Source organism: Lactuca virosa, chromosome 1, assembly GCF_052849685.1.
Source record: "Lactuca virosa cultivar CGN04683 chromosome 1, Lactuca_virosa_CGN04683_v6, whole genome shotgun sequence".
Classification (NCBI taxonomy): domain Eukaryota; kingdom Viridiplantae; phylum Streptophyta; class Magnoliopsida; order Asterales; family Asteraceae; genus Lactuca; species Lactuca virosa.
This window is the reverse complement of record NC_136426.1, coordinates 319,559,310-319,703,488: the sequence shown is the minus strand read 5'-3', so window position 1 is coordinate 319,703,488 and position 144,179 is coordinate 319,559,310. Positions and strand designations below refer to the sequence as shown.

General features: G+C 37.3%; 4 protein-coding genes, 1 long non-coding RNA gene and 2 pseudogenes across 6 annotated transcripts; 4 read left to right on the top strand and 3 right to left on the bottom strand.

Annotated features, from left to right (window-relative positions):
* Nucleotides 1-39,713: 39,713 nt before the first annotated feature.
* LOC145168481 (putative carboxylesterase SOBER1-like) lies at nucleotides 39,714-42,877 on the top strand. Its single transcript, XM_079087281.1, has 6 exons — nucleotides 39,714-40,018; nucleotides 40,944-40,996; nucleotides 41,379-41,502; nucleotides 41,588-41,712; nucleotides 42,214-42,321; nucleotides 42,450-42,877. Exons 1-6 carry the CDS (start codon nucleotides 39,754-39,756, stop codon nucleotides 42,546-42,548), a joined length of 774 nt encoding a protein of 257 aa, XP_078943407.1. The 5' UTR covers nucleotides 39,714-39,753; the 3' UTR covers nucleotides 42,549-42,877.
* Nucleotides 42,878-45,924: 3,047 nt separating this feature from the next.
* Nucleotides 45,925-55,845, top strand: LOC145168492 (putative carboxylesterase SOBER1-like; annotated as a pseudogene). Its single transcript, XR_013741901.1, has 6 exons — nucleotides 45,925-46,249; nucleotides 46,571-46,623; nucleotides 53,889-54,009; nucleotides 54,119-54,248; nucleotides 54,599-54,706; nucleotides 55,623-55,845. The product of XR_013741901.1 is annotated as a putative carboxylesterase SOBER1-like (transcript).
* A 12,931-nt stretch (nucleotides 55,846-68,776) lies between these two features.
* LOC145110214 (uncharacterized) lies at nucleotides 68,777-69,843 on the top strand. Its single transcript, XR_013709599.1, has 5 exons — nucleotides 68,777-68,829; nucleotides 68,923-68,990; nucleotides 69,074-69,135; nucleotides 69,230-69,279; nucleotides 69,425-69,843. It is a non-coding gene; the product is annotated as an uncharacterized LOC145110214 (long non-coding RNA).
* A 21,906-nt stretch (nucleotides 69,844-91,749) lies between these two features.
* On the bottom strand, nucleotides 91,750-94,353 carry LOC145168471 (tropinone reductase-like 3). The gene is made up of 6 exons (XM_079087272.1): nucleotides 94,118-94,353; nucleotides 93,119-93,235; nucleotides 92,871-93,005; nucleotides 92,518-92,643; nucleotides 92,335-92,436; nucleotides 91,750-92,057 (listed from the first exon to the last, which is right to left on the bottom strand). Exons 1-6 carry the CDS (start codon nucleotides 94,253-94,255, stop codon nucleotides 91,908-91,910), a joined length of 768 nt encoding a protein of 255 aa, XP_078943398.1. The 5' UTR covers nucleotides 94,256-94,353; the 3' UTR covers nucleotides 91,750-91,907.
* A 5,298-nt stretch (nucleotides 94,354-99,651) lies between these two features.
* Nucleotides 99,652-105,481, bottom strand: LOC145110198 (EH domain-containing protein 1-like). The gene is made up of 16 exons (XM_079047075.1): nucleotides 105,172-105,481; nucleotides 104,521-104,600; nucleotides 104,368-104,436; nucleotides 104,221-104,278; nucleotides 104,027-104,079; nucleotides 103,868-103,910; nucleotides 103,503-103,567; nucleotides 103,321-103,434; nucleotides 103,116-103,218; nucleotides 102,972-103,021; nucleotides 101,801-101,929; nucleotides 101,459-101,710; nucleotides 101,248-101,327; nucleotides 100,762-100,888; nucleotides 100,543-100,686; nucleotides 99,652-99,895 (listed from the first exon to the last, which is right to left on the bottom strand). The coding sequence occupies exons 1-16, from the start codon at nucleotides 105,332-105,334 to the stop codon at nucleotides 99,710-99,712; spliced, it is 1,716 nt and encodes a 571-aa protein (XP_078903201.1). The 5' UTR covers nucleotides 105,335-105,481; the 3' UTR covers nucleotides 99,652-99,709.
* Nucleotides 105,482-128,311: 22,830 nt separating this feature from the next.
* On the bottom strand, nucleotides 128,312-132,912 carry LOC145168462 (uncharacterized). Its single transcript, XM_079087266.1, has 4 exons — nucleotides 132,456-132,912; nucleotides 129,973-130,422; nucleotides 129,570-129,873; nucleotides 128,312-128,855 (listed from the first exon to the last, which is right to left on the bottom strand). Exons 1-4 carry the CDS (start codon nucleotides 132,855-132,857, stop codon nucleotides 128,719-128,721), a joined length of 1,293 nt encoding a protein of 430 aa, XP_078943392.1. The 5' UTR covers nucleotides 132,858-132,912; the 3' UTR covers nucleotides 128,312-128,718.
* Nucleotides 132,913-136,658: 3,746 nt separating this feature from the next.
* LOC145131197 (uncharacterized) lies at nucleotides 136,659-139,690 on the top strand (annotated as a pseudogene).
* Nucleotides 139,691-144,179: the final 4,489 nt, after the last annotated feature.

Genomic DNA, 144,179 nt, shown 5'->3' with positions numbered 1-144,179 from the left:
ATGTGTTAATAAATTGTGATGTTTTACGATGTTATCGTTTGATCGGATCTATGGTCTGTTGCCGACCGGATCTGGAAATTTTATGTGTTCAGATTTCTAAACGTTTAATTACGATATTAGAACTGGCATGTAACTTTTCGGAGTAATAAGGAGGAATACACGTCTAAATCTTCCTCTATCTATATTCTCGTCTCGATACACCGAACGCCTGCTTTGGTGTGCAGAACATCATGGTGAAGACTCGTAGTGAATTGAGTGAATGGAGGAAATGAGAAGGCTTACGATACTGAATGGTACCTATCGGAAGATATCGTAAGAGTGATATCATGCCTTTAGAATGCGTCTAATAAATAATACGTCTAGTACGGGAGAAGTACATGTTCGATTAGCAGAAAGAAAGATTTTTGGTATAATCCATGAAGTTATCCCATCGTCTGACGTTTCCATCACCAACCGAGTGAAGCATAATTAATGATTGAAGATACGCATGAAAGAAGTCCTAGTAGAGTCTAGGGAAAATTATATGATTGTTTGGACACATTTGTATGTGTTAAAATTGTTTATATGATAATGACTTCGAGAACTACGAGACAATACTTGGGACGGGTATGAGTAGGTGTGAAAGGTAGTAGAGGCCTATACTACCGGAAGCACAGGACTCACACTTGGATCAGGGAAAGTCACAAGGTTACCAAGAAGCTAGTAATAGATACAATTTTATTCAAGTATGTCGTTACCATTGTTTCGGTAATGACTAAGAAGATTGTTGTTATTCCGACCCTAGTGGTCATACCAAATTAAGTCCGACTACGATGAGTCTGTTACGTGGTTCCGAGAACCAAGTTCGATGTAGCACCTGACTTAAGCAGGAAGAATTAATCAAAGCGATCAGTAGAGGTATCGCAATGGTTTCTTGTAGCTAGAAATGCTAACTTTTAAGATGAGATTAGAACATGAAGGAAAGTATAGTCTATTCTGGAAGACTCTAAGAGACCTGAGTCTAAGCATTGCAACATACGATGATAGGTCATTAGAATATGACACATCGTTCCATTGTAGTAATAAAAGAACTTATCTTAAGTTCGTATCCAGTGAGGATCGAGACTATGACTTGAAGGTCATAATTTGGAGTCTAACGTGAGATAGGGAGCAAGTGCAAGATCGAGCACTGCTTGCAGTCAAGGAGTCCAAGAGTTAGATACACATTCGAAGAAACAAGGAAGTTACGATTATTACCTAGGATGAAGAGATAACGTATGGAGTCATTATACTGCCATGTTTCGTTGATGATTTTGGGACGTAATCATCCTAAGGGGGAGATAATTGTAAAGCCCGTAGATCCGGGCTAGTCAATTTAGAGATAATAGGGGTCGAAAACGACTTTTCGACAAAAGATTATATCACACCCCCAAACCGGAATGGCGGAAACGTTCGGGGGCGGAGGACGTCATGCACAGTATCACAACAAGTGTACAATAGAAATCAAAGCAACAATAACCTTTTCATTGATAACATATAGTTTACATTGTAATTGATTTACATAGGTTTAACTTCCAAAATTAAAAAGCAAAACTAAGTCTTGGTACTAAGATGCTCCGTCTCCTTGAAGCCTGTACGCATACTTGACTTACTAACTTCCTGAGAATACAAGTAGTTTGAAAGAGTATCAGCATTAAAGTTGGTGAGTTCATAAGCATTTTTGTTGTAAAATGAGTACGTCCTTTTGTTCTTTGGAAAAATGGAATGTTGCCTTTGAGTCTTAAGACCAAAATATATCTGTGTTTCTCATGTTTTTAAAGAACGTTTCAAGATTTGAAAGACTAGTAAACAAAATATGTTCCTGGTGCGATTTCTTCGTGTGTACATGTTAGTAAAGTTTTTAGATCGAACAGATCCACTACGTATTTACTAAGACACTATTTTTGTAAGTAAATCTCCATACTTAAAATAGCATATGTAGTTTTGTATGTGCATAAAACCCCTTTTTGGGTGGGTCTTAAGTCTCTAATATTTCCAGAAAATCCTATATTTTCCGTAAAGTGTGTGATAGCCTTAATTGAACCAAGGCCAAAATATGTAAATACAAATACCATACTTAGTTTACAAGTGTGTAGTTTTGCTATTAAGAAAACTAGTTTGAAGATGTCATCACTTTGCCAATGATGACGTTTAACCTGGTGGATTCTGTATTTTTAAGAAGATGGCTTGTAGCCTTTATTGTATTAAGACTCCATTTTTGTAAGTAAATTCCCATACTTAAAATAGTATAAGTAGTTTTAATACCATAAAAGCCAATTGTGTAAACCTGGTACTTTGTAATGTGCCCCTTTTATATAAACCTGGTACTTTGTAATGTACCCCTTTTGTATAAACCCGGTACTTTGTATTCGTACCCTGTTTATATGAAAACCCGGTACTTTGTAATGTACCTCTTTTGTATAAACCCGGTACTTTGTATTCGTACCCCGTTTATATGAAAACCCGCTACTTTGTAATGTACCCCCTTTTTGTATGAAAAACTTTTGTTATGAATTTGAAATGTAAAAGAAACATAAACTATACTATTTATAGTTTATCATAATGTTTGTATTGTATATGCAACCTAACTATACCTATTATAGTTTAGCATGTTTGTTTGTGGTGTATAATAGACTTAACTTTACTTATTATAATTTATTATAATCATTAGTAGTAGTAGTAGTACTTCTTTGTATATGATTCATACCTTTAAACTAAGGTAAATAATGTGTACTATAGACAACATGTATTCAAATAATACTACACACCTTGCTCAACAAGTTACAAGGTGTAAATAGGATTGTTAAATATTTATAGTTTTTAACTTTTCTGTTCCTGCTATTATAAAAATTTATAGAAAAAAATCGGCAGGGGTCGAAATTTAGATCCGTAAACTCTGAGGGTCTAGTAAATGTGTCTATTTTATTCATAATTTTTATCATGATTTTTAGTGACCTTTAACTTGTGTAAAAAGGTCCAACCTCACAGACTGGTCCGATGTGGTTTCTGAAATGATAGGTTGTTTTGTAAAAATTGCCATAAATTGTAGAAAAATCGTATGGAGACGTGAACGTAGTCATTTTAAAGGTATAAACCTGAATTATTTTCATATTAAACAGTCTTGAAAGATATTAGGTATAAGATGGTCAAAACAGTTCGTGAATAGAACTCAACTTTTTCTGTTGAAAGATGATGTTTGAGTTTAGTTAAGTTTTTGGTGTTTTCACTTGTATTCCCCCCCCCCCCCCTAAAAACTAAAGAAAACCGGAAAATGTAGGGGTATGAACTCACCTTATGTGATTTCTTGAAGGATGGAAGGTTGAAGATGATGAGTTTCAAGTCAACAACACTTGTTGAACACACGAAGTTTTTGGATGATCCTATGAACGATTTCGTGTTAATATGAGTGTAGATGATTCAAGAGTGTTATGAAAACATGTAATAACACTTGAATTAGAAGGAAATACTTACCAATAAGTGAATAAATAACTCAAGAACCTTCAAAAGTGTGGCTGGAAGTTGAGAGAAAAATAGGCTCTCTTGATGATTAAGAAGTGTGTAAGTGTTTGATGGTGAAGAAAATGATTAAGGAAATTCAAGAAATCCTCCAGGGGTTTCCTTATATAGAAGGTTGCTGGAGCAATTTTCAAATTTGAGAGGATGTTTGCCTTGGTTTGTGTGATGTGGATAAGGTTGGACCAATGAGAAAGTGACACACAGGAGGCAAGTGGGCACACTTGACCCACTTGTGGTGTAAAATATCCTTAGATACTTCCTTTAATGAAATAATGATTTATAATTAATAAATCCTTGATATATGAATAAAATATGAGTTTAGGGAGTTTAAAATAATAAAAATATGAATTTGGTGAAAAATCCCCGTGAAAAACGTTAAAAACGGGCTTAACAGGCGAAAGTAGTCGAAAACCGGTAAATAAGGGCGAACCTGCGAGGTTCGGTCCTTAGGAACCGAGAGGGAGGTTCGGTCCGAAGGCGAGGAGGAAGCGAAATGGAGTTCGGGTCCGAAGGTGAGAAGGAGCGAAATGGACTGAAGGCTCGGTTCATTTCGGTTGTGTATGCGGTTCGGTTCGCTCGTCAGGGTCTCGGCTCCGAAAGGGACCTTCGGTCCTCTGAAGTTCGGCCTCGGTCTAAGGTAGCTTCGGTCCACATGACATGTTTCGGTCTTAGCAGGGTTCGGCTCTAAGAGGTTCGGTCCTGAGAAGGGTTTCGGTCCTAAATGGTTGATTTTCAAGTTAACTCCCCGATTCAAGTGGTTTTTGACTAACTTAAGGGTCGGGATGACCCGGATGACTATAAAAAGTTGAGAGAGATTTTGAGAGAGATTTGGGAGAGATTTGGGAGAGATTTGACTGTAGTCTTTGTTAGTGTTTATCCTCGCAATGCAAGGTTCGTAAACTCATTTAGGCTTTGTTTATGAATGTTTTAAGCCCCTAAAGGGTCCATAATCGTGTTTTGGTGCATCTACTCTCCCTTCTTAGGGTTTTACATTGCTAAACACAAAAAATCTCCGAGACACTTGAATTCCCAATTAACATAGAAGTACTTAGTTAAGTTTGACCGGTTTGACTTGTTGGCTTTGACTTTGACTTGTTGACTTTGACTTTGACTTGAATTTGACGGTTGTCACATTATCCCCCCATTAGAAGGAATTTCGTCCCGAAATTAGCATTTTGAGTTTTCTGTTCCTGCTATTGGAAGAATTTATAGAAAAAAATCGTCAGAGGTCGAAATTTAGATCCGTAAACTCTGAGGGTCTAGTAAATGTGTATGTTTTATTCATAATTTGTATCATGATTTTTAGTGACCTTTAACTTGTGTAAAAAGGTCCAACCTCACAGACTGGTCCGAAGTGGTTTCTGAAATGATAGGCTGTTTTGTAAAAATTTCCATAAATTGTAGAAAAATCGTATGGAGACGTGCACATAGTCATTTTAAAGGTATAAACCTGAATTATTTGCATATTAAACAGTTTTGAAAGATATTAAGTTTAAGATGGTCAAAACAGTCCGTGAATAGAACTCAACTTTTCTGTTGAAAGATGATGTTTGAGTTTAGTTACGCTATGCCTGGGTGTCTCCAGCTGGCTCACGACGTGAGCATCATAAAACGCATGACGTGAGTGACCCTCCAGACCCCTATAAATAAGAGGTGAAGCCCTCTTCATTCCTCACACCTCCCATCACTTCCCTCTCTCTCTAGAACCTCTCTCTAGCCCCGAAACCCCCGAAAAGCCTAGGGAACCTCCCTAGCACGAAGCGGAAGCCCCGGAGCACCTGACAACTCCGAGAAGAAGAGCCTTTCGGCTTGGGAATGCTGCTCCAGCGGAGCCCGGTTTTGAGAAAAAAACTCGTTGTAAGTGAGCTACGCCTAACCTATCTTTAGTATAGCTTATGTTTTAATATAGTAATGTTATTAGGACCTTATAATAAGTATTTGGACTATTATTATGAGTTATATAAGTGTTGTTATAATGTCTTTTTAACCACTCGCGGTATGGGGAATCTGGTTTGGAGGGCCGCTTGGGTTGCAGGATTCAGAAGTGCTATATGTCAAAATGATCCTGCCCTCCGGTGTTCCATGTCTGGCCCCTGTCTGTACATAGTGGGTGAAGAGTATTGTTTAACGCCTATATAATAGTAATAATAGCTAGACTATTAATTAGTCTCGTCAAACATTAGCCTAAACTCTAGTGGTAATGATACTAGGTTTTGTCCGAGGGAAATTGTTTTAACAGTAACGAAGTGCTGTCCGAGTGCCGAGTCACCACCTTATCAAGTGAGTGCATAGTTATTTTCATCTTACACATAGATATGAAGTATTTAATATAAATTGCGTGCTATGTGTGAATCTTATCTGTATACTTGCTATCTATGTTGGATGAACAATTTTATACATGTTTTAAATGATTTAAACTGTATATATATTTTATATCTACAAAATATGTTGGGTAAACATGGGTAGATGAAATATGAGTCGGATGATGAGGTGAGAGGTGAAATAGACCATGAGGTGAGGGTGAGAGGTGGATGATGTGAGAAGCCTTTTACCCAAATGTTTGCCTCGTCATCTAGCAGAGTATGGATGACAACCACGGACTATTCTAGACAGTCCAGTGGAACACTAGCAGGCTCGCAGCCTGTAGGTGTTGTGAACGATGTGTTCACCGGTGTACTCTAAAAACCCATTGACATGTATTGCGAGTGGACTCTCGAAAATGATACTGTCAATAAACGAGATAACCCTGGCAGCTGTGCCCGAAGGACAATACCGGCAGTTGCGCCTCATAGAGAATGTCACAATTCTGGCACCTGCGCCTAAGTGATAGAACTAGCAGATGTGCTTGACAGCTGTGTCATAGGCAACGATGGACTTCGTGCCTACTCCTTAGGACAATCCTTAGGAATGAATTAACGAGGAATAGTCCATTCTTAGGGTAGATCCTTAAGAGTAAAGAAGATAATGGGGATGGATAATTGGGTTGATTGTTTGATGTTTAAACATAATAATTATATTATTGTGGGTTGAAAACCCTATGTACTCACCAGGTTTCCCAACCTGACCCACTCAAGCTTATTTGTATCACAGGTGTCGATATGAAGCTACTTTACACTGAGGGATTTAAACTAGATGTAGATCACTAGTGTAAATGAATGTAAGTTCTGTTTATGCTTATGTTTCTGTATTGACGATGACATCCCAAAAGTTTTAAAATGAATAAAAATACATTTCTTCGGAAATGCTTTGATAACGTATTTATCATGTTTTTCTGGGAATAAATTCTGCAATATTTTTATTAAAAGAAGTACTCTGATTTTTATAAAGCATAAACAAAATCGGTCTTTTCTGGCCGTGAAAATGGGGATGTCACGTTCATCGCGTCTTCGTGTCCTATTGCTAGGACTCTTCTCATGCCTCCAACATTTCTGTTATTGGCTTTTGGGCACTCTCTTTTGAAATGCCCCATTTCACCACATCTGTAGCATGCTTGGCTTACCCCGACATTTGTGGCCTGGGTGGTCTATTGAGCTGGCGCCCTACAGAAACGGGCGGTATGCCCCTTTTTGTTACACTTGTTGCAATGCATCTCCCGGCAAGCTCAATTGTGGTGCAAGTTGCACTTGCTGCATTTGGGTAGGCTCTCATCATATTGTTTCGTTGGTCCTGGGGTGGCATGGACAGTGGCGGCGTGGACTGCCACGTTTGGTTGTTTCTTTGCTGGCTCTTGCGTCAGTTAGCCCTTCTTCTTGTTCCAGAATTCCTTTTGTTGTCTCCCCTTTTTGTCTGTTCGGGGGTGGGTGTCATAGTGCCCTGGTGGACTCCATGATCCACAAGCGTTTGTGCCAAGCGTTTGACACTGTCAAAGGTGGATGGTTTTGCGAATACCATATTTCCTTGAATTTGGGGGGATAGTCCCCATATATAACGTTCAACCTTTTTTCTTTCCGGGGTGACCATCCCAGGACATAGCACCGCCAAGTCGCTGAACCTGGTAGTATAGGCTGCTACATCGGAGCCCGTCATCGTGAGGTTCTATAGTTCTTTCTCCAACTTCTGAACTTCTCCCCTCGGGCAGTATTCTTCCAACATCATGATTTTTAAATCCTCCCAACTCATAGAGTTGGCCACAGGGAGAGTTAGTGATTTGATGTGGCCATTCCACCAGGAGAGGGCCCCGTCAGGGAATGTGCAAGCCGCGAACTTGACCTTGCTTTTTTTCGGGCACGCACAGATTTCGAACACCGATTCCATCTTCTCGAACCATCTAGTCAAGGCAATGACACCTCCACTGCCATAAAAAGACTTGGGCTTGCAATTCGAGAAGTCCTTGTAGGAGCATCCTCTTCGGTGTCCATGGCTTTCACCATGATTAGAACTGTTGGTACCGTTTTCATTCCTATTTGTACCATTAGTACTGATTTGTGCCATGGCGGCTACCACAACGGCTGTCACAGCGGCCTGGAAGGCAGCAGAGTCCTCCTATGGAGTTGGTGGCGGCTGAGCTCTTGGTGTGTGGCCGACACGTCTGATACTCCTTCGTGCTGGCATTCTTCTGCCATAAAGTTTAACAATAGAATGATGGTAAGTCCTCGATAATGGTTATGAATCGGGTATTATCGAAATAGAACATCTCAACTATATGTTTGGTCATGTCGATTGTGCAAGAATAGAGGTATAAGAGACACATAAAGAGTCTAGGTGCATAGTTCTATAGTATCATAAAATACTCCTATAGTATTTTAAACTTTATATTTGGTTCTAGGATTTATTTGCAAAGGGTGTTGGTAAGTTTTAGACCTGTTGTTCACCACGACTATTCCCAAACACATGTTAGTCATATCTCGCATAAATATAGTTGATCAGGCTATATTTATCCTAGTCATGATTACATAACTATCTAGGCTTAATCATAGTGTTTAACTTATCTTTTTTACTTTTGTATTGTTCTTGTTATGACACGGCTCTAGTATGTATGTATGCACTTATACTTTTAAAGAAATATCATTGTATTTTAAAAGTATACTCGTGCGAAAATGCTTAGTCAGAGAGTTTTAGTCCCATTGTATTTATAGTTGTATATCTTACATGGTTTGATATACTTAGTTCACTAGCTATAAACAATGCTCTAATACCAATCTGTCACACCCCCAAACCAGGATGGCGGAAACGTCTGGGGGTGGATGACTTCATGAATCGTATCACAGCAATATCTATAATAGGGATCAAATCAAAACACAACCATCATAAATATAATTGAAAAAGTTACATTGCTGTAAGAGTTGCATGTTTCCAAATCAATTACAATATGATGATAAAAAGATATGTTTGACGCCTTAACGTCTCATCCTCAAAAGCTTGTAATTACATGCTTTAATGATTTCCTGAGAATACAAGTAGTTTTGAAAAGTGTCAACAATTAAGTTGGTGAGTTCATAAGAGTTTGTAAGAAGAATTATAAGTATTTCATTGTAAAATGATAGTGTTCATTTCCAGAAAATCCAATATTTCCCTTAAAAATGGGTGTAGTCTGTCACACCCCCAAACCAAGGATGGCGGAAACGTCCGGGGGTGAAGGACTTCATGTATAGTATCATAACAACAATTGTAATAGCAATTGAAGCAAACACAACCAACATATATATAATTGAAAAAGTGACATCATTGTATGAATTACATGTTTACGAATCAATTACAATATGTTGACAAAATATGAAATAGTAGACGCCTTAGCGCCCCATCCTCAAAAGCACTTGGTTACCTGTTTAATGATTTCCTGAGAATACAAGTTGTTTGAAAAAGTGTCAACACAAAGGTTGGTGAGTTCATAAGCTTTTGTTTGGTATTATTAAAAGCCTTTCGTTTGTAAAAGTAGTATTTGTGTTAGAAAATCCAATATTTTCCTTAGTGTGTAAATGTAGTCTTAAAACCCAAAGACCGAAATGTACAAGTAATTTGTCATATTTATAGTAAAACAATGCAAGTTTAAATCGACATAAACTCGTTAAATTTTAATGAAGTTCCCGTAAATTCCAATGTTTATTAATACTTTATGTGAGTTTATTATAACCATACTATGACCAAGGTTGCCTAAAACGACGTTCTTCAGGCGTCGGAAATGTTATGACATTTGTCACCCCAGACCTATCGGTCTAACTGTTGCATGCAGTTTAGGTGTGGGTGATATATACACAACTATCACGCTCTCCCTCAAGGAGACTCTGGTTACAATACAGGACTTAATGGTAATTTGAAGTAAATGTCTCACAAAGTCATTAACGGAATTACGTGTTATGAAAACTTGGTACCGTATGGCCGTACCTTGCTTAATGAAAATATCCTTTGTATAAATGTACCCTTTTTAAATGTATGTGTTATGTAATGTATCATAAACTATACCTATTATAGTTTATCAACCAAGGGTAGTACGTAGTAATGTATGCAAACTATCACGCTCTCCCTCAAGGAGACTCTGGTTACAATACAGGACTTAATGGTAATTTGAAGTAAATGTCTCACAAAGTCATTAACGGAATTACGTGTTATGAAAACTTGGTACCGTATGGCCGTACCTTGCTTAATGAAAATATCCTTTGTATAAATGTACCCTTTTTAAATGTATGTGTTATGTAATGTATCATAAACTATACCTATTATAGTTTATCAACCAAGGGTAGTACGTAGTAATGTATGCAAACTATATTCAAAATAGTTTATTAAATGTTTGAATGTATCGGTTGTACTTTGATTATAATCACTTGTTATTCTTTATATTTTATATGTCCAAATCCATTTGTAAACTGATGTGTGTCTAAATATTAAGATAAAATGTCATATATTGCAGTAACATATAATCACATAAAGATATACACCTTGCTCAACATGTTACAAGATGAAATGAAATTGACAGCAACTTTTCGTTGAATACAGTTTCTGTTACTGTTCTTAGAAAATTTATAGAAAAATCATCAAAGCTCTAAATCCAAATCCGCAAATTCTGAGAGTTTGGAATATGAGTCTAGTTTGTTCGTAAATTTTATCATTATTTTTAGTGATTTCTAACAGAGGTGAAAATGTTCATAATCACAGACTGGTCCGGGTTTGCCTCTGAAATGACAGGCAGTTTTGTAAAAATCACCATAAATTGTAGAAAAATCATATGGAGATGTGCAAGTAGCCATTTTAAAGCTAAGATTTTGAACTACTTGCACCTGGAACAGTTTTGAAAACTAAAATATTTAAGTTGACCAAAACAGTCCATGATCGAAGTTCATCTTTTCTGATGTAATCTGATAGAAAAAGTTTAATTGTGTTCTTGATGATTTTACTTGTATTCCCCCCTTAAAACTTAAGAAAAAAATGTAAATGTAGGGGTATGAACTCACCTTATGTGGTTTCAGTAGATGAAAGTGAGAGAGAGGAAGTATTCAACCCAAGAACACTAAGAAGATGTCTTGATGATTCGAGAATCTAACACCGAATAAGATGGAATTTGTGTAAGATATCAATGATTTGAGTAGAATGGAGTGTAATAATTATATGAATGATGAAGATACTTACTAATTGAAGAAAGAAATCCCTGAAGAAAGCCTTGAAGTTCTTGAAGTTGAGAGAAAAGATGAGAGAATTTTGGAGAGTGTCCTTTGGTTGCTAAGTGTAGAATGAAAGAACTTTATGGAGAATGAGGAGAGAGGATCAATCCTCCAGCTCTTAGAACGTGGGAAGAGCTGGAGATTGGGTGTAAAGGTCCACTAAGGAGACAAGGGGTAGTGGGAAAGAGTGGCTGATCATAGAGTGAGGTGGTGGTGGTTTGCTTTTGCCATAAATTAAGGAAAAGCAAATATTCCCTCAATAATTAGTTCAACCACTAATTCTTTTAATATATTTTTATAAAAACCCTGGAGATTTATATATTTTGGGGCCTTAGTTTATAAAATAAAGTTTTGGGTGAAAATCCCACGTTAAAATAATGAAAAACGGAGTTCAAACGAAGTCGTAGTCGAAAAACCGGTAAAAAGGGGCCGTCTGCGAGACCTCTCGCATGGGCTGTCTGAGAGGCTTCTCATGCGAGGCTTCTGTCCTGAGAGGCTTCTAATGAGAGGCTTCGGTCCTGAGAGGCTTCGGTCCTGAGAGGCTTCTAATGAGAGGCTTCGGTCCTGAGAGACTTCTCATGAGAGGCTTCGGTCCTGAGAGGCTTCGGTCCTGAGAGGCTTCTCATGAGAGTTTTCGCTTCTAATAGGAGGGTTTTGGTTCCTTAAGGTTATTTTACCCGTTTTTACCCCGTTTCAAGTGGTTTTTGACCCGGTTAAGGGTCGAGATGACTCAAATGATTACAAAAAGTTAAAGTAACTTTTGAGAGAGATTCGGGAGAGATTTGGGAGAGATTTGGGAGAGATTTCAAATAGAAAGAGATAGAGTGAAAACGATTTAGAGAGGTTTCGTTTGTGATTAATTTGAGTGTTCGGCTTCACAACGCAAGGTTCGTAAACCCCGTTAAACCGTGTTTTAGTGTCGTACACAATCCCGATGATTGTGCAATAGTGTTTTATTCGCTTTGGTTCGTTGTTTAGCACTGTTAAGGCTAAGGAAAATCAAACACATGAACTTTCCAAATGATGATTTCTCATTAAAATAGCGAATTGTATAGTGATTACATAACGTAAACCCTAACATACAAGGGTTATTGGAGTTGACCGGTTTGACTTGTTGACTTTGACTTGACCGAAATTTGACGGTTGTCACATCATCCCCCCGTTAGAAGGAATTTCGTCCCGAAATTTTCATTTTGACTGGGATTTCAAGAGTTTGGGAAGAGATGTGGATACTTTTGTTTCATCTGATCCTCGCGTTCCCAGGTGAATTCGGGTCCTCGTTTAGCGTTCCAACGGACCTTCACGATGGGAATACGACTTTGTTTCGTTCGTTTGATTTCCCGATCCATGATTTCGACTGGTTCCTCCACGAAGTGGAGATTTTCGTTAACTTCGATTTCGTCGAGTGGTATTACGAGTGTCTCATCAGACAAACACTTCTTTAGGTTCGACACGTGAAATGTGGGATGTACTTTGTCGAGTTCCTGAGGTAATCGAAGTTTGTATGCTACTGGCCCAATCCTAGCAAGGATTTCGAATGGCCCGATGTACCTTGGATTTAGTTTCCCGCGTTTGCCGAATCGTATCATTCCTTTCCAAGGGGAAACTTTTAGTAGTACACGATCACCCACCTGGAATTCCAAGGGTTGGCGTCGTTTGTCTGCGTAACTCTTTTGCCGATCGCGAGACGCTTTCAGTCTTTCTCGAATTTGAACGATCTTTTCTGTGGTTTCCCTTATGATTTCAGGGCCAGTGAGGGTACTATTAGAGACTTGCCCTCTAGCTAGCTGTGTATCCCCCACCTCAGCCCAACACAGGGGTGATTTGCATTTGCGACCGTAAAGAGCTTCGAATGGAGCGACTTTGATGCTAGTATGATAGCTGTTATTGTAGGAGAATTCGATAAGCGGTAGATGGGTATCCCATGCTTTGCCGAAGTCTATCACACAAGCTCTTAACATGTCTTCCAACGTTTGAATGGTTCGTTCGCTCTGTCCGTCGGTTTTGTGGGTGGTAGGCCGTACTCATGTCAAGCCTAGTTCCCAATGATTTTTGTAGAGACTGCCAAAACCGTGAGGTAAATCTACTATCTCTATCGGAGATAATGGATATCGGCACACCATGGAGTCGTACAATCTCTTTGATGTACATTCTAGTCAGCTTCTCCATCTTGTCGGTTTCTTTTATCGGTAGGAAGTGTGCTGATTTGGTCAATCTGTCTACGATTACCCATATGGTGTCAAGCCCGCCCGATGTCTTAGGCAGCTTGGTTATGAAGTCCATGGTTATTCGTTCCCACTTCCACTCAGGTATATCCAGCTGTTGTAATAGCCCGGATGGTTTCTGGTATTCGATTTTGACCTTGGCGCAAGTCAGACACTTGCTCACATAGGTAGCAATCTCAGCTTTCATGTTCGGCCACCAGTATAATTTCTTGAGGTCCAGATACATCTTATCCGACCCGGGATGGATGGAGTATCGAGTCTTGTGTGCTTCATTCATGACGACGTCTCGGAGTCCACCGAACTTCGGTCTCCAAATCCGGTTCATGATATAACGTGCTCCATCATCCTTGACTTCTAAGTTTTTATCCATTCCCCTTAATGTCTCTCCTGCCACCTTTTCTGGTTTCAAAGCTTCCAGTTGAGCTTCCTTGATTTGTATGGTCAGGTGGGAATGGATTGTCATTGTTAAGGATTTTACTCGGCGGCCCGAGTACTCCTTCCTGCTTAGAGCATCGGCCACTACATTGGCCTTGCCCGGATGATAACGAATTTCGCACTCGTAGTCATTCAGCAACTCTACCCATCTCCTCTGTCGCATGTTGAGCTCTTTCTGATTGAGGATATGCTGAAGACTTTTGTGATCAGTGAAGATAGTGCATTTCGTGCCGTAGAGGTAGTGTCTCCAGATCTTCAAAGCGAATACTACTACTCCTAATTCCAGGTCGTGCGTAGTATAATTAACCTCGTGCGTCTTAAGCTGTCTTGATGCATACGCGATAACCTTCCCTCTCTGCATGAGCACACATCTGAGGCCTTGATTCGAAGCATCACAGTACACTACGAAGTCTTCGGTTCCCTCTGGGAGAGACAAGATCGGTGCGCTGCATAGGGCTTGTTTTAACGTTTGGAAAGCAGTTTCTTGTTTATTTTCCCACTTGAATATCACACCTTTCTGCGTCAAGGTGGTGAGTGGTTTCGCAATCTTGGAGAAGTTTTGTATAAATCTTCGGTAGTAGCCAGCAAGCCCAAGGAATTGTCGAATTTCGGTTGGCGTCTTGGGTGCTGACCAATTCGATTGCCTTGATCTTGGAGGGATCCACATGTATGCCTTTCTCACTTACCACATGGCCAAGGAAATCCACTTCTCTAATCCAGAATTCACACTTAGAGAACTTAGCATAAAGCTTCTCCGCTCTTAGTGTCTCTAGCACTTGGCGTAGATGTAGGCGATGCTCTTCTTCGCTTCGCGAGTAGATCAAGATATCGTCGATGAATACGATTACAAACTTGTCTAGGTAGGGTCGACACACTCTATTCATTAGGTCCATGAATACCGCAGGTGCGTTTGTTAAACCGAAGGACATCACCACAAACTCGTAGTGCTCATAGCGAGTTCTGAATGCAGTTTTGGGAATATCTTCTTCTTGAACTCGTAGCTGATGGTAACCTGACCTTAGGTCGATCTTTGAGAAGAAATTTGCTCCTTGGAGTTGGTCGAAAAGGTCGTCGATTCGGGGTAGAGGATATCGGTTCTTGATGGTGAGTTTGTTTAGTTCCCGATAGTCGATGCACATGCGAAAGGATCCGTCCTTCTTCTTTACAAAAAGGACTGGTGCTCACCAAGGTGAGAAGCTTGGTCTGATGAACCCTTTGCTCAAAAGCTCGTTCAACTGACTGGACAACTCTTGCATTTCTGTTGGTGCGAGGCGGTATGGAGCTCTGGCTACGGGGGTAGCTCCGGGTATTAAGTCAATTCTGAAATCGACTTGTCGCGCGAGTGGTACACCAGGAAGATCTTCTGGGAACACATCCGGGAAGTTACACACTTCGGGGATGTCTTTGATGTCTTTCACGTCTTGTTTCTTGTCTACTACGTGGGCCAAGAAGGCGTGGTACTCCTTCCGGAGATACTTTTGGGCTTTGATGCATGAGATGATTTGTAAATTCGCACTAGGTTTGTCACCATAGATGAGAAGGGTTTCGTCATTTGGTAGATTGAGGCGAACGGCCCTTTCGTAACATAGAATGTCGGCACGGTGAGGAACTAACCAATCCATCCCGATGATTACGTCGAAGCTTTTTATGGTGACCGGCATCAGGTCAATTTTAAATGTATGGTTGTCTAGAGTGAGAGTACACTCTGAGTATATATCGCTAGTGCGTTCTACTTTCCCATTTGCCATTTCTACTACATAAGTATCCTTTAGTGATTGGGGATTTTGTTCAAGTAATTGTTTATATTGGTGGCTCACGAAACTCCTCTCCGCTCCACTATCGAATAGTACGCATGCATAAGAGTTATTGAGGAGAAACGTACCGGTAACCACCGTGGGATCCTCGACTGCTTCCCCATGTCCTATTGCCAGGACTCTTCCTACTCCACCAGCATTAGGGGCTTGTGCTTTGGGGCAGTTTCTTTTGAAGTGACCTGCGTCTCCACAGTTGTAGCAGGTTCGAGTTGCCCCCGTACTGGCGACTTGGTTGATTGGTCGAGCCGGCGCTTTACAGAAACGAGCAGTGTGCCCCTTCCTGTCGCAGTTGTTACAGTGCATCTCCCTACAAGCACAATTGTGGTGAAAGTTGCACTTGTTGCACATGGGTAGGGTTCCAGCATATGGCTTCGGTGGTGCAGTAGTGGCAGCATTAGTGGCAGCATGGACAGCAACAGTTTGTTGCTTCTTAGCAGGGTCCTGTGCTGGTTGGCTCTTCTTTTGGTTCCAGAACTTCCTTTTGTTGTTTCCCCCTTTTGATTGATCAGTGGTGGTGGTTGTAGTATTATGACCGGCTCGGTGGTCAACAAGTTGTTGTGCCAGCTCCCTGGCACTGTCAAAAGTAGTTGGCCTTGAAGCCAGGACACTACTTTGCACTTGGGGAGACAGTCCCCAAAGGTATCGCTCCACCTTTTTCTCCTCCGGAGTAACCATTGTTGGGCAGAGGAGAGCCAATTCATTGAATCGGGTGGTGTAGGTTTCAAGGTCGGAGCCCGTCATCCTGAGGTTCCAAAGTTCTTGTTCCAGCTTTTGAATTTCACCTCTCGGGCAGTACTCCTTCATCATCAAGGTTTTTAGTTCGGCCCAGGATATGGAGCTAGCCACTTCGAGAGTAAGTGAATTAATCCGATAGTTCCACCAAGTAAGGGCCCGGCCGGTGAAAGTGAAGGCTGCGAACTTAACTTTGCTCGCTTCGGGGCAAGAGCACACTTGAAAGACTACTTCAGTCTTTTCAAACCATTGCATTAAAGTGATGACTCCCCCGCTCCCATTGAAGTTGTCGGGTTTGCCATTGGTGAAGTCTTTGTAGGAACACTCTCTTGTACGCCACGTACTGTCTCCGTGGTTAGAGTTTGTAGCACCCGATCCAGAACCACCAGCTCCGTTTGTCCCTATCTGCGATATTGCGGCCGCTACGGCTGCTGTTACTGCAGCCTGGAACATCGCAGGATCAAACTGTGGAGGCAGCGGCAGAGGAGGTGTTGCTGTGTTGCCGGAAGGTCTTGGTCTTCTCCTTGGCGGCATGGTTCTGTCATAAGTCGTAAACCAATGTACTTTTAGTAAAAGTATATTTATAAGAAGAGAAATCTTTTATACATAAAGTATATTATTACGTTGTTTTCTGGTATGTTTACGATACATACGATTTTATACTTTTAATTGACCCAATACATTGGGTTATGAGGTAAAATGAAAGTCTAAAATATTTTATTTGAGTTTTCTTGTTTCCAAGTATATGACCATTTGTAAGAGTTTCCCATATACTAATTTAGTCGGGACATAATTAATATATTTATTATAGTAACACAAAATACTCCTATAGTATTTGTAAATATTTAGTTTTGAGTTCTTAAAGTATCCTTTGTAGTGTGATATTAGGTTGTTAGATTTGTTGCCCATCCTGACCATCCCCCGGTATATGCAAGTCAATTCTCGGACAGATATAGTTGATCAGGCTATATCCTTCCCAGAATTAATCCACATATACTAAGGCATACTCAAAATGTTCAACTCTTCTTCTTTTGCTTTATGTTTTCTCTAGTCATGATATCATGCGAGCATGTAATGTATGTATGTATACTTTAATCAAGAAAATCATTTATTTTCTAAAAGTATATTTATTTGAAAAATGCACAAATCAGAGACTATTAGTCCCAATTGTGTTTATAGTTTGTATATCTTATGTGGTTTGATATACTTAATTCACTATAAACTGTGCTCTGATACCAATCTGTCACACCCCCAAACCAAGGATGGCGGAAACGTCCGGGGGTGGAGGACTTCATGTATAGTATCATAACAACAATTGTAATAGTAATTGAAGCAGACACAACCAACATATATATAATTGAAAAAGTGACATCATTGTATGAATTACATGTTTACGAATCAATTACAATATGTTGACAAAATATGAAATAGTAGACGCCTTAGCGCCCCATCCTCAAAAGCACTTGGTTACCTGTTTAATGATTTCCTGAGAATACAAGTTGTTTGAAAAAGTGTCAACACAAAGGTTGGTGAGTTCATAAGCTTTTGTTTGGTATTATTAAAAGCCTTTCGTTTGTAAAAGTAGTATTTGTGTTAGAAAATCCAATATTTTCCTTAGTGTGTAAATGTAGTCTTAAAACCCAAAGACCGAAATGTACAAGTAATTTGTCATATTTATAGTAAAACAATGCAAGTTTAAATCGACATAAACTCGTTAAATTTTAATGAAGTTCCCGTAAATTCCAATGTTTATTAATACTTTATGTGAGTTTATTATAACCATACTATGACCAAGGTTGCCTAAAACGACGTTCTTCAGGCGTCGGAAATGTTATGCCATTTGTCACCCCAGACCTATCGGTCTAACTGTTGCATGCAGTTTAGGTGTGGGTTTGTCAAACCCAATATAGATCTATACACAACTATCACGCTCTCCCTCAAGGAGACTCTGGTTACAATACAGGACTTAATGGTAATTTGAAGTAAATGTCTCACAAAGTCATTAACGGAATTACGTGTTATGAAAACTTGGTACCGTATGGCCGTACCTTGCTTAATGAAAATATCCTTTGTATAAATGTACCCTTTTTAAATGTATGTGTTATGTAATGTATCATAAACTATACCTATTATAGTTTATCAACCAACGGTAGTACGTAGTAATGTATGCAAACTATATTCAAAATAGTTTATTAAATGTTTGAATGTATCGGTTGTACTTTGATTATAATCACTTGTTATTCTTTATATTTTATATGTCCAAATCCATTTGTAAACTGATGTGTGTCTAAATATTAAGATAAAATGTCATATATTGCAATAACATATAATCACATAAAGATATACACCTTGCTCAACATATTACAAGGTGAAATGAAATTGACAGCAACTTTTCGTTGAATACAGTTTATGTTACTGTTCTTAGAAAATTTATAGAAAAATCATCAAAGCTCTAAATCCAAATCCGCAAATTCTGAGAGTTTGGAATATGAGTCTAGTTTGTTCGTAAATTTTATCATGATTTTTAGTGATCTCTAACAGAGGTTAAAATGTTCATAATCACAGACTGGTCCGGGTTTGCCTCTGAAATGACAGGCAATTTTGTAAAAATCACCATAAATTGTAGAAAAATCATATGGAGATGTGCAAGTAGCCATTTTAAAGCTAAGAGTTTGAACTACTTGCACCTGGAACAGTTTTGAAAACTAAAATATTTAAGTTGACCAAAACAGTCCGTGATCGAAGTTCATCTTTTCTGATGTAATCTGATAGAAAAAGTTTAATTGTGTTCTTGATGATTTTACTTGTATTCCCCCCTTAAAACTTAAGAAAAACATGTAAATGTAGGGGTATGAACTCACCTTATGTGGTTTCAGTAGATGAAAGTGAGAGAGAGGAAGTATTCAACCCAAGAACACTAAGAAGATGTCTTGATGATTCGAGAATCTAACACCGAATAAGATGGAATTTGTGTAAGATATCAATGATTTGAGTAGAATGGAGTGTAATAATTATATGAATGATGAAGATACTTACTAATTGAAGAAAGAAATCCCTGAAGAAAGCCTTGAAGTTCTTGAAGTTGAGAGAAAAGATGAGAGAATTTTGGAGAGTGTCCTTTGGTTGCTAAGTGTAGAATGAAAGAACTTTATGGAGAATGAGGAGAGAGGATCAATCCTCCAGCTCTTAGAACGTGGGAAGAGCTGGAGATTGGGTGTAAAGGTCCACTAAGGAGACAAGGGGTAGTGGGAAAGAGTGGCTGATCATAGAGTGAGGTGGTGGTGGTTTGCTTTTGCCATAAATTAAGGAAAAGCAAATATTCCCTCAATAATTAGTTCAACCACTAATTCTTTTAATATATTTTTATAAAAACCCTGGAGATTTATATATTTTGGGGCCTTAGTTTATAAAATAAAGTTTTGGGTGAAAATCCCACGTTAAAATAATAAAAACGGAGTTAAAACGAAGTCGTAGTCGAAAAACCGGTAAAAAGGGGCCGTCTGCGAGACCTCTCGCTTGGGCTGTCTGAGAGGCTTCTCATGCGAGGCTTCTGTCCTGAGAGGCTTCTAATGAGAGGCTTCGGTCCTGAGAGGCTTCGGTCCTGAGAGGCTTCTAATGAGAAGCTTCGGTCCTGAGAGGCTTCTCATGAGAGGCTTCGGTCCTGAGAGGCTTCGGTCCTGAGAGGCTTCTCATGAGAGTTTTCGCTTCTAATAGGAGGGTTTTGGTTCCTTAAGGTTATTTTACCCGTTTTTACCCCGTTTCAAGTGGTTTTTGACCCGGTTAAGGGTCGAGATGACCCAAATGATTACAAAAAGTTAAAGTAACTTTTGAGAGAGATTCGGGAGAGATTTGGGAGAGATTTGAGAGAGATTTCAAATAGAAAGAGATAGAGTGAAAACGATTTAGAGAGGTTTCGTTTGTGATTAATTTGAGTGTTCGGCTTCACAACGCAAGGTTCGTAAACCCCGTTAAATCGTGTTTTAGTGTCGTACACAATCCCGATGATTGTGCAATAGTGTTTTATCGCTTTGGTTCGTTGTTTAGCACTGTTAAGGCTAAGGAAAATCAAACACATGAACTTTCCAAATGATGATTTCTCATTAAAATAGCGAATTGTATAGTGATTACATAACGTAAACCCTAACATACAAGGGTTATTGGAGTTGACCGGTTTGACTTGTTGACTTTGTTTGACTTTGACTTGACCGAAATTTGACGGTTGTCACATAGTCTTAAAAACCCTAAGACCATTTGAATGTATGTTGCCCCGTAAACTAAATGTATTGTTGGTTCTCCGTGTGAGTTATTATAACCGTGCTAAAACATAGATGGCCTATTACGACGTTCTTTAGGCGTCGAAATGTTAGACATTTGTCACCCCAGACCTGCTAGCTGTTGCAAGCAGCTTAGATGCGAGATTGTCAGTCCCGTATAGATCTATACACAAGTATCACACTCTCTTACGGGAGATTCTGGTCGTAATACAGGACTTTTGTAGGTACTCTGGTATTGTAATGAAAACCTTTGTATGTATAACTATCAATTTTTCGTGATAATAAAATAGTATAAAATAATTATAAAGATCTTTTATATAATTATCCGTCTTGTTCAAAAATGTCGCAATAGTGTTAATGTCCCATAAACTATACTTATTATAGTTTATTATAATATTTGATTTGTACCCATTTATATATATATATATATATATATATATATATATATATATATATATATATATATATATATATATATATATATAGAGAGAGAGAGAGAGAGTCTAGCATGCTTAGATATTCATAAATAACAAGTATTTTTACATCTAGCACCAATAGGTGAGTCCTTAGTATGAAAATGTCCATTTTTCTAGCTTTTGACTTTTAACGTCACAAACGGTAAATAGTGAAATATAACTATGTAAAAACTTATTTTTACCTTTTTGTGATATTTAGGTCAAGTTAACTTTATATGTTTTAAACATCATATTTTTGGTCAAACCCCACAAAAATGGTACCATAACCTAGTTATGACCATTTTTGTTAGAAAATTCACTTTTACATAAAATGATAGATTTTTAAGTTTTCTTTTTGTAAGACTAAATCTTTGGAATTTTTAACTAGTTTCAAGGAATATGTTCCAAATAACATATTTTGGTTTGTATCCCACAAAAATGGTGTAATAACTTGGTTATAACCATTTTTGCTAGAAAAGTCATATTAGGTTCATAAAAACGCTAGTTTTTTATAGTTTTGTGTTTATAACTTTTCCTTAAGAACATATAGCATGTTTATACTTGTTTTTCATAGTTTTGTATTTTAAACCAACTTTTACATCTAATTGTTCATAATGCTAGGTAATAACATTATTTCATGTATTTAGCACATTTACACATCATATAAGTAAGCATGCATAACAACTTGTATATTTATACAAGTTTACTTATATTCTCCCCCTAAAATGGAAAAATCAAAAATCAAGGGCTTTGAACTCACCTTATGTATGTTTTCTTGGTGGATGAAAGGTTGTAGATGGAAAGATTTAAGTTAGGAACACTTGAAGAACACTTGAAGATCCTATGAATAGTAACACATGATAATGTGTATAAATGGATTGAAACTAGTTTATAAGTGTGTAGAATCACTAGATTATGAAGGAAATACTTACCAAAAACTCAAGAACCACTTGGAAGATTTTAGCTATGGAAGATGAGAGCTCTTTCTTGAAGAAGAAGTTTAAAAATGAAGAGAATGGTGGTGAAGAAAGGCCTTTCGGCCGTAAGTATAAGAGAGAGGGGGAAGGAGGGTGGGTAGGGTGGGTTATGGGGGTGGTATGGGGGGCATGGATTAGACTAATGGTAAGTTACTCTAGGGTTTAAGTGGTTGCCCATTTAAGATGAAGGTACAACTTAATAACTAGTGACTTTTTATAAAAAAAAAAGTCAAACCTTTATAAACTCGTGTTATTTTTATAAAAATGATGATGTTTTTATAAAATAAAGATGGTATAAAGGATGTATAAAATATTTAATTTGAATTATAAAAATTAAAATTAATTTAACAAACATTATTATCAAAATAATAATACGTTACATGAAAGTTAGGTCGAATTTCCAAGTTCGTTTCGTTAAAAATTTGGTGTTTAGTCGGGTATAGACTTTGTCGCATCTGGTGACGAATTCATCAAAAATTTGTGTTTGTAGCCTTTGCTATGAATTTGCCACGCAGTGTTAGGTTTATGAACTCCACTACATTGTGTTACGAGTATTATTTATTCCCAAATGATATATAGCTGAAATATCGAGTTGTTACGTTACTAACCCTAATTAGGGTTTATATTTGATAATTGACAATCTAGAGTGGTACTTTGTATTATAATTTGTCAATAGTACATTAGAAACATTAAGGGATATCATATTTCTCCTAAATTTCCAATACAAGACAAATTGACCTGGTTGACGTTTGTTGACTTTGGTTGACCAGATTTGGTTGTTGTCACAATGAAGGTGCGTTGCACCTGATCCTACATCGGCTTGGAAGGAGAACGAAACATTTCCTTATAAGGGGTGTGGATACCTTCCCTGTCACAATGTGTTTTAAAGGCGTGAGGGCATCAGATCTCATAAGAACTCTGCAGTTAAGCGTGCCCGGGCGAGAGCAATCCAGGGATGGGTGACCCCCTGGGAAGTTTTCGTGCCGGGAGCCCAAAGAGGACAATATTGTGATATGTGCCAGAAGGGGATGTTACATAGTCGCTACCATGATGCATGCAACTTTTGTCATATCTGTTAGTAAACTATTTCTTCTATTGTTGTATAGTGTAGGTATATATTGATGGTATAGGGTCCTCATTGTAATATAATATAACTGGTGTATTATTTATACGTATGGAATGCATTGGAAACCCTGACGGGTATTTTCACAAACCAACATGGTATCAAGCCAAGGGTTTTTCTATGATCGCATGAAACCATCGACAATCATATAGTGTCGATTTTTTTTCTCTTCATCCAGGCCAAATTAAATTAACCCTCTTCCTTAATTTCCTTCTGCAACTCACGCCTCCATCTCTGTTCACGATCACACCACTGCAGTCGCTGCCTCTTGACGTCTTCACATCAGTAGAAAATGCACGACCAGTGAAGAAAAGCACATCAATTATTGTTGTTCCCTTGAGTCGCCTATCAGCTTCCGTTCCCTGTTCATGTCAACTCTCACGGATTGGTGCTACTTATCTTGCTACAATCCCTCTGCCAAAGGTTAGTGTTCTGATTTTATTATGTGTTTTTATTCCACGGGTTCTGTGATTTTCCTGGTATTATGTCAACCCCTGCTGCCACATCTGTCACAGCCCCACCAGCCCCTACTGTTGGATTAGTGTTTAAGTCCATAACTGTATTTGGTATGTACTTGACCCGGTTGTAGCATGGTCCTTTTGGGTTGCCTTCACCAAAGCAACTGGACAGGATGATTTATGGAGAGAGAGGATATTATGGTTTATTAATATATTATATGAATAATATATTAAAGGAGAAATCATGTTGTTTAATTAATATTGATTAAGAATTAATTGAGAAATTAATTTTGTGATCAAAAGAGATTAATTGAACTAAGGGGACTAGAATTGCAATTATAAGATAATTGAGTTTTGGGCTGTGGATCCTTATGGACATAAGGGGGGACGAAATTAGAGTGGAAGCCCACCTTGAAATCGTCCAAGCCTTATTCCAGAAGGTTCCTTGGAGTGCTTAAGCCCTAAGTTATCCAATTAGGGTTTTGGCTGAAACCCTAGCAGCTCAAGTATATAAGGAACCCTAGGGCTACAGATTTCGGCTACCAGAAACCCTAAGAAGTTTTTAGAGCCGAAATATAGCCTCCAGTCCCTCTTTTCTCAATCATCTTCTTGCCTTGGTGTTTGTAAGCCATTAGAGGTATTACACTTGTGATACTAAGCTCTTGAAGATTAAAGATTCTTGCTACTATCAAAAGGTAATCATCTAAACTTGTATTAGTTGTAGATCTCGATTTTTATAGTATGCTAGATTAGGGTTTGCAAGCTTTGGATGAATTGCATGTACAATAGAGAAACCCAGATCCAAAGCTTCAGGGTTTTGCATGTGCACATAGGAATGTTCTTTTGCTCAAAACCCATCAGTGGTATCAGAGCCTTGCTTGGTTTCTATTGTATTTGATGCATGGTATGTTTGTTCATTGCTTAAAATCGATTTTCTTGCCATCTGTCTGACAAACTCGTCGAGTCCCAAACTGTACACGACGAGTCAGATGAACTCGGCGAGTTCTGTAAGGGACTCGGCGAGTCGGGCTGTCAGACAGATTGATTTTCAGGATTTTGACTTATTTTCACTTGGGATAATAACCATAACTGTTTTTTAATTAATAAAATCCAAATTTTATTGATTCTATGTGATTATCTTTGTCAAAATAAAATATTTTATCATTTAATTAGATAATTATTGCCTTATGTGATAAACCTTAATTATTTGAATTATTTGATCAATTATCTTGCATGAAATTGGATTAGGTCAAAATTAGATAATCACCAAATTAATTATTTATTTGTATTATTTGAATTTTGATCAAGATAGTTTTGAAATGTTTCAAAACTTGCCCTCAAGTTTTGGGATTTAAATTTTTTGATTAAAAGTTTAATATTGAAATATTTAAATTCTAAACCCTAGAGTTTTACAAGTTTAAAACTCACCCTATACTATTATAATATTATAAGAATAATTATTATATATGTATAAGATAAATGCTAGTCTTACCGTTAGTAAGCCTCATTCACGAAGCCGATCTATAAGGGGGTATAAGGTTGCTGCCTATAAAATGGCAGTTTAATGGGTGTCCACTCTCACCCACCGTTTCCTTGATTGGTGGAGGGTCGTTAGCCGAACGGGTAGGATAGGGCAACTAATTCCTCATTAAAAGTGTAATGATTATACAAAGTAACTAAATATTTTTATAAAATTCCCAATCTTAGTTACTTTAGGAAAAATATGAAAATGATGCTATTCCATGAAATTACACTTTGTACCCTTGCCAAAACGTTGGTGGAGCGTGTGTGGTTAACCGACACACTAATTTGGGTTTAGCAAAGGGGGCAAAGGGTGAATCGATGTTTGTCATAGATCAATGGAGTGTGTGTGGCTAACCGGCACATTGATTAGGTGACTGTAACATTGAGGGCACCATATACATTTGCATGGTGATTCACACCTTGTTTGTGATCCTCGGTATCCCAGTCACAAACTTAAAGGGCATATCGAGATTTAAACATGCCGTTGAAAAGTTCAATGAATCTCAAAATATCTAGGAGTTTTCAATACATTTAAAACTTAATTTCTTTTTTTTCATAATGGAAATTAGTGAATCGTCATTCACTTACCTTCAAATTATTTGTTGTTTAGATTACGGCATCCCTCTTCTAAATTGCAAATAATGTTGTTGGATCCTAGCCCTAATTTCCCATTTGGGTGTTTAATTGGGGATTCTTATATAATCAAACTTTGTCTCTTTTCTTTTCAGATGTCTAACTCGAACAACAACAATGCTTCAGGATTAACCTCTTCAGGCTCGTTCTCACTCATGAATTTGTGTGGGAGGGTGATTTTCGATGGGACCAATTTCAATGATTGGATCCGCAATATTCGAATGGTTACCATCTACGAGGATAAATAATATGTCCTCGACAATGAGTTGAAGGAGTTGAATGTCAACACTGCTACTCCCGAGGAGATCGCTGCCTTTGAGGCCCACGAGCGAGATGCTACGAAAGTCCATTGCATCATGCTCACAACTATGACTGCAGAACTCCAAAAGTCATACGAGGACTTCTATCCCTATGAGATGCATCAGGATTTAATATACAAGTACCACCAGAGTGCCAGGTAGGAAAGGTACGAAATCATCACTTCGATGATCACTACCAAAATGAGGGACGGAGAGTCTGTCACTGCTCACCTGCAGAAAATGCAGAGATATGTTGACCGCCTGCTGAAGTTAAATGTTAACTTCGATGAAGAGCTGGCGATTGATATTATTCTTCATTCCTTGCCTCCTTGCTACAACCAGTTCCGCATGACCTACCACATGAACAAAGAGGAGGTCACGTTGAGCAAGCTTCAAGGCATGTTGAGGACTGCTGAGAGCAACCTCAAGGATAAAATTGTTGCATCAAATCCTACTACAGCTGCCCCCGTCTTGGCTATTGGGCAAGGGAAGGGTAAGAAGAGGAAGGCTCCTTCCAAGAGCCACCATAAGGGAAAGTCTCATGATGGCACCTCTTCTAGTGGAACCAAGGCTGGTACCACTACACCCATCTCCAACCCAAAGGATACAGAGTGCTACTACTGCCATGAGAAGGGGCATTGGAAACGAAGTTGCCCAAAGTATCTGCATGACATCAAGGATGGAAAAATAAAACCATCCTACGCAGGTACCTATACTATTCAATTTAATAACTCATCGCATGCTATTTCTTGGGTTCTTGATATAGGATGTGGTTTTCACATTTATTCTGATTTGCAGGGCATAAGAAGAAATAGGGATGTGGAGCATGGGAAGATAAACCTGATCATGGGAAACAGAAGATCGTCGCCTGTCACCAAGATTGGAGTTTACTCTTTAGTGCTTAGTAGTGGGTTAGGACTAGAGTTGAATAATTGTTGCTATTCGCCAGAAATGGCAAGAAACATCATTTCTTTTCATGGTTTATATAAACAAGGATTTAGATTTTCGTTTGATAATGAAAAGGGTTCTATTAATGCTTTTCTTAATGGTGTTTTCTATTTTGAAGCATTGCCTTGTAATGGAATATATGAAACTGTGATGGTTGTAGACAATTTAGGAAATGATGTGTTGTATATCGATTCTTCCAATGATTTGGATAAATCATGCTTGTGGAATTGTCGTCTTGGACATGTCAACAAGAAACACATAGCCCAACTCCAAAAGTATGGAGTGTTGGAGTCATTCGGCCTTAGGGACGATGACGTGCCCGAGTCTTGTTTACTTGGAAAGATGACCAAGCCACCCTTCACTGGTACTTGTGAAAGGGGTGAGGGTTTATTGGATCTCATACATACAGATGTGTGTGGACCCTTTAGATCCACCACAAGGGATGCAAGCCGTTTCTATGTGACTTTAACTGATGATTATAGCAGATATGGCTATATCTACTTAATCAAGCACAAGTCAGAAACCTTTGAAAAGTTCAAAGAGTTTAAGCAGGAAGTGGAGAATCAGTTGGGTAGGAAAATCAAGATGCTTCGATCTGATCGAGGTGGAGAGTACCTTAGTCTTGAATTCCACGACTACCTCAAGGAATGCGAAATTGTTTCGCAATTGACGCCACCTAGGACTCCACAATTGAATGGTGTAGCTGAGAGGCGTAATCGAACCTTGCTAGACATGGTTCGTTCCATGATGAGTCGTGCTTCGCTACCTATCTTATTCTGGGGGTATGCATTAGAGACTGCCGCCCATATCCTTAACTTAGTCCCTACAAAGAAGGTTGCCAAAACACCTCACGAGATGTGGACAGCGAAATCTCCCTCGTTGGCACATATCAAGGTTTGGGGTTGCGAGGCTTTCGTAAGACGAGAGACTCACGACAACCTCGAACCTCGTAGTGAGCGATGTATTTTCATCGGCTACCCGCATAAGTCCTTTGGATATCTCTTCTATAGACCGAGTGACAATGTTGTCTTCGTTGCGAGGAGAGGGGTTTTCCGAGAGCGAGAACTCATAAACCAAGGAGACAGTGGGAGGCAAATCGATCTTGAAGAGCTTTAAGAATCGAACGATGAAGGAACCTCTAACACTGGCGCTCAACCTGAGGAGGAAACTCATGTTGAACCGATTGACGAGTCCTTACCTCTTAGACGTTCCAGTACAGTTAGGCCCTGTTTGATAGTTGTTGACTGAGAAAGTGCTGACTAGGAAATGTCTGTCTTGGTAACAAATCCTGACCAAGTAAGAAACCATGTTGTTTGATTATCTATCTGAATGAATGTACTGACCGATGAAAAATGACCATTTTACCCTCCCACTTCAAATACAAACCCCCACCTCAATATACTCTGGAATCACCAATTCCGGAGTTGTCTTCAATTGAAACACACAATCCATTTCCGCCTTCGGTCCCTATTTGATGCCATTGCAATCCCAGTTTCATCTCAATTCTTCTCCACTTTCAATTCAATCCCTCAACAACCACAACAAAAAGCCATCATCTTTCGATGGAATCTACAATTCCATCCTCCAAACACAAATCATCTTTCGCTGGAATCTACAATTCCATCCTCCAAACACAACTATGGAAGAAGAGGCAGGTACAAACCTTCCTGATCAAAGAGGAACATAACATCAAAAAATCGAAAATTTTAGAGAAGTTTAAAAGTAATCAATTTCATGAACCAATAGAAATCAATTTCAAAAATCAGACCATTCATAACAGAAAGGGTATAAAGAAATATGTGAATAAAATTAGTTCATGAATCAATTTCAGAATAGAAAGGTAAACCTGCGATTGAAGGAGATGGTTTCATGAATCGGTTTCATGAATCAATTTAAAAAAAACGATTTTCATGAACGAGATGGTTTCATGAATCGGTTTCACGAATTCATGGATCAATTTCAAAAACGACCTCGGAGAGGCTGCCTATATTCTGGGAATAAGGATAGTGAGAAACAGGAGTAAGAGACTGATATGACTTAGTCAGAATACTTACTTGGATAAAGTAGTAAAGCGTTTTAGTATGGAGAATTATAAGAAAGGGGAGTTACCAATCCAAAGCAACGCCAAACTGAGTAAGACTCAGAGCCCGAGTAGAGAGACCGAGATAGCAGAGATGAGCCGAATACCTTACGCTTCCGCAGTTGGCTCAATCATGTATGCTATGACTTGTACTCGCCCTGATGTGGCCTTCGCTTTGAGCATGGTCAACAGATATCAGGGGAACCCTGGCAGAGCACATTGGACCGCAGTCAAGAATATTCTTGTGTTCCTTCGGAGGACCAAGGAATGGTTTCTAGTCCTCGGTGGGAGTGATGACTTAAGGGTGCGAGGGTATAGTGACGCCAGTTTTTAGGCAAACCGAGATAATTATCGATCTCAGTCAGGCTGGGTCTTTACCCTAAATGGAGGAGCAGTGACTTGGAAAAGTTCCAAGCAGGAGACCGTAGCTGATTCAACGTGCGAATCAGAGTACATAGCAACGAGCGAAGCGTCAAAGGAGGCGATATGGTTGAAGAACTTCATTGGAGACATTGGAGTTGTGCCAGCCATAAAAGAGCCTATGGAGATTTTCTGCGATGATGAAGGAGCGGTTGCCTTGACCAAGGAACCGAGGGATCATGGAAGATCTCGACATATCGACAGGAAGTATCACTTTATTAGACATCAGGTAGAAGAGGGACTCCTCGTAGTGAAGAGGGTATCGTCAGAGGATAACCCAGCAGATCCCCTTACGAAGGGACTGAGTAGGGTTAAGCACTTGCAGCACACTAGGAGCATTGGGCTGAAGGACGATATTAGTTTAGATTAGATAGCTTTGAAACGTGTAATAGATAAATTGCAATTAACATTTGATGATTAAATAAAGGTGTATTATTTATAAGTAAATTTATTATCTTGTGTTAATCATTTACCTATTGTTTCACTTTGCATGTTTTGACTTCCTGAATAATAAGATTATTCGAACAGTCCACAGTCACTCATACTTTGGAAGTAGGTATGAAAGAAGACTGTCATGAATTGGTTTGTAGACTGTCTAAAGTGTATTAGACATAGCAAAAGTTTGCTACAACGTTAATGAGTGCTTATGAACTAAGATTTGAGCATTGGATTAAACCCACGCTTGCTGGTATCGCTTCATGGAATTTATCACGAGTGATCGCAAGACGATAATATCATATAGTCTTTAAACCTAGATATATGGTTTATTGTTTGCAAGTTGGTTATGCATTGATAATGCGTAAACGCATCAGTAACTTGATGTTATAAAACGCATTGTTGTGTATGATTTGATGAGTGAATAGTAAATGCATATAAGTAGAAGTTTATCTGTTCCTTTTATCCTAAGAGGGTGAAAGCGATATCTGGGCCCCTCGATGATTTGGTTTGACTTATGTGTCGGGCCCGGTCAGGACTGAATTAATGTGTTCAATTAAGTTCTATGTCAAACGAATCAGAGATCGAGAAACAAACTGATGGACATTAAGTATGACTATGTTCCATGTATTTTTCCGCACGATATCTAGAACGGAGGATTATACGATCCCTTATCTAAAGGACAGGTTACTGATAAGATCAGAGTTCAACAGCGGATTTGAGAGCTACGATTGCTATTCGGATCCTGAAGTCGTACTTGCAGTTATTAGACTTATCCAAGTGGGAGACTGTTGGATTAGTGTCTAAGTCCATAACTGTATTTGGTATGTACTTGACCCGGTTGTAGCATGGTCCTTTTGGGTTTCCTTCACCAAAGCAACTGGACAGGATGATTTATGGAGAGAGAGACGATATTATGGTTTATTAATATATTATATGAATAATATATTAAAGGAGAAATCATGTTGTTTAATTAATACTGATTAAGAATTAATTGAGAAATTAATTATGTGATCAAAAGAGATTAATTGAACTAAGGGGACTGGAATTGCAATTATAAGATAACTGAGTTTTGGGCTGTGGATCCTTATGGACATAAGGGGGGACGAAATTAGAGTGGAAGCCCACCTTGAAATTGTCCAAGCCTTATTCCAGAAGGTTCCTTGGACTGCTTAAGCCCTAAGTTATCCAATTAGGGTTTTGGCTAAAACCCTAGCAGCTCAAGTATATAAGGAACCCTAGGGCTACAGATTTCGGCTAACAGAAACCCTAAGAAGTTCTTAGAGCCGAAATATAGCCTCCATTCCCTCTCTTCTTAATCATCTTCTTGCCTTGGTGTTTGTAAGCCATTAGAGGTATTACACTTGTGATACTAAGCTCTTGAAGATTGAAGATTCTTGCTACTATCAAAGGTAATCATCTAAACTTGTATTAGTTGTAGATCTCGATTTTTATAGTATGCTAGATTAGGGTTTGCAAGCTTTGGATGAATTACATGTATAATAGAGAAACCTAGATCCAAAGCTTTAGGGTTTTTCATGTGCACATAGGAATGTTCTTTTGCTCAAAACCCATCACCTACATCACTACAGCTAGTTTATGCTGTAACAAATGTGTATAATCAGTTCAGTTTCAAACTGACTATCGATGGGTCAAAATACAAGCTTTGGTGTAGAATTTTTCAGCACATCTGCAAAGGTGCTATGGTCCTCGGACACATCACAGGTAAATCTAAGCCCTTCGGTGATAATGATGAAGACTGGGAATCTATTGATGCACGTGTTAAGTCGTGGTTCTACTCCACATGTGACCCCAGTGTTCTCCAAATTATTACCAGTGATGACTGTACAACGAAATATTTTTGGGACAACTAGCATGAATTTTTTCTTAACAATAAAATGCCAAGGATGCTTCAATTACAGGAACGGTTTCGTAACACCCGCAAAGGCGCATCTTCCTTTACCGACTACTGTCATAATCTCAAGAATCTAGTTGATGCTCTCGTCGATGTCGACTCTACAATAAATGAAACAGAACTAGTGATGCAAATCTTACGTGGACTACCCTCCTCATACCAAAGCATCATCGATGTTGTCACCAATACGAACCATTTTCCCACTTTTTTACAAGCTAAGAACATGCTTCTTGTTCATGAGGGTCGCGAAGACAATCCCGATCATGTTGTTGAGCCAATTCCCAGCCCGGCTTTATATTCCAGTGTCAATAATTCTGTAAGATCTAAGACAAAGTGGAATAAAAACCGTAATAATCATCGGGGCACTTCCAGGGGGTAATTCTAGCATATATTCTAGTACTAATCATGTTTCAGGTACCAGTTCGGGTCAACAATCTCAATTTGCAGGTGTTATGGGATCACATCCAAGTGAATCCATGCAAAGCTTTCCTCAACAACCACCTATTTATTGCTATGGTGTAGCAAGTTCAGATGCTGGTTCGTCTCCACAGCAACCCATGTATTACTACAGCCCATCGGGCCAGCCTTCACCCTCACTAGTGCTTGGCCCACTTTCTGCCGGATCAGCCCAGCAAGCGCTACAGCAGCCGCTCCAGCCCGCTGCTCCCATGCCGCACGCTTATCCGCATCAGTTCTTCTATGGGCCGCAACCCATGTCATCGCAGAACAGGCCCCCAGGCCAAGTCGCAACAACCCAAGGTTTTCCGCCTTCACCCTCCTTTTTTGGCAGCCACACCTCGGTTAGATCACAGCAACAACAACCAACCGATCTCTCATCCATGTTTCAGGCCATGTCAGTTCAACCGCCTCCCGATAATCAATACTACATGGATACCGGTGCGTGCGCCCACATGTCTTTTAACCAAGGTAACATGTCTACTCTAACACCATGTAATTCTAGATCTATTATGGTTGGTAATGGTGCACTCCTTCTGGTTGCTCACATTGGTCACTCATTTCTTCCTAACTCTCAAAACAAACTTCATTTAAATGATGTTCTTGTTTCAATCAAATGGTCAAAAATCTTATCTATGTTCGTAAATTTACTACTGATAATTGGGTTTCTGTTACATTTGACCCGTTTGGTTTTGCTGTGAAGGATCTTAATATAGGTTCTCTTCTCCAACGTGTCGACAGTGTCAGTGATTTGTATCCATGCCATCCTTCTTCTCCATCCAAGGCTCTTGTTACGATCTCTCTTCCTACATGGAATCGGCGTCTTGGTCATCCTGGATCCTTAGTGCTTAGTTTTTTTCATTCCCGTAATTTTATTTCTAGCAACTCGAATAAGCTCCCACTTTGTCATGCTTGTCAACTTGGGAAACATAATCGTTTGCCTTTCTCTTCATCTACGTCTAAAACTTCTCGTGTTTTTGAGCTTATACATTCCGACTTATGGACATCACCTGTTATAAGCTTAGATGGTTTTAAGTATTATATTTTATTTTTGGATGATTTTTCTCATTTTTATGGGTTTTTCCTTTGCGTGCAAAATCTGAAGTTTATTCCGTTTTTTGTAACTTTAGAATGTATGTCAAAAATCAATTTAAAACAGACATCCAATCTTTTCAGTGTGATAATGGTCGTGAATTTAACAACAAATTGCTTCTTGCTTATTTCCAAACTAATGGCATTTCTGTTCGTTTCTCATGTCCGTACACGTCACCTCAAAACGGTAAAGCCGAAAGATCCATTCGCTCCATCAACAATATTTTGCGCACGTTTATGTTTCAGGCGTCTCTTTCCACCAAGTTTTGGGTAGAAGCTCTTCACACCGCCATTCACACCCTTAATCTTCTTCCTACCACCACCCTTTCCTATAAAACCCCGTTTGAGGTTCTATTTGGTTTTTTTCCTACTTATGATCATTTGCGAGTCTTTGGTTGTTTATGTTATCCAAACACCAACGCCACATCTCCACACAAACCATCACCTCGTTTGAGTACATGTGTTTATCTTGGCCCTGCTTCTGATCATAAAGGCTACAAATGCCTTGATCTCATCACTCAGCGTGTCATTATCTCTATACATGTTGTATTCAATGAAGATCATTTTCCCTACTTTGAATTTCACGCTGCTCCCAGTGATTCTGAGTTAGACTCTCTTGTTCAGGATGATGATGACTCACTTTCTCCTCTTGTTACATCTCATGAATGTGTCGTGTCTGCCCCCGCAACCACGACACCCTCTCCTTCCGCTACACCAGCGTCACCCCCTCTGACACCGCCTACTGGTTCCCCACATGTGCCTCTATCTCCTATAGCACCTGTGCGTCCTGTCGCTTCTTCTACGGTATTTGGTCACCCTATGACTACCCATTCTAAGACTGGTTCCCTGAAGCCGCGTACACTCTTTAATTTGTCTGCTATCTCTACTATATCTCCCATTCCTCGTTCCACTGCTCAAGCCTTGTGTGACCCCAATTGGAAGATTGACATGGATGCTGAATTGGCAACCCTTGATTCCAATCACACATGGGACTTAGTTCCCCGTCCCCCTCAGGCTAACATTGTTGGTTGTCGTTGGCTTTATCGGCACAAATCTGACTCCCGTGGTCAACTAGATCGCTACAAAGGGCGTATCGTAGCCCAAGGTTTCTCTCAAAAACCGGGAATTGACTTTGATGATACCTTTAGTCTGGTTGTTAAATCGGATACTATTCGTACTGTCCTTAGTATTGTTGTCTCTCGACAATGGCCAATTCATCAACTTGATGTTAAAAATGCCTTTTTCCACGGTGATCTCACTGAGGTTGTTAACATGAAGCAACCTCCAGGCTATGTACATCCGCAACATCCCGATTATGTCTGCCGCTTACATAAAGCTTTGTATGGTCTCAAACAGGCTCCACGTGCCTAGTACCAACGGTTTGCTGTATACATTTCCTCGCTCGGTTTCAAGATCAGTCTCTCTGATAGCTCTCTTTTCACCTTTCACCGTGGACATGAAACAATATATCTTCTTCTTTATGTTGATGATATTGTTCTCACTACCTCTAGTCCATCACTCATCACGTGAGTTATTACCCGACTCTCCAATAAGTTTGCCATGACGGACTTAGGACCGTATCTTTCTTTCTCGGCATTTCTGTTGCACGCACTTCCACTAGTCTTTTTCTCTCACAGAAAATTTTTGCAAGAGAGATTCTTGCTCGCGCTGACATGCTCTCTTGTAATCCGTGTAGCACTCCGACGGACACAAAATCTAAGCTTTCTTCAGAAGGAAAGCCAGTCTCTGATCCGACCTTGTATCGAGGTCTTGCAGGTGCATTACAGTATCTGACTTTCACTCGCCCTGATATTGCGTATGCTGTTCAGCAGGTCTATCTCTTCATGCATGACCCACGTGAACCTCACTTCTATGCTCTCAAAAGAATTTTACACTACATCCAGGGTACTATAGGTCATGGTCTGTACATTCGTCCGTCTAATGTCGATCGTTTGGTTGCGTATTCTGATGCTGACTGGGCCGGGTGTCCCTCGACACGCCGGTCCACCTCTGGGTTTTGCATTTATCTTGGGGATAATCTTGTTTCATGGTCTTCAAAACGTCAACATGTTGTATCGAGGTCTAGTGCCGAAACCGAGTATAAGGGGGTAGCTAATGTTGTCGCTGAAGCCTCTTGGCTTCGCAATCTTTTACTCGAGTTGTCTTGTCCCTTAACTCGTACTACTGTTGTGTTTTGTGACAATGTGAGTGATATGTATTTAGCATCTAATCCAGTTCAACACCAACGAACCAAACATGTGGAAATAGATTTACATTTCGTTAGGGAACGTGTTGCCATTGGTCAGGTTCGCGTTTTGCATGTTCCATCTGCACACCAGTTTGCTGATATATTTACAAAAGGACTTCCTACACAGTTATTTATAGATTTTCGTAACAGTTTAAGCATTCGTGAACCTCCCGCTCAAACTGAGGGGGAGTTTTAGTTAACTATTTTTTCTATTGATGTATAGTGTAGGTATATATTGATAGTATAGGGTCCTCATTGTAATATAATATAACTGGTGTATTATTTATACGTATGGAATGCATTGGAAACCCTAACGGGTATTTTCACAAACCAACAATATCATTATAGTCCACTCTAAACTCAGCTAATTCTTCAGGAGTAGCTTTTGTTTTATCAATCTCGAGAAGTTCCTTTTCGAGCACATACTCTTTGTCCTCGAAATGAAGAGCCATTTTGATTTTTTGCATCCAATCATTATAATTGGTTCCATCAAAGGTAACCCTCAAGCAGATGTTCCAAAGTGAGAAGTTATTGTTGGACGAACCAGAAGCATCGTTGGGATTCGATATCTACAGAAGAAGGACAAGTTTTGATTAGACAAGAATAATCCTTGATATAACACCCAAATGAAATATCAAGGCTAGGATCCAACTAGATAATTCACAACTTAGAAAAGGGATGCCATAATCTAATTGTAAATTATTTAAAGGTATGTAAATGACGATTTACCAATTTCACCACGAAAAACGAAATTTGAACGAATTAGGTTTTATAATGAAATTCCTAGATCTTTTTAGATTTATTGAACTATTCAATGACATGTTTAATCTCGATTATGCTCTACCATTTGTGACTGGGATACCAAGGATCACAAACAAGATGTGAATAACCATGCAAATTAGCTTGGTACTCTCGATGTCATTTATCATCTAGTTAATGTGCTGGTTAGCCACACACACTCCATCAATCAATGATAATTTACGAGACACCCATTGCCACCCTTTATTAGTCCATATTAGTGTGCCGGTTAACCACACACGCTCCACTAACGACTTATATAAAGTGCAATGTGCAATTTCATGGATTAGCATCAAATTCACATTTTTCCTAGAGTAACTAAGATTAAGAATTTAATAAAAAAACATTTAGTTACTTTATGATTCATTATAGTTATTAATGAGGATGATTTTTTCCTATCAAACTCGTTCGGCTAACGACCCTCCACCAATCAAGGAAGCGGTGGGTGAGAGTGACACTCATTCAACTACCATTTTATAGGTAGTTTCCTTATACCCCCATTATAGATCGGTTTCGTGAATGAGACGTACTAGCGGTTCGAATGACTTTTCTTATACATATAGTAAATATTAAACTTTTAATTTTACATATAGTATAAGGTGTATTTTAAAATTTTAAAATACTAGGGTTCTTTAATTTTATAAATTCCGAAATGAAACAATTTAATTTAATTTAAAATTTAACCCCCCTACCACCACCAAAAAAAATTGACATTAATTATTAAGTACAATTAATATTCAAATTAATAATTTTAAACATTTAAAAAACCATGGGGGTACAATTAATTATCAAGTACAATTATTAAGAATGTGTCTCAATTGTTGGTTATGAACTTAAAGCTTAAGGGTTTAAGAGTTTATGGACTAGCATCTACATCAAGTTGAGTCATTGTTGGTGTCTCAAAGGTTCCACATTCTTCATCAACTTCCAAGCCTCCCAAGAGGACCCAAAGAACAACAAAGGTTGTTATAAAATGTTTAATCTTTCTATACCTTGCAAGGAGATCCTTGGTGGGTATAAAATGTTTATGTTATTTCAAAATTAAAGTCTTCCGTTGTCATAATTTTCTAGTTTATAAAACTATTTTTGAACTAGAACCCAACACATACAATATCTGATCAACTATTGGGAAACCCTAGGAACCATATGTTATGTCGAAATCTACAATAAAGAGTAGTAATCATACCTTTAATTGTTATGTAGTAATAACAATGTGAATCCAAGAGTTCTTGAAGCTTGAGAGCAAGTGTCACAAGTGTAACACCTCTAATGGCTCACACCCAAACTAGGCAAGAGGATGAGAGAGGAGAGAGGAGGAGATGGATTGAGAAATTCGACTTCTTCTCTAGGGTTTCTGGTAGCTGAAATTATGAAGGGGTAAAGCCCTTTATAAAGTTGAGGTAACTTAGAGCCAAAGCTAGGTTTTAAGGAGGAAACCTTAATCCCTTAGCTTAAGGACTAAGCAGCACATAGACTTCCCATCCAAGGCCTTTGGACGAAAATTCTAGGGCCTTCCTAGAAGTTTTCATCCAACCCTTTTAGGGAGGTTCTAGAGCCTCTTTCCTCAACTATCAACAAATTGCTAAACAACCACTACACTTTTAATTAATACAATTAGTCCCAAAATTAATTCCAATTAATTTCTGATTAACTATTAATTAAATAATATGATTTCTAATTAATATATTATTTTCATAATACATTAATAAATCATTTACTTCAATTTATTATTCAAATAATAAATATAACCTCTCTCTCCAAAATTCATCATGTCTAGTTGCTAGTATGAGGGCAACCCAAAAAGACTGTGTTACTATCAATTCAAATACATATCAATTATAGTTATGGGCTTAAACACCTAATCCAACAGTATTTGTATGAAAGACCATAGGGGTAGCCCATGGCAATTGCATGAAAGACTATGGGGGTAGCCCATGCCACTTGGTTGTAAGACCTTAGGGGTAGCCAATGTCATTCCAAGGAAAGACCATGGGAGTATCCCATGACACTTGGTTGTAAGACCCTGGGGTAGCCCATGGCATTCCAGGGAAGACCATAGGGGTACCCAATGACACTTGTATGTAAAACCATGGGGGTAGCCCATAGCAATGTATGTATGTTATGTGGTATTTTGGGGAACTCACTAAGCTTTGTGCTTATGGTTTATGTTTAAAATGTTTTTCAGGTACTTCCGGTTCCAAGGGGAAGAACTCGACATGAATGCATTACATCCACTAGTGTTCTGCCTTTAATAAAATGATTTGTACTATGATAACTATTTTATACATTATCATACTTGATGGGTTTTTGAATGAATGATTCATGGTTTTGGTTGACTTAAAAATAAATTTTTTTACTTAGTACTTTTGGGATGTTACAATTATCCTATCAAAAACTACTTGCTTACATTGTCTCCACTCCACCACCCAACAAAGACGTCGACAACCAATCTGTTCTCAATCCCGATTATGTTTCTTGGCATGGTGCGATCAACACGCTGTTCTCATTCTTCAATCTTCTTTATAAAGAAGTTATGGTTAAGGCCTTTGGTCTCACCATCGCCCACAACATTTTGGCGGTTGAGGCTCTCTTAAATTTACCTACAATCATAATTCTATATAGAATGCATGCATTCCTTATGGGATTCCCCGAAAAATTATAGAAAGATCCTATTTAGTTGTTGAATTTAGTCGTAAATTTAAAACCATTTGTGATTAACTAGTCATTGTTGGCCATCATGTTAAAAAGATTGATAAATCTCATTGATTTCTCTATGATCTTGGATCAACCTCGAGACCTTCTCAATTGCATACCGAGCCCTCAACTACTCCCTTCCTTTTGTGACATTGTCTTGCAAGCCGAAAGTCACAAACTTTTTCTCACCTTAATGCATAGTAATGCACCTCCTACGACATGCTTCACATTTCAAATTTCGAAACCAAAGACCATTTCGATCAATCTTATTTTTGAACACTGTTTGAAAATTACAAGTCAATTTTGAAATTTATGATTTAATTTTCGAAAGTGAAATTTTGTAAAAAACATAGTCATGATCATGGGCAGTTTTGTTATGGTATCCGTAGTGAAATCGGCAACGCCTAACTTGTCGTATAAAAATTTCGATTTTCTTTAATACTATTGTGCTTGTATCCCTACTATAAAATTCTGCTTGCACCCTCGTCATGATTATTACGTCATACCCAATTTTTTTGAGTTCCATACCTCGAAAATAAAATATATTATTGTAAAGAGGGCTACCAACCCCAAGGAAGACCCAACAAGAAAAATGAAGCCTTCTTCCGCATTAAAACCAGTTGCACTCCTCGTATTCACTTTCTCCATCACCATTTTCACAATACTCCTCTCTTCTCCTTCTCAAGCAACCATCGATTCGAAATCAATGGCCTCTCGAAGCTTCATCTTATGGCTACACGGTCTAGGTGACTCCGGTCCAGCCAATGAACCCATCAAGACGCTCTTCACCTCGTCTCAGTTCGCCAACACTCGTTGGTCTTTCCCTTCTGCTCCATCTCAACCTGTTACCTGTAATTGTAAGTCCCCGTTACTAATAACTAACTCATTCCGAATTTTAACTATGATTTGTTGATTTTCGGTTATGGATCACATGCGAGATTAACGCATATTTGTAGAATTTAGGGTTTCTTTTTTTGTTTCCCTGATGAAAAAGTTCCGATTGTTGATGTTCATGTGACATATTAGTAAAATACTAACTTACCAACTTCATCTGTTACCTGTAAATTGTAATTGTTAAAAACACACGCACAAACACTCAAATTTAGCTGTAATTACTATTCCTGATGGTGCCTAATGAGCTTCCGATGACTCCATTGAGGATACTCTAACAGTAACAAAAGCTTTGCTTGTAGAATCGGAATATCGAAGTGAAGAAGATACAAAAAAGAATATACAATACCATTCTAATAGAGGTATAATGAGCTATAGATCATCATAGTATGCTCAATAGATTATCTCATGTATCAAAGATGACTATAACATTTTATCGGGTTTCATAGTTATTGATATATTTTTCTTGTGGTTTCTTCTAGTTCTATTCTTACCCCAAAAGAGTTATAGATGTCTAGTTTTTTAGGATTCAAAATTGAAAATTGTTTATTGGGACTTTGATGTAAAACAGTTGTAATAGATTTAGACTTAGGTTCTGTTTTTTATTATCTTATGGACTTAATGGGGACACTACTTAATCCAGTAAGCTATACATGAGTGTTTCTCTGACTTAATGCAGAAAGAATGATTTAATAAAGACAGTGGAGGAAACGAGGCTTTTCCCAGTAAATTATTTACAAAGTTGTCCTCATTTCTTTTTCTTTCTGTTTCTCCACGAATGCTGTCATTCTCTTATATCTTAAATATCATGTACATTTATAGAGCACATTACATAGACATCACTTTTTATACTAATATAGTAATATGATATCTTAACTCTATACTTTGCAGATGGTTCAGTGATGCCTTCATGGTTTGACATTCACGAGATACCTATAACATCTGTAAGTTAACTTTGTTGATTTGTAATAAATTTAAGCTGTTTCTAGATAACTAATGTTGATATTCTATAATACTTTATATTATAAATCTGCATATGATGGAATATGGTTAGTTACATTACATAAGTGAAATTTGGATGTATATATGGTAAACTTTAAACAAAAGAAGTAGAATTAAAAATACCTATTGGGCTTCTTTTCATAAGCAGGGAGTCGATGTTAAATTTGCATTGTTTGACTTTGCATGTAGTTAAAGGAAATTGTGATTATTTTTTGTCAAAATCTAAATTACCCTTCAATAACGTGGACCAAAGAAATACCATTGAGATTCATTTGCAAGGATGAAGATGGGCAAATAAGTCATTTTAACATATGAAATGTACAGAGTTCCCCTACGGATGAAAGTTCGTTGCTTAAAGCAGTTCGGAATGTGCATACGGTGATTGACAAGGAGCTGGCTGCTGGAATTGACCCTAAGAATGTGTTTATCTGTGGATTCAGTCAAGGAGGTCTCTCTCTCTCTCTCTCAAAAAAAAAAAAAAAAAAAAAAAAAATGTGGGGAATAATAGGAACATTGTTATAAAAATGTTGCAGGGGCGTTGACCTTGGCTAGTGTTCTGTTATATCCAAAAACACTTGGAGGGGGTGCAGTTTTTAGCGGATGGGTTCCTTTTAATTCAACTACTTTAATTGAACAGATCACGCCAGAGGCCAAAAGGGTATTATTATATTATATATATGTTTTTTTTTTTAATCACAAAACAAACTGGTGATGTAATATTGCATTTATGAGTTAGTTATACACAAACATAAGCAGTACAAAACAGTTTGTACTGTGTTTGACATCTATCGGACTGGAGACAAAAACTGCAAATATTTGTCCCGCCCAAAAAAGTGGGACAGGGACTTATGTCAATGGAACAAAAAATAACACCTAAAAAGGCGGAATAGGGATTGGTGTGAATGGGACAAAAATTCACGTAAAAAGATGTTTTAGGTGGGACCCTGGGACAGAGACTGGTATCAATGAGACAAAAGTTGCAATTTTTAATGTCAATTTGTCCCGCCAAAAAAAGGTGGGACATGTTTTCTCAGCTATGGAAAAGACATGAATGCCCTCTTGTTTATGTGGGTGGAGTGGATGGAGTAGTGTTGATTGTAGGTACTAGGAAAATTTTACTAGTTTGTGGTTATAATGAGGTATTTGGTTTTATGTGTAGACACCAATATTGTGGTCGCATGGTATAGCTGATGGAACAGTGTTGTTTGAAGCTGGACAAGCGGGCCCACCATTCCTTCAACGGGTTGGCATTAATTGTGAATTTAAGGTACTACACTTTATGAAAGTTAACTTGAAAAATCTACCCGATTAATTAAAATTATTAAATGGCTTAGTGAGAAAAAAGTTGAATTTAAACAAGTAGCTCATAGTTGTTATAATGAAATGAAACAACAGGCTTATCCGGGTCTTGCCCATTCAATAAACAATCAGGAGCTCCAATACTTGGAATCATGGATCAAATCTCGTTTACAAACAACTTCCTCCTCCAACTAGAAAACAAAAAAACAAACAAAGCTTAAGATTTATTATATTTCCCCTATACACGGAAGACTGCTTCTTCTGAATGGTGATGTGGGTTCTTCTTCGAATATTGTTTGGAAGTCCAAATCCATTTAGATCTTTGAATTTGCGAAATCTTTTACAACTTAACAATTTGTGGACGATGAATTTGTGATATTGATTGGACACAATCCAAATCAGAATAAATACACTCTCAACAAATAATCTGTTATGTGATTGATTGATTGATTTCTGTAATGATCTTGTAGCTGTTTGCTTTTTTAGTTGCACAAAACTTGATATTACTACCAGTGTTTCTTTTACTTACTACCACAAAAAGAAGAATGACCTAACCTAACATAAGTTGTAACTTGCTTTACTTTAATGTGCTATCGTTATTTCATATATACTTATAAAACTCATGTATTCATAGCATATTGTTATTGCCAACATCATCGCTTTTGGCACTATCGTTATTCATAGTGGCCTTTGTTTTATACAAGGGTACTCTTTCTTTCACTTTCACACAAATGGGGAATTAACTGTTAGGTTCTTTGATGTAGTTGAATAAAATCATATGTAGAAGTTTTATATGTAATCGTGAGAATAAACATGCTTTAGATGCCATATACGGTTATACATCTTTATTCTTTTCTTATTGTATAAATGGCAACCACATGAAGTCAATAAGACGACATATGTTTGTACGAGTACTAGTGGCGAATCTATGATTTTATTTGTAAAATGAGTATCTAACTTAACTGAAGTTACAAAATAAACTCGTCGAAAAAGTTTGGTTAAAATTTTACCATCTATGGCAAGTTATAATACCAAATATCAAACATCATTTTATAAATATTAATCAATGCCTTACAATTGTTCACTAGTTTTTATATTTTTGAAAACCATTTACAAGTATAGCGTTGCTAACAGGGATGAGATTTAGAACCGGAAAACCGGACCGGAACCGGAATATGTAAAACCGGTCCGGGTCTCGGGTTTAAAAAATGGCTCTATCCGGGTTCCGGGTAATCCGAGTTTCGGGTCCGGGTAAACCGGGTTTAAGAACCGGAACCGTATTAGGAACCGGAACCGGTTTTAGGGGCCGGAACCGGTTTCTATGAAAAGTTTAAAACATTCATATCTCATTCGTTTGAAGTTGGATTGACATGAGGTTTTTTCCATAGTATAGTTTATAATTTTAGACTATAATTTTGTCATTTTTGGGTTTATATTCATTGACTTATAGTCTCTCAAAGTCGGGATATCAAAGCTGGAAATTTTATGTTTTTCAGCTTTTTTTTGTATTCTGTGATAGTTTTAAAACATGCATATCTCATTCGTTTAAAGTCGGATTGACATGATGTTTTTTCCATAGTATAGTTTATAGTTTGTACATGATTTTAGACTATAATTTTGTCATTTTTGGGTTTATATTCATTGAATTATAGTCTCTTAAAGTCGGGATATCAAAGCTGAGAATTTTATGTTTTTCAGCTTTTTTTATATTCAGTGATAGTTTTAAAACATGCATATCTCATTCGTTTGAAGTCGGATTGACATGAGGTTTTTTCCATAGTGTAGTTTATAGTTTGTACATGATTTTAGACTATAATTTTGTTATTTTTAGGTGTTTATTGATTGACTTATAGTCTCTCAAAGTCAGGATATCAAAGCAGAAAATTTTATGTTTTTCAGCTTTCTTTGTATTTTGTGATAGATTTAAAACATGCATATCTAATTTGTTTGAAGTCGGAATAGCATGCATTTTTTTCCAAAGTGTAGTATAGAGTTTGTACATGATTTTAGAGTATAATTTTGTCATTTTTGGTTTCATATTCATTGATTTATAGTCTCCCAAAGTTTGGATATCAAAGCTGCGAATTTTCTTTTTTTTCTCAGCTTTATTTTTGTATTTTGTGAAATTTTAAAACATGCATTCGACCCACTTTACCCGGTTCCCCGGGTTTTTCAGTTTTAGACCCACTTGACTCGGTTCCATTCGACCCACTTTAATATTTCCGGGTTTTCCGGTTCTAGACCCACTTTACCCGGTACCTTACCCGGAACCGGTTCCTATATACTGGTCCGGTTTCCGGTCCTAAAAAATCTTGTTAACCGGTTCCTGGGTTTTCCGGGTCCGGGTCTACCGGTCCGGGTTTGGACTCACTCTCATCCCTAGTTGCTAATATATCTAACATATATTTCTCAATATATAAAACCATACAGTTTTTCATATGTTCATCACTCTTATTATTGTGCAAATTGTTCTTTACCATCTTCATTGTTTGCACGCTCCATTGTAGACATTGATATGTGTAAAATCAATACAATTATATTGATTTCAATTGCATATATACCATTGGATATATAACATGTTTGCTTGTTTCAAGTCTTTTAATCAATATTCTGATCGATATGTATCATAGCCTAAAATTGTGTGTTTATCCAAACATTATCATATAATATCTAAATTTATGTCCATGGAGACACGTTCTTGTCAAAGTAGATTGTGCATTTGCTGATTTTTGGTATGCTCTTTAAGTAAATAAGAGATGAATTTTAGCGTTTCGAATTTCTCAGAGTTACCTTCAAGATTTACAATTAAAACATTCTTCAAGCTACATAAATTCTTGAAACTGATTTCGGCATTCTAATATTTTTTGTGAAATCATCAGAAAATTTAATGTTGTATGTATATTCTAAAATGCTTGACACTTGTAGGTTCCTATATACCTACACCAACCCACCTCAAAGCTCACGTGAGATGTCAATTATAGAACAATAGCAATATTTTAGGCGTGCAATAATTGAAACCTTGAAACTATTGTGTAGAATTTTGCACCTCAAAAGTGTTTGGGAGTGATTTTTAATCTTAAAAGTAAAAAATTACAAATGTACCCCTTTAACTACCCTAATAATTATCATTTTTTGTCATTTTGCCCCTAAAAAGCTAAGTCAAACATTTTTTTAAAATCAATTTATTGACATTTTTGTTATTCCCACCATAAAAGCTAACCCAAATGATTTTTAAAAACATATTTTCCAAAAAGCTATAAGTCAATAAAGATTTTTCCCTAAAACAATTTTGAGATTAAAAAACACTCCTAATCACCTCGTTTGTGGCTTTTTGAAACTGTCATGTTTTGCCTACCAAAAAAACCTTTTGAAAAGTCATTTCGAACAACCAAAACATTTTTAAACTAACATTCGCAAACACTTATGCTAAGAGTACATATTAAAATTAAAATATAATGCTAATACCGATAATGCTAGTCCATTTTTTATTTTTTTAACAAAAAGTGAAAATTTTAAACAAACCTCGTTGATCATTTTTGCAATTTTGTAGGAGTATTATGTTATTGAAGAAGTCGGTATCAAAAATAAAAGGCGTTAGTTTGGAGGGTCGAAAACTGTCGAAGAAAACTGCAAAAGTCCATATTTTTGTAGTCAACTCAACTCCCATTAAAAGTTAAACCCAGTTGTCCATCATCGTTTGTACAATTAATAGTCTTCTTTCTCCTTCCCGATCAATCAATGGCGTCTCGAAGTTTCATCTTATGGCTACACGGTTTAGGTGACTCTGGTCCAGCCAATGAATCAATCCATCATCAAGACCTTCTTCACTTCGCCTCACTTCGCCAACACTCGTTGGTCTTTCCCTTCTGCTCCACCTCAACCTGTTACCTGTAACCGTAAGTCCCAATCACCAATCAACTAACTCATCCTTTGATTTGTTGCTTTTCGGTTATTGATCATATGTGCGTCTTACGCATATCTGTCTGATTTAGGTTTTCGATCGTTTTTCTTGCTTTCATTGTAAATCCCAAATTATAATTTCTTGTTTCTGATAGTGCCTGATCATAGTTTTGTCGTCTATCTAAAGTCATTATCTGTTTATCATCTTTCAATTTCGTAGTGATTTCTTATGAGAGGTAGAATTTGTGTTTAAAAGTGGATAAGCCAATTAGCTAATATGCATTTGTCATGTGATATCTTAAATCCAATCTTTGCAGGTGGTTTTGTGATGCCTTCATCGTTTGACATTCAGGAGATGCCAATAACAGCTGTAAGTTAATTTCGTTATAATCTAGGGAAAGCTGTTTTTTAGGTAACTAATGTTGATACTTATATTTTATAGTTAGATATAATCCTAATCCTAATACTAATAAATGAATCCTTTCTGCCACGTGTCACTACCTCTTTGCCATTCCATATGAAAGTTAAATTACCTTCCTACCCCTAATCCTTATGTCATACAACTTTTTGTTTCATTCGAGCAACATGAATTCCAATCTTTTTTATCCTTCACCCATAATATCTAATTGCATTGACCAATAAAAATCCATTTAAATTAGGAACTAATAAAGGAGTAAATGATAAATAATATATTAGCCATATATCAATTGATATCCCTTGACATCAGCTGTTGGTTTAAATTCATATTTCAAATTTGAAATTTTGTATCAATATTTCCGGAAATTATCTTTAATATGTAAAACAATAATATACTTACTCCTTTTATTTAGTCACTATATATTATATTCAATTCAATGAAATTCAATAACCATATCCTATTCATCACATAAACTGTCTCCTGTGTATCAAAAATATTCTTCTCCGGTACATGTTTTTTTGCTTTTGGTGTTTTGTATTTGTGTGTATGTGTTTTTGTGTCATTGCGGTTGGTTGTTTGTTTCTATTGTTTTTTGTTACTACTGTTGTTATTTTTTTTCCTTCACCACAGAAACATTCTACATCACAAAAAACAGTTACCTTATTACCTTATGATTCCTAAGTTCCAACTAATTATTTATTTGTTGTCTTTTTCGAAATAGAGTTTTCATTGCAGAAACCCACAAAATAATATTATAAATAATTTTGGGTACTTTTCGAAATAGAGTTTCCAACTTCAAATTTAATATTTTATGCCTATTTATTTTTTGACCAATTATTCATTAACAATTAAACATATAATATAAAAACTCTAAGAATGTTCACCGGCATTATTTATTGTATAAATTGCTAATTTTTTACAATTCAAATAATATTTATTATACTGGTGATGCTAAAGACAATAGAAAATTTAAAGAACTATATTTGAACAACATAAAATCTAATAAAATGTCTGCAACATCAAACGATCAAAGTTCATTTACACAGGTCTTTATATACATGTAGTTTTGTTACATTACCTCATTTTTCTTATTTAAAATTTCATTTTATTACCATGTATGATTGTCATTCTTATTTTGACTTTTTCAAAATTTATTTTTCTATGTACACTATCATCATTTTCTTATTAATCATCATTCAAATAACATTTATTACAATTTTGAACCATTTGATATAGAGATTGTAGATAAAGATATTGTATCAAAAGAAGCGTTTATAAATCTATCATTTTTTATTATTATCTAAGTTATTCTAATTTGTTACCATTAACATATCAAATGTAAGTTCCAAATTTGCTTGTGTATCAATCAGATCCAATTGATGGTGCGGAATCTCAATCAATTGGATGATGCAAGATCAAAATAAAGAAGAAGGAGAAGAAGAATAATATGAATCTTGAATGTTTTGATGATTAGAATGAAGTTCCTTACACAATATTTATTTTCTCTCTCTAGAACACACCTTGAGTTTCACACACTTAAGCTCATCTAGCCGTACACTCTCACATCCTCTACCATCTAACACCTATATATATATATATATATATATATATATATATATATATATATATATATATATATATATATAAGGCACATGGTCCGTGAACAGATTCACGGCCGTGAACCAGTTCACGGTCGTAAACACCCATCAGGCCGTGAATACATTTAACCCCACACACCACATGGACCGAAAACCCAATAGCCTAGAAAAGCAAAGTATAAACCATATTTTAGACCCAACAATCTCCCCCTTGGTTTATAGCTTTCTTTTCTTTTGACCCAACAAACTCCCCCTAAAAATATAGCTGACTTTTCTTGTCAATCTTCATTGGGAGCTTGGCTTCAGCGTTTATCTTCGATTTCTTCACAGCTTCAAGATGAACTTGATGAATCTTCAATAAATGATTTCATCTTGAGTAGTTGGGTTTTTCTTCAAAATTTGACTCTGAACGCACATTGAGTGTGGAGGCTTCATGTAAAGATTCTTGAAAAATGGCGCTTTCAGCTTGAGAATCTTCAGAGAGAGCTAATCTTCTGGATCACTTCAGCAGGTTCATGAATAGTAGCAAATTGATTGAGGAGACTTCAATGCAATCTGTCACATAATCTTCAAGTCAACTTCACCTTGCTTCTGGGGTTGAAAGATTGAATGTTGAAAGAATAGTCTTCATTTCTTGTTCCTTCGAATGAAAATTCTTCGATGATCACGGACGAAGCCTTGGCTCAGAAAATCTCGATACAGTCTCCATGAGTCTCATCTACATCTGAATTCACTTTTCAAGACAAAACAAAACTAAAAGAAAACTTAGCACACAATATTTTTGGATTTTTTTAATTTTATGAAAAAAAAAATAAAACAGGAACAAAAACATTTTTGAATTTTTTTTTATTTTTCTGAACAAGAAATAAAACAGAAATAACACTATTTTTGGATTTTTAATTTTCTGATTTTTGTTTGATTTTTGAATTTTTTAATTCTCCCCCTAAATTTGTGCATAGAGGAAAACTATGAACAAATTTAACAAAAACAAAAATAATTGGGATCAAAGTTGTGAGACAGTCTTAACTTTGTTTATCAGTACCTTCACCTTCAGGAATAGATCTGGTCAATTGCCGATATTGCGGTCCACTTAAACACGAAGAATATTGACAAACTTTCCTAAATAAACCATTTAGCTGACGACGATCACGGATATTGTTGTCCACTTAAATTAAGCAGCGAGATCTACAGACAACCTCTAAATGGTTCAATTTTAGTTGCACTAGAACGTGTTCCCCACTTCCCGGTATACCCTGATTATCAAGAACTTCCAAAGAACTCCTTACTTTAGGTGAATAGACAATTAATAAGGAGGAAGTCAAATTTAGAAATAGATACATATGTTGTGTCCCAGGTCGGATCTCTTTCAATCACGCAGAGGGGACAACATATGACTAACAGAGATAGAGGGATTGAGAGGTAGAATGTTGCATATGCTGTGTACCAGGTCGGATGTATTTCAATCACGCAGAGGAGACAACATATGGCTCACAAATAGGAAGAATTGCACAGATAAAGAAGATGCATAGAAATAGAGTTGCATATGTTGCATTCTAGGTCGGATCTCTTCCAATCACGCAGAGGAAGCAACATATGACTGACAGATAGAAAGCAAGAAAATAATTTCCTACAGACCTACTTTATCAGAACCCCCCAGTCGCCCTATCAGAACCAGAATTAAGGACATAAGTCCGTACATCAAGGAAAAGTTGAACCACTGTTCTAGATGCGTATTAATTTAGTGTATCTCGTGGGTTCCCGTGTTTATCTCACTGCTCAATCTACCCTAGCGTCGTATGGTCAGTCCAAACAATCCTATCTAAATCTACACTATCAAATCCTTCGTGCCTACCAGCACATTGAACACAGAGTCTAGACAATTCAGATTCAGTCTCTTATACATGTTTAGACTACTCGTTATCATTCTCTTGATATCACTTCCCAACAGACATATAAGAAAATAAAAAATTGTCTTCAAAACGAATCAGTTTAAGATAAACTCAGGAGTATCGAGAAGAAAACTCAAACCATAAGTCACTGATTGAATTTGCATCCAGAAGGTCTGAGAACAGCACGCATAATCTCAGAACAGATCCGAAAATTCTTCACATCGTTAAGCACAAAACCCATGTGTGATCCTTTCCTTTCTTCCTTTTTCTGCAAAGGACACATACTCTCAAACAAAGTTCTGAGTGATGTACAGTTGAGAGATGCCTCCTATCATGTGCCTGTAACAGCCACTATCAACAAACCGAAGTCTGATGATATGCCTCCATAGCTACTCCGACACAGAGCGAGATTAGTTGGTCTTTGGAACCCAATCCATTTTGAAACTGGGTTGACCTTTGTCATCTGTGCAAGGAACTCTCTCACACGACATGTCCTGCTTATCACAAACAGAAGATGAAGATATATTATAGTCATTAGAAGATTTGGGAGATTGAACCTTTGGAACCCATCTGTAGTTGGGTTTAACCCATTTCTTATTCGATCGGTTGGGTGCCTCGGCACTTGCTTTTGAGCTTGAAGTCGGCCGTCGAGATGGCTTTGACCTAACCGGTCTTGGCTTCACTGGAGCATCTCTTGGATTGGACTTCTTGGCCGACATCCCCTTCTTGCCCTTGGGATTTTGATTATTGGCCTTTTGCGCATTCCAGTCGCCATTGTCTGAACGTGACCTTGAGGGGTTTCTTTTGAAAAATCTCCCTCTTGGCGCATTCTGCCATCCTTGTGCGTAATAGGGAATGTATGCGCGATTAGGACAACTTCTGGCAATGTGTCCAGGTGTTCCACAGTGAAAACATGTCTTTTTCTTCACTGGGAAGTTGTTTCTTCCTGCCCCTGGTGGCGTACCATTGTCTCGTTTCTTATTGTTCCCACAAGCACACTTGCAGCAGGCACTCTGTTTAGCTTGAATTGGCGGCCTGTATTTCCCAACAACAGGTTGATTAGAACCAACAGATTCAGAGTTCAAGGAGTCATTTGTTTGTTCAGTAGTGTTCTCCTTGTTCTCATCTTCCACTACTTTTCCTGCACAAGAAGTAGAAACATCAGTATTTTCACCTCAACACCCTCAGTTGGCCCAGATTGTTCAGTCTTAACTGAAACTTGTGCAGGGGGTTGGCCATACTGAAGGTGTGCTTCATTTTCAATTTCTTCCTTAGTTACAGGAGTAAAAGTGTAGTGATCATTGAAAGGAGGTGGAACATCATGATACCCTAGACCCTTGTTTTGATTATCTTTAAATGTTAATTGTTTTTCTATCATGGACACAACTACCTCTCTTGACACATCAAATTTCCTAAAGTTGAATTCAGCATCTTTATATTTGGCTTTTAATGCATCAAATTCGGTAGTCATGTTAGCAAGCTGTTCCTTAGTATATCTTTAATTCACACATTTATTGCTATATTCTTATTGAAGTTTTTGGAAGTCCTTGGTCTTGGCCTCTAGTTGTTCTTTTAATGGTTTCTGGCCTTTCCTAAGTTGGTACCCCTCCCATTTAAGGTCATCTTTTTCTCTTTTTAATAAATTTATTTGTTCACGAAGAAACTTAATCCTAGTTTCACAAGATGGAGTACTTGAAACTTCATTGACCGGAAGGTTTGAAGAACTCATTGTTTTAAAAATACCCTTTGACTATAAACCTAAAAAGTCAACCTTAAAAGTAAAATTTAAAAAAGTCAAACTTGAAAAGTCAAACTTAAAAGTCAAACCGAAAAGCTAAATTTGAAAATTTAAAGGTTAAACGAGAAAGTCAAAGTTTAAAGTCAAAGGTCAAACTTTAAAGCCAAAGTCAAATTTTTAGGTCAAAAGTCAATTTAGAAAGTCAAAAATTAAAAGTTAAAAACTTTGGGTAGAAAATGAAATTTAAAAATAAAAAAAAATTGATTTTTGGGCTGAAAGTGTTAAAATTGCGAAAATAGGGTTGAAGTAGCGAAGCTTTATGAATTAAATTGGGAAGGAATGTAGCGTGTGGCAAGCTAGATCAAGTGGAAAGGGCGCTGGACTGTTGAGGTAGAAGACCCTGGTTCGATTCCAGGCAACCCCAAAATATTTTTTAATAAGCGTTGAATGAGAAGAATGAGAAGGAGGTTGCTGAACGAGCAAGTGGGTCGTGAACCTGCTGGCCGAGAACTCCTGCTGGGCCGTGAACTGTCCGAGGGCCGCAAATGAGTTGGGCCGTGAACCCTTCAACAGTTACGAAAAAAAACGACGTTTTTCACCTTTTTAGGCCCAAAACTCGATCAAAAACTCATTTTTATGGGAAATGCAAAGAACAAACCCCCACTATTTTACCAAGAACTACCCAAAAACGCAAAAATCCTTCAAAAATAAGATCAAAAATGCTCCAAATCTGGCCAAAATGTTTGATACAGACCAAGCTCTGATACCAACTGTAAGTCACAAATTTGCTTGTGCATCAATCAGATCCAATTGATGGTGCGGAATCCCAATCAATTGGATGATGCAAGATCAAAATAAAGAAGAAGGAGAAGAAGAATAATATGAATCTTGAATGTTTTGATGATTGGAATGAAGTTCCTTACACAATATTCACTTTCTCTCTCTAGAATACACCTTGAGTTTCACACACTTAAGCTCCTCTAGTCGTACACTCTCACATCCTCTACCATCTAACACCTATATATATATATATATATATATATATATATATATATATATATATATATATATATATATATATATATATATATATAAAACACATGGGCCGTGAATAGATTCACGGCTGTGAACCGTAAACACCCATCGGACCGTGAATACATTTAACCGCACACACCGCATGGACCAAAAACCCAATAGCCTAGAAAAGTAAAGTATAAACCATATTTTAGACCCAACATCAAATTTTATAAAAATATTAATATGTGCAAATCTATGATTAATGATTACTTTTGTGTATAAAGAAGTTTTTAAAATTTGTAAACAATTTGTAGAATTTATTTTTTATATAATATTGTTTTTATAATTAGTAAAACACATTTTATTCATCATTTGAATTTGTAATTTATTTTATTGTGTTCGTATAAGTTTCTTATATTATCTTAATTTTTTATTTGCATATAATAATGTCATTTTTATGATTCGTTGTGTTTGCTTCTTCTTTATTTTTCTTCTTCAGTCTATTCAGTTTTATATTCATTATACAAAATTATCATTTGTTTATTAATCTACACATAAAAAAACGTTGCTCCTATATTCAAACCATTTTACATATTAATTTGAACTAACCATTAAAGTTACCGAGAAAACATGATGACTACGCTTTTGAATTATCAATATTCTTTTACTTTATCTCCCGTGGATTCCACGGGTTGTATTATCCTAGTTAAAATATATAAGCGAAATTTTTGTATATAAGTTTAAACAAAATAAGTAGAAATGAAAATGCCTAAAGGAGCTTTATACTTGATTTCGGCTGGCTTCTTTTCATACCAAATTTACTAACATCTCCCTCCCATGAGAATTGCATGTAGTTAAAGAAAATCATCATTGATTGTCAATTAATGTGGACCAAATCGTTAGCATCGGTTTATTAATTTGCTGCAATGCTATGATGATGGACAAATAGGTAATTTTAGCCTATGAAATGTACAGAATTCCCTTAGGGATGAAAGTTCGTTGCTTAAAGCAGTTCAAAATGTGCATTCAGTGATTGACAAGGAGATAGCTACTGGAGTTGACCCTAAGAATGTGTTTATTTGCGGATTGAGTCAAGGTGGTCTCTCTCTCTCTCTCTCTCTCTCTCATGCACACGCACATAAAAGTGTGTGGTTTCTGTGTGTGTAAATAAAATGATACAAACATGTTAATTATGAACGTTGCAGGTGCGTTGACCTTGGGTAGTGTTCTTTTATATCCAAAAACTCTTGGTGGGGGTGTAGTCTTGAGCGGATGGGTTCCTTTCAGTTCAAATACTTGTTTAATACAACAGATCACACCAGATGCGAAAAAAGGGTATAAATATTTTTGCATTAATATGAGTTAGCACACAAACGTAAAGGAATGCATCTTATTTGCTTCAACTTAGAACAAATTAAAGAAACTGTGACTTGCTTCTTAGATTTCCATATAATATGACTCCCTCCCAAAAAAAAAAACACAGAATTAAAGCCACTACTCAAGAGTGGGGACAAGTTGCCCAATAAGAATCACAATAGGCCCGGAGACTAAAAATCAAATTTATTATTGAATAACAAGTGTTGATTAGGAATGTGAGAAATAGGCTGGCATTGATATGGTTGGTGATATTGAAAATGATTACTAACAAACTTAGATATTAATTCTTTGGTTATATATATGTGCAGACTCCGATATTGTGGTTTCATGGTATGGCTGACATGACAGTGTTGTTTGAAGCTGGACAAGCGGGCCCACCATTCCTTCAACGAGCAGGCATAAACTGTGAATTTAAGGTACTATATATATATATATATATATATATATATATATATATATATATATATATATATATATATATATATATATATGGGCTTAGGGAATATGTGGCTGTTATGTACCTAAGCTTATATATAGAACTCTCGAAGCTATGTCTTTTTTATCCATATATATCCAAGCTAATCATGATATCTCGTTTACTATTCTTCCTTAACCACGTAACATACTAAAATGATCGAATTTATGTTCTTTTTCTTCATTGTGTCTAAGAACTTAAAGCATTAAAAGTCATGACCATTTAATCAACCCAATTAAATTTTAAATAAAACTAATAGAATAAAAGATAAAAGAACAAAAATGCAATAACTCAATAAAGCTTTCCACAAAATCATTGGATGTAGTTTCTCAATTGAAGGACAAAATGTTTGAGTTATGATCGTTAAAAAAATATTGATTTTTTTACTTTCCCTACAAACTTCAATAATTTTTTGCAATAAAAACATATCAAATTGATCTTTTTCATTCCATAATTTAACTTAGTTCAATGGTATTCTATTAAAACAAAGTTTAGAGAAAAAAAAATTGGATTTTTTTTATTAAAACTACGTCGTTTAAATGTTTCTATATATATATATATATATATATATATATATATATATATATATATATATATATATATATGCTTACTCTGAGAATAACAATAATAATAATGATATAATTTGCATCTGAAAATTGAACTACTGCCTTTTTGGGAAGTCGACAGGATTTCCCTTTTTGGAACATATTATATGCTCATAATGAGGGTGTAGATGTTCTTGATAACTTGATTTTGTTTCTGCAAGATTCTTTTTCTTGACAATATTGTTAAAGGGCATTTTAGGTATTATATAAATAGTCTTAAATTTTTATGCATAACCATGCATTAAACAACAGGTATATCCCGATCTTGGCCATTCAATAAGTGATGAGGAGCTTCAACACATGGAATCATGGATCATATCCCGTCTACAAAGTTCTGCCTGAAGGTTTGACTATCATTGACTTTTCAATTGTATACATCCCTATATAGATGCATAAAATTTTATAACCACATTATATTTGTAAATTTATTAAAAAACTTAACAATATGTATACATATAAGTTTATGTTGTATGCTTGTTAATAAATGTTATACCTTTTACAAAAAAAAAGGGATACATTATTGTTTTTGCTTATTAAAATTTGATGTATGCATCATACTCGATCGTTGTATTAAAAGCATCTCCATTGAAGTTTTTTTATTACTTGTTAGTATTTCATAACCACTCAATACCAGCTTGATAACATTTCCGTTTAACCCCCCTTACTTATATTATATATTTAATCTTTATGATGTTTTCACTAATTAATCAAATATAGTAAATATGCAAAATAAAAATTAATATTTTTATAGAAAAATATTTTTAAAAAGTATTTTTTAAGTCGTCAAAACGACAAACATGTCATATAACTTAAAAACACAATGATGATTGTATTATTGCTATCGTTTTTTATTTTTATAACTATGTATTTTAGAAAAATAGCAAAAATATTAAATAATTCAAATATAAAATATTTAAATATAAATAATTTAAATATCATTTTTTTTAAATGATTTAAATATAAATAATTGAAAAATGATTGAAATGATGTTTATTAAAAATGATTTATATAAAAATAATTTAAATGTCGTTTTTTATTTTTATAATGACACACATGTCCTAATTTTTTTTAAACATAAATAATTTAAATTTTTTTCAACAAAACCTAAGAAAACTTTCATTATAATTAAAGTTAAATGTCAATGTTGAATAATTCTCTTGAACAAGCATAATATAAATCATTTCAAAACATCATTCAAATATGAAAGCGGAAGTCTTATAGTCATAACAATCTTAGAAAATCTTGTCGAGCGTGATACAGTCAAGCCGAATCTTTTAATTTCTGAAAAATGTTAATAAACAACAGGTAAGCGAAAACGCTTAGTAAGCACACAAAACTACAAATCTACTACATGTAACACGACACATAATGTGAATGCTATAGCCACGACTATAGTCTCACATCAAACTAGAAATACTATAGATTCATGTATAGTCTTGCTAGGAATGTTATAGACCCAAATATAGTCTTACATCAATTGGAAGTGTTATAGACCCGACTATAATCTTTTATGGAAATGATATGGACCCAATCATTGTCTTACATCTAACATACTAAGCATACATATCAACCATACACGTAATCACATACAAATGAAAGCACATGACATCATGTATAGAAAGTGAAACTCACCTGATCTTAAGAGAAACTGAAATCTCTACTGGAATGTGGACTATGAAGTAGCAACGCTCTCTACACATAGTTCTAGTAATCACTACTGGTTTCACATAATCCTTACTTAATAATACTTATAGAGTATTTATTTTAGTTCTTTACCGGTACAATAGTTTGTTCATGAACCGATTTACCCCTTTTATTCCCATTCTTTTAGTAAGATTTTTAGATACTATTATAATATACTCTCTTACTTTCAGGGATATAAAGTATACACTCTAATGATTTATCCGTATTTTTATACGGATTTTACAAGTTGACTATTGAGATCGGTAATCTTTCTAGACGAGGCTGTAGAGATTGCATTTATACCTTTACAAGGGTTTCAATCAGGTCATGAGATCCAAATATAAACTCAAGTAGACAGTCATACCTAACTACAGACCTTGACCTCATGTCTTTTTTGACTTCATGTCTTTTTTATATTTCTAGAGCCAGATATGAATTTTACAAGTTGAGGTCCGATTGTAGCTATAATTGGTATAATTCGGTTGGTGGTTGGCAACTCTGAACATTTTGTAGTTTAACACCATTTTGGATTGGATTGAAATGTCATGGTCCTTAAGAGGACTGAATTACACACATATACATTTCTAATGTCTAAGAACTCAAGTCATTTGGACATTGCTATAATTTACTATGATTTTTCAAACATAGGGGTAGATTGTAGCGAAGTTGTAACCTTCACCCACAAGTGGTTTTCCTTGACAACTCATCATGTTTTTAAGTGAGAGATTTACCCACACTACTAGAAACCTTACCTTCAGCGACGGAATCAGCTACAGATTCATTATGTAGCTAATCAATGATGGCTTATTGAGAGATCAGCAACGGACACATAAATATATCGATCAAAATACTTATAGAGAAGTTCAGAGAGGTATCACAGAGGGATCAACGATGGAATGGTAAGAGTTTATCGACAAAAACAATTCTTCGCTATTCTGTCACAAATTAAAACCTTTTAGCAAGGAAACAACGATGGATTTCTAAAAATCACAGGCCTTTCTTTCTTGGCCCTCGCCAATCGCTCGCAGAAGATCAGACGCCTCCTTTTTTCATCCTCCGCTTTTCTTTATTTTTTCCTTCCCTCGTTTTATTTTCAGTCCCGCTTTTCTTTTTCGTTCCCTCGTTTTCTTCTCATTCCCTCCGATTTCTTCCCAAAACCCTAAACAATTTCCTCCCAAAGCCCTAATCGACCTTCTATCGACTCAAATCCCTCCTCCGCCCCAGAAATCACCTCCACCACCATCCACCTGCATCGCCCCTCTTTGAAGACTGAATTATACTTGAAGACTCGTCGTTTCCCTGCCAATGCACTTCAATCTATTCGTTCATCCTTTGCTGCTTCAAATCATAAACTCGAGCAAATCTAAATTAGTCGTCATCAACTTCCAATTCTGGCTTCTAATAGTGTGTAAGTTGCATTTTCATGTAGCTCTCTTACTTTTCTTTTGTTTCTAGTTCATATCACCATTCGTTTTTCTAAGCTCTACCTTCCTTAACTCCTTAATTTTGTTTTTTCGTAGGGTTTTCATATTGGTTATCATATTGACTCCAATTTCTGCTGTCTAGATTATATAAATTAGCATACAGATTTTGTTTCTAGATTTGATCTGAAATCAATTTGGTACCGGGTGTAGGCATTTAATAAGGGGCTCAATTTCAAAACATCAGTAATCATGAGTTTCAGAATGTCTCGACCTATTGCTGGTATGTATTTTTGTTTTAATACTCTTGTCTTCTCTATTCCTATCTTCTTTGTAGGATCCATTTTGTCTTTTAGGTCAAGAATATAGCTATTGAGTTAGAAACACAAGACAGACATAGGAACAAGTGCTTTAAAATGGACATTGTGATGCCTATTTGTTCATAATTTATCAGTATTCATTCACAAAGTTTTGAATTTTCAATGGCATGTCGCTTAAAATTTTGGAAATGAATTTATAATTTTTCAACAAGTTTAGGGAAACCGACATTGAATACTCTGAGGAGAAGAAGTATAAGCTTTCCTTACCGCATGATGTTAAGGTCATAATTAACTACTTTTGAGTTTGTTGTTGGTTTATCGATTTATTATTTTGAACTACTGGTTTGATTAACAATGGGTGATATTTTGACATAATAAATGGTGAAAGAGATTTTTGAAGGCAATGGTAGTTTGATATTGAGAAGACAAAACATTTGTGGGCTAATATGATCAAATGGAGGAAGGATTATGGTAGACACAACCATGGACTGCTAAGATTTACCTTTTCAAAATGCAACATTTCTAAATACTCTGTACTTTTTACCTGGTTTATTGATTAGGGACTAAAAAACATGAACAAAAATGCTAGTGAACTTATCCAATGCCTCCAGAACATCGAAGGAAACAACTATCCTGAGGTACTTAGTTTCTAATAACATAAATATATACACATTATCCTCAATAGATGTACGATTTTATGTTCAGATTTTACAATTGATTGGTATTTATTTTGTGGTGCCTTTTTTTCAACTAGACCTATTTAACGACTCTTTACAATTAAGAACTCATTTGTGTCCATCAAAAGTATAAACTGATGTGCCTTAGAATCATACACACCAAGAACATGGTTGATTTTCTTAGTTGAACTCATCAAAACTTTGCGTATAATAATTTCGTTGCTAATATTTTCTCTGCATGTTTTCAGTATGTTTTCATCTGACTAAAAAGGCGACACACTCTAGAGAGAAAAACATACAGTGATTCCTTTTAGGTTCTTTGATGAACAGTGTCTCAAATCCAAGATATTGCACTGATTCCTTTTCTTGGGAAACATCTTGTCACCTAATCCCAAATGGTTGAACAATAAAAAAAGGGTATGGAGGTGTCTGAACTCAAGAAACAGTTAGAAGTTGCCCGACAAAAGGGTATTACTGTTCGGGCATTGGTTGCAATTAATCCGGGCAACCCAACAGGGCTGGTAAAAAAATAAAAATGCCTTTTATTTACCATTTTTAGTAAAAATGGTAAAATTACTTTTCACTCTTTTTGATACTTCACAGGTTCTTGCTGAAGAAAACCAACGACAAATTGTGGAAATTTTCAAGAAAGAAGGTTTGGTTCTTTTAGCAGATGAGGTAAAAAAAATAAAAAAATATCTTCAATATATTATTACTCAAGTTCAAAAGGGTAAATTGGACATTTTCCTAAATCAACTATTGCAGGTATACCAAGAGAATATCTATGCACCTGACAAGAAATTTAACTCATTCAAGAAAATCTGTCGTTCAATGGGATATGGTGACAAAGATATCCCCTTGGTTTCTTTTCAATCCGTATCTAAAGGTATATATAAAAGTGTAACACCGTAATTTTTCAAACAGATTTTTTTATTTCAAAATCACATACTTTTCATAACATATTGTATAGAAATCTCGTTTATTCAAATACAAGCACAACTCCATTAATAATCCAGGATCCTCAAAATACAACTCTTTCTCTAGTGTGTACAATCAAGCCGGTGCCGTCCCGCGATCCTGAGAAAACCTGAAACACATAACACATAACACTGTAAGCACAAAGCTTAGTGAGTTCCCCAAAATATCACATATAGCACATATTAGCCACTCGAGGCTATAACTCTGTGGGCCCACTGGCCCTAACTTTGTGGACCCTCTGGTCCTAACTCTGTGGACCCTCTGGTCCTAACTCTGTGGACCTTCCGGTCCTAACTTTGTAAACTCTGGAATACACACATCATAAATCACATAAAAATAATGCAGTGCAACACATCACATACATAGCATACAAAATACTCTGTCATATAACTCTACTTACCACTCAAGGTAAAGTATAGTGAGAAGACTCACCTGACCAGCAACAAGTAAAGACCCCGCTCCCGAATCTCGAACTAGCCTCCACCTAACACAATGGATAAATATCTCTAAGTGATACTCTAATCACAACTCTAATGACCGAAGGCTATTCTTCCTCTCTTTAACTCTTTGAAGTGGATAAAAGACCATTTTACCCCTCCATGGTCTCTACTACTTATGTTGGTCAAAGTCCCAAAGTTAACAGAAGTCAAACTCGAGTCAACACTCCATGTTTGACCCGACTCGCCGAGTGCACCCTTGCGACTCGTCGAGTCCACTTACTTTCCTCAGAAATCTCGTGACAGTCCAGCTCAGCTCGTCAAGTTGACCCCCAACTCGTCGAGCTGTCGCCTGATTCGGTTCCTCGGGACAAACCCTAACCAACTCGTCGAGTCGGCTCATCGACTCGGCGAGTTCATTCAGACCAAATGTTCATTCAGACGATTTAAGGCAGATCCATCACCCCAAACACTAGATCTACTATCCTGAGGGTCGAATGTCACGTAAAGCTGCAAGCTTTACGTTTAAACATGGCATATAAAGCTCATAATGCCAATATAACTCTAACAAGGATTATTAACCACAATAACTCTTCTATGGTTAACTAAAGCTATAATCTTTGGACTCTCTGGACCTCACAAGGTCCAGATCTGAAGTCTAGGCCTCATGAGAGACCTTATGCATACAAAGTCCCAACAATGGTGGAAGAAACCCTAATCTTCCATATCTACAAGATCTAAGCAAAACAACAAGAAAGGTGCAAGCTTTTACCTCTTACTCAAGCCCTTGCACGAAGTTACACCAGATCCACTGATTCTCTAGCTCCCTTGATGGGTTGTCTCCTCTTCTCCTCAAGAGATGCACTAGTTTACTCCAAGTTTTAGCTTCTAAGACTCTCATGGCTCTCCATACACGTTTAGGGTTTGCTCTCAAGGAAGGGTAGCCGCAAATGAGGCTATAAGTTCCTTTAAATAGGTCTCAAACCCGGGAAATTAGGGTTTCTCTGCCCAACACCTACTCGGCGAGTCCCTCCTCTGACTCGTTGAGTCTATTCATTAATTTCACGCGATTAACTCGACTCGACTCGGCGAGTTGGTCCCTCAACTCGTCGAGTCCCTCCTTAAATCTCAAGATTAACATACACGATAATGTCCCTGGAAATCCGGATGTTACAATTCTCCCCCACTTGAATTAGATTTCGCCCTCGAAATCGCTCCTCCACCACATATAGATCCAATTCATTAACCAAACAGCACCATCGAAAGGGTCTCATACCACACCACTTTCTTCCTCTCTGGACACCTGAATCCAAACAGGAATTCCTCCCTGGAAAAAGGACAGACCCATCTGCCACTATGCTACCCCTTCTGACTCTCAAGAATCTGGAACTCTAGTAGCCTGACACACAGCCAGACCGCCCTCTCCAGATGTCACCATGTTATTCGCTCCTCGAATATAGCTCACTGCCCCTCTGATTCTCTATTGGAACCGATAAAACAAGTCCATGCCCAAAACTGGCTACCGATCACTCGTCCCAGACATGATAAACAATCCAGATCATATACCAATGAATGGAAGGATCACATCACACCAGGGACTCATCCACTGTACTGCAATCACAACCCCTCTGAACAACGAACCCTCAACACCCTGTCCTCAGACACGAACAATGACTATGCTTGTTCAGAAGTGTCCTCCGACATCTGACAAGCATAAACCTCAGCTCCCTTCTCAATATCCATTTCAAGACTGAGCGCCAGGTCATCTCCCGACCTAGCAATTGAACCTCCAAAGGTTACCCATTGCGTGTATCAACACGCCTCACTCTTATCAATGCAACTATCTCGGCTCTGTGTGACACACGAGTCACGAAGTTCGCTTCACCTCAAGCGCGTACGGAATTCGACTCGCTCTCGACCTCTGTCGTCTACTACTCATTAGTTCCATGTGTTTCGCGGTTTTCTCATACCAACGAATTGACCCACTCCTGTTTAAGACACCAGATGGGACAATACCCCTTCCAAATGATGTGCATCTCTGAATCTGGAATTTCATTCCGTCTACTCAATACACCACTAGAATCGAACTCAACTCAAGAGTCTGATCCGGCACAGAATTGGAACCACTCGTCCCAACGAACCACTCAACTCATGACTCCTGACCCGCAACTCATGCGTAAACCGCTTCTCCAATTCCCTTGGGTTGCGACAACCACAACTCAATTCAGAGTATAACGTTTCCCGACAAATATAGAGACCTCCGTCTCTTTTCTGATCTGGCCCCCAGGCTCCCGAATACTCAACCCAAATAAGGCTACTCAAGCCTAAGAACTCTCCTGCGTCATGCTCTGATCAACAAATAATGCGGCTCCCTGCCGCACCGTGACGTCCTCTTACTGACTAGTGGGTACTACGTCTCCCCGCAGTATCACAACACCCTCTCGCTGACTAGTGAGTACTACGGCTCCCCGCAGTATCACAACACCCTCTCGCTGACTGGTGAGTACTACGGCTCCCCGCAGTATCACAACACCCTCTCGCTGACTGGTGAGTACTACGGCTCCCCGCAGTATCACAACACCCTCTCGCTGACTAGTGAGTACTACGGCTCCCCGCAGTATCACAACAACCTTTCACTGAATAGTGAGTACTACGGCTCCCCGCAGTATCACAACACCCTCTCGCTGACTCATTGAAACTGTAGCTCCCTGCAGTCTTACCGCACTTACTCTTACCACTTCACAATCTCATCCTCAGGTTGACACCATACTGCGATCATTAACTCCTGCTCTGCGGCCTAGCATAGATAGGTACACACACACCCATCCGGGCTAAGCATCACTACTTTGGACGACCACCGTCGTGACAAAACCTCTTTTTCTCGCCGCAATTCACATTCTCAAATAAATCCATTTGATGTCAATTAGCTGAAGGGTCCCCACCGGGACCATAGACACTCGATACACCACTCGTCTTCTCAAACTCAAACTCAAAATAATCCAAGATTTTTGGACATTAAACTCGGATACCCCGGAATATCATCACAACGCCTCGCAGTGTCTTGGCTCTACCACTGATCTCATACTCATGGCATCATACTCAGATACCGTATTGCTTCCTCGGAACCTCGCAACCGGTCTTTCTCTCGTGCCACTTGTAACCCCTGAATACTCCATCTCCCAATTTAAAACACGGAGAAATTGTCAACGACTCAGAACACGAAGATGACAATCCGAAACTTCCTCCTCTATTGCTCAAAACTCATGCAAGAATACTCTTAACGACCCTGAAGTTGGTTTCCCAAACAACTTCTTCCCTTCCCATACTGCATATAATAGCCCATACTCTGATCCAGAAATTCTCAAACTGCCGAACTACCCTCACAAGCCAACCACCTCGAATTCACCATTTAACCTTGAAGGATTCCTAACCATCATAAGGTCTCCGACCAACGGCCATTTGCCGTAGAGACAGTCATCCTTTTTTAAACACGTACCACATGCACTATCTCACCCTGCACCTCGCCTTGACCACCAATAACCCTGGTCTCAGGAATCCGCACTGCAGGCCTCTTTATCCAGTTCTCTAACCGTTCTTGAACAAATCTCTGATCTCCTCAAAAGTACCCGGTCCTCCCCCACTCAGGGTTCGAACCATCACCAATTGGTTCGCCAACCATTTAGCCCACAGACTGTTTTTACCAATAACATCGCACCTACTCTTGGAAGGTGATACGCAATGCTTGATAATCCCCCCGATGGAGGTCGAGCAATTCCAAATACCCCGAATCTCCGATGAAATCCTCAGAAACTTCTCATCATGACTTCCTCTAGTCATTCAGAATCTCATACCGTCCCACTACCGGACATCTCAACTGTCCAGTCGCAACCCTGACTCTCAGTCTGAAATAACGAACTAACATTTTCCTCATCCTTGACTCTTTAACCAACATTCCATCACGTGGGTTGTAATAAGAGTGGAGTCCTCATTACCACACTTGATACTCATCATAGATAATAAGAGCCACCGCTCCAATATCCTCTTCTTGATTGTCTGCCGCTGCAGCCAATACATGCCCTACTATGCTAAAATAGGGTGTATCCTTGTCCTTAATCATCTCAGTCCCCGTTGACAGCCTGCTCATGCTCTAACATTACCTCTCGGCAGACATACTGCCCAAATACTCTGATGAAAGATCGTAACCAAAGCTACCCCACAGGGCTCACCCCCAACCTTGGAAACCGAAAATCTCAACACCCCTCCTGTTTCTCATAGGAACAGAAATAACACCGCTCAGGTCACAGAAAATGACATCTCCACCATCGGCTGATTGCTCAACTCATGCCGTAATCCTCTATAACCGCCATCTCTACTTATTCTTGAGTCTTGTGACTCCAATTGGCATTTCACCAACAATCCCTCAGAGCTAACTCGATTTCCCTTTTAAGGGATGCTTCACTAAAACTTGTTCATCATGGCCCTCTAGCCCCATACTCTTTCACCTCTGATCTCAGTCTAACCAATCACCACGGAATAACTGGTAGAACCAATAACACTAACTGCCACGGGTCATGGTACTCGAACCATGTGGCCACCTCTCGATCTGCTATGAATCATGGTACCCGAACCATGTTATCTCTTCTTAATCCGCTACGAATCATGGTACCTGAACCATGTTATCTCTTCTCAATCCGCTACAAATCATGGTATTCGAACCATGACATCACCTCTCAATCTGCTACAAATCATGGTACTCGAACCATGACATTACCTCTCGATCTGCTACAAATCATGGTACTCGAACCATGACATCACCTCTCGATCTGCTACAAATCATGGCACTCGAACCATGAAATCACCTCTCGATCTGCTGCTTAGATCCTCCGGAATGTTCCCTGTATCGAGTATGGGTCCTCTGCTTTCAGTAGTACGGGCCCATACTACCTGCCACATCTACCCATACTTTCTGCACAGACCATCCCCGAGTTCCTAAGTAGCTGCTCAACCTTCTCGATCACCAATCCTGTCATGTGTGTTCGCTCCTCTGCGAAATGCTCTACTCTGTCATCGTACTCATCTGATTAGGGTCACCCTTTCCTAGGCTCTTCCTAGGTTCTCACACTTCTCCGCCATCAGCTGCTGAAGAACTCCTTATGATGCCAGCCACCTACCTCCTGAATATCGTCATATTCACTTAGTAGATGACTCCCATCATCCAGAGTTCCACAAAGCACGAAGCAGAAGCAAGCAGCATTCGGGCATCGAATAACCTCTACCAACATGTAAAACCACTCTAGGTTATTACCCACTTGCTCTCCTCATACTCAAAAGATATCACCGAACTCAAGCAACTTTACCCCACGCGGGCATCTGACTACTCTCTCAGTAGGCTCCTCAAATGCTCATCTAGGTATCTCTTCTAGATTACTCCTCTACTCAGATCCCTCTCTAAAAGGATTCCTGTTGGATACTCATACTCAGCACATACTCGAGGCACATCACATATAACAGCAACTTCTAGGCTAAGGCATCACAAATCAGGCCACTCTAGTCCTAAAATATGAAATACCTAGCCTATCTCTAGCATGCATAGCATATCACATAGTATCTCATAACACATAATGTAAAGGTATTTTGGGAAATCACCGTTCGAGCGCTGGCTGATCGTACACACTGCTCCGTTCTGATTTTCTCAAAAATCTTTTACTCTTTTTAGAAAAATTGTTTCTTTTATGAAAAACTTCCTCAAATCCTCAGTTTGAGTTCAGATACGCCCGAAGGTGCATCCGAATCTCTCAAACCAAGGCTCTGATACCAACTTGTAACATCGTAATTTTTCAAACAAATTTTTTTATTTCAAAATCGCATACTTTTCATAACATATTGTATAGAAATCTCGTTTATTCAAATACAAGCACAACTCCATTAATAATCCAGGATCCTCAAAATACAACTCTTTCTCTGGTGTGTACAATCAAGCCGGTGCCGTCCCGCGATCCTGAGAAAACCTGAAACACATAACACATAACACTGTAAGCACAAAGCTTAGTGAGTTCCCCAAAATACCACATATAGCACATATTAGCCACTCGAGGCTATAACTCTGTGGGCCCACTGGCCCTAACTCTGTGGACCCTCCGGTCCTAACTCTGTGGACCCTCTGGTCCTAACTCTGTGGACCTTCCGGTCCTAACTCTGTAAACTCTGGAATACACACAACATAAATCACATAGAAATAATGCAGTGCAACACATCATATACATAGCATACAAAATACTCTGTCATATAACTCTACTTACCACTCAAGGTAAAGTATAGTGATAAGACTCACCTGACCAGCAGCAAGTAAATACCCCGCTCCCGAATCTCGAACTAGCCTCCACCTAACACAATGGATGAATATCTCTAAGTGATACTCTAATCACAACTCTAATGACCGAAGGCTATTCTTCCTCTCTTTAACTCTTTGAAGTGGATAAAAGACCATTTTACCCCTCCATGGTCTCTACTACTTATGTTGGTCAAAGTCCCAAAGTTAACAGAAGTCAAACTCGAGTCAACACTCCATGTTTGACCCGACTCGCCGAGTGCACCCTTGCGACTCGTCGAGTCCACTTACTTTCCTCAGAAATCCCGTGACAGTCCAGCTCAGCTCGTCAAGTTGACCCCCAACTCGTCGAGCTGTCGCCTGATTCGGTTCCTCGGGACAAACCCTAACCAACTCGTCGAGTCGGCTCATCGACTCGGCGAGTTCATTCAGACCAAATGTTCATTCAGACGATTTAAGGCAGATCCATCACCCCAAACACTAGATCTACTATCCTGAGGGTCGAATGTCACGTAAAGCTGCAAGCTTTACGTTTAAACATGACATATAAAGCTCATAATGCCAATATAACTCTAACAAGGATGATTAACCACAATAACTCTTCTATGGTTAACTAAAGCTATAATCTTTGGACTCTCTGGACCTCACAAGGTCCAGATCTGAAGTCTAGGCCTCATGAGAGACCTTATGCATACAAAGTCCCAACAATGGTGGAAGAAACCCTAATCTTCCATATCTACAAGATCTAAGCAAAACAACAAGAAAGGTGCAAGCTTTTACCTCTTACTCAAGCCCTTGCACGAAGTTACACCAGATCCACTGATTCTCTAGCTCCCTTGATGGGTGGTCTCCTCTTCTCCTCAAGAGATGCACTAGTTTACTCCAAGTTTTAGCTTCTAAGACTCTCATGGCTCTCCATACACGTTTAGGGTTTGCTCTCAAGGAAGGGTAGCCGCAAATGAGGCTATAAGTTCCTTTAAATAGGTCTCAAACCCAGGAAATTAGGGTTTCTCTGCCCAGCACCTACTCGGCGAGTCCCTCCTCTGACTCGTCGAGTCCATTCATTAATTTCACGCGATTAACTCGACTCGACTCGGCGAGTTGGTCCTTCAACTCGTCGAGTCCCTCCTTAAATCTCAAGATTAACATACACGATAATGTCCCTGGAAGTCTGGATGTTACAAAAAGATTAATGACGTAAATTCAAATTGTTGAATTTATATAAAAATCGTTTTTTTTAATGGTATCATGGTGAATGTGGGAAAAGAGGTGGTTACATGGAGGTAACTGTTAGTACTGAAGTTAGACAACATTTTTAGTGAGAGATGGAATCTTGAAATCATTGGCTCACGATTAGTACTTTTGCTTGCATGGGTGAGAATTGTGTTTTTTCTTTAATGTATTTTTCTTTTATAAAAACTGTTATATGACTCACGATTAATGCAGGAACAAAGAATGTGGGTAAGTTTAAGAACATTTTACACTATTTTTTGTATTCCCATGGTATTTTATTCATTGATCAGAAAGATGATTCATCCATGGATGACTGCTTTATTCATGGTCTTGACAGGAGAAGTGGGATCAACTTAATTCATAATGTTGTTTACAATTGTGGGTAAGTTTAAGCTATACATATTACATACTCTGTTACTTTTTTTACACATTAAGTTGATGTCTGAATTTGTTAATGCTTTGCAATTTTTTGTAGATCAAAACACATAAACTATAGTGGCTTATTGGAAAGGGTGATGAAATGATATGTGCTGCATCTGTCAGGTAGGGTAGGGTAGGCTGCTGCTTTACTTAACTTTAATAAAATTTGTCAATTTCTGACCTTAATTTTAATAAATTTTGTTTAGGATCCATGGTTCCCAACACAGTTAAATCCTTCTTTGTACCAAAGTCTACTGCCAATGTTCATGTAAGTTCTTTCCCTTTTTTTGACATAAAATATAACTCCACTTTTTTGTAAAAGATCGTTGAGTTGACTAGTCAATGACTCCATTTATATGTAGGTTTTGAGCATAAAATATCATAACCAGCTCCTCGAAATGATCGATGCCAGGTACTTGTTATGTTTTATGAAATAATCTATGATGAATATAAACTTTAAATAATATGTGCAGTTGTTCTGATAAATAAGGGTAGTTCTATAATTTCCTTCCTAATTAAAAATCTTACATTCATTTTTATAAATGCTAAATGTGCAGTCAGTTTTGGTGTGGTAGATGGTTCATAATGGTCAACACAAATGTTCAAAGGATCAAATCCCAGAAGAGAAGACAATTTCTGAACACCAGTTCCTAAACACAGTATTTTCTTTCACCAACATGTATTACCAATTACTATTTGGTCCGAATCGGAATTCAATTCCATTACAGTCCAACATTTGGTTTCAAATGAGTAGACACTAATCTCCTTTCTAGCAACAGAAAGGCTCTGCTTGCAACAAATGCTTCCAACAATGACCAAGTCGCCTTCCATTGCAGGAAAAAGTAATTGGTACTTGGTTCGCCTAGTTCAATGGAATTTAACAGGAATCGGAAATCCAATTCCATTCTGATCCTTCTTTCGGATGCAAGATATGAAGCAATGGAGAAGATTTATGCGGAAATGCAAAATATGAGAGGAAATTTAGAATTATCGTACATTATACTTTGAAATCAAATATCAATCAATACTTAACTTTGGTATTTTAATGTTAATGTTTGGTTTTTGATTGTATATTTATTTGATGTTTTTTGTATTTAAATGTTAACGTTTGGTTTGAAATTGTATAACTATGGTATTTTAATGTTATTTGATGTTTTTGGCAAAGAAGACTATGTGTGTAGGCTTCAGAAAAGTCTTTATGGGTTGAAGCAAGCACCAAGACAGTGGTACAAGAAATTTGAGTCAGTCATGGGTGAGCAAGGCTACCGCAAGACTACTTCAAATCACTGTGTTTTCTTCCAGAGGTTTGGTGATGATGATTTCATCATTTTGTTGCTTTATGTTGATGATATGTTGATTGTTGGCAAGAATGCAGAGAGAATTGTTCAGCTGAAGAAACAATTGAGCAAGTCTTTTGCTATGAAAGACTTGGGGCCGGCAAAACAGATTCTTGGCATTTGGATTACTAAAGATAGAGCTTCAAAGAAGTTGCATATGTCACAAGAGCAATACATTAAGAAGGTGCTTTGCAGATTCAACATGGATAAAGCTAAAGTGGTTAGTTCGCCTCTAACTACCAACTTTAAGCTAACTGATAGAGATTGCCCTTCTACTAAGAAGGAGATTGAAGAGATGGATAGAGTTCCATATGCATCAGCCGTTGGAAGTTTGATGTATGCAATGGTGTGTACAAGGCCAGATATTTCCCATAAAGTTGGTGTTGTTAGTCGGTTTCTGTCAAATCCGGGAAAGAAGCATTGGGAAGCAGTTAAGTGGATTTTCAGATATCTACATGGTACTTCCAAATTGGGTATAACATTTGGAAATGGAGCACCTATACTTGTTGGTTATACAGATTATGATATAGCAGGAAATAAGGACAACATGAAATCCACCTCTGGATATTTGATGACTTTTGCAGGGGAAGCTGTGTCATGGCAGTCAAGACTGCAAAAGTATGTTGCCCTGTCCACAACTGAGGCTGAGTATATGGTAGCAACAGAAGCATGCAAAGAGTTATTGTGGCTAAAAAGATTTATGCAAGAGCTTGGATTTATACAAAAACTCTACGTGGTTCTTTGTGATAATCAAAGTGCCATTCACCTTGCTAAGAATTCTATGTTTCACAAAAAAACAAAACATATCGATGTGAGGTATCATTGGATTAGAGATGCTCTTGAAGACAACTTGTTTGAACTTGAGAAAGTTCATACTGATGATAATGGTTCCGATATGTTGACTAAAGCTTTAGCAAGGGAGAAGTTGAAGATATGTTGCTCGATCGCCGGGATGACGAACTCTTCCTCATAGGCCAAAAAGGGGGAGATTTGTTGGGTTTTCTATTGAGTTTTTTAGCCCATGAGGAAAACCCACTTATTTGGCCCATGTATATATATGTGTTACATGCCCTAATTTCTAAAACACAAAAATTCTCAGCCACCAAGAGCAATAGAGAGAGCAAAAGAGAGAAATCAAGGGTTTCTTCAATTTCCGTTTTTCTGGACACACCTTCAGTGTTCCGTCGTTTTCCGGAGATCCAACGGTCCGATTTCTTTCATTTTTGTACAGCAGCTTCCCAACATCGAGGCCTTTACATCCAACGGTTGAATTATCGAGATCAGCTCCAGAGACTCAGGAATCGTCGCTTCTGTTTGCTGCTGGAAATCAGGAACGTTTTTGGTGATCTTCTTCTTTTCTCCTTGTTATTTGATTCCATATGCTTGATGTGATTTAGTTCCAAGTATATGATGATTATTGTATGCCTCCAGTACATCTAGAGAAGATTTTGTATTGCTCAAATATTGGTGATAGTGGATTTGAAGCGGCTCTAGTAGTCCCGTGGTTTTACTCAATGTTTTAAAAACCGGTTTGAACCGGCCGGTCGAACCTGTTGGACCGGGAACCGGAAGATGGAGCGGTTCAACTATCACCGGTTTTACATTGATTTCTGAACCGGATTGAACCAGCCGGTTTTTAAAAAAACCCGGTTGAACCGGTCAAAATAAACCGGTTGAACCGGTTAAACCGAATAAAAACACATGAAAAAGAACTATTTTACATAATAAACTTTGGTGATTTTTTTCAAATCTATTTAGTTTTCTCTAAATAAAAACATATGGTAAATGTTATAAAGTTTTTTGATGTGTTTGTATCCATCTAAAACTATATTTCGTTTCGGTATTATATTTTATTTTCTTTTTGACGTATATAGATTGATATAAACACTAAAACTTATGGTTATGTGTTATTCTAATGTATTTGGATTCATCTACAACGTATTTTTATGTGTATTTTTAATGTTTGAACTTGTAAATATCAAATTCATAATTTATATATGTATGTATGTGTAGGAAAATAGAAAAAAAAAACATGAAAACTATAGAAACCGGTTCACCCGGCGGTCGAACCGGTTAAACCGGTTGAACCGTGAACCGGTCACCATACCGGTTCAACTAAAAAACCGGTTTTTAAAACATTGGTTTTACTCTCTTTTCTTGAGAGGTTTCCACGCTAAAATTTTGGTGTCTCGTATTGATTGATTACTTACTGTTTTTTAGTTGATTATATTGATCATATAACTTGCATTGGGGCTGATTTGTTGCAAGTGAAATTATCCTATTTGTTTGCATCCTAAAAGGTTCATTCAAGACGGGAATAGTTTAGTCAAACGAAGTATTATTCCGCATTGTTATTTACCGTTGTGGTTGCGTTTTTCCCATCACTTCTCTCTCGGTTCTCCCCTTTATTTTGCCTCTCTAAACACACACACACACACAATAAGTTAGGGTTAAGTACGTCACTACAAGAAATACCAGCATTAGCGACGACATGTAATTGACGCGTTACATGTTGCCGCTAATAGCTTGTGTTGCCGCTAATACTGCTACAGTGTCGATACGCGTCAAATCAACCCTGTCCGTTCGATCTGCTTTTCATCCAACGGTGGGAAATGAGGAAAAAGGGCGCTGTATTTTCCCTCCAGGGGTGTCGCCACTAATAACGTATTGTCGCCGCTAAAACTCTAGCGTCGCCGCTAATACCCGTCGCCGTTGATACGCGTCGCAGATAACCCTCCCCCCCACCCACTTCGTCACTTTCCTGTTCGTTCTGCTTCCTTTCAATCCTCCGGCGATTACCGGCGACTGCACCACGTCACCTCGTCCGACGACCTCGTTTGCGCCACAGGACTCGTCTCCGGCAACCATTACCGTCGGCCACCAGTGGAGCTCCATTATTACCGGCGACCACACTCATTTCTGGCGACAAAAGTTCGATTTAAGGTCCGATTTCTCTCTTATTTTCTATTCAACTTCTGTTTTGGAGTTTTCCTTACTAGTTTTAAGTGTTTAATTAAAGGTTTTTAGAACCCCTGTCAGAAAATCTAGTTCTGTCGGATCTGTTGCCGAAATTGTTGCCGGAAAATTGGATTTCTTACCGGAAAATCTCTAAATTACACTAGCACAGGTTCTTTTTCATGACTTTTGAAATTATATATCTGATTTGTATTTTTTTGTGTGTTATTTGTATGGTTATTATTTGGAATTTGGAATTCTTATCGGAATTGTCGCCGAAATTGTTTTTATGTGTTATTTGTATGTGTATTATTTGTGTTGGTGTATGTGTATGAGTTTTGAAATTATATATGTGATTTGTATGTATGGAAAAAATGAAAAAAATTAGGTTGCTATAATAGAAAATAAGTATGATGCTATAATGAATATGTGTAGGAAAATGTTTATGTGTATTTGTATGTATAATGCGTGTATTTATGTATGTAATGTGTGAAACACAAAGTGTGTATATTACAAAGAGTAATTTTCAAATCAAATTTAATATTTATGTGGTATTTTAGTTTTAAAATTATTCATAATCATAAATTGTTTTGTAAAACTATTTAATTAAATTTTCTATTATTAATTTAGATATTAAATACAGTTATAAGAAATATAGTTATTCATAATCATAAATTGTTTTGTAACTAACTTTTATTCATCTTGTATTTGTATATTGTACATCTTTTAATTTTGCATGCTACATATGAGGTTTACGTGGGCGATATTCTTTGTTATGATGGCCGATGTTATGGGCCTTGGTCATGGAGGTGATGAAGCTGGGGATCCACCACCTCCAGGAGGCTTTGGTTGCAGGCAGCATGAACAGGATGGTAAGTTTTATTATGATATATTTATTAGCTATTTTCATTAATTTATTATAAGTTATCGTGACTAATATTTTTAATTGTATTTTTTCAGTCGAGCTTCCAAAGAAAATAAGGGGCTTGTCAAAGAATATAGAGCTAGGAAAGTGGATAAGGGCAAACAAGGGAAAGACCGTGGATTTGAATTTCGATAGGGAGATCACATATTCCCCTGTCAGGAAGCCTGCCAATTGGTTCACACATGAAATTGGGATGTACTTGTGGAACAACGTCCCTTTCAACGTATCTGGTTGGGACAATGTCCCCCCGCCCCCCTGTTAAGGAATGCGACAGTTGTGCATCTAAATGTAACTTGGATAATATTTTAAGTTTAGTTGTGATTGTTATTTAATTAACAAACTTTTTGTATTTGTGGAATAAGTTTGATTTGGATAAGGTTTACTTGGATCCGGAGCGTGCACAATTATTATGGAGCATTGATTCGAGTCTTGCAAAAGTCTACAGAGGCCGAAAAAGTAAAGCCCATTCTTATTTTAAGGAAATCGGAGGGCCTGTAGATATCCCAATTGTAGCACCCGGTTCCTGGTATGAATTTCGTTCAAGTATTATTCAATTTTTTTGCCTAGAACTCGGCGAGTTGATGGCCAACTCGACGAGTAGGAGCGACTTGGACCCGGGAGTTTAATGACCTACTCGACGAGTCGGCAGCCAGGCTCGACGAGTAGGCCCTAACTGGACAAAACCCTAATTTAAGGGATTACACCCTATTTAAGCATCTCATTCAGCCTCCCTTCGTCCCTATTTCTCTCAGAATTCTCCATATCAAACCCTAATCGTTTGTGTAAAGATCTAAGGCCTTTATGGTGGTTTTTGGTGATTTTGTAACATAAGAAGGAAGAGAAAGGCTTGAAGAATCAAGAGGAGGCCAGAGAAGTTCGAGTTTGTGCACCCTCTGCAGTTCTTTGGAGGTATAAAGTTGATACCTTGCTCTTTCATGTGTTAGATCCCTTTTTGGGGTGATTTAGGGCTTTTAGGAGCCATTCTTGGTGACCAACCAAGAGTGCAAGCATGGTTGGGGGCTAAGACTTCAGATCCATGGTCTTTGAGGGGTTACAAGGCAGAAAGGGGCTGATTTTGGAGCCTTAGAGAGCCCCATGCAACATAAGAGTCTCATTTAGGGCCATTTGAGCTCATAGTCCCATGCATGCACGTAAAGTTTGTAACTTTACGTGCTAGATCGATCCTAGAAGCTTAGATCTATCTTTTGGTCAAGTGTTGTACGTCAGAAATCGAGAAATAAGACTTGGTCATTCTCGATTTGGCGAGTCGTTCTTGGGACTCGGCGAGTCCATGGCTTGACTTCCCTTTTCTGTTATGGTTCTAAGGAACCCAGTGAGTGTTAGAGTGGTCTTAGAGGGGTCCGGGGGAATGACCCAACGCATTGGACTTAGCCATAGTCCTGGGGATCATAGGACTCGGCGAGTGTATGAACAGACTCGGCGAGTCCAAGGCAATCTCCCAACGTTCGAAGATGAACTCGACGAGTTGTTCATACAACTCGGCGAGTCGCAGACTGGACATGTTCAAAGGATGAAGGTGAACTCGACGAGTTGTTCATACAACTCGGCGAGTCGGATGAAGGTTCACTTGAGGATGTTTTAGAAGGAAAACTCATCGAGTCGTTGCCAAACTCGATGAGTAGGAGCTTGAGGAAGGTCGGATGAAAGGATAGGGACTCGACGAGTTGGCGGCCCAACTCGACGAGTCAGGTCAACTGGAGGTTGACTTTGACTTTGACTTGGTCAGGGGTAAAATAGTCATTTTACCCTAAGAGTAGTTATCAGTGTCTGATTAAGTGTTTTATGGTTTTATAGCCGGAGGATCACCGGAGCAGCAGTCAGACATTTGCCGATCAGCTTTTCAGCAGTCAGCCTTGCGAGGTGAGTTACTTTCCAGTAGCGGTGGGTCTACGGCCACAATGCCGGCCCACTAGTAGGAGTCGTATGTTAGATGATTGTCTTTGTGATATTCATCTAGGTTTGATACCACCTGATATGCTATGTTCTAGTATGATATGATGTTAGCAAGTAGGGGAGATAGTCCCCAAGATTTCCGGTCGATAGGGCCGAAGGGTGGGTAGCCATACCCAGCCATGCTAGGAAGAATATGATTATGTGTTACATGTTATGTGGTAGTAGTAGTGGGGTGAAATAGTCCCCAGTATCCGGTCGAGAAGACCGAAGGGGAGGCCAGCACCCAGATATGCTAGGCAGTATCCGGTCGAGAGGACCGACGGGGTAGGTCGGGCACCCAGATATGCCTGACAGTATATGTATGTTATGTGATTGTATGGTATGCGGTACGATGGGGGAACTCACTAAGCTTCGTGCTTACAGTTTTCAGTTTTGTTTCAAGTACCTCTTCAGCGAAGGGGAAGGAGCCGGCGCGGTAGCTGCACATCATACACACATTGGATTCCGCACTATGTGATTTCTTGGGATTGTACTCTGACATTGTCACTACTTTTATGATATGATTTTGAGACATGAGATTATGGTTTTTACGAAATGACATGACTTCATGATATTTTCTTTTGAATGTTTTCTACGTTGTTATGTATAAATCGAAATTTTTGGACAAGGAAAATGGGATGTTACAAGTTGGTATCAGAGCCCTGGTTTGAGGGATTCGGACACACCCTCGGGAGTGTCTGGACTCAAACCGAGGGATTAAAAGATTTTTTTTTACAAAGGAAATGGTTTTCTAAAATCTAAGTTAAAGAGTTTTAAGAAAGAACAAGGTGTGTGATGTGCGCGACCGGCCGAGCTCAAGTAAGTACCCCAAAATACCCATACGAGTTATATTATGATATGCTTATTAGAACTGCATGCTAGATTAGGGCTAAGGATCTAGGAGGATGCCTTATGTGCCTGTTATATGTGTATGAGCCTTATGAATTGCATGCTAGTATAGATTCCTGAGTAGAGGATAGAGCAGTATGATTGGGTTATGTGGTTAGGTGTCCCTTTCGTCTGAATGCTACTTGCTTTGTGCTTTGTGGGACTCTGAGTGATAAGAGTTAGCCATTAGGTGAATACGTTAAGTCACACGTGATCAGGGTTGAATAATCTCAGAGTGCTGGATTTGGCCCTATTGCGCAGCTCTTGTTTGAGTCTAACCGTTATAGGGACGAGTCCTTTACTCGAAGGATTATCTGAGCCTCGTCACATGTAATGGTATTCAGATAGTGGCTAATTGGCATTATGAGGATACCTTCAGTAGCTGAGGACTGAGTTTGGGTTGGTGATTACCCTAGGGCAAGCCTAGGAAGAGAATAGCAGAGATCAGTAGCGGTAGAAGGGACTTGGTGGAGTCAAGGCAGTTCTTGAGGAAAGTACGGATAGATGTGGAAGGTAGTATGGGCCCGTACTACCGAAAGCAGAGGATCCGTACTCGAATCGAGGAAGGCTGAGACGAGACCAGGAAACTTATGGTAGATGTGATCCCTCTAGATATATCAGTATTTCTGACGATTGCCATTATGTGTTTTCAGAATGGTGGTACTACGCCCTAGGCCAGCAGTTGGCAGTTCAGGAGAGGGATCAGGTTCGGGTTCAGGTTCCGAGCCAGTGGATGAGAGGCTACGCGAGTTCATCGCATCAGAGATCACTAGAGGCATCCTTGATGCGACCCCAGATATGTTTGGGTCGATCAAAGAAGGGATAGTAGGGTTGATGGAGGATCGTCTCAGGGCGTTCAGGAGTGACATGGCGATCAGCCAGTCAGGATCACGCACACTGTCCTTTAAGGACTTTAGGGGTAGTGGTGCACCGGATTTCCATGGGGCGAAGGACCCCATTGCTGCCAGGCGATGGATTGCAGACATTGAGTCTGCACAGTTGACTAGCTTCTGCCCCGAGGGGTCGAAGGTACGATATGCAGCAGGATGCTTGAGAGACCGGGCCAGGGATTGGTGGGAGTCGGTTCGTGAATCTCTGGGAGCCTCAACTATTGAGGCTATGTCATGGCCAGATTTTGTGACCCGGATTAGAGCTGAGTTCGCGCCTGCGGTGGAGTTCCAACAGTTGGCCCGGGATTTCCTGGATATGAGACAGACGACGGAGACAGTGGCGGAGATCACCGCCAAGTTCCGGGAGAGGGCGTTACTGGTGCCGCAGTATGCGGGAGACGAGGATATGAGGAGGACCCGCTACCATGACATGCTGCGAGCCGACATTCGGGAGCATGTCAGTTTTTCAGCTTACCCTACCCTGGATTCCATTATTGCCAGGGCAAGGGAGAGGGAGATTGACCTGGAGCACATCCGGAAGAGGAAGGCCGAGGAGGGACAGGTGACTAGGGCTTCGGGGAAGAAGCCCAAGGGATCAGACGTTGCGCCAAAAGGCCAGCAGGGCCGAGGCCGCTGCAGGAAATGCGGCAAGTCACATGAGGGAGCGTGCAGGTTGGGATCGTCGGGCTGCTATAAGTGCGGCAAGTTGGTGCATTTCAGCAAGGATTGTACCGCCCCTGCACCCACTATTCAGAAATCCAAGTTGTTGTGTTTCCACTGCAGCCATAGGGGCCATAAGAGGGCCAATTGCCCCTAGTTGACAGCAGCAGCGCCAGTGAAGGCGCCAACTCCAGCAACCCTGCGGATTACGGATGGTTGGTAGGGCAAGTCAGAGGCTCCAGTGGTGAGGAGCCGAGCCTTCCAGTTGACTACAGAGGAGGCACGCGCCGCACCCTATGTGGTAACGGGTATGATTTCTTCCCTCTAGCCTTTACTTTATGTTCCTTGTGATATTGATGTGCCATATGATATGTCTTATTTAGGATCGTTCCATGTGAACGGTATCCCAGTTCAGGTGTTGTTCGATTCGGGTGCTACCCGATCGTTTGTTTCCCTTGCACTTAGCAAGAAGTTTCCTGAGTCCTCGGGCATGTTGGAGTGCCCTCTAGAGGTCGAGATTGCGGACGACCGGTCTGTGCGAGCATCAGAGGTCTTCCGGGATTGTGTTTTGAGGTTGTTAGCAGAGCGTTATCTAGTGGATTTGGTTCCCATACCGTTGAGGGGGAACAAGGTTATTATTGGTATGGATTGGCTAAGCCCCAATGGGGAAGTGATTGACTGTGCGCAACAGTTGGTTCGGATCAGGATCCCAAGTGGGGGAGAGCTGGTGATTCAGGGCTAGAGGCCACGGCGAGGACCAGCTTTATGTTCGGCAGCGAGGGCTAAGCGCTACCTTCAGTAGGGTTGCGCAGGATACGTCGCCTATGTTATGGACACCCGGGAGACGGGAAGGGCGACGGTGGGTGATGTGCCAGTAGTGAGAGAGTTTGCGGATGTATTCCCCGAGGAGTTGCCCGGGATACCTCCGGAGAGGCAGGTGGAGTTCAGGATTGACCTAGTCCCTGGTGCGGCTCCGATAGCCAAGGCACCGTATCGGTTGGCTCCTTCTGAGATGCAGGAGTTGTCTACACAACTGCAGGAGCTGTTAGACTAGGGATTCATTAGACCGAGCAGTTCGCCCTGGGGAGCCCCGATTCTGTTTGTAAAGAAGAAGGATGGGTCGCATCGGATATGTATAGACTATCGGGAGATGAATAAGGTAACGGTGAAGAACCGTTAACCACTCCCGAGGATCGATGACCTCTTTGACCAGCTACAGGGAGCATCTTGGTTCTCCAAGATTGATTTGCGTTCAGGTTATCATCAGATGAGGGTCCGAGAGGAGGATGTGCAGAAGACTGCATTTCGGACGCGTTATGGCCATTATGAGTTCGTGGTGATGCCTTTCGGGCTCACCAATGCTCCTGACGCGTTCATGGATCTCATGAACCGCGTGTGCAGACCGATGTTTGATCGGTCTATGATAGTTTTTATTGATGATATCCTGGTCTACTCCAAGACACAGGAGCAGCATGAGGAGCATCTGCGAGAGGTTTTGGATACTCTGAGGAGGGAGAGCTTGTACGCCAAGTTCTCCAAGTGCGAGTTCTGGTTGCACGAGGTGCAGTTTCTTGGGCACCTTGTCAACCAGAACGGTATTCTGGTCGACCCGGCCAAGGTGGAGGCCGTGATGAGATGGGAGGTTCCGAAGTCTCCATCTGAGATTCGGAGTTTCCTGGGATTAGTCGGCTATTATCGGAGATTCATCCAGGATTTCTCCAAGATAGTCGTACCTTTGACTCGGCTAACAAAGAAGGTCGTAGTCTTTCGTAGGGGGCCTGAGCAACAGTCAGCGTTCGAGACACTGAGACAGAGATTGTGTGAGGCGCCGATCTTAGCCATACCAGAGGGCGTGGAGGATTTTATAGTATACTTCGATGCGTCCATCTCGGGTTTGGGTGCAGTTTTGATGCAGAGAGGACATGTTATTGCTTACGCTTCGAGGCAGCTGAAGCCTCACGAGGCGAATTATCCGACGCATGATTTGGAGCTGGGGGCTGTTGTTTTTGGTCTCAAGATTTGGCGTCATTACCTCTATGGGGTTCGTTGTACCATCTACACGGACCACAAGAGCCTGAGGTATCTCATGGACCAGCCGAATCTGAATATGAGGCAGCGTCGGTGGCTTGATGTGGTAAAGGATTATGATTGCGAGATCCTCTACCATCCGGGAAAGGCCAACGTTGTGGCCGACGTGCTTAGCCGCAAGACAGCGCCGATCAGGGGTATCCGTATGAGGATGACCGTGGTGGCACCGCTGTTGGAGCGGATCTGAGAGGCCCAACAGGAGGCAATGAAGGAGGAACACCGGAAGAGCGAGCGTATTGTGGGTTAGGTTTCCTCCTTCGACTATGATAGTCGAGGGTTGTTGACCCTTCCCCGTAGGGTGTGGGTCCCCTATCATGGAGGCGTGCATCAGATATTGATGGAGGAGGCGCACAAATCTAGGTTTTCTATTCATCCCGGAGCGACGAAGATGTATAGGGATCTTCGTCTTGACTATTGGTGGCCCTGCATGAAGCGGGACGTAGCATGGTATGTGGAGCGGTGCTTGACCTGCAGGAAGGTCAAGGCCGAGCACCAGAGGCCACACGGCAAGATGCAGCCGCTGGATATTCCCATGTGGAAATGGGAAGATATTACCATAGACTTCATCACCAAACTTCCCAGGACCGCGTGGGGAGTGGATTCCATATGGGTCATCGTGGATCGGTTGACCAAGAGCGCCCATTTTATACCGATCCAGGAGAGTATATCGGCCGAGAAGCTGGCCGACATTTACATTCGAGAGGTGGTGGCTCGGCATGGAGTGCCAGTCTCTGTGATTTCCGACAGGGATGTGCGGTTTACTTCCAGGTTCTGGAAGAAATTCCACGACGAGTTGGGTACTCGTCTTAACTTTAGCACCGCATTTCACCCGTAGACGGATGGTCAGAGCGAGCGGACCATCCAGACTTTGGAAGATATGCTGCGGGCGTGTGTGCTAGATTTCGGTGGTAGCTGGGATACCTATCTACCATTAGCTGTGCTATCACACGAGTATTGATCGTCCTCCCTTTGAGATGTTATACGGGAGGAAGTGCATGACCCCTATATGTTGGGGTGAGGTGGGCCAGAGGGTCATGGGGAGCACCGAAGCGGTGCTTAAGACGACAGAGAGGATTCAGCAAGTTAGGAGCAGGCTTCAGACTGCGCAGAGTCGGCAGAAGAATTACGCCGACAAGCGCCGATCAGACCTGGAGTTCCAGGTCGGGGATATGGTCCTCTTGAAGGTGTCGCCTTGGAAAGTCGTCATCCGATTCAGGAAATGGGGCAAGTTGGGCCCCAGGTACATTGGACCTTTCAGGGTTGTAGCCCGGGTGGGCAAGGTGGCATATAGGTTGGATCTGCCAGCCGAACTCAGTCAGATTCATAGCACATTTCATGTCTTCCAGTTGCGGAAATGCCTGGTAGACGATTCGACGGTGGTGCCTCTGGAGGATATTCAGGTTGATGACAGTCTGAACTACATCGAGCGACCAGTGGCGATCCTCGACAGGAAGTCGAAGGACCTGAGGAACAAGAGGGTGGAGCCGGTAAAGGTGCAGTGGCAACACCGAAAGGGCTCGGAGTGGACGTGGGAGCCGGTGGACGAGATGATGGAGCATTATCCAGAGGTTATTTAGGACCGAGCAGCAGACTTCAAGGACGAAGTCTAAGATAAGTGGGGGAGATTGGTAGCACCTGGTTCCTGGTATGAATTTCGTTCAAGTATTATTCATTTTTTTCGCCTAGAACTCGGCGAGTTGATGGCCAACTCGACGAGTAGGAGCGACTTGGACCTGGGAGTTTAATGACCTACTCGACGAGTCGGCAGCCAGACTCGACGAGTAGGCCCTGACTGGACAAAACCCTAATTTAAGGGATTGCACCCTATTTAAGCATCTCATTCTGTAACACCTGGTTCTTGGTGCGTATTCTTTTATCAAATCTTTAAATGTTTAGCATTTTGGGTCTTGGACTCGGCGAGTTGAAGGACCAACTCGCCGAGTAGAAGCGGGATGGGACGCGGGGTTTAAGTGATGTACTCGGCGAGTCGGGTCCCCGGACTCGGCGAGTAGACCCTGTTTGGACAAAAACCCTAATCCAGGGGTGTGCACCCTATTTAAACACCTTAACTCGGCCTCCTTCGTCCCATTTACTCCCAGAAGACCCCCATAGCAAACCCTAGCCGTTATTGAAGAGTTTTAAGGCATTTAGAGTGATCTTGGTGATTTTGTGGTTCAAGGAAGAAGGAAAAGCTTGAAGGATCAAGAGGAGGCTAGAGGGATTCAGTTGTGAGCATCATTTGCAGTCTTCAGAAGGTATAAAGTCTATACCTTGCTCTTTCATTTGTTAGATCCCTCTTTGGGAAGATTTAGGGCTTTTATGAGCCATTTTGGTAGCCAACCATGTTTGCAAACGTGGTTGGGGGTTTGAGCTTCTGAATGACATCATTCAAAGAGTCACTAGGCAGATTTGGGTTGCTTTTGCACCCATGAAAGGTTCCATGTGCCATATGAGCTTGTTTTATGTCCTTTTGAGCTCAAAGTCCCATGCAAGCACGTAAAGGTTGTAACTTTACGTGTTAGATCAATTGTAGAAGCTTGGATCTATCTTTTGATCAAAGGATGTACATCAGAAAGCAAAGATTTAGGGTATGGACGTGACCAACTCGGCGAGTCCACTATTGAACTCGGCGAGTCTAAGGGTTTTGCCCTTTCTGTTGAGGGTCAAAAGAACCCAGTTGAGTGTGGAAAGGTTTTAAGGGGGTCCCAGGGAGTGACCCAACGTTCTGGACTAAGCCATTGTGCTGAAAGTTCATGGGACTCGGCGAGTGCATGAACGGACTCGGCGAGTCCAAGGCAATCTCCTTAGAACTCGGCGAGTTGTTCATCAACTCGGCGAGTTGAGGACAGATCTGGTTCTTCAGATAAAGGCCAACTCGACGAGTTGTTCATCAACTCGGCGAGTCGGATGAGTTTTCATGGGGCGTTCGAATGAGAGAAGAACTCGTCGAGTTGACGGCCCAACTCGACGAGTAGGGTCACGGATGAGGACGAGTAGAGAGTGAGGGACTCGGCGAGTTGACGGCCCAACTCGGCGAGTCGGGTCAACTGGAAGTTGACTTTGACTTTGACTTTGACTTTGACTTGACTTGGTTGGGGGTAAATGGTCATTTTACCCTAAGTATAGAGATCAGTTTCTAACTGAGTGTTTATGGGGTTTGTAGCCGGAGGATTTCCGGAGCAGCAGCGGACGGAGGTTTCCCGAACAGATTATCAGCAGCCCCTTGTACGAGGTGAGTTACCTTCCAGTAGGGGTGGGTCTACGGCCACAATGCCGGCCCACCAATGAGGAGTATTTAGAAGATGATTGTCTTTGTGATATTCATCTTGGTATGGTTATGTGTTTGGTTATGAGTTATATCTGTATGATATGTTATGTGCATGGTAGGGATAGTTTCCCTGATAGTGGTCCTTAGGACCGAGGGGTAGGTCAGTACCCGAATATGCCTGACTGTATGCTTATATCTTGTATTATATGTTAGTGGTAGGGGGTGGAATAATCCCCAGTTACCGGTTGAAAGATACCGATGAATGGTTACCAGTTGAAAGATACCGAAGAATGGTTACCGGTTGAAAGATACCGATGAATGGTTACCGGTTGAAAGATACCGATGATATAGTATGGTATGTGGTATGATGGGGGAACTCACTAAGCTTTGTGCTTACGGTTTCAGTTTTGGTTTCAGGTACCTCTTCGTCTAAGGGGAAGGAGCCGGCGGCGTAGCATGGCATCACACACACACATGATTTTCCGCATGGTGTTCTCTGGGATTGTACTCTGATATGACATTTGTTTATGTTGTGGGTTTTAAACATGATACTTGGTTTTTTTGAGATTACGTGTTTATACAATATTTTCTAATAAATGTTTTATGAATTAATTAATCAAAAATGAAATTTTTGGGCTTGAATTTTGGGATGTTACACATTCAGCCTCCCTTCGTCCCTATTGCTCTCAGAACTCTCCATATCAAACCCTAATCGTTTGTGTAAAGACCTAAGGCCTTTGTGGTGGTTTTTGGTGATTTTGGAACATAAGAAGGAAGAGAAAGGCTTGAAGAATCAAGAGGAGGCCAGAGAAGTTCGAGTTTCTGCACCCTCTGCAGTTCTTTGGAGGTATAAAGCTGATACCTTGCTCTTTCATGTGTTAGATCCCTTTTTGGGGTGATTTAGGGCTTTTAGGAGCCATTCTTGGTGACCAACCAAGAGTGCAAGCATGGTTGGGGGCTAAGACTTCAGATCCATGGTCTTTGAGGGGTTACAAGGCAGAAAGGGGCTGATTTTGGAGCCTTAGAGAGCCCCATGCAACATAAGAGTCTCATTTAGGGCCATTTGAGCTCATAGTCCGATGCATGCACGTAAAGTTTGTAACTTTACGTGCTAGATCGATCCTAGAAGCCTAGATCTATCTTTTGGTCAAGTGTTGTACGTCAGAAATCGAGAAATAAGACTTGGTCATTCTCGACTCGGCGAGTCGTTCTTGGGACTCGGCGAGTCCATGGCTTGACTTCCCTTTTCTGTTATGGTTCGAAGGAACCCAGTGAGTGTTAGAGTGGTCTTAGAGGGGTCCGGGGGAATGACCCAACGCATTGGACTTAGCCATAGTCCTAGGGATCATAGGACTCGGCGAGTGTATGAACAGACTCGGCGAGTCCAAGGCAATCTCCCAACGTTCGAAGATGAACTCGACGAGTTGTTCATACAACTCGGCGAGTCGCAGACTGGACATGTTCAAAGGATGAAGGTGAACTCGATGAGTTGTTCATACAACTCGGCGAGTCGGATGAAGGTTCACTTGAGGATGTTTTAGAAGGAAAACTCATCGAGTCGTTGCCAAACTCTACGAGTAGGAGCTTGAGGAAGGTCGGATGAAAGGATAGGGACTCGACGAGTTGGCGGCCCAACTCGACGAGTCAGGTCAACTGGAGGTCGACTTTGACTTTGACTTGGTCAGGGGTAAAATAGTCATTTTACCCTAAGAGTAGTTATCAGTGTCTGATTAAGTGTTTTATGGTTTTATAGCCGGAGGATCACCGGAGCAGCAGTCAGACATTTGCCGATCAGCTTTTCAGCAGTCAGCCTTACGAGGTGAGTTACTTTCTAGTAGCGGTGGGTCTACGGCCACAATGCCGGCCCACTAGTAGGAGTCGTATGTTAGATGATTGTCTTTGTGATATTCATCTAGATTTGATACCACCTGATATGCTATGTGCTAGTATGTATGATGTTAGCAAGTAGGGGAGATAGTCCCCAAGATTTCCGGTCGATAGGGCCGAAGGGTGGGTAGCCATACCCAGCCATGCTAGGAAGAATATGATTATGTGTTACATGTTATGTGGTAGTAGTAGTGGGGTGAAATATTCCCCAGTATCCGATCGAGAGGACCGAAGGGGAGGCCAGCACCGAGATATGCTAGGCAGTATCCGGTCGAGAGGACCGAAGGGGAGGCCAGCACCCAGATATGCTAGGCAGTATCCGGTCGAGAGGACCGAAGGGGTAGGTCGGGCACCCAGATATGCCTGACAGTATATGTATGTTATGTGATTGTATGGTATGCGGTACGATGGGGGAACTCACTAAGCTTCGTGCTTACAGTTTTCAGTTTTTTTTCAGGTACCTCTTCAGCGAAGGGGAAGGAGCCGGCGCGGTAGCTGCACATCATACACACATTGGATTCCGCACTATGTGATTTCTTGGGATTGTACTCTGACATTGTCACTACTTTTATGATATGATTTTGAGACATGAGATTATGGTTTTTACGAAATGACATGACTTCATGATATTTTCTTATGAATGTTTTCTACATCGTTATGTATAAATCGAAATTTTTGGACTAGGAAAATGGGATGTTACATCAATGGCACTAAACAACCCCCCAACGGTATGTCACCAGAAAATTAGGCGAAGGAAGTCGAACATTTTCAATCGACCAAATTTTTAAGGCGTTCGGTGTCAAACAAAGAAGTCCGTGCAAAACAACTAGTTGTAAACAGAGGGGGTCGAGCTCGTACAGTAATGCATGCTTCAAAGAAGTAAGCTATGATATATTTAAAAGTTTATTTAAAGTATAATTAATCTAATTTTTTTATGTTAAATAGGATATCACTCGAATCGAAGCATTCCGTAAGGCTAACTCCAATCGCCAATGGGTGTTTTATATGTAACTCCCCGATTCTCAGGTATTGATTTAAATAAGAAATTCTTTGATTCCAAGGTCTACTCGACGAGTTGGTTTCCCTACTCGTCGAGTAGCAGCGGATTGGTCCACGTATTTTAGTGACCTACTCGCCGAGTCCAAGAATGGACTCGACGAGTAGGAGCTGGCAGATGAAACCCTAAATTTTGGGGTATTGCACCTTATTTAAAGGATCATTGGCCTCCCCCAGCCTCCCCTTTACTGCTTTTTGTCCCTCTCAAACCCTAAATCGTGTGTGTGTGTGTGTTCTTTTGGTGTGTTCAAGCTTGGAGGAGGAGTTTTGGAGAAGGAAACACTTGGGGAAGCAAGGAAATCAAGGCTAGGAACTCGTGGGGAGCTAAGAGATTCATCAGTTGTCACTCTCTGGAAGGTATTAAGCTGTTCCTTTGGCTCATCTCTCTTTTAACCTCTTTTGGATGGGTTTTATGAAAGGCTTCTTATGTTTGAGCTAAGATCTGAAGTTGTAACTTCAGATCTGGACTCCCTTTGACCTCTAGATCCATAAAGTCATCAGCCTTGCCTAGTATGAGCCTTCCCTCAAGTGTGAGACTTCATTGCAAGCTTAGTTTTGTCATTTAAGGGTCTTAAAGCTTTGCATGTACGTAAAGTTTGCAACTTTACGTGATAATCAGGCCTTGGAAGGTTGGATCTGCAATATGGAGCCGCTGCATGGCTTAAAAAGTGTCTGTATGGGTGAAGGTCTGAAGAGACTCGACGAGTCGCATAGTCAACTCGACGAGCCTCATGAAGATAGTCCTGTACTCGACGAGTTGGATGAACAACTCGGCGAGTCCAATGAAGATTGCCTTGAACTCGGCGAGTCAGTTGAATGACTCGGCGAGCCAGCCTTTGGACACGTATGAACGCGACGAGTTGTAAGGGGAAACCCGACGAGTTGGCCAAAGGGTTTGCGGCCACTGACACTAAGAACTCGACGAGTCACTCAAGTGACTCGGCGAGTTGGCGAATTATGTCAGGAACTCGGCGAGTAGCTGAGGGTACTCGATGAGTTGAGGTCAACATGGACTGTTGACCTTGATAGTTGACTTTGACTTTGACCAAGGGTTGACCAGTTAACTTCTGAGGGTATTTTGGTAAATTGAATATTGATAGCAAAGGACATTTGTTAATATAGGTGTTGGAGTTGGAGTTACTTTTGGAAGAGTTTGACGCTACCTTCCGAGCTACTTGCGAGGTGAGTTATCCTCACTATATCAACAGGGTCTAAGGCACCAAGGCCGACCCTCTATATATATTTGTATCTGGGTTATGGCATGATATGTTTGTTACATTCTGGTAGTTAGGATGGTGTTATGCTTATGCTTAGTGACCTGGTTAGGTCAGTGTCCTGGTTATAGGATGATGCTATGTTAGAGACCGGTTAGGTCTGTATCCCGGTTATTGGGATGTTGTTATGATTAGGGATCTGTTAGATCGGTTGACTGTTATATGATATGAGCTAGCATATGATATTTATGAGCACATGTTTGTTTGATCGGGGGTTGGGTTGAGGCGGTCCTGCTTTGTGCTGAAGGCCAACATACCCGGTGAGCGGTCCGGATAGGCTGTAGGCCCTGCGAGGCGGTCCAGTCATGCCGAAGGCTCGGGAGCGGTCCAGATAGGTTGTAGGCCTGTGAGGCGGTCCAGTCAGGCTGAAGGCTCTTTATGCATACGGTTCTGTATTTGTTATATGATATTTGTATGGCGTTGGTATTTTGGGGGAACTCACTAAGCTCTCGGGCTTACAGTTTCAGTTTATTGTTTCAGGTACATCAGGGGATCGCGGCAAGGCGAAGGCGTGATCGTACAGCTCCTCATGATTTGTTTATGTTTCTGGGAAAACTCTGATATTATACATTTTGAAAACAAAGTTGTAATGATTTTAATGATTTGATATGTTTTTAAAAGTTTTGAATCGGCTGAAATTTTTGGGTGTTACATTATAGTCCTGCAGTGCAACAATACGTAAGTGGTTAATTTGTATTTTCATATAAGTGTTTATATCGTCAAGGGTATTTAGTAATCTAATTTTTATGATGTTTATCATTTTTTGAAAATACAGAATGTTTTACTTCAGGAGATCAATCAACAAACCCAAGTTTCTTCTTCAGCAAGCGGTCTAACGCCAAGTGATACAAGACAATGTTTTGAAAAAATATTGGGTGTTCGACGCGGACATATTAGAGGCATTGGGCGTAAACCTACTACCGTTGTGTCTATGTACAATCAGGAACAACCAATGACACAAGAACCACCACAATCACAGGTAATTGTTTGTTTAAGTTGAAAAGTATAATGCTATAATGGAAAAACGAAAAAAAAAGTAGGATGCTATAATGATATGTTGGTAATTGTTTGTTTAGTATATAGTACAATGCTATAATGATATGTTGGTTATGGTTTGATATATTGATATTTTGTAACTTGGTAATTTTTGGAAAGTAGAATGCTATAATGATATGTTGGTTATTGTTTGATATGTTAATATTTTGTAGTTTGATAATTTTTGGAAAGTATAATACTATTATGATATGTTGGTAATATATTTTGTTTTCTTTGTAGTTGGAAATGCTGCAAACGATATTGAAGGACCCGACATGTTCTGCGGCATTGGAAGAGTGGTTTCGTTCATTGCCACCACCAAATAATGAAGGAAATGATGAGAGTGATGACGAGGAGTAAGAATTTTAGGATTTTATGAAATGTTTGTTTAGAAGAATACTTTAGGTTGTATGGACTAATATTTTGGATTGTGGATTAATATTTTATAAATGTTATATTGTTTTTGGTTGTGTATGGGTTAAATGTAATAGATTTTATAAAATTGTGCATTAATATTTCATAAAACTGTAACAAAAAAAAATGAAAAGAATTTTTGCGGCGACGCTTTTTGCGGCGACTTGAAAGTTTTAGCGGCGACGTGTTTTTAGCAGCGACAGTGAAGTATTAGCGGCGACAAAAAGAGCATTAGCGGCGACGTATTGGCGGCGACATGTCGCCGCTAATACCTTTAACGACGACCGTCTCTATCTTTTGCGGCGACAGACGTCGCCGCTAATGCCCGTATTTCTTGTAGTGATACAAACAAAAATGGGGTATAAGGGCTCAAGGAAAACCGACGTACTCTTGAGGGTGCAAAGGAATGTAGCCCTGTTGAAAATACCTGATACCCGAATTACCCGCCCGAATTTTTCGAGTATCGGGTAAATTTTTTCGGGTAATCGGGTAACCCGATTTTTTTCGGGTCGGGTAAAGGGTACATTTTTTGGGTTTCGGGTATACCCGAATTACCCGAATAATTTTAAAAATTCCTTTTTTTTTTGTAGAGCTTGTACTATATAGCAAGTATTTGATCACGTTTAAACTAACTATCATTATTGTAAAACATGAATCTATTTATTATGTCAATATGACACTAACAATATTAAAAGTATTTGTTTATATATCATCATTTTCTTTAAAATTTAACTGTTTTCTAGATTATAGTTTTTATTACAACTAACAAACTCATTATTTTGACGAAACTTCAGAACATGGCAAAACTTATGGCTACAATTATCTTAAACATTTTAAACTTGTAGATTAAGATCTTTAAGTATTTGTTTTTTTAACATCTTATTAGATTAAATTAAGTTGTTAAAAAATTACTTGATATCTCAGGTATTATTGACTAAAAAATCTCAATGTTCAAAGCTTGAGTAACTTCGTTTATGTCTCGTTTGTTTATATAAACAAGACTAATAAAGCACGGCGTATTTATTTCATTAAATTTATTTTCAGGTGAAATTCAAAAAAAAAGTTATATATTTCGGGTAATACCCGAATTACCCAAACCCGACCCGATACCCGAATTACCCAAACCCGAATTACCCGAATTTAGTTTGGGTAGGATAACAGGTATATTTTCTAACATGAAAACCCAAATTACCCGAAATCCGAAAAAATTACCCGATCAACACGCCTAAAGGAATGGTCGACAACCTCCTATTCTCTTCAAATTCATGGGGTTAAACCCATAGTTTACATCTTTGATCCCTTATATTATCCATAATGACATTATTGGTCCCTCAAATAAGATTATTTACATTTAAAGTTTCCAAAATCTCTTTTTAGTCCCTCCAAGACTATTTTGATTTTTTAATGTAATGTCATTATTTTTTTATTATTATTATAATTATTATTATTCTATTAAATCTTTTGTAATTAATTAAATATAAACAAAACGTTACGTAACTATTTTGATTTTTAGTCCCTCCATGATGAACGTTGCAACAGGTAAAATCAATGCAAATTTCATAGAAGATACACCATTGAATATTTGTTTCGACCAACATTCTCGCCAATATGTGTCCTAAACCATAAAAAATGTGTGCCCATCTAGATGTTATATACTATCTAAATTTATGTTCATGGACAATGGTTCTTGTCAAATAAACTCTCTGGTTGTACACTTGCTCATTATTGGTATGATCTTTATGTAAATGAGAGATGCATTTTGGCTTTTTGAATTTCTCAAGTAGTATCTTCAAGATTTACAATTACAACATTATATATTGTTGAAACCGACTTTGTGATTCTAATAATTATTGTGAAAGCATCAAAGTTGAATGAACATTTAGTGTCGTATTTGTATCCTAAAATGCTCGACACTTGTAGTCAGGTTCGTATATGCCGAGTTACAAGCTCGCAAAGCAGGCAAATATGTATTTCTTTTTATCCATAGTAGCATCATGTTTACCTTTCTTTACTGATAATAGCAATTTATTTTAGTTTTATTTAGAATAGCAACATACCTATATTATTTATATTCCTTACTAATAGTAGCAATACACTTGCATTTTGTCCCAAGACAGGACTTGAACCCTCAATGTACGTATTGGTTGATAGATACGTTTCTAATAACTCCTTATACATACAAGCTAGACCACAAACCCTTTAGTGTTTATGAGGATTTTAGGTTGTGAGTTGAAGCATTATAAAAACATGGATTTGTCAAACTTGTTGTATCGTTTCAAAGAAAATGTAAGGATAGAAGTTAGTATAAGAAACTAATAGTAACACAAATCCAATATCTTAACATCAACTTGGCTACACAAAACCAAACCTTTATTATTATCATTATTATCCAAACTTTTGATGATAATGATTATAACCTTGAAGGCATTCCTCCAGCAACCACAATGGTCTCACCGGTAATATATGAAGCATCATCTGACGCCAAGAAAGCGGTGGCTGCCGCCATGTCTTCCGTCGTCCCCAGCCTCTTCAGCAATGTCTGTTCTTCCAAGCTCTTTCTCTGTCATCAACAACATGAAATCACTCAAAATATATTCCTATGTGATGCCATCAACAACTAGGCTACACAATGAATGTTCTTTTCCTTTTTCCTTTTTCAGTTTAGGACTTTATGTTTATGAAGAAAGCCTCTTTTCTCTGACTTTCTCTATTAAGTCGTTCTTTTTGCATTATTGTCATGTCCCCATTAAAGCCCATTTAGTCAAAAAGAAACATTACTCTTTCAAAAGGGACAAGAGAATGATTTGCAAAAGGGTTACAAAGTTTGAGTGACTTACCATGGCTTCATTGCTGGTAATATATTCAGCAAAGTGTGTGGGAACAAATCCCGGAGCTACACAGTTCACACGAGTATGTGGGGCCATCTCATTTGCAAGAGCCTAAAAAAAACAATAATTATAGTGAGAAAGAAAGATTTGATGTATGTATGTATGTATGTATGTATGTATGTATGTTGATACCTTGGTAAGGCCAAGAAGAGCTGTCTTGGTGACACCATACATAGCCAAGCCAGCTGGAGGTTGGAAAGCACTGATTGAGGAAATGAAAACAATCGATGAACCTTCTCTCAGGTGAGGGGATGCATCCTGTTCAAAAAAAAAACTTTATTTCTCAATTTGATGATACTAAGGGCATTCATGTCTTTTTCACAAAGAAAGATCGAGAACGAGTCTTTGTCCCATTGACATCAGTCTCTCTGAGTCCCACTCCAATGCATTGTGTCATGTTTTGCGTGAGAAATGGACCATAAAAGGACAAAGATACCCTTTTTGGCCCTAGTTCCTAGACAAATATTTTTTATATAAAGATTCACCTTAAGAAGTAATATAGATGTTTTAACATTGATTTCCCAAAGTTTGTCAAGGGCTGCTTCTTGAGTTTTGAGAATGGTATCAATTGAGGGATTAGCTGCAGCATTTGACACTACCACATCTATCTTCCCATATTTCTGCAAAATCATTAGTAGGATTACTCATTACATAAACCTAAATAATCAACTTGAAAAGTGAAACTAAACACACACACACAAATATAAGAATAAAGGTCAAAGATGATCCTTACCTGAACAGTCTGGTCAATGAGATTCTTTCTCTGTTGTGCATTAGAAACATGGCATACCAATCCCAGCACTTCAATTCCTTGTGCCTTGAGCTTTTTCACTGCCTCATCAACGTTTCTCTAAAAAAATGATTTCATCTTTAAACACAATTTGAATCTTTCAATTCATAAAAATTAAGATAAGCAAGTACACAAAATGGATTATGTCCAATTCACACTAAGAAACAAAAATCTTAATAGGACATGGAACCTTAAAGTTGCATTTTCTAAGGAGAAACAAGAACTATTATAGACATGGACATTTCAAGAGATGACTAAATCAAACATTTATAATCGAGCACATTAGAGAAAACCAATTAAAGTAACTATTTGAATATTTTTGTATATAAAATCACTTTCAAAAGTCAAACCAATCATTTTATACCTAAATCAAAGTAATAGAGCATAATTTAAAGTGATACCTAAATCAAAGTAATAGAGAATAATTTGAAGTGATGCTGATACCCAAATCAATAAGCTATAAGAAGTGCAAACATGGTAATCAATACGATACTCTTGTCTATGATGAAAAATCCCCAATCTGAGGTGATGAATCATAATTCATGTGATATCAGGGGATGTTTGGATGTGGATTTTGAGACCTAAAGAATTAGAATCGTAATCAGAAAATCAAATGGTTAAAGTGAAGGATAGTTAGCACGGCTAATCCTTAAAGGTAATACTTTCTTTTAGCAAATTCATGTAGTACATAAGAGACAATCATCAAAATGCTTGAAAAAGTATCAGAAATATAAAAGTTAAGCTTTTTATCCCGATTCACAGTAATATAATAGAAATTCTAAATCAAACCGCACTCAAGTCTCAACTGAAGTAAAACAAAAACTATCCTGTCGAGATAATTTCAAGTACACCAGGTGCGATTTCCCTGATAGAACCCCAAAATCAAGGAGGTAAAATATCAAAACAACTAGATAACTGAAATCGAGGAGGAAGAAGAAGAACCTGTCTGCGAGAGGAGATGACGACAGATCCGCCTTCTAAGCCGATCCGTTGAGCAATAGCGAAACCTATGCCTTGAGTTGAAGCTGTAACAATCGCAACTTTCCCTTCAAATCTTCTTCCGATCTTGGATTTCTCCATTGTTGTTGATCAATTGCTTGTTTGTTTTCTCGTGAATTTATAGCTCGCAATACAACTCCTCCAGAGAAAGCCATTGGGAACACCGATTATTGATGTGATAGATGGGACCCACTTGGTATGTCTCTACTCTGGCTGTTGGTTAAGAGTCTCGTTCTATACTTCTAGTCTTCTATATCCATTTCAGGGAAGGCTATTTATTCTTTTCAAATCTTAAATTGTTTTTTTTTTTTTTTTTTTTGACAAAATTGCAAAAATGGTCCATGTGGTTAGCAAATTTATGTGTTTTTGGTCCAAAATGAAATGTTGGTGCACCACTGGTCCAAAATTAGATCTTTCTATTGTTTTTGGTCCCTATACACTTGAAAAGACGTTTTTGCCCTTATAACTTATATTTTTAATTTTCTTTAATTGCTGAAACATATATGTTAATTTAATTTATATTTTTTTAACTTAAAAAAAGGTCTACCCACCATTTCTCTTTCCCTCTCTCTCAACAAAAACGCACACATGCACTCAAGAAAGAACATATCACCACTAGTGGCCGCCACCATCACCACCGATTGCTACCACCGTTCGCCACCATCACCATTGACTGCCACCATTGTCCACCATAAACATCCAATCCCACCCTCACCCCCATCTTTCCTTCCTCATGCCCGATAAAACTTCCCCATCAACACTACCCTTCTAATCGATTTGGTTCTAATTTGGAGTTGTTCATTAATTTGCAAGAGAAGCAGAAAAGATTGTGATGAATATTATATAGGAGCAAAAGTAAAAGAACAGATAGTTGTGTGAGGCTTTGAAGAAGAAGAAGAAACATAAACAGAGTGTGTGGGTCAGCCAAAGGTGAGTCATTTTCAATGGTATAACTTTATTTGTCACTTTGTCAATTCATCGAACACCTTATGTGCTTGACAACCTTCCATACTTGTGAAAGTGATTCATCATCAGAATCATTCCTTCTTCCAAGATCGCATTGTTTCCCCTCTATGATTTCTTCTAAGCAAAACCAAAATCCTAAATTCCTCAAGTCACCTTAATCACCCACAATCGAACACCTTCCTTCACCCCTTACCCGAACCACCATATATCACCCTTAAATCGGATCCTTGAGAGCTGCGATCAAAAATACACACACACACCTATTAATCGAGCCATTAGGGTTTATTGGTTTAAAGTGGTTGAATCTTCACAGATTTGCTATCGATTTCGTCCCCTGATATGTCTTCACTTCTCAATCGATTTCAAAAAGAGTGTGTGTGTGTGTGTGAATCCTTACTAAAGTGATGATGAGCTAATAATTCTTCCAAATATGCAGATTCTTCGAGACCGGTGACCCTTTGTGGGTTTTTCTTCCTCGTCTTCGGCAGCAGAATCGCCGACCTTGGGTCGTTCGAAGAAAGAAGAACGGAGGCGGCATCCAACGTTGAAACTCGAAGGAAGGTGGACAGAAGAATGGTCCGGTGGAACAAGGCAGGCAGGTAGGGGTTCGGTAGAGTTTGCTCGATGGGAGGAGAAGAGAAGTGCGAGAGATGAGGCTGTTGTCATGGCAGATGAAGATTTAGAGAGAGAGAGAGAGAGAGAGTGAGTGGTGGGTTTATTTTGTTTTTCATTTTATTATAAGAATAAGAAAAGAAATTAAAGAAATTAAAATATAATTATTTAAGGGGCATATTAGTCATTTTAGGTGAGATGTGGACCAAAAACACAAGAAAATACAACCATAGGGATCAAAACCACACGAGGTATCTAAAATTGGACTAGTAGTGCACCAACATTTCGTTTTGGACAAAAACTACAGAATTTTGCCAACCACAGGGACCATTTTTGCAATTTTGTCTTTTTTTTCCTTCATTTTAGGAGTGTTTTTCAAAATAACTAATTTATTGATTTTTTTCAAAAATTAATAAGTTAAAAAATGTTTGATAACCATCTTTTAGCGTAAAAAATGACTTATTTGAAAAATTAAAATTTTCTAATTTTTTAAAAAACCAATAAATTTATTAAAAAGCACTTCCAAACACCCCGTTAATATTGTAAACATTTCAAATAACATGTTTACCTATGTCTTTAAGGCTAGAAGGTGTGGATGCAGTAACAAATACAAATACGGTATGTCACATCATATGAGGGGAACACCACCCTCACCCTACGGTTTGCCATGCGGTTTGCCCGAGCTCGGCAAGAAACAACTGAAGTCTCTCTCTCTCTCTCTCTCTCTCTCTCTCTCTCTCTCTCTCTCTCTCTCCATGGTTTTACCACACCCAATCATATATGTAGTTGATGTGGAGTGTCTTTGCCATGGTAGAACCATACATGACACGACACTCTCTATCTTAGGACTCAAAAATGTGAGTGCAGTTTAACATGTGGTATGTCACGATGGCTATGACAAACACTGCGTCTGGTGTGAGGCTAGAGTTGAACTCGGCTAGAAAATGTTGAGTCTCTCTCTCTCTCTCTCATGGTACTTAGCAAAGATGGTGGTAAAATAAGACAGAAAGAAAGAAAGCTGAGGTGGACTATGCTAAACTCGCTACCACACCTTCAACCTAAGAAACAATTTATGGTTCTGGTTAGGTTTAGTTTTCTTTTAACTATTTGCATTTGCAGCACACCATTTTACTCTTTCATATTTACTTTATGTTAAAAACAATAGTATCTGCTTTTCGTTTTATTTATAGTATTTGCTTTCAGTGTTTGTGTGTTTGTGTATTTGTATATTATTTGCAATAGTCCATGTCGTTCTTTGCTAGCAACTTTATTGTATATATATGTTTTTTTAGTTACACTTAGCTGTTTGATATGCCTTTTACTATATATTGTATGAGGTTAGGTCTGACTCGTTCAAATTCAAACTGTTTTATATTACAATTAGTTGGACTTGATTCTGGTTCCATAACTTTTGATATGTCTTTTTACTAAGTGTGATAAATTGTTACGCCTGACTCAATCAACAATTATCAAAGAGACTCTCTATTGTTGCGTGACCATTCATATTTCATAGTGTAGAACAATGTGACGTTCTAATAATATTTTTTTATGACAGAGGTATATATCAAAGCAGTCTCCCATTTTTTGTCATTGGATCGACATCTTACCTCCTAGTTACCTTATGTTTATGGAAAATAGGTGTGGATGGATATTTACTCAACCCAACAAGACATATTTTCATAATTCAGTTGTGAAACTATAAATAAAAATTGAAATCTAATAATCTTTCAAATTTATCTCCTAATTCTCTCTCACTTTCTGATATTTGAAAAGAATTCTCATATTTACCATTATTAATAACTTTTCTATTCTCTTAATAATCTTATTATCATTATTTTCACATTCCCATATTATTTAGAAGAAGATACAGTAAATAACACTAAAGACATTAAGTTTACACAAAAATTTTAATTTGACACTATGTTTTTTTTGTCTCAAATTTGACACTACATTTTCCAATTTTTTACAAGTCTGACCACTTGACTGATCAACTCGGTTACCTGCTGACGTGACATGATGACGTGTCAGTTTTGATGACATGACATGTTGACGTGTCAAAATTGATTTTTTTCCACAAAAGACACTGAGTTTTCAATTTTTTCGATTTTGACACTAAGTTTAATTTTTTCTTTCAATTTCGACACTCTGTTTTTTTTGTTCCAACTCGAACATCATTTTTTCCAGTTTTGTTCAATGTTGATCATTTTCAATTTGAAACCGTATAAATATATTTTTTATTACATTTTAAACCGTATAAATACATTTTCTTCGTTTAAAACCACATTTTTATTTAAATACAGGGTTCTATTTTACATTCAAATTATGCATTAGTTATATCACGAGAACCAAAATAATCATAAGCTTCGAATAAGATGTAAAATTTTCATGGGGTTGTAAACTTGACATTTGGGCCTTGATTGATCGACTACACGCCTCCAAATCTCCAAACTCATTTTGAAGTTGTGTATTTAATATAAATTACGGTTTTTATATAACTAATACATATTTATACATAAAATTATGGTTTGAATGTAATATATATATATATATATATATTATATATATATATATATATATATATATATATATATATATAGGCAAAAATATGGTTTTTAAATGAAAAGAATTTATTCAAACGTTTTAAAATATATTTAAAAAAATATTTATACAGTTTAAAATGGAAAATGGTCAACATTAAACAAAATTAGAAAAAAATGATGTTCGATTTGGAACAAAAAAACGGAGTGTTAAAATTGAAAGAAAAAATTAAACTTAGTGTCAAAATCGAAAAAAAATGAAAATTTAATGTCTTTTGTGGGAAAAAAATCAAATTTGACACGTCAGCATGTCATGTCAGCATGCCACATCATAAAAAACTTACACGTCATCATGTCACATCAGCAAGTAACCGGGTTGACCAGTCAAGTGGTCAGAATTGTAAAAAATTAAAAAACACAGTGTCAAATTTGATACGAAAAAAAATAATGTCAAATTAAAATTTTTGTGTAAACTTAGTGTCTTTTGTGCTATTTACCCAAAAAGATATATTTGATATATGAACAAAGTACGCTTACGGTGATAACAACAATATTGAATTACATAAATCGGTGAAGAAAACTAAACACAAGACATGTATATTTAAAAATTAAAATAGAAAATTAAAAATAATTCTATATATATATATTAAATCTAAAGGGAGTTAGCAATAGTAACTTTTATGTATTTAGGTTTTTGTCACAAATGTTTAGTGAATTTGACACTTTTAGTCCTTCAAGTGAAAACTTTTACAATTTTGTGTTTTGATTAAGTTTTTGTGCTTTTAGGGTTTTGCCACAAATCTTTAGTAACTTTGACACTTTTCGTCCTTGTAGTGAAAAGTTTTATATTTTGGTGTTTTTGCCACAAATCTTTAATGAATTTGACACTTTTCATCCTTATAGTCAAAACTTTTACATTTTGACATAAAAAACGCAAAAAACCTCCTTTAGAATTTTGCCACCATATTTTCTCAACTTTGGCAACTTTCACATTATTGCCACAACATTTTTGGATTTTCTCCACCAGTGTCCCTTCTTTTGGTTGTCGTACACTTTGGACATCTAATTTTAGGGATTGTCGACTTTCTCTCCTATTTGCGGTGATTTGCACTTTCAGCACGTATTTTTTAAAGTTTGCCGATTTTCCCCATATTACCCCAAAAGCGGCGTAGCCGCGAGTTCTTTGCTAGTTCCAATCAAATGTCGAAGATCGGATAATTTATGATTAAAAGATATTATATTTGGGAATTTATTACCAAATATAGATTTGTCCACTTTGTAAGCAAAAAAATCTGAATATTTATTCCAACTTTTAACATCAACAATATGAATATACATTGATTACAATTTACAACATAAACTTTGATTGATGTGGTTACTGAAAATGTTACAGATTTGATTTTAAAAATGAAACTTGGTTTTAATCATAAGGATTTCTAAAGTTTTGCAAGAGTTCAGGAATATCATTTGCAATCATTTCATCAACAGCGTGAATCAATTTGGGCTTCACTTTCTCAAACTTATCGATATTATACGTAGCAAGAACTTCCTTAAACTGTTCAATATCTGGAAAATCGCCAGGGGGCACATGGTATTCCTTTTCAATCTGTTGATTGATAGGGTGGTTAATTACATTTTTGGTCCCTAAGTGTAGCTCATTTTTTCAATTATGGTCCTTATTTAAGGTTGTTATGGCATTTTTTGTCTCTATTCCAAGGAAAAATGACTATTTTTGGTCCATGAGTATAACTGATTTTTTCTTATGGTGTAAAAAGTAGTCTTTTTACTTGGAATAAAATTGCAAAAGAAAACATTTTGGAACCAAAGGATTAAAAACAATCAGCTATATCCAGGGACGAAAAATGTAATTTAGTCTTAAATAAATGAGTAATTTCTAATTTGGTCCATATGCTTTACTGAAAATCACAAGTTTGGCCCACTTTTTGAAATCTTCTCTAGGTTGTCGTTAAGTTTGCATTTTGTTATTAAATTGGTCCCTATGTTTTACTCAAATTCTCAATTTGGTCCAATTTAAGACTTGCATTTCATTGTCATAAGAACTAAATCTACAATGAAATGCAAACCTAAGGACAAGAAATTTTCAAAAGTCAGACCAAACTTGCCATTAAATATAATTAGCTTTTATTAAGATATTATGTGGGTTTAATGATGTTTTATAATTTTTCTTAATGAAAGTTGATTAGTTATAATTAAAAAAGAGTGTTTTTTTTAGTAAAAATAAAAAAGGAATACCTTTGCAAATTCATCCTGAAGATTATCTATGAGTTTTTGTTGAGCTTTGGTTTTACCCAACATGGAAGGCATCTCTTTTTTCAAATGGCCGATTATATACGCATGTATCTTTGCAGCTCGGGCACGTTTAACAAACTCATTGATCTGATTACATTTTAAATTTTTTTAAAAAAATATTTTACTTAAAAAAATATATTATGAAATTCAAGATAAACATACCCTTCGATCACAAGCTTTCTTGGGAATGTCTATTAAGTCTAAAAGAAGGTCATCCTGTTCTTTCTCAAAAAGTTCCTTGATCATGGCATCCACTACTCCTTCCTTAAGTGGTTTATCATTAAACGATCTGTTAAATGGCAAAAAAAGAAAAATCCAAAATATATAAAATTTGATTAACAAATTTTGTATATTTTATCTTTTTATAATACAAAAGTAATACAACGGAAGTCCTTTCATGTATTATGGATGGACCATAAGAGCTTATATATGTATGGGTTGTGTTTGTTACATGAGACCGAAGCTTTCTAGGGATATTTTCGACGATGAAGATGAGGAGAGGGCATTTACGTCTTTTTCTCCCCCTCTTTTTGGGTGGGACATAAAATTACAATCTTTGTCCCATTAAGAAACACCAAGTGGTTAAGGTGGAGTACAAGCATTCAAATTAAAACCACAAAGAAAAAAATATATATATATACTTTATACCCGATATAAACACGTGCGACTTCTGGTGTGTTCAAAAATTTCCCTAGTGACCACATCAACGCACCATAAACTCTCATCAACTTCAACAGAAGAAGAAATTAACAACGTTACATATTCACAATTAATTCAACAACCAAACAATAGGCCCCACCCCATTTATGATATGATACATGACATGACATGACAGAACAGAACAAGTTGTACTGCTTACTTTTTGTGTATCAACTTGGTCAGCTTTGTTAAGGACCACACGGATCTTGTCATTTTGACCATTTAAAGATGTAATGACACGCTTGAATTCATCGCTTATATCAAGTTTATGAGGGTCAAAAAGAAGGAGAATAAGATCACATTTTTCTGCAAACCACTTTATAACGCCAGTAAAATCATAACTTCTTTGTGTGCGTTGCTTCTCTCCCGATAAAACACCAGGACTATCAACCAATGATATATGATCCAGAAGCTAAAAAAATATATTTATATATATATATTAGTTAATTTGTATAAAAAAATAAAAATAAATCTCTTTTTAATTGAATGAAAGGTTACTTACAGAATGAGGCATTTCGGAACACTCGAATTTTGATAAAAATGCTCCTCCAAATGTTGAGAGACCAGCAAATGGCATATCTGGTCGTACTGCAACAGTGTTCCCAGGTATGGTTCTTTCATCCGGCCCATTCTACATTACAAAATACAAATAATAACAACTCAAGAAATAGCAATCTACTACTTTCCACAATACTTTTATTATACCATTCTACTTTCAAATTTTTTCTTGTTTTGGTATTTTATATTATTCAATTATACCAATGGGTAGCCTTGCTACATGTTCCACATATTTTGTTAATTGTAACACACGATATAACAAAAAAGGGGATATTAATTAAACCAACCGAGCTTATTAACAAAAATAACCATTTTTTTTTCTGTTTTTGAAAAATGACAACTTTATCCACAATCCAAAGTATATATATATTTTAGTTATTTGTTTCTTTTTTTGCATAACTTTTTTTCAAAAAACCTTTTCTACTTACGTCCGGAATGCCCATTTCGAAGTGTCTAATATCACCGTTTTTCAATAAAATGTCTGGTTTTAATCCTTGTATCGTATATATTCCCATTTGCTATGTTTCTTTAACTTTATGTTAGATTTTAGTAAATAACAAAATATTTTATCCAAATTCCAGAATTGTTCATTGGATTTCAAACTTGTTCTAGAAATTCCAAAGTTTTTTTTTTTTTTTTTTCTGAAATCCGGAATCTCCGGAATGTACTTTTTTTGCAAGAAAAAGTACTTATTATGGTGTCTAGAATTTCGGACTTGTTAGTCATTTAATATTTTTTTTTGGCTTATGTTGTTTAATATTAACATAGAATATGGTTAGTTTAGTTAATATCCCAATGAAAAAAATATTTAGTCAACAATTACATGTTCAAAATATCATGTCCTCCTAAATGCAAGAAATATTAATGCATTTTCCATTTTTCCGTTATAGCAGATTGTACTTCCATTTATTCTTATTAAGAAATTATACTTAAAAAAATCTACCCATTATATCAATGGGGTAACTGTTTTAAAAGGTAGCAGGTTACCCATTTTGTAATTGGGTAGACTTTTTGAAGTACAATGCCTTGATAAGAAATCATTAGAAAGTAAGTTTCTGTTTCTTGCAATTAGCCTAAAAAAAGCTAAGTGGAATCATATATAATAAAAGATTTACCATAACCACAATAAATCTATCGGTTGTTGGCTCGGGTCCAATGTGGGCTCCTGTTCATGTAAAACAAATATCATAAAGCTTGTGATTTAAATAAAATAAAATAAAAAAGAGGAGAAAACTGATGAATAAAAGAACATAACCAACCTGGGTAATTGCATTTAAGTATATGTTTTATAAATGTTGTTTTCCCTGTTGAGTATTGACCAAGAAGCATTACCATAGGCTTGCCATAAAAGTCGCTGTCTGTCTGCATATGATGTTGTTCACAACACAACACAACAATTTAAGGTTGTTTACCAAAAACATAAAGAAAACAAAATTCTGTTAGAAATTTATAATTATCTCTCACCAATAAAGGAGATGCAAAGTCATTGTATTGGTAAGCAATTTCCAATGGCTTTAGCTTTTCATTATACAATTTCTTTAATCCGTCAACTATTGATGTCACATCATTAAGTGCTGTCTGAAAAAGTAAAAAAAAAAACACGTGACAGAATGAAAATCTTAAGGGCATGAGTGCAAAATGCTTACCTTCTTAGTAGATTTTGAAGAAAAAAAAGTGTTAAGCTTTGGGATACTTGAAAATGGAGGAGTGCCTACATCATCTCAAGTCAAACAACATAATCAACAATAACAGTAAAAGAAATTAATATTTGTTCCATATTAGGCGTCTACTTCCATCTTCAAAACTAACTGTGACATGTTTTGCATTCTAAAAACTTGATTTCTGACTTGTATTATATGGTTGATATCTTTATACAGAAACCTAGACTGGTTAATATCGGTTTGAAGTTAAAATGTAGTTTTTTTTTTTTTTTTGGTTGACTTTGAAATGTCAAATGAAGGACACTTACTATAAAAAAAGAGGGAGTATTAAAAATGAGAGATGCACCAACCATTTGATTCAGCTCCAGCATCATTTCTTGAAGCATTACGCTTCTGGAGGATGAAATAAAACAAACATAAAAGTCAATAAAAATAATGACTTCCATAAACATGAACAATAGATACAAAAATAAATAAATAAAATGAAAAATACAATAACTTATACTTACCGCAAGAAACTGACCCAACCCTTCTATCGATGGAAGTTCCAAACGTTCCACATCTAAAAAAAACATTAAATAATTGGTAGTTATGATCAATGATGACACTTATATATATATATATATATATATATTATTATATCATATGAAACATGAAGAAAAATGGTTTATATGCTCCTTGTTAGTAAAGTGTCATTACATGCCTGTGTTTCTCAATAAATCTATACTTAGATCATGTCCTGCTTGTGCTAGAGTCACCAACTATTGCCATGAAAATAGAACAAAATTAGATTCTAAGATCAAACCTGTTGATGTAAATAATGTGCATTCATAAACAACAACAGACAAACCTGCATAGCAGTGATGAACTCTTTAAAACATAAAAAACCTTGCCTCTTAGAGTCTGCAATGGCCCAAACCTTCAAAAACACAATATCTAACATCAAGAATTAAGAATGCAGTAGTGGGAGAAAATGAATGGGCTTCAAAGTTGCTATATTTACCTGCTTAAGGTCATGCTTTGCTAACTTTGACATAGCTAAAAATTCTGATGCTTCAATTCCTGTTATCCGACCATCATCATCTGCAGATAAAAGCCCAACCTCATAATTACACTAGCATTATACAAAACCTCAATAAATCCAACAGAATGATACGCATTAACAAATGAACTTTGGGAATGTGTATAAGTGTAAAGAGAATCCAAGTAGAGCTTTAACACATTTGACTTTCACTTTGCAATTGATCATATACACAGATTCATATACCTATCAGATTACATGTACATTAACGCATGAGTGTTCATGTGTGTCAATTGATCCTATACAGAGGATATAATAGAAATTTTTCCTGGATCCATAAATTTTCATCAATACATAAAGCGAACACACATATATTTACACCAATACATATGTCTGCGTGTGAATCTATCAAATACAGGGACAAATCAATCCGAATCCGAAAATCAAAAAGCTACGCGAATAGTAAATAATCTTCACGGGCATACATATATATCCACACGCAAAGTAAATATATAATATATTTGCGCGTGTAAAATGATCAAATTCAGAGAATTACGAATTAAAACCCGAATAATGAAGTTGAATCACTACCTTTAACGCATTAAATTACACAAAAATTAATAGAATTGTAACCTGAATCGATGTAGTCGAACCATTGTTGATAGATTTTCCGATGCTCGTTTGGACAAGAGGCAATTGAGGTAGAGACAATCTCCATTGCTATCTGTAAACAAAAATAATCTACAATATACAATTTAGCGATTGAGGTTTTTCTTTTGGGGTGTTGGATCAACATTTGGGGGTTTTGAATTTTGAGAGAATGTTTGTGAAATTTGAAAACCCATGTTTTGCGCCTTGCATGTCGGTTTATGCAACATTTTTATACATTTTCATTAATTAAATCATGTAATCTGGATGTGGATAATGAGCGGCTAATTGCTATTTTAGCCTTTAGTTGCTATTTTTGAAGTAATGATTATTAGGATCAACGTTTTTTTATGAAGAAATACATCAAGAAATAGTTTAAAAGAGCATTTTATCTTTACAACTGGACTAATATTATAAAAGCCCTGAATTTTTAACCTGTAATTGAGAAAAGCCCTAATATTTTTTTTATTATTGCTATGGCCACAACTTTCTGGCAGAATTATCACTCTAGCCCATTTAAAGAGTTTCATGGTTAACTTGGTTAATTTTTTTGCAAAATCAGTCGCAAAAGTTCAAATTTGATCCCTGAGGTTTGCAAAAAATTACACCACATGATGTTTTAATTTTATTTTTCGTTTTTTGTATACTTTAGTTATTTTCGGTTTTTTATAAATATATATACATTTTTTATTTTCGTTTTTGTATATACTTTATTTATTTTCATTTTTTAACTTTATTTTTCAATCAATTTGATTTTTTTTTTTTTACCTTTTTACCTTTTTTTTCTATTTTATAGTGTATATATAGAGTATATTAGAGTTTTTTTTAGTTTTTTTTTCATATTTCTTTTCGTACTATATTTTAATTTTTTCATCTTTTTTTTTTATTTTTTTTCTTATTTGTTTTCCAATTATTTGTTTTTATTTTTTTGTATTTTTAACTTTTTATTGACCATTTTCAAAAAATATAAAATGTATTAATATATTAGATTATATTACAATTTATATAATTTATAGTTTTTGTAATTTTTTTTATTTTTATTCAAGTAAATAAATTTGTTATGTTTATATTTGTAATTTCGGTCCAACTTATTTTTTTTTACTTTTTTTTCTTTAGTGCTATTATATTTATGTTACGAAAAAACGAAAATTAAAAAAAAAAATTAGCTTGTTTATTGACATTAGTGTTTCAATGTGTTATATAACTTGGAAATTAAATCATATTTTTATATATGATATCAATAGTTTAAAGAAAAAACATCATAAATGGTCCCTGTGGTTTCCCAAAATCTGAAGTTTAGTCCTTGTGGTTTAAAAACGTCATAGATGGTCCCTGTGCTTTCAAAACTTTTGACGATTGGTCATTTTTGCTAACTCCGTTAAGTTTGTCCGTTAACTAAAGGGCATTTTCTTCTTTTCACGATCACAGGGACCATTTATGATGTTTTCACTTATTTAAAAAAATGAAAAAATGAAATAAGATGCAAAGGGGGTCCCACCCTCTCCATCTCTCTCTCTCTCAACCCCTCTCTTCCTCTTGTTCTTATATCACCAGCCACAATCATCGTGTTTCTCACTATTTGCTGTTGATCGGAGCTAGCCAAACACCGTGTGCTGCTGTTACTGCTTGTGTGGCTCCATCTAACCAGCTCCCTTCGACCACCTGTCACCGTTCACCGCCACTCCCTTTGAGTTCACGTTGGCATAAAACAAATGATCAAGGCAGTGGAACTACAATTGCACGCCGCCACCACCCGCTGCCACATTGAGGACTCCGATTCACCAAAACTAATAGACCCAACAATCTATCTTCTCATCCACCTCCTAATTTGACCACCGCCTGTATGGTTGTATCTATCTCACCAAAGTTTTTAAATCAAGAACCAGGACATACATCTTTTCTCTGTGAAGAATTAAGACCATCATCTCTATTGAAATCATTCTCTCTTCTCCTATACCGTTTCATTGTCCATCATCAGAACACCACCATAATCCTTTTCAATATGCAATTGGAGAACATAAGGAAGAAGGGGCTGTGATTTGAATCTGTACAGATGAGAAGAAAGGCACACAGGAAAAAAGGGCATCTCAGTCTTGATCTTCGAAGGTTAAGGGTGGGTCTAGTTTTCTTGAGGTGTACTTGGTGCTCGATTCACACGAGTTTAAAAATGACAGAGGCATCTTTCTTTCTCTCTTGTTCTTCATATACTGCAAAAGTTATTATGTTTATCAATTTTTAGTTCACTGAATATGCACACAAAGTGTTTGTTAAAATGCCAAGGAAAGTTTTTAGTTGTTACGATCCATATTTGCCTTAAACCCTTTTTTGTTATTATGTGAAAGTGCTTGGCTAGCTCCGATCAACAGCAAAGAGTAAGAAACATGATGGTGGTGGTTGGTGATATCAGAACGAGAGGAAGAGAGGGCTTGAGAGAGAAAGAGAGGGGGGGGGGTGGGACCCCCTTTGCATCTTATTTCATTTTTTCATTTTTTTTAAATAAGTGAAAACCTCATAAATGGTCCCTGTGATCGTGAAAAGACGAAAATGCCCTTTAGTTAACGGACAAACTTAACGGAGTTAGCAAAAAGGACCAATCGTCAAAAGTTTTGAAAGCACAGGGACCATCTATGACGTTTTTAAACCACGGGGACTACACTTCAGATTTTGGGAAACCACAGGGACCATTTATGATGTTTTTTATAGTTTAAATTCAAGATAATATTTTTCAATTTGATAATAAACTAAAAGAAAATAATAATAATAATAATAATTGGTCTCTATAAAAAACTTGTTATAGTAATTTATATTAAATTCGAGTTCGTTTACTTGAATCAAAATAAATAAAAACATTAGAAAAACCATAAATAACTAAGATAGAAAAAAATAGAAAACAAAAGGTATAAAAGGTAAAAAAATCAAATTGTTGAAAAATAAAGTTAAAAAATGAAAATAAATAAAATATATAAAAAAAGAAAATAAAAAATGTATATATATTTATAAAAAACCGAAAATAAATAAAGTATACAAAAAATGAAAAATAAAGTTAAAAAACGATGTGGTGTAATTTTTGCAAACCTCATGGAGTAAATTTGAACTTTTTAGGATTGATTTTGCAAAAAATTTAACCAAGTTAACCATGAAACTCGTTAAGTGGGCTAGAGTAATAATTCTGCGAGAAAGTTGTGGCCATAGCAATAAAAATAAATATATTATGGCTTTTTCCAATTACGATTTAAAAATTTAGGACTTTTATAATATTAGTCCCAACTTTTATACCTCAAAACATTGATTTATTGAACAATGATTAATCTTAATATAAAATATCAGCAAAGTACGAAACAATTTCTTAATTATCAATATAAAATAGAAGCGACTTTAAATATCCTAGTAAAATCATAATCATCGGATGAAATTTTCTAACCATATAGGCGAATACTATAATATCAATTCAAAAATGTGTTTCAAGTTTCTACTTTATTTTTTCTTTCCTTGTAACCTATATTGCGCGTGGAAACAACCCCTTATTCCAAAAGATTTTGGAAAAAAAAAGATTATGTATTTAGTAAAAAACCGACTGTGATTTATAAAGAAAGCTTTCTAATTTAGTTATTTGTTGAATCGTTTTTTTATATGATAAATGTTACATTCTTTAGCTGCAGTTACAATGTCTTTTTTTTTTTTTTCAAATACTTTTATATAACTTTAACTAGTTTTAAATAATTTTTCTCATGAGAACTAAAAAATATGCAATATTTTATTTTTGATAATTTAATAAGACTTAATCTTTCTGATTAATAAACAATATTTGAAATTAGTAACTTTTATTTCGATTTATATGAAACCGCTTTTGCTATGATTATTGCTTTTAGGCATTTAAAAAACATAACTATATTTTTAATAAATCATATTTTTGATATGAAATAAAATCTTCAAATATAATTAATCACAAAATTAAAAGGAAAGTTTTCAACTATTCCAAAATTGTTGTATACTAAAAAAAATTATGGTCAACGCCAATAAGCAATAAGCAAAAAAATTAATAATCATAAATATGATAATCGAAAGTTCACCATTACTTACACATTCCTTTTATCTTGTAAATAATATAACGTATAATTTTATGAGATCTCTAATTTTAATATTTAATTTCTTAACATATATAAACTTAACACCACCCTCTCCCCTCCCTATAAATACTCAATTAAAAAAGAAATTCTGCATACAAAGAGATAGATAGAAACACGATTTCATTGAAAATGGTTAAAAACATGACTTCATTGGGGTTGGCATTGGCATTGATTTCAGTATTGACAATTTTGTCATCGACGAAAAGCGTGGATGCACAAACGTATTGTCCAGATGTAATCAAAAAGTTCCTGTCTTGCGAGTCGTACATGTTTGGAATGACGCCCACCCCTAACAAAGAATGTTGTGCTAATGCACAAGCTTTGGATGGAGCAGAGAGTGCCTCGAAAGATGTTCTGAGAACTACTTGTCGGTGCCTTAAGAGAATCGTCCAATCATTCCGGCCACCAGTTGACCTTTCTAAAGTCGCCGGAATCACCTCCATTTGCCATCTCAAAGTCAATCTCCCTGTCGATCCGTCACTCAACTGTGACACGTTATGAAGTACTTGGATTGAGTTTTGAAGAAATAGGGACTAGTGACACGTTATGTAGTGATTTTTTTTTCTTTATTATGGTATGCATGGTCTGTTTTCTTCGTTTTTTATCCTAAGCCGAAATTGAATTAGAAATATTGGTTTCGTTTAGCTTTTTGAGTTCGGTTTATAGGTTCGAATTTTTATTTTATTATTATTATTTTTTTTTGAATAAAAACAGCATTGCAATGCTTTATCTTGTCGAAGTTAAAATCTGGGAATGCATGGGGACGATATTGGTTGAATGTGGATAAAGGGGAAAATATTGTATAAATTATATCAGAAAGCACAACTAATCATAATGCAATGCAAATAAAAGAAAAAAAAAACCGTTTTGTTTGGTGTTATTTAGTTATTTAGTTTTGGTTCAACGGAATCGGTATTCAATTATTTCAATAAAATAAAAGCAAGGTATATTCTTGAAATCTATATCTAACAACACAAGTGGCCAGAATGCAATGGAAACACCAAACGATTGAAATTAATTAATCAGGCAAAGAATTTATGCATGTTAAGAATAGGATTGGTCCATTGATTTGTTTATGTTTGTTAAGAATAGGCTATTGATTTTAGGGCATTGAACGAGAAAATTAATATATATATATATATATATATATATATATATATATATATATATATATATATATATATATATATATATATATATATATATATACTATCTTATAAAACAAATCTCATATTTCTAAAAATAGATTGAATATAATAATATTAATTTTTTAAGACGTCCAAACCATTAATAACCATAAATAAAATAATATTAAATTTTAAACTTAACCCATATAACAGCTCTTATCATACGTATCTGACTTTTTCTCTCTGACTTTTTCCATTTGAATTCTCACATAATCGACGACTTCGTTGATAGAACACCTAGAAAACATCGTAAAATAGCCGCATATATATTATGTCAACCTGTAAATCATCTGCTAATTGGAAGAAAACCTAAAAACACAATCACCGACATCACCAAATGGCCTGCCCACACCACCGCCACTCCGTCGGACCACCATCTCACCACAATCTCTCCACCAATGCACAACTTAAAACCCTATACCCAACGAGCTCATCGCTGCACACTTACTGGAAGAGGCCGAACTCCATCTGGGGTTGATTTTAGGTTTGGAATGTCCCTCTCTGATCAGTTTTGGGCAAGGAACAGGTAATCTATGTTTATTGTCGCATTCTTTCTCACACAAGAAATCCATAACGGATCAACGATAACCACTGTGTTTTTGTTTGTGTATACAAGCCTGAGTCTCGGCCTTCTCCTCGTATCAATCTATATCTAGGCAAAAGGAATCGAATCTTGGCTATCACTCCTCCGTCGATCTCAAAACACTTCAGTATGTGGTAGCCTTTGACGGATCAGCAACTTGGTTTTTTATCTTACCAGGTAAACAAAACTTAGAAATTAGGATTGTTTCATAAATAACCTGGATTTGACCACCATTTTTAATTTTTCTTAGGTTTTTAGAGTTCTGGCACTTTTGATTTCTTTTTGTTTCATATTTATGCTTATTACTGCTCAAACTTATTAGAATTGTAGCCAAGATATTCTATTGATTCTTAGGATTTCAAAAATGGAGTTGCAAGCAAGAAGGTTGTGGAGAAGAAAACCTTGTTATATCTACTTTCGAGATCACCCACTACCCCACTGCAATTAACAACTTCTTACCTGGTAAGATGTTCAATTTTTGCACTTCTATTAAAAAATTTAATACTTATTTGGAATTTCTTTGCAGAGTTTTAGGGTTCAAAGATTGATTATGAAGTAGGAAACCATCGCCATCAGTCTTCTTCGATCTTTAGTACGCACCCTAAGAACTCCACATCTTGAGGCAGTAATATACAAGTTATTTTCCCATGGTTTGTCATTCGCTTTTCCTCTACGATTTTTTCATATGGGTCGTCTTTAACTTGCAGGTATTTTGTTTCTCCACGCCTGCAAACAATCTTTTCTTTTGTTTTTTTATTGCAGATGTGGTTCTTTCTTCATCATAGCATGTGTTACATGTAAGTATGATTCTGTAGTTTCAGAATTTTGAAATATGAATCCCATCTCTCTCTAAATCTACTATGTGCGTCTGTGTGTTAACTATGTGTGTGTGTGTCGATTTCAGATATCCAGATACCATCTTCATCGTTTTTTTTAATCTGTTTAGTTTAATTTTTATCTGAATTTGCAGGTACAAGTGGGACGACATTGTCATGGACCTCATGGTTATTTTGTTGAAGAAAATAAATATATGTAAGTTGCAGAAGGAGGAGCAACAAAACTTGTCAGTGAATGGTAACGTGCAGCCAGATCTATTGAGGTTTGTTTGGAATCAATAATTTGTGTTTTGTTGAGTTGCAATTTAAATTCATTGTAAACTGGGTTGTGTCATATATTTACTCCTTGAGCCTTCTGTTATAAAGGTTTGTGGCTGCATTTGATTATAAGAGCTTTCTTATTGAGTCTTTTTATTTCTTTTCAGGTGGGTTTGGTATAAATTTGGGGGAGGGTATAATGTGACTTTGGTGTCATCTATTCTTTGGTATAGTCTCACATAGGACTTGCCAGTAGTCCACCCTAAATACATCTCTCAACTTTTTAATATCTAAAAACACTTTTGACAGTCAATATAATATAGTAAATCTATCATATGTGTGTGTGTGTGCTCAATGTTGAGGGATTTGCAACATATTCTATGGTGAAGATGGTCCAAAATGTTCACTTTGGTACACTAGAGATGCACAAACACCATTTTTAAACTGGTCATAGTTTTTTTTTAATAAAAAATCGGTTTGGGTTTTTAGTTTTTTTTTTAATGTTTGTTCAATAATCATTTTTTTCGGTTTAAAAACGGCCTGTTCGGTGAACCGGTTTTGAGTTTCTCAAAACCGGTTCTCAACATAACTGGTTTGGTTTTTTTCCGCCAGGTTAAAAAAATCAGTTCGCTTTGTGCACCTCTACTTTACATGAATACTTTCTTGCTAACAGCGTTGGTTGGTGTGATAAAATTAGAAGCAATTTGTCATAAATCAGAAGTTTAAAATTAACTTGTTTTTATTTCTAATTTGGCGATTTCTTATCCCACATTCGGTTTAATGGTTAAAAAGAAAAAGAAAAATACACCCTCTATTTAGTTGCCTTTGCAGGTGTACCTCAGGATGAAATATGTTTAGTTGTTTGCTTGAGATTATCCAATGCCAACAATTTTGGTAAGTTATTTGCATTTTCATAATTTTTTTCATCCAATCTTGCAAATTTCCACTTTTGAAAGAAGGGTAAAATGGTCAGTTTAGTTTTATTTGGTTTTTATCAGAAATTTCAAAATAAATCTTTTCAGGAACAAGTATCAGACCTTGTAGTGTAAGATGAAAAGGGGCAAGCTGATCTTATTCAATTGCCAAAAATTAGTGTTCATAATCTACCACATGTAGATGCACAAATTAATTCAGAAGAACCTCATGTGATGCAATAGCCGAGAACCAATATGTTTCTCGAAAGAGACCGAGAATCAATATGTTATATGTACATCTAGCCAATGAGCTTTTCCTTGAAACCATTTGTTAAAATAATGTATTCAAGTACATTGTGAAAATGATAAATTCAAAAAATTAAGCCATATGTTTTGTTTTGGTAGGTGTACCACTAAATGACAAAATAAACAAGACAAGTTATGTTTGATGTATGTGTAGTAAGTACATGATAAATTTCTTATATTATTGTATTTTAATTTATTGTTGGCCTAAACCTATCGCCGGAATAAACAATTCGTCGCCGCCGCTGCTTTGCACGGGTACACCACAAATATATATATATATATATATATATATATATATATATATATATATATATATATATATATAAAGACAAAATTGCAAAAATGGTCCCTATGGTATATATTTTTTTGGGGTTTTAGTCCAAACCACAACTTTTTTGGATTGGTGGTCCTTTTGAGCTAGTTTACATGTGGTTTTGGTCCCTGTCCAAATTAAAAAAACTATTATACCCTTAATGAATTTAATTTTCATTTTTCTTTCACTTTTTAAAATTATTATTATTATTATTAAATATAAAACCGGGCTCACCTCTCACTCTCTCTCTCTCTCTTTCTCTCTCTCTTCTTCTTCCTGATGACCCATCACCCAAAACACCCACTCTCATTGTAGAACCAGTGAAAAAGAAGGAAAGGACCGGTGATTCTTCGCCGGTAGTAGCAGTCCCAGCACCCGCTGTTAAACACGCCCGAAATTGCTGTTGTACTGTTCTGATACCCCTTCACAGCCCTCTCAACGACTGTCATCCTGTTCGTCTCCTTCCCCTGTCAAAGAACTAGAATCACCGGTGATGTTTTCCCGGTTCCCCACTGCCGCCACCTCCATATTCCCTTCCCTTCCTCCTTCTGCCGAGAAACACCACCACAAGCACCCTCTCCGACTGTTGCTACCCTTCTCAACCCCCACAACCCCGATTAAAGGCTTGAACCGCCGGAAAAATCGACTCCTTCTTCGTGCTTCATAACGAATCAGGAAAAGAAGAAAGAAAGAAGATGTTGCTTGCGATCCCTTTTGTCTCCGATCAGATGGGAATCGAAGACCCATTCCCTTTCGTTTGACTGACTGACCAAACACAACCACAATAAGTCTCGATTTTCACCCTTATTGCTTGATTGAACTCCTCAGGACCACCGACAGTCGCTATTGGTTTGATTCCTGATCAATCCTATTTTCCTTCCTGTGTTGCAAATGATTGGACCAGAAGACGAAGTAGGTCGTCGGAGCAGCCCTGTAGTGCCGAACCCCTCTCGTTTTGATTGTTTTGAAGACGAAGAGGAAGAGTTGCTCCTTATTTTCTTGGTTTTTTCTTAAATAACATACACTCCACATTTTCAGATTTATTCTTGAGGAAGAAGACGATCAGAAAGAAGAGAGAGAGAGAGAGAGAGGGGTGGGGCCCAATGTTTATTAATAATAAAACATTAAATTAAATAGAAAAAATATAAAAATATATACAAGAAGGGCATTTTAGTCTTTTTAGTTTTTTGAGGGACCAAAACCACAGTCAAACTAGGCCAAAAGGACTACCAATCCAAAAAAGTCGTGGTTTGGACTAAAACCCCAAAAAAATGCATACCACAGGGACCATTTTTGCAATTTTGTCTATAATGAATTAAAAGCCTGAAACTAACATACAAATAAATGGTTAAACAAAGAAGAAACAACAAACAATTTGTAGTACATGCCTAATTGCCAATTAAGAAACATGGAAATAAGGATTCAATGTCGATGCCTAATTGAATGATGCCTAAGGCTATGTTTGGCGGACTAGCTGAAAAGCTAGCTGTTAGCTGAAAAGCTAGCTGATAGCTGAAAAGCTAGCTGTTAAATAAAAAGCTAGCTGATAGCTGAAAAGCTAGCTGTTAAATAAAAAGCTAGCTGATAGCTGAAAAGCTAGCTGATAAAAAATGACGTTTGGTAAAACTAGCTGAAAAGCTAGCTGAAATATATAAAATTACATAAAAGGACATGTAAGAGTATGTGTTTCTATAATTAATTAAGGGGTGTATTTGAATTTTTTTTAAAAATCTCCTAAAAAGCTAGTCTAAGTAGATTTTCAAAAAGCTAGCTTATAAGCTACTTTTTGGCTTACCAAACACGACAACATAAAAAAGCTCCAAAAATAAGCTAGCTTATCAGCTAACTGTGGCGCGCCAAACACAACCTAATTGTCGATGTTATCTTAATCAGGCATGAGAAAAAGAACCGCCAATTTTTCTCACCGTTAATTGGTTCGGTCGGACTAAATTACTAATGGACTCAATTGATGAACTATTGGACTAAATAAATAGTAGGCATCCTTAATTGACTAATAATGGACTAAATTACTAATGGACTCAATTGATGGACTTTTGTTTCTACTTTTCTTCCTACCTATTTAAGATGATGACAAGTGTACAAATTCAAAATCTTAATCAAATTTAAATTAAATTTAATGACACTTGTCACCATCTAAAATAGGTAGGAGGATATTAGGAACAAAAAGTAGGAGGCTATTTAATTTCTCATATAAATTGAGAAATTAAATATCATCCTACCTTTTGTTCCAAATTGAGAAATTAAATATCATCCTACCTTTTGTTCCAAATTGAGAAATTAAATATCATCCTACCTTTTGTTCCAAATTTTCTTCCTACCTATTTAAGATGATGACAAGTGTACAAATTCAAAATCTCAATCAAATTTAAATTAAATTTAATGACACTGTCACCATCTAAAATAGGTAGGAGGATATTAGGAACAAAAAGTAGGAGGCTATTTAATTTCTCATATAAATTATATTGTTATTTTTTTTTTAAAATGACCATAGTATCCGAATCAACGTATTCCGGAGTTATGTCCAGAATTTTCTGAAAAGACATTATGGAGTAACGTCTAAAATTTTAATTCAGATTTTTTTTAATTTAAGGAAAAATCATATGAATTTCATTCTTAAATAAGTCAACGACCCTTTGTTTCAAACCATAATCAAAGGGCATCACCACAATTACAAACTTGTCTAGGAAAGGGCGGCACACCCGATTACAAACTTGTCTAGGAAATGGCGGCACGCCCGATTCATCAGATCCATGAATACCGCCGGTGCGTTGGTTAGACCAAAGGGCATCACCACAAACTCGTAGTGTCCATAACGAGTTCGGAATGCTGTCTTGGGGACATCATTCTCATGAACTCGCAACTGATGGTACCCTGATCTTAGGTCTATTTTTGAAAAGTAACTGGCTCCCTGAAGTTGATCGAAGAGGTCGTCGATTATGGGTAAGGGATAACAGTTCTTGATGGTAAGCTTGTTCAGTTCTCGATAATCAATGCACATCCGAAAGGATCCATCTTTCTTTTTCACGAATAAGATCGGGGCTCCCCAGGGTGAGGAACTTGGTCTGATGAATCCCTTGCTGAGCAGCTCATTGAGCTGGCTGGATAGCTCTTGCATTTCTGCCGGCGCTAGACGATATGGGGATTTAGCTACGAGAGTAGCTCCGGGAATTAAGTCGATACGGAACTCGACTTGGCGCTCGGGAGGGATTCCTAGAAGATCTTCGGGGAAGACATCAGGAAAGTTGCAGACTTCGGGGATGCTCTCGAGGTCCTTAACTTCCTGCTTTTCGTTAACGACATGGGCTAGGAATGCATGGCATTCCTTTCACAGATATTTCTGGGCTTGAATGCAGGAAATGATATGAAGGTTTGAGCTGAGTTTATCACCGTAAACTATGAGAGCTTCGGCCGAGGGTAGATTGAGACAAATGGATTTTTCGTAACAAAGGATATCGGCACGATTGGGGCTCAACCAATCTATACCAATGATAACATAAAAGCTTTTTATAGAAACTGACATAAGATCGATGGGGGAAGGAATGATCGTTTAGGGTAAGGGTACAGCCTATGAATATGTCGTTAGTGCTCTCTTTCTTTCCGTTAGCCATCTCGACGGTAAATGTTTAGGTTAAAGGTTAGGATTTACATTTGAGTAGGCGTTTGAATGCATGACTAACAAAACTCCTCTCCACACCAAAATCGAAAAGAATGCATGCATAAGAGTTGTCAAGGAGGAACGTACTCGTAACAGCTGTAGGATCAGCAACTGCCTCCTCCTGGCCCATCGCCAACACCCTCCCTATGTTGCCAGCTGTTGTTGCCTTGGAGCAATTTCTCTTGAAGTGCCCAACCTCCCCACATCCATAACAGGCTTGACCGACGCCCGCTCCAGGAGCCTGGTTGGTTGGTTGAACTGGTGCCTTGCAGAATCGAGCTGTGTGTCCCTTCTTACCACAGCTGTTGCACAATAACTCCCGACACTGCCCATGATGATGGAAGTTGCACTTGTTGCACAGGGGCAGGTTTTCATCATAGCGGCTGGGGGTTGTTGGAGTAGTGGGAACTGCAGCAGGAGTAGTAGCAGCGTGGACTGCCACTATTTGTTGTCTCTTGGAGGGCTCTTGTGAAGACTGGCCCTTACGCTTGTTCCAGAATTTTTTCTTCTTCCCATCACTCTCCTTTGGTGGTTCGGGAACAGTCATGGCTGCATCAAGATCAACCCCGTGATCTATTAGGGTCTGCGCCAGACACTTGGCGCTGTTGAAAGTGGTAGGCTTAGCGGCTAAGACATTTCCTTGAGTTGGGGGCGTCAATCCCCAAATGTATCTTTCTATTTTCTTGCTCTCCGGGGTGACCATTCCCGGACAGAGAAGAGCCAGATCGCAGAATCTAGCGGTGTAAGCAGCAATGTTGGAACCCTTCATCTTCAGGTTTCAGAGCTCATGCTCCAACTTCTGCATTTCGCCCCTTGGGCAGTACTCAGCAAGCATGAGTTCCTTTAAGCTTTCCCAACCCATGGCATTCGCTACCGGTACGATTAGGGATTTGACTCGACCATTCCACCAGGTCAGTGCTCTGTCGGTGAAGGTGCAGGCGGCGAACTTCACCTTGTTGGCCTCAGAACAAGCACAAATCTCGAAGATGGATTCGATCTTCTCGAACCATCGGGTTAAGGCTATGTTTGGCGCGCTAGCTGAAAGTTAGTTGGTAGTTGAAAAGCTAGCTGATAACTGAAAAACTAGCTGATAGTTAAAAAGCTAGCTGCTAGCTGATAAGCTAGCCTGATAAGTTAGCCGATAAAAAAAGTGTTTGGTAAAAACTAGCTGATAAGCTAGCTGAAAGATATAAAATTACATAAAATGGTAGTTTCCAAAATAAGTTTTCTATAATTAATTAAGGGTATATTTGGGAAGTTTGTAAAAAAGCTCCTGAAAAGCTACTCCAAGTAGCTTTTTAAAAGCTAGCTTAAAAGCTAGCTTATAAGCTAGCTTTTTGGCTTACCAAACACGACAACTCAAAAAAGCTCGAAAAATAAGCTAGCTGTGGCGCGCCAAACACAGCCTAAGGCAATGACTCCTCCATTGCCGTCGAAGGGTTTGGGTTTCACGTTCACGAAGTCCTTATAGGAATACTCCTTTTGATGTCCCTGATCGCCAAGATTCTGGGGATGAGTACCACCTCCGAATCCCCTAGCTCCACCAGGGTTTATTTGCGCCATTACTGCAGTCACGGCGGCTGTAACTACTGCCTGGAACATGGCAGGATCGAACTGAGGAGGTGGTGGTGGCGGAGGGTCGTTGTTCTTCTTGCTGGGTCTATTTCTGGGAGGCATCTTGTCCTAAAAATAATCAGGAAGAAGAGGATGGTAAGTCCCCTAGATCTTAAATTAAGAGATATGAAACAAGATATATATATCATCCTGATAGATAAAGTGTTCTACTAAGCGATAAACAAAGAATGGTTACTAATGCAAGTAAACTATCGCTAGAAAAAAAATAAGTAGCAACACTTAGAATGAATCTCTATACTGTATTCGGCTCTAGCTAAAATACTCCTATAGTATTTTAAGTTGTATGCTCTGTTCTATCGATATCTTGATGTATATAGCTTGGTAAGTTTTAGGCTTGCTGCAACACCACGATCACTCCCAGACACATGTTGGTCATGTCTCAAATAAATATAGTTGATCAGACTATATTGATCCCAGACATGATTACATAACTACCCAGGTTTAACCGCAGTGTCCAACATCCAAATACTTTTGTTTTGTTCTACTTATGATACTGTTTCTGGTACTTATGGATACTTGTATACTCTTTATAAAATACTTATATTTTAAAAGTATACTTTTAGTTCAGAGCACTTCGGCCCCTTAGTGTTTATAGGTGTATACCATGTAAGGTTCGGTATACTTAGTTCACTATAAACAATAGCTCTGATACCAATCTGTCACACCCCCAAACCGGAACGGCGGAAACGTTCGGGGGTGGATGACATCATGTGTAGTATCACAACAATTGTATTATAGCAATCATAGTAAACACAACCATTACATTGAATACATATATGAAAAGGGTTTACATCTGTTTAATTCTTGTTTTTATACATCAAAAGTATAATCAAAATAGAAAGACGTGACTCTATACGCTCCGTCTTCTCAAAACTCCAGGAGGTACCTGTCTACTGATTTCCTGAGAATACAAACAGTTTTGAAAGAGTATCTGTAGCACCCGGTTCCTGGTATGTATTTCATTCTGGTATTTTTTTCGCAATTTGGACTGAGACTCGGCGAGTTGATGGCCCACCTCGTCGAGTAGTAGCGGTTTGGACCCGGGGGTTAAGTGGCGGACTCGTCAAGTCGGCGGCAAGACTCGACGAGTAGACTCTGGCTGGGCAAAACCCTAATCTGAGGGTTTGCACCTTATTTAAACAACCTTATACAGCCTCCATCGCCCCTTTATGCTCCTAGAACACTCCATACAGAACCCTAGTCGTGTTGTGAAGATCTAAAGGCCTTTTTGGTGATTCTTGGTAGCTTGTGGTGGCAAGAAGGAAGGGAAAAGCTTGAGGAACCAAGAGGTTGGCCAGATGAATCAACCTTGTGCATCATCTACAGTTCTTGGAAGGTATAAAGTCGACACCTTGCTCCTTCTTGCATTAGATCCCTTTTTAGGGAGATTTAGGGCTTTTATAAGCCATTCTTGGTGACCAACCATGATTGAAAGCATGGTTGGGGGTTGAGGCTTCAGATCCAGGCTCCTTAAGGAGTTAGAAGGCAGAAAGGGACTGCCTTTGCACCCAAGGAAAGCCCCATGCAACTCAAGAGCTTCTTTTAGGTTCTTTTTAGCTCATAGTCCCATGCATGCACGTAAAGTTCGTAACTTTACGTGCTAGATCGATCTTAGGATCCTAGATCTATCATTTGGACAAGTGTTGTACATCAGAGATCGAGAAATGAGACTTGGACAACCTCGACTCGGCGAGTCGTTCTTGGGACTCGGCGAGTCCGAGGCTTGACTCCCTTTCTGTTAAGGTTCAAAGAAACCCGGTTGAGTGTTAGAAGGGTTTTAGAGGGTCCAAGGGAGTGGCCCAACGTGTTGGACTTAACCATAGACCTGGAGTTCATAGGACTCGACGAGTGCATGAGCAGACTCGGCGAGTCCAAGGCAATCTCCCAACGTTCGAAGATGAACTCGACGAGTTGTTCATACAACTCGGCGAGTCAAGGGCAGACTTGTTCATAGGATGGGGATGAACTCGACGAGTTGTTCATACAACTCGGTGAGCCGGATGAAGGTTCATTCGAGGATGTTTTAGAAGGAGAACTCGTCGAGTCGTTGCTAAACTCGACGAGTAGAGGCTTGAGGAGGGACAAATGAAAGGAGTTAGAAGGCAAAAAGGGACTGCCTTTGCACCCAAGGAAAGCCCCATGCAACTCAAGAGCTTCTTTTAGGTTCTTTTTAGCTCATAGTCCCATGCATGCACGTAAAGTTCGTAACTTTACGTGCTAGATCGATCTTAGGATCCTAGATCTATCATTTGGACAAGTGTTGTACATCAGAGATCGAGAAATGAGACTTGGACAACCTCGACTCGGCGAGTCGTTCTTGGGACTCGACGAGTCCGAGGCTTGACTCCCTTTCTGTTAAGGTTCAAAGAAACCCGGTTGAGTGTTAGAAGGGTTTTAGAGGGTCCAAGGGAGTGGCCCAACGTGTTGGACTTAACCATAGACCTGGAGTTCATAGGACTCGACGAGTGCATGAGCAGACTCGGCGTGTCCAAGGCAATCTCCCAACGTTCGAAGATGAACTCGACGAGTTGTTTATACAACTCGGCGAGTCAAGGGCAGACTTGTTCATAGGATGGGGATGAACTCGACGAGTTGTTCATACAACTCGGCGAGCCGGATGAAGGTTCATTCGAGGATGTTTTAGAAGGAGAACTCGTCGAGTCGTTGCTAAACTCGACGAGTAGAGGCTTGAGGAAGGACAAATGAAAGGATAGGGACTCGACGAGTTGGCGGCCCAACTCGACGAGTCAGGTCAACTGGAGGTTGACTTTGTCTTTGAATTGGTCAGGGGTAAAAGAGTCATTTTACCCTAAGAGTAGTTATCAGTGTCTGATTAAGTGTTTTATGGATTTATAGCCGGAGGATCACCGGGGCAGCAGTCAGACACCTACCAATCAGCTTTTCAGCAGTCAGCCTTACAAGGTGAGTTACCTTCCAGTAGCGGCGGGTCTAAGGCACCAATGCCGGCCCACCAGTAGGAGTCGTATGTTAGATGACTGTCTTTGTGATATTCATCTAGGTTTGCTACTACCTGATATGTTATGTGCTAGTATGATATGATGTTATATGCTAGTAGCAGTAGGGGGAGACAGTCCCCCAGATTCCCGGTCGATAGGGCCAAAGGGGTAGTCATACCCAGTCATGCTAGATAGAATACGATTATGTGTTACATGTTATGTGGTAGTAGTAGAGGGGTGAAATAGTCCCCAGTATCCGATCGAGAGGACCGAAGGGGAGGCCAGCACCCAGATATGCTAGGCAGTATCCGGTCGAGAGGACCGAAGCGGAGGCCGGCACCTAGATATGCTAGGCAGTATCCAGTCGAGAGGACCGAAGGGGTAGGTCGGGCACCCATATATGCCTGATAGTATATGCATGTTATGTGATTATATGGTATGTGGTACGATGGGGGAACTCACTAAGCTTCGTGCTTATAGTTTTCAGTTTTGTTTCAGGTACCTCTTCAGCGAAGGGGAAGGAGCCGGCGCGGTAGCTGCACATCATACACACATTGGATTCCGCCTTATGAGATTTCTTGGGATTGTACTCTAACATTGTTACTACTTTTATGATATGATTTTCAGACATGAGATTATGGTTTTATGAAATGATATGACATGGTGATGTTTTATGATAAATGCTTTTCTAAATCGTTATATCAAAAATTGAAATTTTTAGACTCAGAATTTGGGATGTTACAGTATCAGCATAAAGCTGGTGAGTTCATAAGAGATGTTTTGTAATGAAAACCTATTGATGACTTTGTAAAAATGTTCGCATGTTTCCAAGAAAATCCAATATTTTCTTTAGTAAGAGTGAGATAATATCAGTTCTCTCTATAACCACTTAGTTCATGCTAGCCACGTATAAACCAATATCGAACAGATAGTTGACTATGTGAATCTGCCCTAAATCCACAACCAAACAAGGAACAGGAAATGAGGCGGAAACCACACATTCCACAGTCTATCGAAATGCTCCATACGTAACCCTGATGCCTAAACTAAGGAATTATAGAATTAACTATGAATGTTTGTTACTGTATTCGGTTGTAGTATAGAAAAACGTTAGTTTGTATGTCTAGTTACTATCAACCGTAGTATGTGTGTATTCTTGTACAAAAACCTTTGTATAGTATGTTCTGTATGAAAACCCTGGCTAATATCAGTATGTAAAAGTAGTTTCATTACTTTAAATAAAACCAATGAAGAATGAAATACTGTAAACATATGTTAGTTTATACTTATTGTGAGTCGTATAACCATGGTTGATATGACCTAGTGACCTTTACGACGTTCTTCAAGTGTCGGTTACATGACATTTGTCACCTCATGCATGCCTGCCTAACTGTAGCTAGCAGTTCAGGTGTGGGATTGTCAGTCCCGAATATATCTATTCACAAATCTCACGCTCTCCCTCCAGGAGGCTCTGGTTATACTATGATAGGATTTAATTCAGTACACCTAAGGGTACAGTTTTGAAGTAGAGTCTCACAATTTTGTATAATCTAGTTTACGTGTAATTCTGTAGTGTTCTCTTGTATTTGATCCCGTTGTATAAGGTATATGGTAATAATTATATTTAAATAATTATTAAATGATGTACTCTAGTAGTAATCTATATCATAAACTAAATCTTTCATAGTTTATTTGTTTACCCCTGTATGTAATCTAAATCGGTAAGAGCTATGTATTGAATTCCCCAAACTAAACCCATTTTAGTTTGCTTGAAATGTTATGTACTTGGTTTGTAAACTGTTCTGAAAACTATGAAATTGTGTTTCCAAAATAAAAGTGTCCCTTATGCTCAAGATAATACAAAAGGGATAAAATATCTAAATATTTTATAAAACGTGGAAATCGTTTGACTATATCAATTGTATAACTTTTAAACTTGTTAAAATCATTTATGTTTGGCTTGTATTCCCCCCCTGAAAACATTAAAAATCATAGAAAGCGTAGGGGTATGAACTCACTGTTAGTAGTGTGCAAACGTCGAATCAACGAATTGAAATGAAGACCCTCGAGTTGTAGCGTGTGGCACTTACCGAAATCCTAATAACAATTAAATACATTTATATATTTAAATTAGTGATTTCGCTAGATAAAGTGTAGAAAAACACTTGAGTTCGGTTAAAGAATGTTACCGGGACTTGATCGAATCGAGTAAAGTGGGTTTTCAGTCTAAATCACTGCTTAGGAAGTGTGTACGGCCGTGAACGGGGTTTACGGCCGTGAACAGGGTGTACGGCCGTGAACGCTGTACTGCCCTTGAAGGTGTACGACCTTTGAAGGTGTACGGTTGTAGACTGGTGTGCGGTCAATGAACTTGAAGGTGTACGGCCCTACACTCAAGAACAAAGATGCTGATTTCGACGAGAAACGTGCTCTAGATGCTCCGAAATGACCCCCAATGGTGATTCTTGATGTTTTCCGGAAGGATAAGGGTGTTTTTAGGGGTGTACGGTCGATAGTCTAGAGAGAGAAGGAGAGAGTGTCCGGCCAGAAGAGTGTAAATGAAGGGTAGGGTCTCATATTTATAGGGGTTGTCGTTGGTCGGTGGTGGGGTCCACCCGGCGCCGACCGTAAACGAGTGTACGGCCGTACACGGGTGTATGGCCGTGAACTCAAGTCCGGCCGTGAACTCGGTCTTGTTCGAAGAAATTCCCGAAATTTCGTGTGGTTTTGGTTCCGACTCGAATATAGAACTTAAAATATATAGTTAAATGATTCTCCAAACCGAAGGAAGGTGACGGAACCCAATAAAATAAAATTTTATTAACGGGAATTAATTAACGGAAACTAGAAAAAGGTTCGGGTTGTCACATTTGTCATTGACACAATACGTCGTCGATGCACAAACGTCCAGATGTAATAAAAATGTTAGTGTTTTAATTGTAAGAAAAAATAATAGTATGTCAAAATCGAATTTTTATAAAATGTACTTAAGAATTATCACTATATTTCTATTAACTCATATTTTAGATCTAACAATTTATTTTTGTACGAATGAAATAAAGTCTTCAAGTATAATTCCAATAAGCGAAAAATTAATAACCATAAATATGATATTCAAAAGCCAAAAATTAATAACCATAAATATGATATTCAAAAGTGAACCGTTACACGTTTTTTTAATCTTGTAACTATTATAACGTTCAATTAAAATCCTTACCATATAGAAACATCACCACCCCTCCCCCCTCTATAAATTCCTTAGAAAGTTAGAATCCATCAAAACATACAAAAAGAAGAACTCACATTTGAAGAAAAATGGTTAGAAACATTATTTCATTGGCGTTGGTAGTGATTGTAGTGTTGACACTTCTGATATCAAAACAATGTGTGAATGCACAAACAAACTGTCAAGATGTAAACACAAAGTTAATCAATTGCGAGCCGTTCATGCTTGGGTACTTGTCCAAGCCTGCCCCACAATGTTGTGCTAGTGCACATGATTTGGTTCTAGCAGCCTATGCCTCCAGAGATACTCTTAGAGCTACTTGTTGGTGCCTTAAGACAGCGTTCCAGTCGTTCCAGGTTGACTTTTCCTATGCAGAACAAATCACGAAGTTTTGCAATCTCAAAGCCAATGTTCCCCTCTATCCATCAGTCAACTGTGACACGCTTTAGAGTATTTGGATTGGATTTTGGGGAAATAGGGATTAGTGACTTGTGAAGCATGATTTTATACTTCTTTTTATTAGGGTGAGCAGGGTTTGGTTTCGCTAGGTTTTTCCTAAACTGAAATTGAAATGAAAAAAATCGATTTTGTTTTGTTTTTTCGATTTCAGTATTTTGGTTTTTATGTTCATCCGATTTCTTTTCATTAAAAATAATAAAATCTAATACTTTGTTATGTTGAAGTCAAGATCTCATAAGCATCGTGACGTATTTGTTGTTATTGTTGGTATTAATAATGTGATAATATATGTATTAAAAATCGATCATAATTGATTAAATGGAAATTTTCTAAAAAGTTATCAGTTATTAATTGACTGGGAAATCTATAAAAAAAATCTTTATATTTTTGCTCTATTGATAAAAAAAGCCATCCTATTTTTTTTATTATGCAATTTAACAATTGAAACCGATAAACACTTGCAAAATAACCATTATAACTGGTTAGTGCCGGTTTTAAGGGTTAAATTGTAATAAATAAATAAATAAATAAATAATCATGACTTTTTCGTTAATAAAAATAAAGTTTAAGGAAAAACAAATCATAATTTGGTAGCGGATAAAGAATATCAAGTATTTAAAAGATATGATGTATTTTAAAGGCCAAGTCATTCCGGTTCTCGATTCAAATTGAGATTTACTTCAAAAATTATACAATTTCTTACAAGTTATTAAAGAAGCAACTAAATTACTATCGTGTGCATGGTACTATCCAACAAGTTTCTTAGTTTTAAATCAAAATTTATTGAATGCCAAAAATCTCAATACGAGATCTCAAATAATACTAGGTGCTTTGATATTTTTGCGGTTATGAAACTAAAAATTTTAAAATATTTTCAGATACTTTGACGTTTACTTGTATTGACGCTTTAATCTCATCGTAAATGTTGGGCCTGGGAACCTTAATTTTAGTTTTTGTTGTGAATTCAAATGTTGGTCAAACCGGACCAAGATTTGTTGAAACTTTAATATCTATTTTCAATGAAGTTTTTCAAAAGTTATCCCACCGTTATGCAACCAAATATGGTTAATCAAATAATCTAATAGTTGATCATATGATGAGAGAAATGATGGGGGAATCATCTAGAACTATATCAAGTGATCAGGATGCAAATCACCAACTTTATAAAATTCTAATGAAAGATGTCACTAAACGAAAATGAACTTTGGCATCAAAGAACGAAATGACCAATTATATGGCATCAAACTTTTTAGCTTGTCATGGAACTACAAACCTTGCTACTTTGGCTTGGTGGAAAAAATGAATCATAATTTCCAATTTTAGTTGTCATGGTTGGTAATTTACTAAATGTACAAGCTTCTATTGTAGCTTTGGAATTTGTTTTTTTCTTATTGGCAGGGTAATATCGGATCATAGTTTATGACCCACCATTGAATCAGTAGAAGTATGTGTTTGTTTGAATGATTACTTGGACAACGACGTTAAAAGAATACAAAATTATGTTTCACTTAAAAAACAGTTTTAACTTCCATCATAAAGTACATCCATAAAGAAAATACATCCATTCAGAAAAGGTTGTACAAAGATATCAACTTCAATGACAGAAGTATATGAAGATGATATTGAGGAAGACATAATTCTAAAGTTTTTGGATTAGGATAAACTTTGATTTCATGAACACGACTAATTTTCGGACCAAAATAACAATAATTTTTAATTTCTACAAGTATTTATTTAATTGGCGTTAAATTTATATTTTAAAATTAAAAAAAAATTGGATAAATAAAGGATTATCCGAAAATGGATGGTTAATCACTCTTATATAAGTTTAACTAATTCTATATAACTTTTCTATTTGAGTGCCAAGCATTTAAAAATTATAACTACATTTTTATTAAATCTTATTTTAGATCAAACGTTTTTGTTTTTGTGTGAAGGAAACAAAATCTTCAAAGATAATCCCATTTTAAAAAAAGTAACTATTTCAAAATTGTTATTTACTTTAAAGATTACGGTCGACACCAATATGCAAAAAGTATTAATAATCATAAATATGATATTCAAAAGTTAACCGTTACAATTTTTGTACATCTTGTAAATATTATAGCTTTTATTTATTTTGATTCCTTACCATATATAAACTTAACCCCCCTATAAATTCCTTACAATCCATCAAAATTCAAAACATCCACAAAAAAACAAACTCCCACTTCTAAAGACAAATGGCTAAACACATGATTTGGTTCGCATTATCATTGATGATTTCAGTATCAACAGTTCTGTTATCAAAACAAGGCGTCAATGCACAAACAAACTGTCAAGATGTAATCACAAAGTTGATCACTTGTGAGTCGTTCATTTTTGGATACTCTGATGAGCCTAGCCCACAATGTTGTTCTAGTGCACAAGATTTGGTTCGAGCTGCAAATGCTTCAAGAGATGTTCTTAGGGTTACTTGTCGGTGCCTTAAGACTGCGGTCCAATCGTTCCCAGTTGACTTTTCTAATGCAGCCCGGATCACCTCCTTGTGCCACCTCAACCTCAGTATCCCAATCGATCCTTCTGTCAACTGCGATTCGTTATGAAGTATTTGAATTTGATTTTTTGGTTCACTGACTCTTGTGTTTTTTTTTTTTTTTGGTAGTGAATTGAATAATATATGTTTTGTTTACAACAAATAAGATGAAATACAATGTTTTGAAAAGTGAAATGAGTCGTAAATTTACATACAACCAACGGTATATGAAATGAAATTTACATTGACAAAAGCAAGTATATAAGCAAATACAAGAAGTATACAAAAAAGCCTCACAAACAAACAAAGAAATCTCGATCAAACAATGCAGAATCAAATCCCCAGATAGGGCAATTGGCAATAACGCCACATAGCCTGCCAAATGACATTATTTCATGGGATGGGATCTTGATAACCAATGATAGGATGCCAGCACATCAATCTCTATCAAACACACATGATATCGATACGAAACCCCCTTTGCCAATATGTATGATGTATGATGTATGATGTATGATGTGTAGAAAAGAGCATAGACATTCATGAGAAACTGATTGTTTTGTTGACCAACCAAAGTGTTAGTGACATTTCGATAGCAAAGATTGTGTGTAGTGATGATCTGTCCAGCATGAATCCAAACACTGTGATCCCAGCTCTGTTGTTCTCAAAATACGTTACTGAAAAAAAAAATCAATCTTCAAAAGTAAATACGCTACTATGTGTACAGAAATGAACTTATTCTGCTGTTATGGTAAAAATATATAATAAATTTACAAGTTTCACATTACATATTACTATCGCAGGTAAAAGAATGTAACTATGGTTAAAGAAATGTAATTAATTGCATTGGTGGTATTAAGGGAAGAAATTGTAATTACACTGCTATTATGTGAAAAATATTAATTACATTTTACAACTTTTTGCTATTGTCAGTAAAAAAAATGCAAGTATGTTGATATTATGGGTAAAGAAATGTAATTAAATAATACTATTATGGGTAAGAAATTGTAAGTATGTTACTATTGTGTGTACAGAATTGTAAGCATGTTGCTATTATGGGTAAAAAAATAGTGTTAATTTCACAAAGACCTTATATATTGGGGTTTTTTTGGGATTAAACCTTAAACTTTTTTTTTTCAAAAAACCCATACATATATATATTTCGATTTGACCCTTACATTTTTCCATTTTTTCGGATTAAACCTCATCTTTACTATTTTTCTAAAGAAAACCCTTACATTCTTGTGTAAAACCGGAAGATTACAGATAAACCTGCTAAAAGGGTCAAATCAGAAAAAATGAAAAAACAAGTAAGGGTTTTTTAGAAAAAATGAGATTGTTCAAGTGGCAAAAACAAGTTCCAAAATACAGAATAGAAATACAAGTCTGACCTAAGGCCTGTCTCTTTTGGTATGTGATTGTGTCCCTATAAACCGGAACCAATTTTGTATTGTCCAATTCATCTTCATCTCCTTCATCCAAGTCTGAATCTTCAGGGGCAAAATGGTAATTCGCCCTATCGGAACTGTTAGCCATGGGAGTCTCTTCGGTGAGACCCACATCATCAAACGAGTCAATGGTGGCACACGTGTGCCATTTGGCTGCTAAACTTGTCACAGATTGAGCTTTATGTGTGATCTTTGCAGCACTGCGTAGGCATATGAATAAACCACTCACAAGTGTCACAGAACACAGCTGAAAAACAATCAATTTTGTAAATTTCAGGTTAATTGATATAATAAATTCATAGAAAATCTGAAGAAAAAAAAAAGAGTTATAAAAATTATTATTTACCGCAAGTTCACCAGCAGTAGAAAGATTGACAAGTGACCCGGTCTCGAGAGTAACAAGCAACGAAGCAAATTGACTGACAGTCACCAAAATCAAAGTTGACAAAATGAAAGCGCGAAATCTATGACTTATGATTTTAAGAGTTCTTCTAATAGCAAGATGCTCCAACAAAATCGATCCCACATCCGCTTGTTTCTCAAACACTTTTGCAAAATCCTCCAACCGAAGGATTTGTAAAGAGCATGTGAGTTTGAAAAGAACGCATACAAGAAAGAAAAGGGATGTCCGGTATAACCAAGAACATAAAAGAAGAATGCAAGCGATTGTGTGGCTTAAGTAGATGTTGTAAATGTAGGGGATTTGGTTTCTACCCGAAATAAACCACCAGATTTTGTATGCACTATCTGCCAGGAAACATGGGATGATGAATGAACATAGGAGCTTTATTGATCTCTGCATGTATAAACATCAACATGTTAGTTTCATTGGAAAAATGTTTGTTTATTATGTCATCCTACTTTCATTTCTTTCTATTATTATTATTATTATTATTATTATTATAAAGGCATTGTACTTTCAATGATTTTATTATTTGAACTTTTCTATCCAATTATAGCAACGAAAATTATTTTGTATTTTAATGACATTACTATAATTTGGTGACTTCTTCAAAGTTCAAAGTACATCACCAAAAGGGGTGTCGACAACTACAATGAGAAGGCATTAGACAAAAGATTGAGAAAGTCCTGGTCCCACCTTTTTTATGACCATTTTTGTCCTATTCACATAAGTCATAAGTCATAGACACAAGCCAAATAATTGTTGTTTTTTGCTAAGAAAAAGTTAGGGGTGAGCGCGGTGCGGTTCGGTGTGGTTATTAGCCAAAACCTCACCACTAACCGCAAATGAGGTTAATCCATTTTCAAAACCGCTTGGTGCGGTTATTTTTGCGGTGCGGTTAGGCGGTTATTTTTGCGGTGCGGTTTTGTTTTTTCTGTGCTGCGGTTATTAACCGCATGGATTTGGTGTGGTTATTTTGTGTGGGTTTTAACCACAGTTTGGAGCTCAACGGCTTTAAGAGTTCAAACATATTACTTGTAATAATAAAAAAACCATAAGGTATAAGACAATTAACCTAAATCACAAACAACTAATATCTTAAAAACGTCAAATCAATAGTAATTAACAATAAATATCTTAAAATTGTCTAATTTCACCATTTTTCAAAGTTAAACATCACAAAAAAACCAACACTTTTGTCTTCTAGTATTTTATCAATCTTTCATCCATGAAACTTGTCTTATTTTTAATATTTAATATATTAATAATTAATAAAAAAATTGTATATAATATATGCGGTGCGGGGCGGTTTTTTTTGTGGTTTTTTGAAAACTAATAACCGCACCGCACCGCAAATTTGCGGTTTTTGAAAAACAGAAAACCTCACCATCGGTTTTTATTGCGGTTGCGGTTAATCGGTTGCGGTTTATGCGGTTTTTGCGGTTAATTTTAGGTGCGGTGCAGTTTTTGCTCACCCCTAGAAAAAGTTGTATTTATATATACATCACATGGATATCAACTGACTGCTGGGTTGTTATTATTATTTAATAATTATTGATACTAAAATTATCTATATTAACTCATTTATTCATGAATTGATCAATTGGGGATATGAATTATCGCGTCAGACATAGTTTTGATTAAAAAAAATAGATTTTCGTTTTAACATATTTCATATAAAACTTAAATTTTTTGGACAGGATGTGTGATGTGTCCAAGACAAATTGCACCAAAAAAATACTAGTATTTTTACCTACCCGTTGACTTTTTGTAACAAACAATCAAATCTATCCACAGCATAATCAATTTTTGTGTATGATATTTTCTAGAACTTCAAATCTATCTTGGAGTAAATTTTCACAAAATATTACCCCAACTTCCATGAAACGTTATATGATATGATACGACATGAAACAATTTAAAACAAGACAAAAAGGTTATAAGGTAATGAAATTTTATCTAATTGTGTTGAGCCCATAACTAAAGATCTCATCAACCTGCCAATTTCATTAATTTGATGATAGTGTTTTCTCCCTATGCCCAGAAATTAAAATACTTCCTAGGAATTTAAAATGTGAACAAAGCCTAAGTGAAATAGATAAGTTAATTGTAGATCAAATTCCATGTAATATCCTTTTTTTTTTGCGAAAAAGGATACCTAAATTCAAATCTCACAAATTACTACCTAAATTTGTTCCCAAACAAATTCAAGTTCGTCAAGCTATTAAAAAAAAATCCATTGAAATTGTGAACCAAAATTCAAATATCACAAATTACTACCTAATTTTATCATTGGAACGATTGTAATGAATAATAACAAGGCGTTATCGATTACTTCCAAAATAATCGAATTTAGCATAACGATTGTAATGATTAACTAAAACGATCTAGTTTAGAGTTTATAAAAGAGGGATTAGGGAACGCACATGAAGTTGCTCGGAGTATCCATCACGGACTTTAGCACTAACATCAGACAACTTATCAAGGAACAGGAATCGCCGGAGACCGTATTTCCGAGCAAACGACGACAAGTTAATGAACGAAAGAGTGGAGCAGATGGATAGCGACAGCTGGACGATCATATCGAACGGTCTTTGGTGGCTGTCGTCACATGTGGAGCATTGATACACGATATGTGAGAGCATCGGAAGACCCACGGTGAAGATGAAGAAGATCAACCATGAAAGAGCAGCTTTCCAAGGGTTAGATTGATCGATGAAAATCCATGAAAAACTTTTAGATTCAAGAGCATCAATGATCCGGTAGTTTGACTTTGACTTTGGCTTGTGACTGCTGATCGTCACTAGCGTCTCTTGCTCTTCCTCCATTGATGAATCTTGTGATTTGTCGACAGAAGGCGAGAGATATGGACGCCAATTATACACCTGTTTTGGCCAAGTTCCAGAAACCACCCTCAAAGTTTACTCGTCTTTCAGATATTTTATGTTTAAGTTGAGAAAATGGCACCTACACCCTCCGTTTTGGCTTAGGTGTATGGAATATGAATGTAAAATTCCTTAAATTTGTATATTTTTAGTGGTTTATCTTTATCCTAACAATAATTTTTCTAAGCCATTTGTCTTCCTTGCAAAGATTTTTAAATATGTATTTTGTTTTGCACTACATTCTTTTATTTTTGTAATGCTAAGTGTGCATCCATTTTTTTAAGTAGTTGCTAAAAGTTATTGTCCTAAGAGCATTCATAATGCAAGTAGTATAAGAGTTGAATATGATGATGACTAAGATTGAATAAGAGTTGAATGGAGTGTGGGTGATGACATGAAATAGAGTTGAATGGAGGAGTTGAATGATCATTGAATGATCCAATAGAAGAAATAAAATGTTGATTAGGATTGAAGAGGTGTTTAAAGGGTTGTGGCTGGTGTTGTATAGATGTTTAATGGATGATGTAACAATCCATTAAACTCTATAGAGTTCAATGGATTGTGGATGCCCTAAGAGTTATTGAAAAAAAAAGACGATACAACTATTTTTGCTTTTTTATTTCACAATCAAACATTGAGGTTGTTCGAATTAAGGTCGTTGTCTTCGTTGTTAAGTTCGAGAATGTAACGTGTGTCCGACATTTGTGTGTGATCGTTGGACTCAAATGTCTTTGGCCTTTTAGCGCCTCCTATTTCGGCCGACATCTGTGTCTACTTTGTGCAATGACATAGTATATACCAACCTTTGTTGTTTTTAAAGGACTTCCAGACACTTTCAATTTTCAATCTGATACTTCCTGAAAGTTATTTCTAAAACATCCATGTTATTGGCACTACTTTTTGTGTGCCACTAAGTTGAAGTAAATATTGTTGAACTAGTCAATCTTCTATTTCAAATCACGGAACTTTGAAGATACTTGATCAATAGTTTGGTATTCTCGACCCAATACGTTGTGGAATTGGGTCGTGTTGCATCTCAAAAAGCACCCACTTTTTGTGTGTTCTCAGCTTCACTATCCTAAGAAATGATGACCCAAGCATGAAACAATTCGCATTCCTCCTTTGGACTCCGGTATTATTTGTTGGTATTTTTAGAGCTCTTACCTCGTCCTTATGGTTCATGTTGTGTTTTGGGGACCGATTCAGATTGGAAATAATGCATAATGGGTGGAGTTTGTAAAGGTTGTTATTTAGGGATGAAATTGTTTGGGTGAATTGTGTAAGTTATTAAAACTAACTTTAGGTAAAGGGGTGAGATTTAAATCATAGTGGTAATATCAAATCTTGGATTTATTGAACTTGTCAGACGATTTCTTTTTTATGGTGGGGTGCTATAATTTGGTTCCATTTGTGAGAAATTAGTAGGGTTTAAGAGAGATTAAAGAGAGGAAAGTTGGGTTTTTTTTGTAAAATGGAAATGGTATAAAGGTGGTAATTATATAGTTTATTTTAACTTGAGAAAATGACACCTGCACCCTCTAGATTTTGGCTTAGGGTGTATGGAATATAAAAGTAAAAAATGGCATAAAAGCCGATAAAGTTATATACTTTTAGTCATTTTACCTTAGCATCAATTTTTAGTGTTAGAACTCTAAAGTTGAAGGGTTTTGAAAAAGCGTTTATTACCACTCACTCAACATATAACCTTATACCAACATGTATGTCAATGCGGCCCTTAACGCTCCAACACCCCGTTATCCAAATGTTTTCTTTACTGTTTCACCTTGAGTAGGTAAACCCATCAAGAAATGTCAAACTTTTGTTATATGGGTCACACATAATCTCTTAGGTATTGGAGTTTGCTCATTGGAAAAAAAAAGTTTAACAAGGAAATGGAGGCATTCAACAGTTCATAATCATCTTGAATTTGAAATCGAAGGTTATTTGAAGAGAGAAAGAGCATGGTAAGAAAAATGAGTTATATAGTAAGTGTATTTCATGGAATTTTGGTGTAACGAAGTTTAGATTTCTTCAATTTTGGAAGAGATGTAATAAGTTTTGCTAATTTTGTAGGTTTTAGTTATGTCTTATCTGATGACAAATTCAATGACATATTTTATGGGTTAAATGAACCAAATGATCAGATATATTAATTATACATAGAGTAACATGAAATATACATGGATCACTCGTTGGAAGAAGAAGTCTTTACCAGTCTTAGCAAATGTAAGGATACGTTTTAAAATATTTTATTGATTATGAAAATTAACGCAAAGCATCTTTAAATTTAAATGTGGGTCATGATATTACAACACAAGTACATAATCATATTTATTGCTAAAGTGAAAATGATATTCAAAAGTATGACAATGTTACGTATTGAGTTCATAATCTTACAACCAGATGGTCCGCTAAATTTTGTTGTGACCTCATAAAATCCACAGAAATCACAACATTCGTGATTAAATTCCTAGTCATGTTGCGTCTAACACCCAAGTGTCTAGACTTTTCATTATACACTTAGCTATAAGTATTAGCCAAAGTCGCAACGCTGTCACTATGAATAGATATGCGTGCAATCGACTTTTTCCAAATGGACCACTTATATTCACATATAAATATTACATATTCCCTTATGCGTTGGTATGACAGAGCTTTTTATGGCAAAATAAATGATTGACTTAGAAATCTTAACCTTTTTTTCTCATTTGAACTTTTATATATATATATATATATATATATATATATATATATATATATATATATATATATAGGGTCAGGTTCCGGTAAGAACTCTCTTTTCGGTGAGGACTCGTGAGGACACCTTAAAAAAAATGAAAAAAAATACAAATCATAAAATCGAGCATAGTACTATATCCGAAAGAAAAAAAATTGAATTTTTTTTTTGCATCATTAAAATTGAATCATGGATCATAAAAATGATCTATGCTTCAATTTTAACGATCCAGCTTTTTTTCTCTCCGAGGTAGTACTATGCTCGATTTTATGATTTGTATTTTTTTTAGATTTTTTTTCAATTTTTTTAAGGTGTCATCACGAATCTCCACTTTAAAAAGAGTCCTCACTCGATACTGTTTATATATATATATATATATATATATATATATATATATATATATATATATATATATATATATATAAACAATATCGACTGATGACTCTTTTTCAAGTGGAGATTCGTGATATATATCTTTATACCTTAATAAACATTTAGCATGTTTTGTTGAATTTTAAGAGGTACACCCCTTAAAGCAACATTTACAACAAAGTAATGCATTCCTGAAATCATAATCTTATCCAGTCAACTTACTTTTAAATCTTAAATCTCGAGGATGGATCTTGACCAGATCCTTAATCCATATTATGTACAACAACCTTCCCACTATGTAGCCTTTTCTTTCTTGTATTGACCTGGCCTTCGTTATCTTCCCAAATTTATATGTTATCAAAGACTTCAATGCCATAAATTGAATCGAGGAGTTTCCTTTCTCAATTTCACAAGTTGAAATCTACACAAAAAGCTTAATTGATTTCTATCCCAGCCGCTCCAGAGTTGCATTGTTTCTTCCGATAAACATCTATCACCCATTTTCTAATGCTTTGATTTCTATTAGTAAGTGTCACTGTTTTCTCTTTCTCTCTATTCGCGTTTTCTGAATGTGTGTTTTTCACAAGCAAACTATCGAAGACTTCTTATTTGTTTCAAGGTTTATTGGAAAAAGGATGGCCCTTGCTGCTATTGGCATGTATTTACTCACCACTTCTTCTTATAATTATTTTTTCAATGGTTTTGTGTTGCTTCGATTTGTTGGTAGGTTCAGTTTGTTGCTTCCATTTATTGCTACGATTTGATGAAGCTTCGCCATCAAAACTCACCATCACCACCACCATATTTGTATTTCTCTCCTCCATGCTCTCTCTATCTCTCACTCTCTCTCATTGCTTGATGTGTGCTTCTTTGATTCCATGTTGGTTTGATGGGTCATATTAACAAAAGGTTTATGGTTTACTGCAGGTTCAAGATGATGCCTTCTCTTCGCCACTAGAAATGCTTTCCCCTGAATCGATGGCTATTTCCTAAGGTACAAGTGAAATAATATCATTTTTATATTCAGCAACACCTCCCTCACGACCTACCTTGCTTTTCTTATTGGTTTCTTGAACTTCGCCCTTATTGATTGAGCCTTTCATTACGCGTACAAGAGACAAATGTTCTCTATTTTTTTAGCTTCTCGAGCTGTCGATATCATGAGCCCCACTTTTAGGTCAAAATAAGTTGAAAATGTTTGTCTGTATAACCATGATATTTGGTATTTTTTAAATTAGGATTTAAAGGCTACCTTTGATGTTGATCATATATTCATAGATTTTGGCCTACCATGTGCTCGATGAAATGTTTAAAATAAATAGTTCATGATTAAACTTGATGGGTTCTAATTTTTTTTAGATGGTGTCTGATGCAAGAAAAAAGAAGGAAAATGGCGCTCCAGAAGTACGATTGTAAGTAAAGTTTTTATTTTCTATTTTGGAGTGTATGAATGACCGGTCCTTAAAAAAAGCAGGAATTTGAATGGAATAAAGTGCTATGAATGTATATAACAAGAATGACAACTAAGGCACTATGTATCTTATATGATTAATTAGCCTTTACTTTCTGGTCTCGGTACTACAAAATCGCAGGTTTAGTTATTCACAAGATAGAAGTAAGCTAAATGGATGGGTAGCAAATTTTGGTTATTGATTCTATGAGTTAATTATTGTAAGGATATTAGCAAATTGTGTTTATTTTTCCCATTTATTTGCAAGTGTGGGACTCGATTTGGAACCTTTTTCATTGTAGCTTGGAGAATTTGATATGGCTATTTGTTAGTATGTTTGATTATTATAAAAGTAAATATACATTAGACAGAAGACAGTTAGCTATGTCAAGAGGAAGAATTTGTGAAGCTCTTATTGAGAAGAGCTTCACATTGAATCATATCTCTTTTTTTATCATTCCAGGGCATTCATTCATCAATTAAAGGGGTAGTATGGGAATTTTTGTTGGGGTGTTATAATCCCAACAGTACCTCTGAGGAACGAGGAGCCCTCAGGGCAAACAGGAGGTAGTCTCTTCACATAACAGGTAGAGTACATTAATTACATAGGCCATTTATCTCTAATCATTTCTATATTTTACTCTTCTGATAATCAAATAGTAGACTCACATTTTAGTAAAACTGCTATTTTTGTTTTTAGGGAACGATATGCTTCATGGAAAGAGGAATGTAAAAAGATGGCACCCATTGTTGGTAGTGGGAAGTTTGTGATGTCACTTATAATCAATGATGATGGAAAACCAAGAGAATACAATAGAATGGAATTGGCAGATTCTGATGCCGATTCCGACAAGAAAGTGACTCAGTGGAAACAGAGCTTTCATCAGATAGGTTTGGATGTAGCACGCACAGATCGTTCTCTTGTTTATTATGAGAATGAAGCTAATCAAGCCAAGTTATGGGATGTTCTTGCTATATATACTTGGGTAGATGATGATATTGGTTATGTTCAAGGTGACAAACACTTTACCCTTCTATCTCAACAACTGTAGGACATAAAGCTCATGTGATTTTTTATTTTAAACAGGAATGAATGATATATGTTCCCCAATGGTTATTCTTTTGGAAGAAGAAGCAGATGCATTTTGGTGCTTTGAGCATGCGATACGTAGAGTGGTGTGTATGCCTTTATTTTATATTTTCTTTATGTAGAATGATTAATCTCTGGTTTCCTTTATAAAGAGAGAAAATTTCAGGTCTAATGCAACTTCTATGGGAGTGCAATCACAACTTAGCATACTTTCACAAGTTATGAGAGTTGTTGACCCAAAGCTTCATCAACACCTTGGTAAGTACTACCAAGTTTCAACTTTTATCTGCTATTTATGGTAAAATCTTTTTTAAGTTTTAAATAAATCGACAACACTTTTTTATTTAATTTACTTAAATCAGAAGGGTTGAATGGTGGAGAATATTTTTTTGCAATTCGTATGCTAATGGTGCTTTTCAGAAGGGAATTTTCCTTTGTAGATGCGTTATATCTATGGGAGGTAAAAAAAAGACCTATATTAGTATTATTATTACTCATTTATTTTTTGTATGAAGTTGGAAAGATGAAAGATGATGTTTTTTTTAAAATGTGAAATCAGGTTATGTGGGCCATGGAGTATAATCCAAACATGTTTGTGCATTATGCTTCAAATGGTTCGAATGAAGTTGTTGTAACAACAAAATTAAGCAAGAAAATGTTGCAACAGTATGAGAGAAAAAACATGAAGAATGGACGCACATATCAAAAAGTCTTCTTGTTGTTTTCTTGGTTGCAGGTGTTCTAGAAACCAAAAATAAGAAACTCTTGAATGAGGCTAAGGGCCTAGATGATGTTGCCCAGGTTCGCTATAAATCATACAACTATTTGTTAGAATTTTGTGCCAAATAAAAAAATAAAAGTATATTATTGCCCATATTGGTTGAAATTTGGCCTAGAATTTAAGACCATTTATGATTTTTATGATTCCAGATCATGGGTGATACAACGGGAAGCTTGGATGCTAAAAAAGCTTTGTCAGAAGCATTGAAAATTCAAAAAAAAGTATCTAAACAAGGCAAGCATCACATCCTTACATACACATTATACACATATGCACTTTCGGTTTATATATTATGATTCTAATGTTGGACTAATTATGGTTTCAGGCTAGAATTCCTAAATGTTAAAGAGTTTCAAGGCAGCTAAGATAGGTCACGAATTTAATTTTTTTTATTTGTTGTGTGATTGTATTATATGGGATTTTATAAACGACATCCTGATTGTTCTTAAGGTCTACAAGAAACAATGATTTTGTTTTTTTCCGAATGGTTTTTATGTTAATGAAATAATCATTTTAACAAAAAAAAAGTAACCAACTAGGTATTTTCTGGAAACTGATGTTTTGTTCAATAAGTATATGAAACTATTTTTTTTCACACATTTATTAGTTGTACTTCGAAAGTAAAATGCTATAATAGTGTGTATGGAAAAACATTATAGCATTGTACCTTTCAAGTACAATGGTTTAGTAAGGAAAAATAGAAATATAAATAGAAAACATTTTAGCATTGTGCTGTTAAAGTATGGTTAACTACAAACAATGACATTGTACTTTGAAAGATATTATGAACCATTTGGTTTTGTTTCAATAATGCATTGAAAGGTATTTTTTAAAGTACATTTTTGAAAGATATTATGTACCATAAAAGAGATGAATGCATTAAATGATACATTGTTCGTTGAAAAAAAACCATGAATCGCTAAATTGAAACCAATGTTTAGTGATAATTTCCAATACATTGTATCTTATTTTTAATATAACATGTTTCCTAAAAAAAACTAATTTCTGAGTTGAAACTAATCATTGCTCACACAAAAGAAATTAATTGTCGAAACAAACTATTCGCACCCGTCGCTTGACGCGGGTAAACGGCTAGTATATATATATATATATATATATATATATATATATATATATATATATATATATATATATATATATATAACGGTGTGCTCTTAGTTATTTGGTGTGGTTAGACAATATAAAATCATACCGCACCGAAAATTTATCGATTTTGGAAAATTAAAATCGCATCATCGGTTTTGGTGTTGGATTAGGTGTCTAAGCCCATAACTATATTTGGTATGTACTTGACCCGGTTGTAGCATGATCCTTTTGGGTTGCCTTTACCAGAGCAACTTGACTGGATGATTAATGGAGAAAGAGGTTATTAATATATTATATGAATAATATATTAAAAGAGAAATCATATTGGTTAATTAATATTAGTCAAGAATTAATTAAGAAATTAATTTTGTGATAAAAAGATATTAATTGAACCTAGGGGACTGGAATTGCAATTATAAGATAATTTGATTTTGGGCTGAGGATCCCTTAGGAATGGGATGGACGAAATCAAGGAGGGAAGCCCACCTTGAATTCGTCCAAGGCCTTATTCTGGAAGTTTCTTTTGGACTGCTTAAGGCCTAAGCAATCCAATTAGGGTTTTGACTGAAACCCTAGCAGCTCACCTATATAAAGGACCCCAGGGCTTCATAAATCGGCTACCACAACCCTAAGAAGAGTTCAAGAGCCGATTTTAGCCTTCCCCTCTCTCTCTATTATCCTCCAACTTTATTTGGTGTTTGTGATCTATTAGAGGCACACCATTTGAGGTGCTAAGGTTCTCAAAAGCTCAAGATCTTCAAGCAACAATCAAGGTAACCTTCTAACTTGTTTATTAGATGTTATTTTCGTTTTTTTGTATGCTAGAATTAGGGCTACAAGCTTTGGATGATTCACATGTACAATTAGAGAAACCTAGATCCAAAGCTTTAGGGTTTGCATGTGCACCATAGGATTGATGTAATGCTTATAACCCATCAGTGGTATCAGAGCCTAGGCTGTTTTCTATTGTATTTGATGCCTTGTTTGATCATTCATTGCTTACAAAATCGAATTTTCTGCCCTCTGACAGCTGAACTCGTCGAGTCACTAGATGAACTCGACGAGTCAGATGAACTCGGCGAGTCCAGTTAGTGACTTGGCGAGTCGGAGAGTCAGGGAGCAGAACTTTCGGGATTTTGGCCTATTTTTGATTGGGATAATTACCAAAAACGTTTTTGATTAATAAAATTTGATTTTTATTAAATATATATGATTATCCTTATCAAAATAGAAGATAATTGCAAATTAATTAGATAATTATTGCCTTATACGATAATCTTTAATTATTTGAATTATTTGATTGCATTATCTTGCCATGTCAGTGGATTAGGTCAAATTTAGATAATCACTAATTAATTGTTTAATTAAATTATTTTTAATTTGATCTAGAAAGTTTTGAAAAGTTTCAAAACTTGCCCTCAAGTTTTGGAATTTAAATTTTTGATTAAAAGTTTATTTTTGAAATATTTAAATTCTAAACCCTAGAATTTTACAAGTTTAAAATTCAACCCTTATACTATTATAATATTATAAGATTAATAATATATATATATATATATATATATATATATATATATATATATGTGTGTGTATGTATGTATGTATAAGATTAAGCTAGTCTTACCGTTAGTAGGCCTCATTCACGAAGTCGATCTATAAGGGGGGTATAAGGTTGCTGCCTATAAAATGACAGTTTAATGGGTGTCCACTCTCACCCACCGCTTCCTTGATTGGTGGAGGGTCGTTAGCCGAACGGGTAGGATAGGGCAACTAATTCCTCATTAAAAGTATAATGTTTAATTAAAGTAACTAAATGTTTTTTATAAAATTCTCAATCTTAGTTACTTTAGGAAAGATGTGAAATGATGCTATTCCATGAAATTACAATTTGCACCCTCCCAAGTCGTTAGTGGAGCGTGCGTGGATAACCGACACACTAATATGGACTAACAATGGTGGCAAAGGGTGACTCGATGTTTATCATAGATCAATGGAGCGTGTGTGGTTAACCGACACATTGGTTAGGTGGTAAATGACATCAAGGGTACCAAATATATTTGCATGGTTATTCACACCTTGTTTGTGATCCTCGGTATCCCAGTCACAAACTTGAAGGGCATATCGAGATTTAAACATGCCATTGAAAAGTTCAATGAATCTCAAAAGATCTAGGAGTTTCAATACATTTAAAACTTAAAACTCTTTTTCGTTTTTCATGGTGGAATTAGTGAATCGTCATTCACTTACCTTCAAATTATTTATAGTTTGGATTACGACATCCATCTTCTAAATTGTAAATAATGTTGTTGGATCCTATCCCTAATTTCTCATTTTGGGTGTTTAATTGGGGATTCTTATCTAATCAAACTTTGTCTCCTTTCTATTTCAGATGGCTACTTCGAACAACAACAACGCTTCAGGCTCGACCCCTTCCGGCTCATTCTCACTCATGAATTTGTCTAGGAGGGTGATCTTTGATGGGTCCAACTTTAATGATTGGATCCGCAATATCCGAATGGTCACCCTCTACGAGGACAAGGAGTATGTTCTCGATAAGGAGCTGAAAGAAGTCAATGTCAACACTGCTACTCCCGAAGAGATCGCTGCCTACGAGGCTCATGAGTGAGATACTACGCAAGTTCATTACATCATGCTCGCGACAATGACCGTCGAACTCCAAAAGTCCTACGAGGACTACTACCCCTACGAGATGCATCAAGATTTGATGGATAGGTACCATCAAAGCACGAGGCAGGAAAGGTACGAGATCATCACTGTGATGATCACTACCAAGATGAAGGATGGAGAGTCCATCACGACCCACCTGTAGAAAATGTAGAGGTATGTGGACCGCTTGCTAAAGTTAAATGTTAACTTCGATGAGGAGCTGGCCATAGATATCATTCTACACTCCTTACCTCCTTGCTACAACTAGTTCCGCATGAGCTACCACATGAACAAGGAGGAGGTCATTCTAAGCAAGCTTCAAGGCCTGCTAAGGACTACTGAGAGTAGTCTAAAAGACAAATCCATTGCATCAAATCCTACTACCGCCCCCGTCTTGGCAATTGGGCAAGGGAAGGGCAAGAAGAGGAAGGCTCCTTCTAAGAGCCACAATGGAAAGTTACACGATGGCACCTCTTCTACTGGAACCAAAGTTGGTCCCGCTGCACCCTCCTCCAACCCGAAGGATGCAAAGTGCTACTACTGCCACGAGAAAGGGCATTGGAAACGAAGTTTCCTGAAGTATCTGCAAGATATCAAGGATGGGAAGATAAAGTCATCCTTCACAGGTATTTATACTATTCATTCTAACAACTCGTCACATGCTATGTCTTGGGTCCTTGATACAGGATGTGATAGATTCTCTCTCAAGTTTCATCCTTGTCCATGATGTGTTGTGACTTCATTTGAGGCTTCCACACTATTGGGGCTAAGCTCTTAAGGCCAAATACATCAAGAATTCAAGCTACATAAAAGGTATGTCACCCTAACTAGTATTTTATATGGTTTATGTCAAATGCATGCTAGTTATAGGTTTATGCCTTGGAAACACCTTTGCATGTATAATTAGTGAAAACATAGATCACTGTTGGATTAGATGTCTAAGCCTATAACTATTATTGGTATGTACTCGACCCGAGAGTAGCATGGTCCATTTGGGTTGCATATCATCAGGACAATTTGTTAGGATGGACTTTTGAGAGAAGGTTATATACATGATTTGT

What these genes read in the sequence shown, in the direction of transcription:
- LOC145168481 (XM_079087281.1), top strand. Translation starts at nt 39,754, where the DNA reads ATGAAGCCTTCTTCCGCATTAAAACCAGTTGCACTCCTCGTATTCACT. An exon ending in TCAACCTGTTACCTGTAATT is followed by an intron (nt 40,019 to 40,943) that starts GTAAGTCCCCGT and finishes TATACTTTGCAG; the next exon opens with ATGGTTCAGTGATGCCTTCA. An exon ending in GCATTAATTGTGAATTTAAG is followed by an intron (nt 42,322 to 42,449) that starts GTACTACACTTT and finishes ATGAAACAACAG; the next exon opens with GCTTATCCGGGTCTTGCCCA.
- LOC145168471 (XM_079087272.1), bottom strand. Translation starts at nt 94,255, where the DNA reads ATGGAGAAATCCAAGATCGGAAGAAGATTTGAAGGGAAAGTTGCGATT. An exon ending in CATCTATATTACTTCTTAAG is followed by an intron (nt 92,644 to 92,870) that starts GTGAATCTTTAT and finishes TTTTTTGAACAG; the next exon opens with GATGCATCCCCTCACCTGAG. An exon ending in CTCTTCTTGGCCTTACCAAG is followed by an intron (nt 92,437 to 92,517) that starts GTATCAACATAC and finishes TGTTTTTTTTAG; the next exon opens with GCTCTTGCAAATGAGATGGC.
- LOC145110198 (XM_079047075.1), bottom strand. Translation starts at nt 105,334, where the DNA reads ATGTTGATCCAACACCCCAAAAGAAAAACCTCAATCGCTAAATTGTAT. An exon ending in GTTCGACTACATCGATTCAG is followed by an intron (nt 104,601 to 105,171) that starts GTTACAATTCTA and finishes TTTTATCTGCAG; the next exon opens with ATGATGATGGTCGGATAACA. An exon ending in AGAAAGCTTGTGATCGAAGG is followed by an intron (nt 100,687 to 100,761) that starts GTATGTTTATCT and finishes AAATGTAATCAG; the next exon opens with ATCAATGAGTTTGTTAAACG.
- LOC145168462 (XM_079087266.1), bottom strand. Translation starts at nt 132,857, where the DNA reads ATGGAGGAAGAGCAAGAGACGCTAGTGACGATCAGCAGTCACAAGCCA. An exon ending in CTACTGCTGGTGAACTTGCG is followed by an intron (nt 129,874 to 129,972) that starts GTAAATAATAAT and finishes ATTGTTTTTCAG; the next exon opens with CTGTGTTCTGTGACACTTGT. An exon ending in CCAAAAGAGACAGGCCTTAG is followed by an intron (nt 128,856 to 129,569) that starts GTCAGACTTGTA and finishes TTTTTTTTTCAG; the next exon opens with TAACGTATTTTGAGAACAAC.